The sequence below is a fragment of the Ochotona curzoniae genome, unplaced genomic scaffold (assembly GCF_017591425.1).
Source record: "Ochotona curzoniae isolate NIBS_2020 unplaced genomic scaffold, NIBS_Ocur_1.0 scaffold_1037, whole genome shotgun sequence".
Classification (NCBI taxonomy): Eukaryota; Metazoa; Chordata; class Mammalia; order Lagomorpha; family Ochotonidae; genus Ochotona; species Ochotona curzoniae.
Genome location: NW_024467083.1, coordinates 27,764,198 through 27,908,376, shown reverse-complemented (window position 1 = coordinate 27,908,376; position 144,179 = coordinate 27,764,198). Strand labels below are relative to the sequence as shown.

At 45.3% G+C, this 144,179-nt stretch overlaps 1 protein-coding gene across 1 annotated transcript; it reads right to left on the bottom strand.

The window, feature by feature from the left end:
- Window positions 1–28,090: 28,090 nt before the first annotated feature.
- Window positions 28,091–117,681, bottom strand: BCL9 (BCL9 transcription coactivator). Its single transcript, XM_040998546.1, has 10 exons — window positions 117,507–117,681; window positions 51,130–51,262; window positions 48,928–49,010; window positions 42,295–42,606; window positions 41,090–41,406; window positions 39,956–40,145; window positions 38,985–39,084; window positions 33,030–35,271; window positions 31,623–31,883; window positions 28,091–30,522 (listed from the first exon to the last, which is right to left on the bottom strand). Exons 4-10 carry the CDS (start codon window positions 42,345–42,347, stop codon window positions 29,405–29,407), a joined length of 4,281 nt encoding a protein of 1,426 aa, XP_040854480.1. The 5' UTR covers window positions 42,348–42,606; window positions 48,928–49,010; window positions 51,130–51,262; window positions 117,507–117,681; the 3' UTR covers window positions 28,091–29,404.
- Window positions 117,682–144,179: the final 26,498 nt, after the last annotated feature.

The following is a 144,179-nucleotide window of genomic DNA, read 5'->3' as shown; positions in this document are numbered from 1 at the left end:
TTTACTTCCCGTAGCAAATGCACATCTCTTGTTGAGAAGGAAGGTGTATTGTTGAGACCAGTGGGATTTTTCTCTATTTTGTGACTTTGTTTCTGAGGTCAGAAGCAATTTGCATGTGACACAGACTGGGGACACGATGTTTTCATAGAATATGCGGGTTTAGAACTTCAGTTCTTTTTTTCCTGTTTTAATTTCATAAGCATTTATTGAGCTTACCTACTTAGCAATTATAAAGGTGAAACTTCTACCTCAGATTGTTTGCATCTGCTGGAAGAGGCAGGAGGGTAAAGCAGTGATTACAATGCAGGATATTTTATGTTGTGATAAGCCATATGAGGAGTGATTGGCTAGAGAGAGGAAGCCTGTCGCTCCAGATGGCAGGGGCTGCAGGAAATAGCTGAGGAAGGCTTTGGAGAAGTTCTGTCCTGATCTGAGTAGGGAGAGGTAAGCAGCAGTAGCCAAATAAGCAAGGAGAAACAGGTTCATGTGTAGGTAAAAGACCCATCTCCAGGTGAGGGGCCTTTGCTGGTGAGAACCTGCTGGGCTGGCAGCAGAAGCAAGAAAGACATTGAGCCTTTGATGGCTGTAGTCCCCGGTGCAGATGAGGGCTCCAAGGCTGTGCAGAGGTGGAGGTGAGCTGCTCGACATGAGAGCTCTACCTTTCCCCAGATCCTCTGGGGTTCCTTGTTCCTCCCCAGCATCTATCTTCAAATCATTGATTTCAAATCATCAATCTCTGTACCTCTCAGAGAGGTTAGCGACCGTGAAAGCTTTCTCACTTCCTACCATCTTTATGTTGACAACTTCCAGGTCATGAAAAGCTCAGATTTCTCCAGCTCACACTTCTCTTCTGACCTTCACTCTTTCCCTTTTGGGAGACACAAAATTTTCCAAGTCAAAATCAAATCCTTCTTTCTTGGTAGACCTGTTTCTCCCACAGGCTTCCGCAAGTGAATGAAAGACACCTCCATTATCCATCTTTCCATCCATCCATCCTTTCATCCTTTTATCTATATATCCTTCCTTCCATTCATCCATGCCTCCATTCATTCACCTCTCCTTCCATCTATCCATCTTTCTATCCATCCACCCACCCACCCATCCTTCTTTCCATCCATCCAGTTGCTAAACCAGAAACCAGTTTATTTCTTAAATCTACCCATCGTCATTCGGCTAATTGTTGCATTTCTTATTTCACTAATTAAAAGCAATTAGAGGAAAACCCATATTGCACCATAACAGCCACTACAAAATCTCCTAACCCAGTTACGGGAATGCCGTGTAGCCTTCCTTTCCCTTTGTTAATAAGAATGAACCAGCGCTACTCTCATCCAAGGCCAAACCTCCAGCTTTGCATTGACTCCCACAGATTGCTTTTTTCTACATTGTCAATTTTCTCTTCTTACTAATTATTTCCGCTAGCATACAATTACACTGTAAAATATCCCATCTACATTTTTTCCCTCTACATCTTTTGAACAACTGCACCTTTTTTGTCTTCCTTTCACAGCAAAACCCAAATGTCCATTTCTGATTCTTCCTTTGCAGTTCTCTACTAAAGCAATGGATGAGATCTTTACCCAACCACCTCATGAAACTGCCACTTGCCACAACCATCAGTGATCTCTGTGGTAATCCCATGGCCAATTTTCAGTCTTCTTACCCCGTTTCTCATGAGATCCTTCTAATTTTTTTTTTCCATTTGTTTCTATGGCTGATACTCTCTTGGTTTCCCTCCCATCTCTCAACTTCACAGTTTTTGTTGAATTTGCTTTTTCCTAACCACCAAGTGTTGGATTGAATGGGCTGGGGCTTTGACTTTTTCTTCTGCACTCACCCCACATGATCTCCAGAAGCACCATGGCTTTAGTATTTCTTAGGCAGTGTGTTCTCAGTGTATACCTTCAGCTCAGGCCATGCCCCCCGCCCAGTCAAGTCTCATTTCCAACTGTGCTTAATGTCTGTATTTGAATCTTTAAACACTTAATATACACCAAACTTTTCACATTGTTCATAGCAAACACTCAATTTTTATGCCTTTTCAAACATACTCACTCCACCAGGTTTCCCATTTAGGTAAATGGCACCAACCAGTTGCTTGGGCCTTTGACTTTTTCCTTGTTCTCACATTCTGAGGTTGTATCTTTTATGTCCAGAATTAACCCTTTCTCAACACTTGACATTGCTGCTGTCAGTTCCATCTCTCTCACCTGGATCATTACAAAGTGTTCCAAGCCGGTCTCCCTGGTTTTCCCCTGGTTTTCCCTTTCTGTCCCAATCTATTCTCAACACAGGCATTGCTTGCTAAACAAACTCAGATGTGTCACTCTTCGCTCACCATTCTCCACTGGTTTCCCACCTCATCATCAAAATCCTAGGATATATTCTCACTGTTCTTCAGCCGGACTAGATTTTACACTATTTGTTTTGCTCTTAGAAATTTTTTTTAAAAAAAAATTTACAGTAACTATGTATTTATGAGGCATAATAAGATATCTTGACACACATATATCGTGGCATGATTAAGCTGGTCTAATTGTCCATCAGCCCACCACTGATGTTGTGTGTGTGCTGAGACATGTGCAGTCTCCTTGTGCACTTTTGAGGTATGCAGTTGCTCATGATTTGAATGTTTTTGTCTCTAAGTTTGCTGTTGAAATTTGCTTTCCTGTGTAATAGTATTGAGGAACAAGTGGGAGCTTGTGAGAGCCCTGCTCTTCAAGTTTGTGGGTTGAATTTCAGTCTCCCCATATTTCTATGTTGATGTCTTAATCTCCGGTACCTCAGATGTGACTCTTTTTGGAGATGGGGACCTTATAGGAGTGATTCAGGTAAGTGAGGCCGTATATGTAGGCCCTAAGCTAGTATCGCTGGTGTCTTTATACACGAAGCAGATTAGGACACTAAGCACAGAGCAAGACCCTGAAAAAAGACAACCTTCTGCAAGCCAAAGAGAGAAAACCCACCCTGCTGATGCCATGAACTTGGCCTTCTAGCCTCCAGCCCTGTGAGGAGATGAATTTCTCTTTGGATCAAGTTACTTAGTGTGCGGAGCTTGGTCATGGTAGCCATGGCATGCCGATACTGCTTATCCTGTGGTCATTTCCCCTGGTGCCTGATGTTGTGTCTCCGTGTCTTCATTTGGTCTTCTCCATGACTGGAATGGGCCTGCACGAAAATGAACTTCACCTTGCTTGCTGATGTGTCCCAGCACAAGAACAGTGCAAAGCACATGTGGGTGCTCAAGTGCTTGCTTCAGTGTTCCTCTGCCACCCCTAAGCTGGCCCATGATCCCCCTCCAGGTCATGCTCATGGCTTCCTAATGGCTCACATCTTTACTGCTTTCCCACACCCTTTAGACCTGGCCCCTGCTTACCTTTCCAGCCTCACCCACCCCGACCACCTCACTGCCTTCCCAGTCAATGCGACCACTCTGGATTGATAGGTACAAAGTGGACCTCAGCAAAGATTTACCAAATCAGTCAATGAACCCAGACTCAGCTTACTGGCACAGAGGTAGCTTCAGTGCACCCTTTCCCCCACTCACCACTAGGGGGTAGCACGGGGTAAAGGAAAACAAGGATGTCATTGGGTTCTCATTCTTTAAAAAAAAAAATTATTATTTGAGGAGTGCGGGTTGAGTTGAGAGGGACAGAGATCTGTCAGCTACTACTGATCCATTTTCCCAAATGATCACGGTGGCTGGGGCTGGGTCCGTGCCCGAGACAGGAGCTGAGATCACAATCCAGGTCTCCCACGTTAGTGGCAAGAACCCAGGTGCATGAATCATCACTGTTAGAAGTGGAAGCCAGAAGGGAAACCCAAGCACTCTGCCAGGAGGGGACTTGGGCATCTTCAGCTCCAGGCTGAACACTTACTGCCTGGGTTTGAATCCTGACTTTGGGTGTTTATTTCTTTGGGGCCCTTGGACAGGTGTTTCCAAGCCTGTTTTTCTCTCAGTAGGATGAGAATAATTATGCAAAATATAATTAGTTGTTGTGAGAATTGAGTCTTGTTTTTTTTTCTCTATATATATATATCCCTCTCAATTCCTGACCAAAAGTTTCCTCCACACCCAGGGAGCCTTTGGCAATATCCCTTGCTGCCCTCCCTGTATGGGCACTGCCCTCTCTTGGCCTACCCTTCAGAGGGCAGGTTGTCCATCAATGCTGGGGACTGGAGGCAGCCCAGTTATGTGGCTGTGGACAAGTCACTGAATTAATTTGAGCTTACATTTTTCCAACCATAAAACAAGGGATGATGGTGTTTTCCTACCTAGCCATTTGTCCTGGTGCTAGAAGGAAGTAAAAAGAAGTGGGGGGGGAAGCCCTTAATAAACTCTCAGCCTTTCCCTGGCCTTGTCTCCTTCCTCTGGGGAGTCTTTGCTGCTCAGGTTAAAAAAATTTTTTTCAAGTTAGTCTCCCCCTCAGATGGCAAAGTAAAGGGCCTCGGAGGAGAGAGATCATTCCCCTTTCTCCACACAACTGGGCTTGCCTGAGAAGACTGATCGTGTACAGGACTCATGTGACAAGGTCATCTCCAGGGACTCTTGGCCTCCAGGCTCTGGACTAAAATGACCCTCCTGAGACGAGACCTATCCCTGCTGTGAGCTGAGTCTCCTTTCATAGTTTCACATGGACGATTTCAAGGCACAGAGAGAGTCAGAAGGACCCGCCCCACCTCTGGTCCTCAGAGTGTTGGGACCTCGCCGGCCTGGCAGCTGGTATTCCTTGTAGGAAACACTTCTCTTCAAGTGGCCCTTGGAAGCCCTTCGGGGGGGGTGGGGGGAATCCTCTAGAGCAGTGGCCCCTCCCCACAGGGGAGGCCAGTAGGATTAAGAACAACTGCTCTGTTGACTCCAAGCTGGAAAGTTCATTCTGTGAGGCTTCAGGTGGATATCCTGGGCTGCTGGGGCAAGGTGTGAGGAGTTCCTGGGGTGAGAGGAACAGCTATGTACTCTGTTCAGGCTCTGCCCTCTAGTGGCCAAGGGGCCCCTGTGACCCAGCCTTCCCGGTCCGTCTTGCCCAGCCTCTGGCTAGAGAGAATTGGAAAAAACATAAGCCTGGATCTTGAAATGTACCCTTTGCTGTGAGCACATGTGTGCACACACACACACACACACACACACACACACACACACACCACCTCATCCCACTCCCATGGGCACAGGAGATGCTGGCTCATACTCACCATTTCTAAAGCAAAAGCCCAATCTGAGAGCTGAGAACCAGAGACAGCTGACCCAAGAGTCGTGTTTTCCAAGTTCAACCTCCTCCTCTGTGTGAGCTGTCTGATGACTTTGGAAAAGTCCACCAACTTCCTATTCATAAACTTGTACAGTATCTTCCTTTGTAAAGTGGGACTCTATTATCTCCTTCACAGACCTAGAGTTCACATAGAACTCTGGGTATGTCAAGTGTTTCACACGATGTCAGACATTGCTCATGCGGATGCCAGAGAAGCCTCTCCGTAGCCCTTCCCAGCGTCTGTCGCTCCGACAGCTGCGGGCAGTGGATAGTCCTTTGTGGCTTGGTGACTGAAGAGAGAGCTGCTTGGCAGGTGCTTCAGCCACTCGAAGGTGGTGAGAGAAGACCCTACTAGGGAGTAGAGAGCCAAGGGTTTGAATTCCAGCCTTGTCACCCTTGGGCCCTGTGACCGTAGATGATGCCTTAACACTGCACAATCTCTCCGTGTGCTGAGGACTGTATTCATCAGCTTCCAGTGGCTTCAACTAAAGTGCCCTAAAGGACCTTTTGGTCCTGCAGTTGAGAAGTTCATAGTCCAAAGTCGATGGTCCCATTGTTCTGGCAGCAGAGCCTGGCAACTGCAGAATAGGTGTGGAGAAGCAGGTAGTGAACCAGGAAGCAAAAGAAGCTGATCTCGGCTTGAGTAACCAGCCCCCTCCCGGAAACACCTGCTGAGGGCTCATGCCTAGAGATCCTGGAGATCTCCCGCTGGGCTCACCTTCCCACTGGCAAAATGGAGTCGCCACGCTAACATAGCAAGCTTTAGCATCACTGCATCAACATCAGGCTTTAGGGTTTAAACATACACATGAGTGTAAGGAGCCAAGTCCTGTCCAATCTACAGTGAGGATGATGTCATTATTAGTTTTTCATCACTTTGACGGAGTATCTGAGCAGGCTGCTTTGTAAAGAAAAGAAGTTTCTTTGGGTTTATAGTTCTGGAATTTCCAAGTCAAAACAGCTTGAAGATTCTAGCAACAGTTCCCTTAGTTGCACCACATCATGGTGGGAGTGTGTGTGTGTGTGTGTGGTTTTTCTCCTCCTTAGAAATCCCTCTGGATTCAACTATGGGGACCACATTTTAATGGCTTAATCTAATCCAATCACTTTTCAAAGGCCCCACCATTCAAACTACCATTACTTAAGGCTTTGAGGGATTTAAACTCTTGCATGATTTAGGGGGTGGGCAAATCATATGCAAACCACAGCACTGTCTTCTTGGGATTGGAGTAGGGTGGTGGGGGTAAGCTAAGTTACTATGAAAGGGTCTTGAACAAGTTAGTTCAAATACAAGCTTTGAATCTGTATCTCCTATGTTAGGGGCTTCAAGAAGCTGGCATTTGGCAGCTACATATGCCTAGAAGCTTGAACTGCTTCCTGTGGTGCAAAGATTTTTCTGAGAAAACAAGTACATGCTTTGAAATGAGCAGTACCACCCAGGTAACCCAGCATCAGCAGCATGCCATGAGGTCGCAGCCAGTGTTGGCAAAGCTGTTTGTATTGGTAGGAAAGCAGAGTGTTTTTCTCTGAGGCAGTCTTTGCATGGAGGAAAATCTGGATTTGAGAGAGATTAAAAGTCTCAAAGGTAAGGGAAAGATGTAAGGAAATAGCCTGCGTTGAATCACGGCAAAGGACAGTATTCATCAGAGAATTAATTTGGAAGGAAATAGAGTGTGAAATAGCAGCAAGGCTTTCAACTCTGGGCACAGCAGCCTTAGAAAGCCAGTCAGTACTTCAGAGGCTTGCCAAGGCCCAGCCAGAGAGCGGCCTCCAGAAAAGCAGTCGGGGATGCCCCGAGACCACAAATTGCTGAGCTCGGGAGGAACTGATTGAGTGTGTAATTAAGGGGAGGGTTGTATAACACTTGGGTAAGTAGAACTTGATGGGGTCAAACCAGGAGGGCTTCTGGGAGAAGAGAAAAGAGTCCCTGGAGGCTGTTAGTGAGGCCAGCAGCCTAAAGGTAGATGCAGCTCACCTGGACCTTGGGGAGAGCTGCAGGAAGAGGTCAAGGAGAAAGGCTGACGGAGTCCTTGCTTCCTGGGTCCAAGGGGCCCCAGTCGCTTAGCAGCTGGGCATTCAGTTTTTAGGCATAAGGTAGCATGGTTGAACAGTGGAAGAAGGTCCCCGGAGGCTCAAGAATCAGAGGAGGCTGTAACTTGTCCAAGATCACACAGAGGCTGAAGGCCCTCTGAATCACAAATGTGTGAGCCAGGTGTACCTTTCTGTACTACACTGCTGGCGAGGACAGGAAGGGAGCAACTTAGAGCGTAAAGGGGGCATCTTTGTCAGGGAAGGCAGTCTTTCACGGCGTGTGCGTGGCAAGATGGGTGGGTGGGCTGCAGACAGAAGTAGCTAGGCTTGCATGTGACCAGTTGCATTATTAAGGCACCAATTCCCAGGATAAAGGCCCCGTGTGATTGGCCCCCTGCCCAGTTCTCCAGCCTTACCCCCCGCCACACTCCGTCCTTCCTGTTCTCCCTGGACCTTGAGAAGGGGCACCTTCTGCTGATTCAGATTTTAGCTCAAGTTTACCGCTCCCTCCACCCAGCATCCTGCAACCCACACACAAGGGAATAGTTTTCATGTGTGTATATTAAATGTTATTTTCCCAGAGGCACAGCAGGAGCCCAGTGGATAAACATACTGGTTCGGGGACCAGTCTGCCTATGTCAGTGTTCCATGCTTTAGGATCTGTGTGAGCCTGAGCAAATAATTTGACTTCTCCATGCTTCCATGTGCTTAGTCTGCAAAAGGCACGCAGTAATAGTATTGGACTCCTACGGTTTTGTGAGGATTAAACACACAAAGCATTTAGAACAATGCTTGGCACATGGGAAAAGCTCAATAAATGTTAGCTACTGTTTATTAATTTTCCTCTGTCTCTCCCTGTATAACTAGCAAGAAGCTCCTCTACTTGATTAGCTCCTGTATGCTGTGAACACACTGTGTGCTTTAGGCGTATCATGACCTGGCACATAGTAAGGGTCCAAAATATATTTATTGAATGAAATTTTCAAATAACTCTGTGGTCAGCAGTGTTTCATGTGGGGCACCGGGCCTCTACCTCGTCAGACACATGTTTCCAGTGATTAGTATAAAAATATAACTGAGTAAAGCTATAGAGTACAGACACCCTATTTACTGAAGACTTACACTGGGAGGAATAGCTTATCAGATAATGGAATGAATGAGTGAATCAATGCTAGATCTGTTATATTTTGTGTGTGCTGACATAGTAATTTTTAGGCTTTAGGCCCAATATTATAAGATATACATTTTGTATTATATATAAAATATTATAATTTTATATATAATATAAATTTTATATTATATCTTTTATATTATATAATTTATGAAATTCTTAATATTATGAATGTTAATGTATGGTATTATAAAATATAATGTTTAACATATAAAATATTATAGATAATATATGGGATATTTAAAAATATAAAATTTATATAATCTTACATATTATATTAAATATATAATATTATAAAACTTACAGTTCTGCTCTGGGGCCTCCAAAATGCAATGCCCACAGTTGGATGGGGTTTCAATAAACAGTTTCTTCAGAGTGACTCAACAGTGTGATGTGTACTTCAAAATTCCAAGTGTGCAGCCAGCCATGCCTGGTACTGGAGCAAAATGATGGGCTTCTTCCACCCTGCCCAGCTCTTAGCATGCCCAGAGAACTGTGCTTGATGCTGAGAGCCACATTGGCTGGCAGACCTAAACAGACTTGTCAGCGGGAGAAGGGCCATCAAGAGGGAAGGATGAAAGACACTGAGGGCAGATCAAATACCTGACTCATGTGGACCCCTGGCACCGCACTCAGACCATTGCGCCTGAGCCATGGGGGGTATGTGGACTTGAGACCAATACAAGCAGAATCTTTGAAAAACCTCAGCCGACCATAGCTGAATCAGGCCAGCTCAGAGGACTCTTGTTCTGGGAGGATGGCGGGCTGGTATGAACATTTAGCTGGGGTGTGGTGGGGGTCACCCAGCGGCCAGTCTCTCTCCCTCCTGGGACTCAGTTGTGGTTCTGATCCCAGGGCACCCTTTGTTCCATGTGAACAGCCTGGATTAGAGGAGGCCCCACTGAGCTTTCTATGTGGGGAGGGGTGGGGTTTGGTCCTATAATTTGATGAATCTGAACTTAAAAGAGGAGGAGGGACATGCTTGAGAATCTGGTGACCCCAGTATAGCCCTCATAAAAGTGTGGCTGCTCGTCTCACCATGGGCTGCTTGGGCTCTGGTCTCCAGGGGGGATGGCAGCTCTGAAAACACCTTCCTGCCACCTGCCACCACCATCCTGTCTTGGAATTTCCACTGTGGTGGCTTATTTTGTGAGGCCTTTGCTAGGCTGTCCTGCAGTGCCCAGGAGAGCAGCAAGAAGGCTCCCTGGGTTTCCCCATTCTGGAGGAAAAAGCCCAATTTTCAGTAGGATCTTCTCACTGCTCAGTGTGTCTGGTGGGCTTTTGGATTTACTCACTAGAGCTACTGTTTCAGATCTTCCCTTGGCGTTGCAAGCTATGAGGTGACTCTCACACTGAGTGTACAGTTATATGGTGTCTGTTCTATTATTTATACACAGGCACTCGTTGACATGCACAAACAAAACTCTCCAATATGAAGCAGCTGGCTCTACAAAGTCAAACATCCAGTAAGGAGACAGAAGCAGGATTCTGAGGTTTTCTCCCCATTGCTCCATATCCATCCTCTGGGATGTGGCTTACCCTCAGCCTTATCTCCTTCACCACATGTGGTGGCCTCTTCCTTCACCTGTGGCCTTTTCTGTATTCGAGAAAAGAAGAATGAAGTGAAAGCAGGCCAGGTATCTAGAGGGTTTTAATAGTGAAGAGGGACAAAATGAAGCCAGTTAACTCCAAAATATTCTGTCCTAACGAATCTTTCCTAACAAGGGAATCTGTTTGGCAAGCTGCACCTGGTGGTGAGAGCAGGGGTTGGGGGTGGGCTGGGATGAACTAAACCTTAACATCTGCTGGCAAATGCTGAGACTTGGGGGTGGGTCATCTTAGATTGGACCACAGCACCTGCTGGCACATACAAGACCCAGGGCTGGGAACAAGACTGACAGGGGGATCTCAGGCACTCCCCTGATGGGCTGCCACTCCCACTGGGACTGGACAAGTCCAGGCAGGGCTGCAGCATCCATCAACCAGGGTGGGCCAGACTGGACAAGACTGTTGTACCCAACAGCGTGAAAGAGCCACAATGGTTGCAAGCTAACCTGACTATGCCACAGCACCAGCTGGCAAGTGCTGGCACTAGTTCCAAGTCATATCAAGCTGGACCACGGTACCCCCTGACAGGTGCAAGATCCAGGGCTGGGACCAGGCCTGGTAGGGTAAGTGTGGGCTGCAACTCTCACTGGTGAGCATGAACACCAGAGCTGGAGATGAACCAAGCTGGTCAATCCGCATACGGTACCCATTCGCATATGTATGGGCCAGATCTGGGAATGGGTCAGACTAAACTAAGCTGCAGCACCCATGGGTGCGTAAAAGAGCCAGATGGGTTGATTGAAGGACAACTGGGCTAAGCTGCAGCACATGCCAACATATACAAAAATAGGGGCTGTTTGTAATCCTGGTGGGGATTACTGTGGCTGTCCTGACTAGGCTGTGGCACCTGCTGGTGTAAATGAACACTAGGCCAATGGCAGGCTGGGCTGGGCTAAGCTGCAGCACCCATCAGATCACATGAAAGATGGGACTAGGGTCAGAACTGACCAGGCTGCTGCAGTATGTTTCTTTTCTGGTGCAGATAACAGACCAAACCTGACGGTGCACTAGCTGACACATTAAAGTCAAGTCTGAGGTCATCATAGGTGAGGGTCTTTGAGGGACTCCCCAGCTAGGTTCCTGGACTCAAATCCAAGCTACAGGGAAAAGAACAAGATCTGTGGTCTGACCTTGGAGTGCCTGTCAAAATTGGGCCTCTCAGTCACTGATACCCATACAGTAGACAGCATGCCCTGATGCACACGGGCCATGCAGAACATCCAGCTCATCTAGGCCAGCAGGGGACCTCAAACGCCTTCTCAGAAGATGGAAAGCGGAACAGATTGGACAACAATCCTGGCCGAACTTTGCAGTAAGTGTCCGGGTATGTGGATGTACTGAGGTGGATCTAGTCAGCCAGTAGACTTTGGAAAGATTTTCTGTACCCTGGTGCAATGAAGAAAACAATGTCTTAGAACTACCAAGACTACTTAGTAATGCCTTCAGAATATTCTTTCCCACATCAGGGTCTCTAAGGCTTCATTAAATGACTGTCACTCATACCCAAGTGCTGATGTAGTTTGATAGCAAGGAGCAGTCCCCGCAAGGAGCAGTCCCCCAAGGAGCAGTCCCCCAAGGAGCAGTCCCCCCAAGGAGCAGTCCCCCCAAGGAGCAGTCCGCCATTTCACACCCAACAGACCAGGGAAATAAAAAGAAATGTACTGAAACATACGTCCCACCCACCCTCCTCCACATCTCGAACTTCTCCCCAGTCAGAGGACCCATGAGTGTGCATCCTTCTCAACTATGTGAACACTATTATAAAGAAAATCAGCATTTTTTTTTAAAAAAAGAACCAATTATTTAATGGGTGGATGAAAATGTGAACTGGGATATAATAGACAGGCTTGTGATACCATGAATACATTTAAAATGTAACAAATTGTTGAATTGACTGTGCTTTTGGTGACTTTTCTAAAAAAATCTTTCCCATCCCAATATTTTGGAAAGTGCTTCCTATGTGTTCCTCTAATAGGATGGTTTCTGGGTGCAGATTCAGGTCCTTGGTCCATTTAGAATTGATTTTGTATAAGGTGACAGGTGGGGATCTTGCCTCTTACCTCTGCAGCTGCTGTTCAAGTGCCCCAATAGCATTTTTTGAAGAGATCAGGCTTTTTCCCTGGATTATTTTCAGTTTTCTTGTTGAAGATTAATTGGCTATACATGTGTGCGCTCCATTCTGGGGTTTCTATTGTGTTCCATTGTTTCTGTACCAGTACCAGACTGTTTTGATGACCACTGCCTTGTAGTATGCCTTCAAGTCTGGAGTTGTGATTCCTCCAGCTTGATTTTTATTCTTCAGGATAGCTTTTTGTATCCATGGTCCCTTGTGTTTCCAGGTGAACTTTTGTACCACCTTTTCTATTTCTGAGAAGAACATTGTTGGGATTTGATTGGGATCACATTATATCTGTGTATTTCCTTCAATAATATGGACATTTTGGTGATGTTTATCCTGGAACATGGTAGGCCTCTCCATGTTTTAATGTCTTCTTCTATTTATTTTTTTATGTTTTATAATTGTCACGATAGAGGTCTTCCACATCTTTGTTTAGGTTAATTCCAAGGTATTTATGATTCCTCCTGGCTATTTTTAAAAAGATTTATTTATTTTTATTGAAAAGTCAGATATACAGAGAGAGACGGAGAGGAAAATCTTCCATCCACTGGTTCACTCCCCAAGTGACCACAATGGCTGGAGCTGAGCCGATCCAAAGCTAGGAGCCAGGAGCTTCTTCTGGATCTTTCATGCGGGTACAGACTCCCAAGGTTTTGGGTCATTCTTGACTGCTTTCCTAACTCACAAGCAGGAAGCTGGAAGGGACGTGGAGCAGCCAGAATGGAACACCTATATGGGATTCCAGCACATGCAAGACGAGAACTTTAACCACTAGGCCATTGTGCAGCTCCTTCTCTTTGCTATTTTAAAGGAGACTGTACTTACAAGTTCTTTATCAACCATGGAGTTATTTGTGTATACTAGTGCCATTGATTTATGTTCATTGATTTTTGTATTCTGCTACCTTGCCAAATTCTCTTATGAGTTCCGAAATCTATTGATTGAGTATTTTGGTTCTCCTATGTAGAAAATTATGTCATCTGCAAACACAGATAATTTTAATACCTCATTTCTGATTTGAATTTCTTTTCCTTGCCTACCAGCTCTAGCAAGAACTTCCAATACTATATTGATCAACACTGGTGAAAGTGGACATCCTTGTCTAATTCCAGATCTTTGTGGAAAAGCATCCAGTCTTTCCTCATTTAGTATGATGCTGCCATTGGATTTTCTGTATATTGCTTTGATTGTGTTGTAGAATGTTCCTTCTACATCTATCTTGTTTAGGGTTTTTGGCATGAAGTGCTGTTGGATTTTATCAAATGCCTTCTCTGCATCTATTAATATGGTTGTGTGGTTTTTATTTTTCAATTTTTTTAGGATATCGCGTATATTGATTTACAAATGTTAAACCATCACTGCATGCCAGGGATAAACCCCACCTTGTCCAGATGAATGATCTGCCTGATGTACTGTTGGATCTTATTGACTAGTGTTTTGTTGAGGGTTTTTGCATCTATGTTCATCAGGGATATAGGTCTGTAGTTCTCCTTTTCTGTTTGGTATTAAAGTGATATTGGCTTCATAGAAAATTTGGAAGGAATGCCTCTCTTTCCATTGTTTGGAATAGCTTGTGAAGGATTGGTGTAAGTTTTTAAAACATTTGGTAGAATTCTGAAGTGAAGCCATTTGGTCCAATACTTTTCTTAGTTGGAAGGACTTTAATTCAATGCTAGTCCTTGTTATAGATCTATTTAGATTATGATTTGCCTCATTATTCAATTTTGGTAGATTGTATGTGTCCGAAGATCTATCCATTTCTTCTAGGTCTTCTGATTTGTTGGCAAATAGTTACTTGTAATAGTTCCTAATTATTCTATGTACGTCCAAGGTATATGTTGTTATATTTCCTTTTTTGTCTCTGATCCTATTGGTTCATATCTTCTCAATCCTCCCTTTCTTTTTCCTTTCTTTCTTTTTTTTTTTTTATTAATTGGGCTAGTGGGGAATCTATTTTATTGATTTTCTCAAAGAAACCGCTCTTTGAGTCATTGATCTCATGTGTTGTTCTTTTGGTCTTTATTTGGTTTCTTTTCTCTCTTATTTTGGTTATTTCTTTTTTTTCCCTTCATATCTTGGAATTGCTTTGCTGTTATTTTTTTAGCTCCTTCAAACATATGGTTAGTTCATTTATTTGGTGCTTTCTTTGACATGAGCATTGATTGAAATGAACACTACTTTGATTATGTCCCATAAGTTTTGATATGTTGTGTTGATATGTTTGATATGCCTTGATTTGTTGCAAGCAATTTTTTACAAATTTTCCTTTGGGGCCTGGCAGCGTGGCCTAGTGGCTGAAGTCCTCATCTTGAGCGTGCTGGGATCCCATGTGGGCACCGGTTCTAGTCCCAGCAGCTCTACTTCCTATCCAGCGCCCTGCCTTTGGCCTGGGAAAGCAGTTGAGGACGGCCCAAGGCTTTGGGATCCCGCACCTGTGTGGGAGACCCGGAAGAAGTTTCTGGTCCACGGCTTTGGATCAGCACAGTACTGGCTGTTGCGCTCACTTGGGGAGTGAATCATTGGACGGAAGATCTTCCTCTCTGTCTCTCCTCCTCTCTGTATATCTGACTTTGCAATAAAAAATTAAAATTTTTTTTCCTTTGATTTCTTCTATTACTGTTTGTTCATTTAGCAGCATATTATTCAGTCTCTAGGTATTTGCATGCCTTCGGGTTATTTTGACCTATTGGTCTCCACTTTCATTCCATGATGGACTGAAAATATGCATGGTATAATTTCAATTTTAAAAAAATGTTTGCTGAGGCTTGTTTTTTGGCCTGTACTATGATAAATCCTGGAGAAAGCTTCATGTACTTGTGAAAAAAAAGCGTGTTCTTCAGTAAGATGAAAGGTTCTGCATATATCAATTAAGTCCATTTGCTCTAGTGTCTGGGTGAGCTCTGTTGTTTTCTTGCTGAGTTCCTGTCCCATTGATCTGTCCATTGATGTTAATAGGGTGTTAAAGTCTCCCCATTATTAGTATATTGCAGTCTGTATCTCCCTTTAAATCCAAAGGCCCTGGTATTTGTTGCATATGCATTTATTATGGTGATCTCTTCTTGCTGAATGGATCCTTTGATCATTATGCAGTGCCCTTATTCATCTCTTTTAATGTTTTTCATGTTAAAGTCTGTATCTGATATAAGAATGGCTACACCAATTCATTTTTCCTTTGCATTATCCTGGAATATATTTTCCATCCTTTCACTTTGTTTTCTCAGATCTTTGTTGGTGAGATGTGTCTCCTGTAGATAACAGATGGCTTTTGTTTTTTGATCCTGTCCACTAATCCATGATATTTGATTTATGAGTTTAATCTATTTATAATCAGAGTTAATATTGATAGGTAGCTATTCGGTCCTGTATTTTAGCAATGGGTTGTTTATTATTTGGTTTAGTCTTCTGTCATTTTATTGGGATGTTGTCCATGTTTATCTTTGGCTTTGGTAGGTGTTATTCCTTTTCTCTGTCAATAGACCATCTTTAAATATTATTTGTAGGGCAGGTCTCGAAGATGCAGATTCTTTGAGCTTTTCTTTTCTGTGGAAGGATTTTATTTCATTTTTCAAGACAAAAAGTTTTGCTGAGTACGTTATCCTGGAGTAACAGTTTTCTTTTTAAAATCTGAAATATGTCATTCCATTCTCTTCTAGTCTGTACAGTTTCCTCTGAAAGGTTAGCTGGGAATCTGATTGGTGTTCCTCTATATGTTAATTGATTTTTTCACATGCATATTTAAGGATCTTTTCCTTATGTTTAACTGAGGAGAGCTTGATGATCAGGTGCTGTGGTGAGGATCATTTTGATCAGCCTTCTTGGGAGTTCTGTGTCCCTGCTATATTTTATTTCCCAATTCTTTCTCAAAATTAAGGACGTTTTTCTTTTATATCTTTGAACCAAGCTTTTCCTTCTGTACCTTGTAGAACTCCCACAGCTTTTTTTCATCTTTTAATAGTATCCTTTAATTCTTGCAGAATTTGATTGACTTTGCTCAGTTCCTCTTCCAGCTTTTTTATTGTTTCACCATTGTGGCAAGAAATGTCCCCCAATTCTGAGATATTTCCGCTGCCTCATTCATTCTATATTGAGGCTCTCTACAGAATTTTTGATTTGTCCCATTGTGTTCTTAATTTCTAATATATCAGCTTTCATTTTGTTCTTTGTTCCTATTTCCTGTGTATGCTTCTTGTTGTAAATAAATTTTATATTAACTTTTTAAACCTATTTACCCCCTACCTTCTTGATATCTTCCTCAGTTAACTCTGAGATTGAAAAAGGCTTTTGCTCCTTTGCGGGGAGGCATCAGTAATACTCACTATGCCTCTGTCTCTTCTTTTGCTCTTGGTCATTGCTATTCTGGTTAGCAGATTCTTCCCATTAGGGTCCATTTCTAGCTGTGTTGTCCACAGGCCTACAGGTCAGATTTACTGATTGCTTTTGGTACCTGGTTCTTTCTTTGCAGTCACTTATGTCACTCCCTCCAGCAAGTTTCAGTCTCAGACCCTTGAGCTAGGCTTCTACCATAATCTCCATAGCCCCAGCTCCTGACTCATCACTCTCCAACCCCTGTGATCCCATGCTTTGACCTCACAATTACCTGTATAGCCTTTCTCCCTCTACTGGTTTGAGTGGTGCCCAGGATTAGAGAGGCACCAGTTGTCTTCAATCACAGGGTTGTCAGTGGTGTTGGTCTTGCTGGAACCTGCTGACCATTAGGGCCATCTAGACCTATTTTAGGTGGAACCTGTAGGATACCGAGTCAGTACTGTTTTCCCTCTGGGACCAGTGCAATGCACTAAGCCAGACATGAGTTTGCTCCTAGCTTAATGCATGCACATCTTGCTGTTGCTCCTCCAGCCCCATAGCTTTTTCCTCAGTACAGAAAATGGCACCCGATGTGGTACTAGTCTGTTAAATCCACTCGATGAGGGTCTGGGCTGTGAAATCTACCCTGTTCCTGCATACACTTGCTTGAGATCTGCCACTTCTCTTCTACTTGTGGTCAGATTAATAACATCAGCGGGATGGATAGTTCTATGTCTGGATTCACCTCCTGAGTTCCTGATGAACTCTCCTTCCCCTTTAGCCATTGGTGAAGCTCCAGATGCTGATCACTGCTGTATTATCTTGTCACTGCAACACTGTTCCATTGTTGCAACATTGCTGCAACATTGTCTCTGCCACTTCCCCTTGCCCATGGGTGTTCGGGTGTCTCTCTGCCATTGGCCTGCCCTCTCCTATTTCTCAGGATTGTGTCCTTTCCACTTCGCCCTGGCTAATATTTCTCCATCTATTTAAATCTATTCTCACCCTATTCTGTCATCTTTGCCTCGTAGAATTGCACCAACTGCTAATCCTGTATTTACCCCTATTGGCAGAATTGGGACTGACAAAAATATAAAAGAAGCCCAATTTATTACATGGAAGAATTTTCTAAGTTAATGATATGAACTAGAATGGCCTCCCAGTACTGGACAGCTCAAGTAGAGGTGCTGCACTCTCATCAGGGCTACTGTAGAGCAGAAGTTTGGATCTTTCCATTACCATGATTCCATCTATAATTTTTTCAGTATCAAAATCATAGCAATGTGTTAGATTGCAGCCTCTTTCCCACAATGAAGTCCTGGGGTTCTTCTTTCACGGCTCTCTTGGCTTCCCCCTATTAATCACTAACCAGAGGTCCTGCCTCTCTACTCCTGCATACTGTGCATGCTATCAGTTGGTTCTTCCAGCCTTTGGATTATCCTTGCTTCAATTCATCCTGCATGTCACTGTGAGATGCATTGTTTAAAATGATTATCAATGGTCTACTGGCTGCTCAGAACCAGAAGGGGCCAACTAGCCCTGGCTCTGAGCTCTTAGGCAGCAGGGCTTGGACTGGGTAGCCCAGGTTCCTTGGCCAGCCATGGCCTTGGATCTGGGTGGGTCAGATTGTCCCTGAATGTGGCTTGGGTCTAGAGGGAGACCTGGACCCATTGGCCCACTGTGTGCTCAGAACCAAGATGTGAACTAAGTCAGCTCAGATCAAGAACCTACCAGTGTGTGTGAGATCTGCCACTGACAACAAACAAACAAACAATAGAGGAGCATGGGGAACTCCTTTGCTGGGATGCAGTCCCTGCAGGTAAGTGCTAGAACCAAAGCAAGAAGCATCCCAGAGCAGACCAGGTTATAGTACCTGCCTCCATATGTGTAGCTCAGGTATGGGAGAGGGCCAATTTATAACACCCACTGGCAGATCTGAGAACCAGGGTGGGGTGCAGGATAGGCTGGGTCTGGCTACATCACCAGCCAGTTTACATTAAAGTTCATATTAGGGCTGGGACTGAGGGCTGACTGCTCTGTGTTGGGTGGCAGCGCCAACCAGAACTAGCTGGCATGGAGGCAGACCAGGCCAGGCCAGGCTACAGCACCTGCTGGGAAATGCTGAGGGGAGATGGGTCATGACAGACTAGGCCACAGCACCCATCAGCACACATAAGACCAGGATAAGGGTTAGAACCTGGTAGAGGAGTAGTGGAGACTCCATTGCTACATCACCACTCACGCTGGTGAGCGTGAGAGGTAGAAACTGGGAGCAGGCCAGGTTGAGCAGGGCTACAATATCTGTTGGCCTACAAGTGAACTGGGTTAGGGGAGATCCAGGCTGGGGTAGCCAGTTGTATCCACTAGTACAGGCATGAGCCAAATAAGAGCAGGTGGTTTGGACTTTCACACAGCATCAGCTGGCAAGTGCTGGGGCCTAGGGCAAGTCCCGTCAAGCTAGATCACAAAGCCACCTGGACAATGTGAGATCTGGGGCAAGGAATGAGTCCAGTGGTGGGCTTCTCTCTTATGGGCTACAATTCCCACCGGTGAGCATGAGAACCAAGGCTGGGGATGAGCCTGGCTGGACAGGTAGTAGCACCTGCTGGCATGAGTGAGTGCTAGAGGGTGGAGTTGGTTGGGTTGGGTTGAGTTAGACTTCAGTGCCCAGTGATGTATATGAGAGCTGATTGGGATTTGGGGCAGTCCAGATCAGTCCACTGCACATGCTGTCAGGCACAGGAACCAGAGCTGGGGGCCAGTCCAATGGAGGTTATTGGGGGTCAGTCCAATGGAGGTTGTTGGGGGTCACTCTGACAGAGCTACAGCTTCCCCTGTGGTACATGAGGGCTGAGCATGTGTTAGGCAGGGCTGGACTAGACCACAGCACCAATGGGTTTGCTGAGAATGGAGGGCAGAACAAACTGATCAACTACCCAGTGAAGCTTGACAGCAAATATCTGGGCCAATAAAGACTATGGTGGACTATGAAGACTAAAATGGACTATGACAGCCAGTCGACCTTGGAAGAATTTCCTCATCCTTGGAGCAGCAATAGCAGCAGCATCTCATAACTATCAAAACCACATGAACAGGACCCCCAGAAAATGCTCCACAATGGGGACTTTGGGATGACGTCAGGTGGCAGTTTCCCAACCCCCAGGGTAATATGGTGGTGGGGAGGCTGGGTGTGGTTTTTCCTCTGTGTTCCCCACTCTCCCACATGCAGGAAAAAGAAAAATAAAATGTATAAACAAAGGTCTCACCCACCATTCCCTCGATCCTAAACCCTACCCGCCTTGATCAACTATGTAAACATCATCAATAATAAAGGTAAAAAAATAATAATAAAATAAAATGCTTATTATGTAAGTCTTCTGATTACAACTGAAAAGTGGGTGCAATTGCTTCTCATATTAATATGAAATTCCTTTTCTCAGCTTTTAGGATTGTTCTTTCCTCTCTTCCTTTACAGTTTCACGTTTCATTGCTCAAAGGGTTGGCTTTGGTTAAGTTCTTCTCTTCAGTGTCATCTGGCCTCCTCATCTTCACCTGTGGATTCCTATTTCTCTTTACTCATTGTTTGGTCCCTGTGGGGTCGCCATCCACAACTTTAATGTAGAGTCCCTAAAGTATATGCCATAATCTCTATGGACTTTTTGCTACCCAAGCTCACACTGGTCCTTCTTTGCTTACACTCATTTAACAAATACTTACTGATCGCTCACAGCACACAGGGTCTATGCTAGATGACGGTGAATAAAAGAGGAGCAAGAAAAATCTCATCCCCTGACTCACAGAGTAGGCAAGATGGAATAAATAATTGCTGTATGAAAGACACAACCAGGATGTCATGGTATAAAAGAATTGTGTGTGTGTGTGTGTGTGTGTGTGTGTGTTGGGGGTGAGTAGGCACCATGATAGGGTAATCAGAAAAGACTTCTTTGAGAAGGTTTCAAGTAAGTGGTTGGTCATCGGACACGACTGGAGTCAAGAATGCAAGGATCCAGTGGGTGTAAGGGTCCCAGGCAAGAACTTGGCACATGGGAGATACTGGATTTGAATGGACTAGCTAGAGCAGAGTGAGTGAGCAGGGAGCATCACAGAGAAGGACTGGTCTCTGGGTCAAAGAGGCCACATTGCAGCTCTGGGATTTCCTCATGACTCTATTGGGAAGCAGTTAAAGGGCTGAAGGGGAGAGAGTAATGGACATAATTTATACTTCTTTTGATTACTCTGCCTAGTAACATACATAATAGACTGCAGGGGAGTAAGAGTGGCAACAAAGCTTAAAAACTAATGAAATTGATCATGGGAGAGATGGTGACTTGAAGTAGTGATGGAGAAAATTGCATAGGTTTAACGTGTGTTTTTGAGGGGTTGACACGGTGGCCTAGTGGCTAAAGTCCTTGCCTTTCATGCACCAGCATCCCATATGGCTGCTGGTTCCTGTCTTGGCTGCTCCACTTCCCTTCCAACTCCCTGCTTGTGGTGTTGAAAAGCAGAAGAGGACAGCCCAAAGCCTAGTACTCTGTACCTGTGTGGGAGACCCAAAAGAAGCTCTTGGCTCCCTGCTTTGGACTGGCTTCGCTCCAGCCATTGTGGACACTTGGGGAGTGAACCAGCAGACATAAGATCTTTCTCTCTATATCTCCTTCCCTTTGTAAACCTGGGGTGTGTGTGTGTGTGTGTGTGTGTGTGTGTGTGTGTGTGTGTTTTAGACAAAATAATTTGCTGAGGACTTTACATGAATACCAAAGAATCAAGAATCAAGAATCAAGAATGACTACTAAGTGTCTGACATGAGAATTAGGTCAGTGAATACACATCATTTACTGTAATGGAGAAGATGTATATGGAGATTCGAGGGAAATTCAGAAGCTAAGTTTAACACATGTCAGTTTTCAGGTTCCTGGGGGCATGCATTTGGTGCTGCAGTTAAGCAAACATTTGGGACACCACCATCCCATTTCAGAATGCCTGAGTTTGAGGTCTGCCTATGTTTCCAATTTTAGCTTTCTGCTGAGGTTTATTCTGGAACGCAGCAGGTGATGGCTCAAGTAGCTGGGTCCCCGCTGTGTGAGAGCTAGATGAAGTTCTGGGCTCCCAGCTTTGGTCTGGCTTAGTCCTGGTTGTTGTGGACATTTGGGGAGTGCACCATCAGATGGGAGTTCTATTTTTTTTTTCAAATAAATAAGAAATAAACTTTTTCAATGTGTCTGAGGTGCCTGCAAGACATCCAAAAGGCAATGTCAAGGTGCCAGTTAAATATGTGAATCTGAAACTCACATGAGTAGGTTGAGAAGATAGAAATCCGACAGTTATTAGCACGCAGATGGTATTTAATGATTGCGATGAGATGAATTAGAAGACTTAGAAGAGGGCCTGGCACAATAGCATAGTTGTTCAGGTCTTCACCTTGAACATGCCGGGATCCCATATGGGTGCTGGTTTTAATCCCGGCGGCCATGTTTCCCATCCAGCTCCCTGCCTGTGGCCTGGGATTGCAGTCGAGGATGGCCCAAGACTTTGGGACCCTCCACCCACATGGGAGACCAGAAGGAGGCTCCTGGCTTCGGATTGGCTCAGCTCCAGCCGTTGCGGCCACTTGGGGAGTGAACCATCAGATGGAAGATCTTCCTCTCTCTCTCTCCTCTCTGTATATCTGCCTTTCCCATAAAAAAAAATCTTTAAAAATAAAAAAAGAAGACTTAGAAGAAAGCCTAGAACCAAGCTAGAGCATGTTTATGCTGGTGGGAAATGATTTAAGGAAGGAAGGAGATGAAGAATGCAGGAATGCAGCCAGAGGAATGACCACATGGTTGTTTTTTCTTTAGGTAGAACCTTAAAAGGCCTTTATTGTCCAGGTTAGTCATCATCTCAATAAGGAACATGAACACAGAATATGGTAATGCTGAGGAGAGAGACTGTTTTTGTCCTGCAGTCATTCCTAGTATGCATCCTTGTATCTGGATCAGGTTTCTTGTAAGCAGCTATTCCATTCCATCGTGCCCAAGGGAGGTATTCAGTGGTTTTGCTCAAGTGCTGGGAACAAGCTAGCAAGGTCCTTGCTCAAATCATGGATTCTGTTATGTAATGGTGAAGGGCACAGGCCTTCTCTCCTGGGCCAAGCAGCTCTTGGTCATCCTTCGTGTGAATGTGGTCCTTGCATGTCCTCAGTGGTGATAGGTTTTGAATAATGGTTGCATTCTGAAGGCTTTGCAGGTGCCAGGCGCGATGGGAATGAGAAGAATTCTAGGGAATCCCCAGCTTCGTTGACAAAGGAAAAACAAACTAATCTTTCTTGCTGTGTGTTGACATTTCGAAACTGGCATTTAATTATTTACATGCTTTAGTATATTAAAAGTGCATAACCACTTGGAGATACATATATATATATATAGACACAAACACATAATTGTTTAACAGCTCAGCTACTCACAGCTATTCTAGAGAACTTTCCCAAAATCTAGGTGCAATGTGGGACACAAAACGAATCACCCTAATCCACGGTCCCTAGCCGTACTCTAACTGGACACAGTGGTGTTGATTCGCAGTCTCCAGTGAGGTGCTGGACTCTGTCGCTGAGGGCTGAGTAGCCAGAAACCAGGACTCCGGAGTTCTTCACCAGCATCTGAAAGCATGTGCTGAGCTCACAGGTTATCTGTGGGAGAGGGGAAGATGCTTATGGGGTAAATGTGGAGTTTCCATATGGGAAACAAGGAAAATGAAATCCCCTAGCAACCTGGTAAAGATGAGAAATAAACCCAGGCTCCCAGAAGTTGTACCACAAGGGACTTTGGCTCTAGCAGAAAACAAAAATCTTAAAGCCTTAAAGCTACCCTCAACAGTAACTGGACGTGGGATGCTATTATGATGCGGGAGCTGTTTCCACACTCAGCCCGGCAGTGGACAGAGTGGCTATGCCAGGCTGGGGGCCGCTGTCCAAGTGCTTGTTTGCAGACGGAGGGGATGATCAGCCTTGCTGTAGGTTGCAAGGTAGGAGGACCCACAGGGAGCTAGTGAAGACACGTGCTGACCTAGGGCTGGGTTCTGGAATCCTCGTAGCTGCATGGGGTACTGAGGGAGAATTTGACAAGGGAAGCCGGAGTATTCCTGTGCTTGATAAAAACAACTGAAATGTTCTTTGCTTAATATTAGTCAGGAAATAATGTCTGAACCTTCTCTATGTTCTCCGTGGTTCACTTATACTCACCTTTTTTTTTTTTCAAGAAAGTGAGTCAGACTGGCATGAGCACCACTTATTGTTATTTTTTTTGTAAGATTTATTGGAAAGTCAGATATACAGAGTGAAGAAGAGAGGTCTTCCATCCGCTGGTTCACTAGCTGAACCAAAGCCAGGAGCCAGGAACTTCTTCCAGGTCTCCCACGCGGGTGCAGGGTCCCAAGGCTTTGGGCTGTCCTTGACTGCTTTCCCAGGCCACAAGCAAGGAGCTGGATGGGAAGTGACGCTGCCAGGACATGAACCAGTGCCCATGTGGGATCCCGGGGTGTGCAAGGTGAGGACTTAAGCCACTAGGCTACTTCATTGGACTCATACATTAACCTTCTAGCAGTGTTGGTTGCTACACACAATCAAGCGCTGAGCCAGATAGTTAACAGCTGACGCATGCTCACCTTTAAACAGAAATTGTACTGTGCTGCAGCCAGAAACAAAGTGTGGCTGGTTAAGCTGATGCTGAGCACCACGTATGGATGCCAGTTTGAGTCCCAGATGCTTCACTTCTGATCCAGTTCTTGGTTAATGATCTTGAGAAAGCAGCAGAAGATGGCTCATAGTGCTTGGGCCCCTCAACCTATGTGGGAGACCTGGAAGAAGTCCTTGGCCCCTGACACCAGCTGGGGATGCAAACATCTGGAGAGTAAACCAGCAGATGGAAGATCTCACTCTCCCTCTCTCTGTCACTCTTTCAAATAAATGTTTACAAGAAGAAGAAGAAGAAACTATGTTGTATCTGTTTAATGGTAACCTAAAATAAGAAGCCATGTTAAATGAGAAAATTTTAAATATTTTTAAAAGTTTGAGAGGGGCCAATGCAGTGGAGCAGTAGGCTAATTCTCCTCCCTGTGGCACCAGCATATTGGTGTCCGTTTGTGTCCCAGTAGCTCCACTCCTGATCTAGCTTCCTACTAACATGCCTGGAAAGCAGCCGAAGGTGGTCCCAGTGCTTCGACCCTGCACCCACACACGAGTTAGTGCGCCGCAGCAGGTTTTCCAGGGCAGACCAGTCTCTCTAGGCTCACTTGTTCCATCTGCCTCTTTGAGAGCCCATCCTCTTAGGGAGACCCTGGCAGTTCCCACTTCTCCTCGGGGCTGGGGCACATCCAGCCCGTGGGCCATAGAAGGCTTTCAGAATCATTTGGTCCAGCCCTGTCAAAGCAACTGGTTGTGGGAGTTGAAATTCAATAAACGTTCAAGAGGCTCATTTTTCTAGGCCGATAATTTTGCAAGGCCCCTGAGTGATGTTACAAATATCCAAAGGGCCCTTGGCAGAAAAAAGGATCCCCACCCTGGCTCAACAGCATCCTCAAAAAAGTCCCTGCTTTTCCCCGGAGGCATCCTTGTTCCTCTTTGGCCTATCATACCTTCATTGTAGCCATCCTCATATGGTCTCATGGTGTGCACTGACAAGGCTGGCAGGGTGCCATGCAGTGGGTCCTCTTTACTGAATAGATGAGTTGTCGGGGTACACCTATATTCCCTTTTGCCTTTCAGCACTTTGAAAACACTTGGAGGAGCTGACACAATGGCTCAAAGGCTGATTCTCTGTCTTGCAAGTCCTGGCATCCCATATAAGTGCTGGTTCATATCCTGGCTGCTCATTGTCCCATCCAGCTCCTTGCTTATGGTCTGGGAGAGCAGCGGAGGATGGCACAAGTCATTGGGTCCCTGGACCCATGTGGGAGAGTTGGAAGAAGCTCCTTGGCTCCTGGCTTCAGATCTGCTCAGCTCCAACTGGTATAACCATTTTAGGAGAGAACCAGCAGATGAAGATCGCTCTCTCTTCTTTGTAAATCTGCCTTCCAAATAAAGAAATTAATAAATCTTTTTTTAAAGCAAGCAAGCACTTGGAAAGGAAGTAGAAATTGCTCAAATGGAGGCAGTTTAAACAGAACACAGCAACCAACCTGCTGGCAGGCCCACAGCCTCTGGTTCAGGAAAAAGATCCAATTCAGAGACTGAGCCTCACCTCACTGCAGTGCTGCTGTGATATCTCTTGTTTTTGTTTTTGCTCAGATTTATTTTATTTTATTATTGGAAAGTGATATATAGAGAGAGGAGGAGGGAGGAAGATTTCTGTCCATTGATTCTCTTCCCCAAGTGGCCACAACAGCCAGAGAGTTGAGTCGATCCAAAGCCAGGACCTCTTCCAGGTTTCCCACACAGGTGCAGGGTTCCAAGGCCTTGGGCCGTCTTCGACTGCTTTCCCAGATGACAAGCAGGAAGCTGGATGGGACCTGGGGCTGCCAGGATTAGAATCAGTGCCCATATAGGATCCCAGTGCATTCAAGGCAAGGACTTTAGCTGGGCCCTGATAGTTCCTTTTTTAAAACATCTCACATTATTGGATCTGCATAGCATTGCATCCCCTCTCAAAATTGTGACTTGGTTTCATTAACAATCTAATAAATTATAAGATGGCCAAACCCCCAAGTAAACTTGGTGTATCAAAGGTTATCATGATGAAACGTTGGCATACACTGACAAAGTAAATGAATGAAGATTTATGATGGCAATCTTAACAAAAAATCAGTTTGACAAAGTTGTTTTGCACTGCTCCAAGATCTCCAGCAGGGGGCCGCGGGAGAGGCACGCTGCATCCCAGCCTTCCTCTGTGCTCAGGGATCCACCTGCCCTCCAGCCACCTGCTGTGAATCTCTTCATTGTCTTGAATACTTGCCTGGGAGAGTAGCCATACGGGAGCACAGTGGGTAGGTGCAGCAGTGAACATATGCCAGGCCCCTACCTTTTTTTAAGGCTCTGGTCTCATGCTCCCCAAAATTGGCGATCACTCTGTCCTCTTCTATGGAATCCAAACCCAGAAACAGGAATATGATTAAATCCTTGAAGCAAAATTTCATTTTACTATGCTAGCTGCTCCACAAGGTAACATTTTTACCTTCCAAATCTAGGGGGGAAAAGGGGAGCTGGGAATGGGAATAAAAGTTTTTTGGTGTAGGGTGCAAATGAATCCTTGTGAGTTTTTCATAGCACATGTTTTCCATGTATTATGAGCATTTTTGCATTACCATTTGGGTTGCACTGAAACAAACTCATAGCAGTTGCATTTCCTCTAAGAACTTTTTGAAGTCTTCTCATGGTTGCTGATTCAGAATCTGCAACTTGTGACTCAATTTTTTTTTCATTTGCAAATGAGATGCCCAACATCTCCAAAACCAACCACACACACAGACGTGAGGTGCTGCGGCGCTCGGCTCCGCCATTTGTTCTAGGCTCTTAGGGGACTGAGAAGACAGGTGCTAGCTAACAGCAGAGAACAACTCTCCAACACAGCCATCAGAGAGAGAGCAACTTTCACAGGTAAAAATCTGTGAAACACCAGCAGAGTCCAATTTGTCCAAGATTGTCTGCCAATGATTCCACACCTGCTGTTCCTCGCTTAGATTCTCTCACCTGAGGACAAACACACACACACACACACACACACACACACACACACACACACACACACACAGCTAAAAATGCCTCCAAATCAAACACACACACCCCTCTCCCCTAGAGGACAGAGTTAAACAACAGACACACAGCAGCCAGCCCCTTCCACCGCCCCCCAGGAGACACACATGACTGTGCTGAAGGCGAGTGGGTTGAGGAGCATTCTGTGTGCAGACGGAGCAGAGCTGAGAGGTGACAGGCGGCAGACCAGAGGACTTCAGGGACTCCTGACTTGCAGGTGCAGCAAGGCTATTTTACCTTTGGGAAACTAAGGCATCTCACAGCTGAGCAAAATGACTATGAAGCTCTCTGGCCACAATGGCTCTGACAAAAACCTTGCAAAAACCGTTAGTTACCCCCAGGTGCTGGGCCCAACACGGTAGCCTAGTGGCTAAAGTCCTCACCTTGCACATGCCAGATTCCCATATGGGCGCCGGTTCTAATCCTGGTGGCCCCGCTTCCCATCCAGCTCCCTGCTTGTGGCCTGGGAAAGCAGTTGAGGATGGCCCAGGGCCTTGGGAGCCTGCACCGACGCAGAGAAAGCTCATGGCTTCCAGGCTTCTGGATTCGGGTGGGGTCAGCACTGGCCGTTGAGGATACTTGGAAGATATTCCTCCATTGGTCCTCCTCTCTGTATATCTGACTTTTCATAAAATAAATATATAAATCTTAAAAAAAAAAAAAGACTATTAGTTACCCCAGTGGTCAAGTTCGGATCTGGAGACCGTGGTCGGAGCTGTGCTTGTGTTCCTAACTAGAATTCAGTAACAGAGTGAGGATCGGTCCATGAGGAAGGGACCTGCTTCATCTGAGAGGGCCCCCGTGCCACACCTCAGTGCTCCCAGGGACCCACTACACCCAGCATGCCCAAATCCAGAAGTAACAAGAAACGAAACGAACTGGGAAGGCAATTCAGTTTTGTAAGAAACAATATATTTTATTTTTCTGACACCACAGCTCTGGCGAGTGGTTTTGTACCAAATTTAATGGAGGTTACACAGAACGTTTTACGCATGGGAGGGAGAAGGGAGGGAAGGACCACAAAAATTGAGAACAGTAAAACAAAATCCTGGATAGCTTTGAGCATCTGTTCCACTCCCACACGGATAAAAATTCACTGGGGGCAATTCCTAATAAAAGGAGAACAGAAGACAAGGTGGGCAGGGTAGAGCATGTGGAGGGGAGAGAAGACTAAGGGGCAAGGAGGACCAGAGAGCATCCCAAGGACAGACCGTTCCCTGCGGGGGCTGGATATCGTTGGGCCGGGGAGGCGACGCTTCGCTAGTTCTTTCCCCGAAATTCACACCGTGTAGTGCAGCTGCCGAAGGGAAAAGGAGAAGCGGGAGTGGGGGTCACCCGTGGGGGCGCGGGGTGCCACACGGGAAGGAAACACACTTGAACAGGGACCTGGGTCAGGGTTTGAAAGGCGAATGTGAGAGAAATGTCACGGTGGGCTCGTCCACTGGGGGGAGACGGAAGTGCTGAAGAGCACTTGAACTGAGAAACCAATGTCCTAAATAAGCTTCATTATGTTTAAAAAGAAAACCTTCCCCCCTCCCCACCCTCCCCGCGCTGAACTTAGTTCCTTTTTTTGTGCTTTTCATTAATACTCTGCTCTGAGGTCGTAGTTTGGTTTTTGTTTTTTTGTTTTTTTTTTTTTTTTCTATACACTGGAGTTTGAAAGAAAATAGTCCAAAGGTCTGAAGATGGATTCTCCACCTCCAGTCAACAGCACGGCACTGCTGCTCCCCTCCTGCCCCACAGACTAAAGTCTCTGCTAAAATCCCTTTTACAATATAGTACAGTACACCAAAAACAAAAACAGAAACAAAAGCCCAAATCAAAAACACAAAAGAATCCTGGGAGAAGCCAGTCCAGAAGACGTAAACATACAGAGAACGGTGCAACACGTGACCGATGGCAATTCTCAGAGCACGGCTTACAGGTCCCCAAAAGGAGGTGCCATCATGGGATACCCAAGTCCACAAAAATAATTTCTTAAAAATAAATCTTAAAAAAAAACCACACCTGTTGATTAAATGAATCATTTTTTTTTTCAGGTAAATCCATACATTCTCGAGCGCCCCCCTCCCCCAAAGCAGCCCTCGGGTCTCTGTTCGCCTATTGCATGACCAATGGTGAGTCTTCCTGGAACTCCACACCACGCAGCTCTCAGGACCTGGAATCTCATTTTGACAAGGGTCGGCACATCCAATCTTAGCAGCTTAAAACATCATGTTTCCTGGGTTGCCAGGTCCTTGGCTGAACCCCCCCATGCCCACGTCAGCAGCCATGCCCCGGGGCCTCATCTGCGGGGGGATCATGATGTTCTGTTGGGGTCCCATCATACCCTGCATGGACATCATCATGCCTGGGGAGCCCACAGGCCCAGGATGGGTATAGAGCCCTGCAGGCCCCCGATCCTTGCCAGGAAGCATGCCCACAGCGGCAGCTGGATTGCTCATCAGGGTGGGCTGGCCAGGCATTGTCGATTGTGCTGGTGACATCATCCGATGGTGAGGTCCCATCATGCCTTGCTGAAGAAAGGCTGGTGGTCTCATTGGGCTGTGGCCTGGCATGGATGGCGCTGTACCAAGAGGGATGTCTGGAGTTCCCACTGGCCCTGGACCTCCCATACCAGGCAACGTGAGTCCCATCCTGGGGGCCTGTTCGCCCATCATCCCTTGCATGTGCGAAAACCCCGGTCCAGGCCCCTGTGGTTGTTTGCGGCCTGGAACTTCTCCTCGAGGGAAATATTGCAGTGTCTGGCTAGGCTTCTCAGATGGAATAATGCGAGACAAATCAAACTCGGGGATGCCGGTGGCTCCAGGGCGGATGACCTCCTGCAGATCGGGGTCTGTAAACACGGAAGGCATACTGTTCCCCAGGACAGTGAAGGAGTCAGGGCCGCCTGGGCCTCCAGGCTTGCAAAGTGCTGCATCTGCTGAACTTTGGGGCAGGTTGCCAGGACGGCCCAGGGGGCCTTCTCCTGGGAAACCCATCCCTCCAGGGAAGTTGCCCTGCCCTCCGCTGGGGCCATTGTGAGGAAATGGAACCTGCTGTGGAGGAGACTGCACTGGAGGGAAGCCCTGGGGAAAACCCATGCGTCCTTGAGGTACCATTGGAGGCTCCTGGGACCCATGCCCCATGATAGGATTGTGTGACATCAAGCCAGGCCCCATGGGGACCCCATGAGGAGGTATGTTAGGTCCCATGGCATTAGGAGAGGGCATCTGATTGGAGTGAGAAAGCGGCTGGGTCATTCCCATTGGGCTGAGAGTTGGCATCGGAACCACAGGGTTGGGACCTGAAATTCGAGGATTCTGTGTGTTAATGCCCATTCCTAGAAAAAACAAAGATACCAAAGGAAGCAACTTAACCAAAAAAGTAACTAACTCAGAAAAGTTATCTAATCATCAAATAAAATTAAAAAAAAAAAAATGGACTGTGTTTCTAACTTGCAAGTACCATGCTGGGAAGACACAGCATCCAAACCCGGCCATCGTGAGCCCAGGGCGTGTGTGGTGGCACATGACTGGCAGCTCCACCTGCCAGTGAATGCTCCAGTCTTAAACTGCAGACCCAGAAAGCAGCAGAAGGCAGCAAGAGGAATATTCTCCCATTTCAATGTTTCAAGTTAATATGCATGACTATAGTCCTTTTGTTGGATACATTTAATACAGAAGAAAGCAATTTGCCTGAATGACTTAGGTATGATCATTTTCACAGAAAGATGATTAACCAGTTTTATAGGTTCAGTTATTCAGAAAACAATAAAGAAAGAAAACCAAATAAATCTTTTCCAATTGGCAGTTTTTCGGGGTGGCCATGGTGGCACACCGGGTTAACTTGACAGCCAGCCTCCCCGAGCAAGAGCTCCAGATGGAGATGTGGGTGCCCTGCTCCTAACCCTGCTTCGTGCTTATGCTCCTGAGAACGCAGCACAGACAGCCTGATTCTCCGGGCCCATGCCACCCACGTGGGAGACCAGGATGGATGGTCTGGCTTGTCTGGTACACCCCCGTCTACTGTGGCCACCTGGGAGAGATCCACTGGATAGAAGATTCCTTCTCTGTAACTCTGCCTTCCAAACAAACATGTATTTATTACGTGTTTAAGACAAAACATAAAAACAAAAAACGAAGCAAAACATCTGCTTTCAGTACTGCTACAGGGGTTCCGAAAGAGAAACAAAACCCGCCCTTGTAGCCGTAAGCATCAGAACTAAAAGGAAACCTTTTTAAAACAAAACAAAACAAACAGAAAACCCAAATAGCTAATAAAACATTCTCCTGGTCAAGCACTTCAATTCTGAAACTTACAAGGTGCATTTTCAACTTGAACTTGCCACCTATTTAGGGCTGCAGCCACTGAGAAAACACTTGGAGCAAGTTCTTTTTCATCTGGCACTAGCTCTGTAGCTTATCTTCCTGCTTTCCTTACCTGGCATGTTATTCATTGATGGCAAGTTGGGAGAACGAGCTGGAGGGGAGTCGTCATCCGAGCTGGCCACGGTCTTGATGGCATCGTGGTACAATGGGGTGGAACTGGGCATTGCAAACTTGGACATTCGAGACATCATAATAGAGAGTGGGTTCTGGGAGAGGGTTGGCTCCGGAGGCATGGTGTATGGTGTGCTAGAGGGAAGACTCCCAGGGATAGTCACAGAGGCGGGCTGACTGGCTGTAGGAGGCGGGGGGCCACCTAAGGAAAGAAAGCAACAGGGAACAAAAAATGTACACGGAACTCAGATTCCTTTTGAAGGCTACTGAGCCCAACGGTTATGAGCCAGCAAGGCCAGGAACGAGACGAATAGGACAGTGATATTATACCCAGGACACAAGTCATCAATCTTGTAGTCAAGCTCTATATGTGTGCAGAGGGCGACTGTGGCGTGATGTGGAGGTGATGGCAAACACGCCAGGAATGCATTAGAAATATTGGTTCAAGCTTGAGGAGAAGGGGACATGGTTTATGGATAATCATTTCATGAAAAAGAATGTGAAATAAGCAGATCTCATTCCCCTGCCAACCACAATTTAGAATTCAACTCCCGTATTAGCATGCCTTGGAGTCAGTCTAGTGATCCAACCCCAGGTGCTCACTGCGTCACCCTACAGCATTCTTGATGAATTCCACAACTGTGTGAGTGAGCTGCTCCCCAAGAGGAAGCAGTATTTTAGCTTGGTAGGAGAATCTCCCATCTTACTCTGATTTGTCTTTCTCCAGCAGAGAGAGCACTAACCTGGTATTTACCGCTTAATGCTACCTCCATTGACCACCCCTGGGCCCATTCACAAAACCACCATCATCAGTGAGAGACTCTCCTACAACGAAAATGCCAACAGATTATAACTGCTCTGTGAGAACAGCAGTCTCCTGGGAAGGGCTGGTCTGTTTCTGTGGTCAGTGTGTGCATAGGTGAACCATGCAAATCACACCGCTGCCTCGATGCTCTTCGCTTAGGACTGCACCCAGGATCTCCTAACCCGAGGGTAGCCGTTGGCGCGGGTGGGTCAGGTATTTGAAGAGGCCATATTTACCCACTGCTGAGACATTTTATTTCCCCAGCATGGGTTCACTGCATGCATGCAAATTATTCTACAAGCTGACATCTATTTCCCACTTCCCTTCCTCCCTCAACAGTTTCATCTGACACAAATATTCCTTGCCAGGTATGGACACTTGTGCAAAACCCTGCAGAAGCGCCAACCATGCCCCTTTGCCACGGAGGTGTCTGTTACAGCAAAAGTCACCTCCTCAGGCTGCACTATCGAGACAAGACACCTGCAGTCTCAACTCGATCAGGCTTGAGCAATCTCCTGCTAAAAAGGATGCAGACATACTGACCTGACTCTACACTGCCCAGCATGGCTGGGGAGGCCATGGTGAGGGGAGCTTTGTGGTTTGGTGGGATCCCAGGACTCTGAAGGGGAGGTTTTGGAGAGGAAGTCCATCCAGGCGACGGGGCAGGAAGTGAGGGAGATTTGAGGTGAACGGGTGAAGCAGCAGCAGACCCCAAGACAGGGGGAGATTTAATGGAAGCAGCAGCAGCTGGGCCCGCCAGCATGCCTGCCAGCTGCGACGGTGTCTGGGGCGACTTGAGGTTCCCCGAGGGTGAGCCCAACATCGGTGACTGGACTTGATGCATGGTGGGAGATTTCAGGGGGTTCATGCCGGGAGAGTGCACCTGGCTGCCTGGCACAGAGATATCCAAGGGCTTCCGCCCCAGGCCGCGCTGGACTGGAGGAGCTGTGTTGAGGCTAGTGGGGTTACTGGAAGGGTTGAGAGGTAGTGGTGGCATATGACTGAGCCGGCTGTTAGTCCTTTGGTCGGGCCCAATTGGTTCTCTGAGATTCCGCAAGCCACTGTTGTTGCCTGGACCCTGAGACATGGGGAGGAAGGGCCTGGGGCCCATGCCATACTCCTGCTGAGGGTGCTCGCCAAATGGAAGAGGCACCATTTTCTGCTGAGCAGGCAGCACATCCGAACCCCCCGGACGCAGTTTCATCAGCTCCTCGGGGCCCGCCCCAGCCTCTCTCATCTTCTGAGGTATCATCTGAGAGTTGGAGCCCATGCTGACATTCAGGTTGACATCTCCCTTCATCCCTCCGGGAACCATGCCGAACTCAAGCTCCCGACCAGGGCCAATCTGCGGAGGTATGCCTTTTGCAAAGTCGCCCCTGGAAGGACTCAGGGGGCCCTCAACTGGTATCCGAGGAAAGATGGGATTGTTCCCTGGCTCCATGTGGCGCTGTGAACCAGGGATCATCCGGTTCATTTCCAGGCCAGGCCTGATCCCTTCCATGCTCATGCCTGGGGGCAGCCCCAGCTGCTTCTCTGCCAGCTGCTGCTGAAACATCTCTTCCGATAGTCCTTGGGGGTTTGGGAAGCGCTCTCCTCGGCCCGGCCCACTGAACACGCCCTGACCAGGAGGGAAGTTGCGACCATCTGGGATTTTTGGCACATCATCTGGCCAACTGACTCCAGAGAGACCTGGTCTCGAGGCTGGGTTGGGGACGTTTGGCCCCTCCATTTCAGAGTTGATCATCCCTGCGAATCCAGGGAGGCGCATCTGGCTTCCAGGCATGTTGGGGTGGGGAGTCATGCCCCTTGGGGGCAAAGAGTGTGAAATGTTGATGCCGTCAGGAAATGGCTCTGCACCTCCAGGAGCCCAGCCCTCCCCAGGGGTCATCTGGTATGGAGGGGGTGGCCCCCGAACCACACCCCGGGGCCCATGTTGATGCACCATCATGTCCTGCAGGGAGCACTGCTGGACCACCACTTGCTCCTGCTTCCTCCTCTTCTCTTCGTAAAACTCCTGTTGTAGCTTTAGCCACGCGATCTGCTCAGGAGTCATGTGATCCAGGTGGTCGGGTCCTATGGGCCCGGACTGGGAGTTCATAGAAGGTGGAACCATTTCATCTGGAGAGAACGGAACATCTCTGTGTCCTTGTGGGCCAAATGGGGCTCCCACGTCCGTCCGGGGCCCAGGCCCCTTCCCTAGGCTTTGGGATTGAGCCATCATGGCCTGTATTGGCCCTTCTGGTTTCTTCTGAGGTCCATCCAGTACCCCAGCACTCTGCTGGGGTCCCCCACTTTGTCCTCCTGCGAATTCTTTCTCATCGGGGAAGAGCATCCGCTGGATGTCTCTGAGAGTTTGTAAGGAGCGCTCTCGATGCTCCAGCTGCTCCTGAGATAGGCCGTCGGGGTTCTCTCCCAGTGTGGGGGGCTCACCGCTGGACACTGGTGGAGGTGGGGCGGCTTTGGGATCAGCTGCAGAGCTATTGCTCCCCTGGGAAACAGGGGTCACTGCTCGATTATTGGGCGTCGAGTCAGGCCCAGTACCATCTGGCGGCAGTGGAGTGGAGCTGGCAGGGCTGCCTACGGAAGGAATCAGCTTGTTTTCTACCCCAGGACTCTCCCGGTCCAGGGGACGAGGGGGTGCGGCAGGTTTTGGGGCTGGGACTGGAATGGGTGGGGTTGGCTGCAGTCTGGTGTTCTGGGAAGAATTCTGGTCCTGGGCAGCTGCAGCTGGGGGCTGCTGTGGCAGAGGCTTGGGATCATTCCGATGAGTAGAGATCTGTGTGTTCTGAAGAAAACAAGATTTTTTGAAAGCATTGGTAAATTGAGCAGACAGGCAATCAAAAGGGTAAGAAATGTTATAAAGGACTTAACCCCAGTCATATCCATCTAGACTGATACTTGCTGTAGAACTTTCTCATGTACACCCCATCATTCTGGATATGGGACATTTGATGTCTTGTCTTTTTTTTTTCCTAAACCTTACTGTCAAATGACATCCTCTTTCTCTTGCTGAGGATCAGGTTTCAGTAACTTTATGAGCATGCCAGGGAGAGTTACCCTGCCAAAGTGCATACATCTGATGATCTATTTCGAGGAACAGGTCTGATATCAAATGTCTGCAATGTGTTTCTGATTCAGGGAGAGATCAGCCCCTTGGTATGTGTGAGGCTGTGCCCAACACCTTTTCGTCTTCCCTGAAAGTACAACCCAGTTTAATGACTTCCCACTGTCAATTGTGAGGTCTGTTCCCAGCAGAAAGAGAAAAAGCATGAACTCATCTGCAGCTAGCTGTGTGCTCTACCAGCTGGAGGCAGTGCATAAGGCTGTTCCACTTCAGCAAATTCTCTGGCACAGGACCACTGAGGCACTACCTCCTTGAATGTCCAAGGACCCCAACTGCTCTGGTTTCTGTTTTCAGTTTGTGATCACTGATTCTAGATTTGATAAGAATTTGTCTTACCTGTAGTAAGACAATCTACGGGCAGGAAGCGTCTGTGAAGGAATCTGAGGCTATCTAGCTCATGGTGTCTCCTGATCTGTTCTTTCCAGTGAGGCAGCAGACCAACCTTTGGAACAGGCTGGATGATTGCCTGATTATTATTTATTAAGTGCCGCTGCTAGCCAAAGACCCGGGAGAAAGCACAGGTGATGCTGACACTGGGAGTGTCTGCAAGACGGGACGTGGGATGTTGTGGATCTGCTAATCCTTGAGAAGAAGGCACAGTCTATCAACTGTCTTGGAGCCTCCAGTGGACTCCGTAGGCCCCTTTTGGGGCTCATTTGCTCCTCGTTGGTCATTTAATCTGGTCTCCAAACCCCTGTGGTTATTGATTCCCTCCCCAACCTACTTTCTGCCGTGCTTATTTGTGTAAAAAGCTGCACACAAGTCACTATGTGCATTTGTGGGATTTGAATAGTAATATATACACAAAGACATCTCTTTGAGTGTCTTCCTTATATGTAAATGTATATAAATTCTTCAAGTTAGAGGCATCTATGTACACTTATCCGTGGATATGGATTTATGTGCCTAAGTCCTGACCGAACCCATGACTGTGGACAAGCAAGAGTATATCCCAGGGACCAGTACTCTGGCACAACAGATTGAACTGCCATTTATGAGGCCAGTACCGTATATACTGTAGCAAAAATTTTGAGTCCTGGCTGTTCCACTCCAATTTAGCTCCCTACTAATAGACCTAGGAAAGCAGAAGATGGGCAAGTGCTATATGACCCCTACCATCCACCTGGGAGACCTGGATGGAAGTCTAGGCTTCTGACTTTGGTCTGGCCCACCCCTGGCCACTGTGGTCATTTGAGGAGTGAATGGGCAAGTGGAAGACCTCTGTCTCTCCTTCTCTGTCACTGTTTCAAACACAAACCTAAATCCATCTTTTCCAAAAAGGTATATCCAAGTCTGCTTCTTAACTGTGGTGCAGGGGTCATCCTAATTTTCCTCCTAGTTCCATTTTATGTATGGTTTTGTTAGTCAGTTTTTATGGGTCTGGGATGCAGTAGGTATTGATTTCATTTAAGGTAACTATGACAGAAGAATCCATTTAGTGCCACCTTTTCCTTTTTAGCTGTAGCGCAATGGATTATTTTCAATTTCCTTCTTAATTCCTGATTTTGTTTTAGCACCAGAAAAAGACAGAGGTGACAACTCTGTTAAAACTGGTACTAAGTTGGGCCCGGCGCAGTGGCGCAAGTGGTTAAAGGTCCTCGCCTTGCATGCCCGGGATCCCATATGGGTGCCGGTTCTATCCCAGCAGCCCCGCTTCCCATCCAGCTCCCTGCCTGTGGCCCGGGAAAGCAGTCGAGGACGGCCCAAAGCTTTGGGACCCTGCACCCGTGTGGGAGACCCGGAACAGTCTCCTGGCTTCGGATCGGCATAGCATCAGCTGTTGCGCTCACTTGGGGAGTGAGTCATCGGACAGAAGACCTTCCTCTCTGTCTCTCCTCTTTGTATATCCGCCTTTCCAATAAAAAAATAATAAAAATAAATCTTTTTTAAAAAAAAAAACTGGTACTAAGTTGATGAAAAAGCTGCCCTGCAATGTAATGTGCCCTGTGTTCTAGGACAAACAGCACTTTAAATATAGTTATTTCCAATCTCTGTCCCTGAGTGATAGAGATGTGTAGGGAATGTACGACTCTTCCTCCAGGTCCAGCTAAGTCCATGCACAGTTACGGCCACTGAGATGGACACTTCGTGGATATACAAAATAGACACTATCTGTTTAATCTTGAATTGTCATCTCATTCATTCATTGTTACTTAACCTTTTCCATGTTTAAGATTCGTCCTAGTACTGGATTTTAAGCTCCCTAGAAAAAGGGAATGCGCCAGAGCAGTCTGTGTAGTAGACTGGCAGCACTCAGCACAGGAGTGGCTCAGTCTGTAAGCACACACGCTAAGCAGCCTCTGCATACTTTTCCAATGTAATATACAGCAGCTGCTTAAAATCCAGACAGGAAATAGAATAACATTTATAATAACTTTGAAATATGAAGCAATGAAAAGCATTCAATGGGCCCTCTCACTTTGGAAGAAGAATCATTCTGAAGGTCACTGAAACTCTAATTATGGTATTATCATGTATTCAAGGACAGTGGTTTTAATTAATGCTTTCTCTGTTTTTTTTTCTTTTTAAAATCATTTATTTATTTATTTGAAAGGAAGAGTTAAGAGAGAAGAGGGTCCAACATGATGGCTCAATGGCTAAATCCTCACCTTGCAAGTGCTGGGATCCCATTTGGATGCTGGTTTGTGTCCCAGCTGCTCCACTTCCTATCCAGCTCCCTGCCTGGGAAACACCAGTGAAGGATGACCTAGGTGTTTGGACTCCTGCACCTCACATGGGAACTCTTTCCTTCTCTCCATAAAATATGATTTGCCTCTCCAATAAAAATAAATCTTAGAAAGAGAGAGAGATTTTTCCATTTGCCAGTTCCCTTCTCTAATGGCTGCAATGACCAGGACAAAGCCAAGAGCCAGTAGCTTGATCTGCGTATCCATGTGGTTGACGGGACCCCAAAGCACTGGGCCATCTCCTGCTGCTCTCTCAGATGCATTAGCAGGGAGTTGAATTGGAAGGGGAGCAGCTGGGATTTGAACCAATATTCACATTAGATGCCAGCATTGAACGCATTTTCTGTTTAATTCAGGAGTGTTCATATTTTCTTTCAAACTGCACTGTGTGTAAGGTCTAAAATCACGTTCTCCCAGGGATGACTACATGGAGGAAATATGAAAACTCTTTACTTTCGATCTCCTTCTCCCTGGTAATTCATCAGTCTACCACCATTCTGGATGAAAAGGTGGGTCTGAATGAAAAGGCTGATCTTGGGTGATGGCCCAAAAACTACAAAGCCAGAAATTCAGTAAACTGCCCAGCATGTAGCGCAGACCACTAAGGCGCTGAGAAACGCCTCCCCTGCCAACCTCTGCAGTTGCTGCAGAACCCTCCCACCGTAACGCCTTCTCCAAAGGACATACCAAAGGGGCTGTGCTTCTTTCTGTCTTGCTGTTAGAAATGTTCTGGATGTGAAAAGAGACGATTGTTTCAACCTGGCCCTTCAGTACAGCTTCTGCAGCTCTGTAAGGCAAGGGAGAGAGCATACACTGAGGCTTCTAGTCTACCGACCACAATTCCCCACATGGGACTTGGGAGGGTGCGAGAAGTACAAAGAATCACCAGAAAGGTTGCAGTAGAATTTTGCAGAAACATATTAGTATTTATGTTTATCATTTACATCAGACTTCTGAAATCAAAAGACAACCATTAGTCAATCCCCAAAGAGGCACTGAGAGACAAAGAAGGAAAACCATTATCATCTTCTCACACCAATCCACTTCTGTGGTTGTTTTCCAGAGAATCCCAGAAAATGGTTCAAAACCCCAAGCTGACAAGGGTGGACATGAAATCTTACAACCCCCCAATGGCAGCCTCAGGATGTCAGGATGCACTTTTTAATCTTAAGTAAAAAAATCCGAAGTTAAAGAAAAAGTCAGAAATCCCAAATTACAATGCAATCCACTGATTCATCTACTTGTTGAAAATGCAATTCAAATGTTCACAGTAGCCCTCTCTGAGCTCTACAATTTTTTTTTCTTTTTGGTTATATCTCCTAATAAACCCAAAATGGACATTTATTACTTGTGCAATTGACAAAAGAACTGTAAGTAGATGGCAACATCAACCCTTCAGTGTTTGGAAAAGGCTTATGTGTGTGGCTTTATGTAAGCACAAAACAGTTCTGAAAGCAAAGGCGAGGAAGTCCTGTCAGGGCTGCCTCTGGGGAGCAGGGCTGGAAAAGGCTACGTTTCACTTTTCTCTTTCTGTGTGGTTTCATACTCACTGAAAATGACACACAGGTGTAAAGAAAAGATGAATCTGAGATGGGAATGAGAACTGAGGTGCCCCCCAAACGAGCCAGCCCCACAGCAAGACCAAGCTGTTGACTTACTTATTGGCCATCTCAGTAGAAAACACATAGACCACTTTGGCTGGAGTCTTCTGAGCAGGTGTAGGCTCTGGGGCAGTAGTTTGGCCATGGGAAGGGGTGGAAGACCTGGGGGCTGTAGCAGTCGATGGAGTCATCGAGTGGGGGGTGTGCTGGGGATCCTGGGGCTTTATGTGGTCAGCAGAATTACATTCTAAAACAATGAGAAGACTCATCATCACAGAAGCAAGGAAACTTAAGTCCGCCAGCATTTATTGCATCACAATACAGATCCACCTTGAGAATTTCAAGGAGAAAGTACCTTACTGAGAGGAAACCTCTTCTATTCAGAAAATTCCAAATACTAGTCTCCCTACATGACAAATTGCACAGCATTCTTCTCCCACCTCCTTCCTTCTCTTAACTCAGCCTTAAAACTGTTCAGTGTTCTTTCCTGGAAAACTTCGGAAGCCTCCTGGACCGAATGCCCCAGTGATTGAGCTCATTGCCCCCTAACTTCTCTTATTGCAGCAACTCTGTGACTTTACTGTAGTTGTTTAATGGTCACAGCTTTGTGGAGACTATCAGATCCTTGAGGAGAGCAACTGAACCTGTTTGGTTGACCATGGCATGCTCAACACCTAGCATAATGCTGGCACCCACAACAGGCTTCCTGAGCAAGAAGGGCAGAGGAGGGGAAGAGGCAGGTGCAGAGAAAGGGGGGAAATTTTCACTTCTAACTTGGGTTGAGGAATCCATACTAACTTCACGCTGTTAAGACTTTTGTCCGTATATGCGGAGGATAAAAAGCTGGAATCCACAGCCATTGGTCCCACATTCCACTGGGCTTACTCTCTACTGGTGCCTGTCACATCTCTACCAAGCCAATCAGCAGACAGTCGGGCATGTGAAACTGCTTCCTCAGCCCCTAAAGCACTTGTACCTCAAGTGTGAGAGCCCCTCTACCGGGGTTCCACACCACTGCTGAATTAGAAAACTGAAAAGAAAGAGTTCATCATCAACTGTGAGCCTCCCTCAACCTCATCCCTTGCTCTCCCCACCTGGCTGATACTAGCCCTCTGGCTTCCAGAAATGATCAGAGGCCTTCCCTCAGGAACACCTACTTCCCTCTGAGTCTCAAAGATCTTGTAGACATACCTTTAATGTCAGAGTCATCGTTTGGAGTCCCAGGATCTCTCTGATCAAAGGAGTCGGCGGAAATACTTCGCTCCCTTTTCCCCTTGCCCTTGGCACCATTTCCAGCCCCATTCTTCAGCCCCATGCTCCCACCTGGGCCAGGGAGTGCTTTAGGGGTATGGCCCCCACTCTTGGAGTCACAGGGGGATGGCTGGGATTGGCTGGCTGAGCCCCCCTGTTTACCCTGATTGGAGAATTTGGAATCCAGCTGGGGGTTTCCAGATGGGGACATCACTGTAGGGGGACGGACCATCACCTCCTGCTTTGACTTAGGGCTACTAAAAGAAACAAATAACAAAGGGAGATCAGACACCAGGCTCAAGTTGGTCAGCACACATCAGGGAGCAGCAGTTTCACTGCAGGTCAAGGAGGCCCTGAGTACTAAACCACCACTCTGTGTCACCTTGGCCAAGCCCGCCCCCTCCCATCTCAGAGCTATCCACAGAGGGAGGATCAGGCAGAGCAGCCTGCCAGGTCTCGGGAACCCTGGGTGTCACACGGGGACCCATCCCTAGGGCTTCTGTCAATAAGCACAACTGTTTCTATGTACTTAGAGAAGTGACTCTCACCCTGAGACTGGCTTAGAGTCAACAAACAGGCAGTGTGAAGATCAAAACACCACCCGCCCGCAGGCTGATGACGTGCAGCAGTAATGAGCACCTCGCTCGCCTGCTGCAAGATGTGAGTGGATCCAGGCGGGCAGGAGGAAAACTAGTCACTGTCAGGGTGGGCAAGTCTTCACAGATGCTGATCCCTCCCAGCAAGCAGAATGCGACCCAGCCACTGTCCCAGGGCCCAGGGGAGAATCCTCTGAAAATAACCATTTCAGCTTTCTGGCACCTTCACAGTGGAACCTGGGCATGCTGGTGTTTTATTCTAGATCCTTAAGCCTCCTTGCCCCAGGCCTCAGCTCCTCCAGACATTTAAGGTTCTTTTCCTTGTGTCTGGGCAAGGAGAGGACCAGATGGTGAGGTGTCTCGGGATGACAGACCAAAAGAAAAAAGAAAGAAAAAACCCTAACGTGAGCCTTGATTATCCTATGGCCTGGTTACTAACTCATTCCTGTTTACTAATCTAGGGTCTCATCTGCTTTTAATTCAACACCCAGTTCCTGCAGTGAGTAGCGGCACCCCTGAGGGGCAGCAGGTGGAAGCCCAGGACCTTACCTCTGCGTGTTTCCTGATGGAGAGTTCCTCACTTTAGGGTTACTGGAATGCATTGATTGAAATCCTGAGCTTGCAGTCACAGTCACAGATGGGCTCACCGAGTTCCTCTCGGGCTGCAGCAGAAACAGTGCCGGGGGCAGTGGCAGGCGCCCACTGCTGGCTGGCTGCGTCCTTCAGCGCTGGCAACCTATGTGCCTTTTTCCTCTTGGTTTTTCTTTGCTGTGGAAATAGGTCCTTTCCCCTTGCAGCTCCAGCATTCTCTGGGGGTGTGCCTCCTGCTGCCAAAGGAAAATCTCGCATCTCCAGGGCACACTGTAGGAAGAGGCCACCCAAAAAGCATAGGGAGCATAAACAGAGAGAAAAAGAAATACCCTTACACAGGATCGAGGTGACAGCCGCAGGCAAATCAATGAGGTATCATCTGGGTCACTCCTCAGCCTCCCGCAGGGCAGAGGGGAAGGCTGATGCTCAGGCTACAGGCTATGGGGCAATATCAGCTGAAGGGAGACCGAGACCTCCTGCCCAGAACACAGCCTCCCACCCACTCACACGCGCAGCAAGCAGCGACCGTCCACAGAGAACCAACACCCCCACACACACTTTTCTGCTTCTGAATGGAAAAAAAAAAAAGAAAAACTTCCAGAAGTGGTATTTTCTTTTTTTCAAGACAATGCTTTCAAACACTTGAGTACCGCACCTCCACGGTGACTATCTGACATTTGGGCTCTGATGCAAACAGCAGCATTGAAATATAACAAACCCACCCCGATGCATTGCTTTCTTACAACCACCACTGTTTTTCCATTTTCCACAAATTTCTCTAAGTACTCTAATATGTAAGCGAAACATCTGCACTATGTCTAACACTATTTGACTCCTTTGAATATTTGCTTATTTGAAAGGCAGTTAGAATGAGATCATCTACTGGTTTACTCCCCAAACAGCCAAAACAGTTGCAACTGTTTTCTTACAGCCACTTTTCCTTCTCTTTCACCTTGGAATGTCTTACTGACAGAATATAGAACTGAATAAGTAGGATATCAGGTGTAAGGTTAGTGGTTAAAGAACCAAAGGTGGGCTGGTGCTGTGGCATAGCAAGTAAAGCTGCTTCCAGAGATGCTGTTGTCTCATAAGGATGTTGGTTCAATTCCTGGATGCTGCACTTCCCATCCAGTTCCCCGCTTGTGACCTGGGAAAGCAGTAGAGCATGGCCCAAAGCCTTGGGACCTTGCACCCAAGTGGGAGTCCCAGAAGAAGCTCCTGGCTTCAGAATGGCTCAGCTCCAGCTACTGCGGTCATTTTGGGAGTGAATCAATGAAAGGAGGATCTTTCTTTCTGTCTCCTTCTGTTTGAAAGTGGGCATCTGACTTCCTAAGCCCACACACCATATCCAGTGATGTCTGACTCCCAGCTCATGCATACCCCAGGATACATGCTTCAAGGAACTGGGTTCCTGACATTCCTGTGAGGACCCAGCTTTGGGCCCCTAGCTGTTTTGGACAGCCGAGGAGGGAAGCAGCAGCCTGGAGAAATCTGTCTCTCTGCCTCTCCAATAGATTAGCTAATTAGCTAAGAAAAGCTACAGGCTTTTCTTATGTAGAAGGAGTCTCCTCAAAACACATAAGATAACAAAACTATGGCTGTCAACACCAAAATAAGCATATCCTTCAACCATGTTTTTTCTTTTTTTTTTTTTTAATTTATTTATTTTTATTGAAAAGTCAGGTATACAGAGTGGAATAGAGACAGAGAAGATTTTCTGTCCGCTGATTCACTCCCCAAGTGGCTGCAATGACCAAAACTGAGTTGATCCAAAGCCAGGAGCCCGGAGCCTCTTCTGAGTCTCCCACAAGGGTGCAGGATCCCAATGCTTTGGGCTGTCCTCAACTGCTTTTCCAGACCACAGGCAGGGAGCTGGATGGGAAGTGGGGCCGCTGGGATTAGAACTGGTGCCCATATAGGATCCCAGCAAGTTCAAGGCAAGGACTTTAGCTGCTTGGTTACCACGCTGGGCCCACAACTTGGTTTTTTCATGAACTATGTGAAGGACCCTCAAATACCTGAAGAGCCTCAATGACTGAACTAAAACTGGTAGAATCAGTGGTACGTTAAGTTTTGGCACTATGATCACTATCAAATATTAAATGTCTTTTCCCTACATAGGGATTTGCAAGAACCCCAGCTATTTTACCTGGGACACAGGAAGGACTTTATGGAAACTCTGAGTATACACAATTAAATTTTTTCTGCTGTAATAAAGAAGTCAGGGAAAATATCAAAACTAAAACACTATAGAATGTTCATATGCTGATCTCAGCAGAAAGCATCCTAAAAACAGTGTGGACTTGATTATATTTAAGGTTGCATTTTTACTCCCTGCCATCACTCAGCTTTTTCTCCCCTTCAGTTTAGACTATAAAACAGAATGTGGTTGTCAAGTTCGACACAGATGATCATAAACCATTCTGTAACTTCTCAACGAAATATCAGGATCGCTGGTAAACTTGAAGTATTAAAGGCATCTTGCAAGACAAAGCCGTCGGATCAGAAGAAGAAAAGCAGTTAGCACCTTTAGAGTCCTCCCTCTATAATTTCTGGCACTTTCTGTTAGCATCAGGCAGCCTGCATTCAATTCCATACCACACTGAACAGTCTTGCATGCACAGTGCATCTCCCTGTGAAGAAGATGTCCGTTGAAGACAAGAACCTGTCTGAAAGTTCCTTGGTTTCGCTACAATGCTGGGCATGATGTACTGAGAACAAGGTTGGCTCCTATGCGACTCAGTCGGCTGCTCGTGGAACAGAAGCACCTGGCATCTAGGCTGCACTTTTTGCCCAAAGAAACTCAAGACATATTACACAACTCAAATCACCTCATTAACCTGCCAGACATTTTTGATGAGGCTTAAAGCAAAGACAATTTCTAATACTAATGCTGTGAACATAAAGCACCTTTGTTTTCAAATACTTCCTGAGCAGCAGCATCTCACAGTCCACGTGACCTGGACTGACAGGTGTTTTACCGACCAAGGAATGAAGCCCGGGGACTACAAGTGGCTTCTCCAAGATTTTTCATCACTTGCTCTCTGAGCTAGCTCTTCATCCTATGTCATCTCCCTTGCCTGAACTTTTTGGATGGAGAGAGCATGGAGGCTCGCTCCTCTGGGGACTGAAAATAAACTCCAAGTTTATCGGCCCCTGCTGTAACAGAGTTCTTGAAGAAATCATCACCAGCTTTAGCCTTTTGACAGTAAAAGTAACTGAACAAATACCTACTAAGTTATCACACTGTTCCAAAACATAAAATTAGGCTCTTGAGAAAGTTCAAATGTTCAACTGCTTACCTTTAAGGACTGGGGGCAGGATAATCTGCCAAAGAACCATTTTGACCACAGAGAAGCTTTTTCCCCTCCTCCAATGTAACTTAATCTCTTAGGCCCTTAGCTCTACTCTCCTCTCTTCTTCCATAATGCTCCCAATTTTTACTATGGATTAGTAACTGTGCATACATGTTAGATCACTCACAATGACTCCACAAAGCAGGTACCCATCTTAGAGATGAGAAGACTGAGGCTCATGCCAAGGATGCCAGGCCCCAATCTTGGACTCGTCATCACTGCAGTGCCTCTGTAGGCACTTGAGTTCAGAGAAGTGCTGGTCAGGAAACAACGCACACTAGTGTGAGCCATCGCAGTGGCTGCTGCACTTGCCAGCAAGCTGGCTGGCTTTTTTCCTGGATGCGACCTCACAGCTTCCACACGTCCTGTCTGCCCTGCCCTCCTGTCCACTCCCCACACACAGCACTGTCCTGCCCAGTACTTACCAGGGAAAAAAATGTCCCCAGGTAGGGGGTCCCCACCACCAAACACACAATTCTGCACCTACCCTCTCTTTCTTCTCTTTCAGAAACTAGCAAATAATAGCCCACTTCTCCCCAAATGTCAGTTCTGCCCTGAGTGGCGCAGACCTATCCCCTCTAGTCTCCTGAGGGTTCCCACTCGGGTCCTGTGGTCATGTCCTCAACCTCCGACGCCCATCCTTCCGATCAGTAGCCAGGCACACTGTAGTTTCCTCCAGCGTAAAAAAATAGATAAATACAAACAAGACACAACCCATCTCTAGCATTCTATTCCCTGTCACAGCCAAGTTTCTCTACAAGACACACAGCCTGCACTTCCTCACCCACCATTTGCTCTTGAACCACCTTACACCAACTTGCACTACTTTACAGGAACCACAATTTGTATTTAAGGCCACTTTTCCAACTTCTTCCTCATTCCACCCCTTCAATTCTGCCAGCTGATCACTTCCTTCCGGAGAACTCTCCTTTCCAGCTTCCACAACACCAGTCTCCCGGTTTTCCTCCTTCCCCTCCGATCACTCTTTATCAGCTTCCCTTTTAGATCCCTCCTTTACACAGTCCCCTATCCACAGCCCTGCTAATGGCCTGGGAAAAGCAGCAGGAGATGGCTCACGTGCTTGTATCCCCGCATCCACGTGGGAGACACGGAGGAAGCTCCTTGCTCCTGCCTTCTGGCTTCAGCCTGGCCCACTGCTGGCCCTTACGGCCACCTGGGAAGTACACCAGTGAATAGAAGCTCTCTCTCTCTCTCTGTAACCTCAACTTTCAAATAAATATATCCCCCCAAAATAAAATTAAATAAAAAACTGGTCAGAGCCATGGTACAGGAGGTTAGGCCTCTGTGTGTGGTGCTGGCATCTCATATGGGTACCAGTTCGAGTCCTGGCTGCCCCATTTCTGATCCAGCTCCCTGCTAATGTGCCTAGGAAAGCAGTGGAGGGTGGCTTAAGTCCTTGAGCTTTTGTACCCACATGGGAGACCCAGATGAAGCTCCTGGCTCCAACTGGCCTACCTCAGGACACTGTAGCCATATGAGGAAGAATGGGTGGACCTCTGTATTTCCCTCTCTGTAAATCTGCCTTTCAATTAAAAGTAAATAAATCTGGGCCCGGCGCGGTGGCGCAAGTGGTTAAGTCCTCGCATTGCATGCCCAGGATCCCATATGGGCGCCGGTTCTATCCCGGCAGCCCCGCTTCCCTTCCAGCTCCCCGCCTGTGGCCCGGGAAAGCAGTCGAGGACGGCCCAAAGCTTTGGGACCTTGCACCTGCGTGGGAGGCCCGGAAGAGGCTCCTGGCTTCGGATCGGCATGGCATCAGCTGTTGCGCTCACTTAGGGAGTGAATCATCGGACGGAAGATCTTCCTCTCTGTCTCTCCTCTCTGTATATCTTCCTTTCCAATGAAAAAATAATAAAAATAAATCTTAAAAAAAAGTAAATAAATCTTTTCAAACAGATTAACTAATTAATTAACTAATGAAAAAGTACAAAAAGAGCTGCTCAGGACTCAGCTCTGGGTCCTCTTCTCATTCTACCTGCAGTTCTCCAGGGGGACCAAGGCACACTGTTCCGTGAGCTCAGCTTAGGAAGTACAGAGCCGCACTCGCACAGCCTTCTTGTCACCTCCCGAGAGCGTCCCACCAGCACAGCATCAGACAGCAGTTATTTCTGGACAACTTGCCTCCAAAAAGTATTCTCACTCTGCTTTTCAACGTACCCAACGACCCCTTAACTCAGATGCTCATGCCAGAAATTCAGGAGGCATTCCCAGTGCCATTCTCCCTCATTTCCTATCCTCTATCCGCTCGCAAGCTTCACTGTTTTTTGTCGAATGAATGAAGTCTCAGCTTAAGTGTTACTCTTTAGAGAGGAAGGATCTTTTAAAGCCACTGATCTACATGAAATTTTCAATGACTTCCTTGGTGTTTCCTTTGTCACGGGATGACTATGTGTCATGTGACACTCATCTCCTCCACCTGCCCCTAAGCTTGGCGAAGGCAGGGGTAGGTAAGAACCTCTGCCCACCGGTATTCCCAGCCCCAATTGTAACACCTGGCACATATTTGCTCAAAAAATGTTTGTCGTTATCCAGAGGAAATGGAACCAGCATGTTTACAAAACATTTGCACTGCTGTATTCATTATTTACAACAGCCAATGTATGGAATCAACTCAAGTGTCCACCAAAAAGCATGAGAGAACATGACACACACACATAACAACTACTGAGCCTTAAAGAGGAGACCGAGATTCTGTCATTTACAATGGTATGGAAGGGCCAGGAGAATATGATGTGTGTGTGCCAGTGCTGAGTGTCTATGTGTCAGTATTGGAGTGTGTGCGCTAGTGTTGTGTGTTCGTATACAGAAGTGTCCACAGTGGGTTCAGATACGCACAGGTAAGGCAAACTTGTGTCTATCTGTGTCAGCACCTTGCATGTGTACAAAGGGTTGTTCAAGTGTGCGTGCTGATGGTAAGGGTGTGTGCCAGTGTGTGTACAGACATCACTGCCTCCTGCCAACCCCTCAATGAAAAGAGCCACGCACAGAAAGACATTTGACTCATCAATTCATTGAGTCTAAAACAGTGGGTCTCACAGAAGCAGGGAGCAAAATGGTGGTTACCAGGAGCTGAGGGTGCTGGTTAGCAAAGAAGAGTTGGATGATGTCAAGGGAAAAAACAAAAACAAAAATACAGTGATTAAAGTTGCAGCTTTTTCTCCCAAGACTGTTTCTGCAAGCCAGACCTGTGGTCCACTGCTATCAGTCTACTTACCAAAACCCCAAGGGTCACGACACGGCAGTGCTCATTCTGGAGGGGAGGAGTCCAGGAACCCCCTTCTTAAAGGCGACCTTCACCTGGAAGAGCGCAAAGTGAGGAAATATTCCTGAGTGGACTAAGGAGACACTGCCCCCCAATGTGCTGTTGAGCATCTTAGAGAACAATGTTTCCTGACACAGACTGCAGCGGTAGTTTGGGAAGCTGCCGCTCTCCCTGTGATCAGAATCAACCCCTGGTGACTAAAGGGCAGGGACAGAATGTGCAGGCCCCTCGCTGCCCCTGGGCTTCCCTCCCACCCCCTCCCACCCCGTGGCACAGCTCATTCTCTGAGAATGAAACAGGCACATAGTTGCAAATAAAAACAACTTTTCTTCTTTTTTCAATCTCCGAGCATTTAGTTGGGGAATATTTGCCATTTTGTTTCTTCCTATTACTTGTTAGTATAATGAGGATTGAGAGGTACTGTAAAAATGGAAGAAACAAAACTACCCATCTTCTTTTGATGTCCACTCCTGGCTACTTCCTACTCAACTGAAACCAGAAAAGGCAAGAGTCCAGAAAATACATTTTCAAATACTCTGAGAAACTCAGGGTTGAACAATCTGGCTAGATGATTTCCTTATATTCAGTGCCCACTGTGTGCAAAGTACTGTTTGAACACAAATTAAGTCAATAAATTTACTTAGCTACTAATTAAGCACAAGAACTTCGAACATCAGTCCTGATAAACCAAAACCATGACACTGAGCCACCCGCTTTGTGCAGAATCCATAGTTTTGAAGTTGGCAAGAGAGAAGGCCCAAGCTATAGGCTGTTTGGGGGCCAAACCGGAGGGATCTTTAGAGACTCCCCACAATTACCACGATGCTGTAAATCCACCAACAAAATCTGAGCAAGTTCAGAACCACCTCTAGAGTTCCAATTTCAATTCTTCCAGCAATGCATTCCTACTTCCCTGCTCTAAGAAGTCAAGTTTGTTAGGACTACGTCATGTTTGGCAGATTCCATGTCTATGCTACGACCAGTACTCCATAAAAGGCATAGCATCAAACTCAGAATGTGGAACTAAGAGCCTTGGGATTCCACTCCCAGCTCATTCTTAACTTCTGACATGCCAACTACCAAAAGCTTCCCCTCGGATCAAGTACACGACAGGAAGAACCAACTTTCACCCAACACATGGAGAAAAGCAAACAATGCACACATCGAAAAAGCCTTGGTTCAAACAAAATATTAATGTGTGCTTTGGCACTCAGGAGGTAAAACCCATCCATCACCCATGGCGAACAAAGTTGAAGTAAGCAAGTAAAATTTATAATGAGCTAGAGAGAGTTTTGACAAAATTCAAGTGTTTGGAAACGAAGTTCAGCTATCGCCACTTAGAATAACAGTCACCCGCAGTGACGTTCTAGCCCTTCTCGGTGCAGTTCTTCTCCATCACCAACCATCCCCGCATACCCTCCCTGGCTCATCAGCCTTATATTCACGACACTCAGAAAACCGTCTCTCGGTTCCGGGTACATGGGGAGCTCACTGAGGGCAGTGTCACACTTCACTTCCATCCCTGGTAACTGGCAGAACTCAATGAATGCTGGCTGAACCACAGATTACAACGAGCTTCTGGCCTGCACACTGCTATCCTTTCCACACACTTAACACAAACCGATGATGACATGATAAATACCTGCTTCACTTTTCACCACCTGTCTTTCCCCTTGGCCCTACGCGTAAGAACCACATTCATAATTCTGACTTGCAGATAAGTGGATTGGATGACTTCTGCCTGGAGAACTGCTAGAACAGGGATGGGGAGCCTTTTGTGTGTCAAGCACCATTTGGATATTTATAGCATCATTCATAGGCCACACAAAATTACCAGCTCCTATCTTCTGAGAATTATATTTATGAAATACATGAAATCTGTTATCTTTATATTAATAACTTTTAAAATGATCAGCTTAAAAAATAGTGGTCTGCTCTAGAGTTACCAAATTTTGAGTCCTGTCTGCAGTTGCTTTGGCAGGGCCAGACCAAATGATTTCATGGACCCTATAAGATTAGCAGGCTGGACTTTCCCCACCCCCATAGAATAATGAAAGAATGTAATTTTAACTTTCAAGAGACCCTATAGAAACAAAAATCCAACATGCCGAGGTTGAATGACCAAGGTCATGGGCTTATCATCCTGCTCTTTACCTCTCCAGATGTCCAATTTGCTCTCTCCTCTACATCGAGACACAGAAGCACTTTCCAACACTGATCTTGGCCACCCAAACAGAAGGAAGCTTTTAGGTCAGAGTAGAGTGACCAGCTAGTCCCACATTCATTCCTACAGGGACAAGAAGAAAAAGTTCACACCAAAATTCAAAGGAAATCATCCAGTCCCTAATGCTCTGTAGCTAATGCAATATTTCAAAGAACTAGTAAGAAAATAACTAGGTCAAAAATGAGGAAGGAAGGCAACAAACCACTAAACCTCAAAATGTAAGAAGTCAGAGACAGGGACACTGCAGTCCAAATCCATCGGATGGGGATGACCCACATGGTTACGGGGGATAGGGAGGTTCAGGAAAACAAGATCCACCAGACACAGAAGCTTCATTTAATCACTGTTTTTAACCTTTTCCATCACAGAGAATAGCCACTATGATTGCAACATAGATTTTTTCGTTTCCTGTCTTCTCTATGTCCCTGTCACTAAGCATGGTAGAGATGCTGAAATGTACCACCATTGAGTCTATATGTACTGTTGAGGGTGGTGCTGTCTGTGAACTTGCTGAGAAAATAAATTTGTATCTTTATTTTGACTAACTTATCTAAGTTAACATGGCCTTCAATTGTGAATGAAGATAACAACCCATGAAAGTATTCCTGAGCCTGTGACTATGTTGCCAATAGAAACCACATCTTCACATTCATTTGCAGTTGTCACAGCTAACACTGTCAGCACACTCATCACTCCTAAATTACAGGATCATTATACCTGCACCTACAGTTTATTATTTAATGTGTTATAAAGAAGCACATATATTACTATCTCACAATTAGCATCTTGATAACTTTCCATTTCATTTGTAATCATACATACTTAATTTTATGGACTTAAAAAATATCTTCACAAGGAGTCTAAACTTTACTAGGCTGTTAGAGATATATGGGGACTATAAAAGGCTTAGAACCCCTGGTCAGCGGCGTCCCATATGAGCATCGGTTCAAGTCCTACCTGCTCCACTTTCAAACTCCCTTCTAATGCACCTGGGAAAGGAATGGCGGATGGCCCAAATACTTGCGACCCTGCAACCACGTGGGACACCTAGATGAAGCTCCTGGCTCCTTGCCCAGTCCTGGCTGCTGCAGCCCTTTAGGGAGTGAACCAACAGATGGATGATGTCTCTTTCTATCTGAAAATCCACCCTTCCAATAAATAAATCTTCAACAATTTTTTTAAAATCTTCTTACTCTTCCATGATGACCTTTGTATATATTTCTACAACTGTCTTTGCTACTAAATGCAAAGCGATAGTACCTTTTAAAACTAATGTAAAACCCAAGCCTAGACAAAAGAACAGATTGATACACAAAATACTTTTTATTCCTTCTTCACAAAGTTGCTATAATTGTTACACAAGTTGAATTTCATCTGCTGGGAAGAAAGGTTTTTAAAGGAAAAAGTTGGGCTACATAAGCTCCCAGTCTCAAAGGTGTTCAAAGCATGATGCGGACAGGCATTCACATGCTGGGCTGCAACGCAGTTGCAAGAGCTTACGGCAGGTGACACTGCCACTCAGTGGACCAGACACCTGGAGAATAATGACACATCTGTTCAAAGTCAGTGGCAGAGCTAACTTCCTGACTGCAGGTTCAAGGCTGTAACCACCGTACAAAAATCATCATGATCAACAATCATACTTGTGAAACCTGTTACCTACTTTTGTTTCTATAAGCCAGACAGCAGTCTCTCAATTCACAGAAGTAGGCATTTCTGAAGGCTATGGGGAAACTACATCATAGAATAAACTCATATGCATAATACAAACTTACATATGTAAGTATTTTTACTTATAGTAATCTCAGAATCCAGGTCAGGAATGCTCTCAAGAGCTGGGACACATACCACTTGTCTTACAAAAAGAGAACTACATGGAACTGCTCTTTCATCTTTTGGCCAATGACTCCCACGTCTACCTACTTACCCTCTGATGCCACTGTCATCTTACATTCAATACAAACAAAATGGCATTCTGATGGTGCAGTACCAAAACACTACCTCAAAAAACTACACTGTTACACTCCCCACCTTTCTCAAGTTTTGTCAATTTTAAATGTCCCCTTCTTATCAAACCATCCAACAACCCTCATTCCTCAAAGCATCCCGCACATTTAACAAGAGCCGCTCTCAGGAACACATCTCTGTGGTAATGGTTTTTGAGTCTTTTTCAGTTGAAGACTATGCTACTCACACAAACATTTCCCTCTTACTAAAACTTCTCAATCACTAGCATCCAGTCAAAAAAAAAAAAAAAACCAGAAGCAACAGGATGATCATGTTGCACAATGTCTCAGTCACAGGTTCTTAGCTCACACCAGGGAGTCTCGCCTTCAATATCCTCCTGCCTCCCTCCTCCCCGCTCTCAACTATGTCATCAGGCACACAGAAGCCCAAATCTCTGTCCCAAGAACCCCTGATGTCTGAATATATCGAGCGCTATCCCCCAGCACACACCATTGACCAACCTGTCACTCTTTCCAAAGCTACCAGCTCTCCTGTGAAATCACTGCCAGAGACTTACCTACCTTTTTGCGTTAACCACAGGCCAACTTTGCTGTCAATTCCATCCCACCCTAGAAATTCTCTCCCCTCCCAGTTGGGTCCATTTCTGCACCTTATCTACTAACCTGATGAGCCACCCCTCCAAAGAGAATTCCAATGGAGGTCTAAGTCTCAGGAATCTCTGGAAGCCTGTTCTTCCCTGTTCTTCCCTCCTGCAGGCCAGGGTGCCGAGAGCAGCCTCCAGGCCTCCTCCTCGTCCATGCCCGGCAGCCTTCACCATCAGGTCCCCAGTCTAGAGGCCTGTGGTCTTTCCCTGGCTTTTCTCTGGACCCGATAACGAAGCCTGCTGCTGCTTCTCCACAAGACATCTCCATTTCACGGGGCACTCACCAGTGACATCTTAATAGTCTTTCCCAACTTTCAAAGGCCCCACTTTGAAAACCACTGGCGTGTCCCACGACCCCCACAATGGCTCAATGACCTACACTCCACCACCACTCACCTGCTGGAGCCCTGTACTACCCGCACATTCTTAGCCTTCACCTCCCCCCACCCTTCAACAAGTCACTGGCCTGCAAAGTCCCCTCCACCTCTCTTGGCGATCGCCGTCTGGGGTCTCACAGCTCCCACCAAACTCAATCCGAATTCCCCGATGGAGCGCTCCATTTCGCCTCTGCAACGCCCCTGCCACCCCAGGACCCGGACTTGTCCCCTCTCCTCATTTAACCTCTCCAGGCTCTGCTTGGGACACAACCTCCCAAATCTCGAGAGATGCCACCATCTCTCCCCACCGCTCGCCAGGGACCCCACCTCCCCCCTCACACACATACACACCCCGGATCCCTCCAGACTCAACTCCCGAAATCCGCAACCGCGACCCCCGCCCCTACCCTCCCCCACGGCCCTCGGCGGCTGTGGCTGCCCCTGCCCCCAAACCAGCTCAAAACACGCGGACGCCGACCCGGCCCCCCCCATCCACTAACCCCCACCTCCGCTCCTTCCCCTCCCCCTCCCCCAGGTGCCACTTACCTCCAAGGCACGAGTGGGGGAGGGGCGAGGAGCGGAGTTAGGGAAGGGGGGCCTCGGTGCAGGGCGGCTCTCAGCCCCGGGGGGCCGGGGCCGGGGCCAGCGGCAGCGGCGGCGCAGCGTCTCCCCCCGGCGGCGGCGGCGGCGGCGGCGGCGCCGTCCCACTCCCGCAGGCACACATAGGCTCCATTGTCCGCCGGCGCCTCCCCCTTTCCGGCTCCCCCCACTCCCGGGCCCGCCCCTTCTCCCTCCCCTCGGCCCTCCCCCAGCCGCACCGCGCCACCAAAGGTACAGCGGCCCCGCCTCGAACGCGAGCGGAGCGGCGCCCCCTCCTCTCCCCCCCACCCACCCCGGCCCCGACGGCCCGCCCGGCGGCGAAATGGGGCCCGCCCTCCCCGCCTCAGCGCCCGGCCCCGCCGCCGGGAAGGGCCCGCTCCCCTCCCGGAACGCGCGCGATGGTACCAACCCGGCCGCTTCCTCCTCCCCTTCCCTCCCCCGCCTTCCCGGAGAGGCCCCGCCCCCAGGAGCCTCGCCTCTTCGGCCCCGCCCCTCACTCCGACAGTTACCGCGGCGCGGCCCCACCCCCCGGCTCGCGTGGGCACGCCCACCGGGTCCCCTCCCGGTTCGTCACCGGGCCAGAGGTGACGCCCACATGCTCACCTTAAAGCGGCAGAGCCTTCGCCCGCCGCTGAAAGAACCTCCCGGAGGAGGGCGGGCCCTGCGTTCCCGCACCTCCTCCCCGCGCTCACTCACCCGGACCTCCCCGGCGCCGCCCGCCGCCCCGGAGCAGCCGAGGGGTTGGAGGAGGCGCCGAGGGGGAGGGCGGCGTGGGATTTGGCCATCTTTGACGGAAACAAGCTGGGAGCTGCAGAAGGAACCTTTCTTGCCTCGCGCACTCCCCTGCCTCCCAGGTCCCGGCCTGGTCCTCCGTCTTCAAGGCCACCCCAGGGTGCTTTTGCACCCGCGCCCCTCGTCATCTCCCTCCGTCCCCTATCCCCCCGCCCCCGTGGCGCTCTCCCACCACCCTCGGCCGAGCAGGTTGTCGCCGAGGCCCCTGGGCACGCGGTGGCCCGGACAGCTGGCTGCGTCCCTCTGGCGTCACTCCCGCGTACCCTGTGGGGACCTTCCCAGCTCCTCCACCTCGGGATCGCTCTCCACCCCTCAGTTTGCTCCAGAAGCCGTGCACTCCTGACAATTCCACGCCCGGGGAGCCGGCGCCGTGTCCGGGCGAGGGAGAAGGGAGCCCCCACGAGCCTGCACTTTTTCCTCGGCAGGGAAAGTGGCGGCTTCGTGGCTAGCGCTGGGTGGCTGCGGTTTTACCTGTGTGCCCTTGTGAGGCCGTGACCAGCCACGACCACAGACCGGCCTGCTCTTGGCCCTGCCCCCCAAACACTGCCGTTACCTGTCAGCGTCGATGCCTTGTGGAGGCTTGAATGAAACCGCCTTGCAACTTAGTGCACCGCCTCACAGCTCTGTCAGGAGGTGCTGCGAAGGGCCCCCCAAGGCCGTGAGGCCGCACAGCGAGACACATCTTCTTGCCTCTTGCTTGTCACCCATGGCTTTGGCCGAGACACTTCACTCCTGTGTCAGTTTCCCAGTCTGTGAATCAGGGCACCTTCCGTGGGCCAACCCTTTGAGGGAATGGTGCCGAGTGTGACAGTCCTAAGTGGTGAAGCGGGTTGACAGCTTCCCAAACCGTTCAAAACTCAAATGATCACAGAAGTTTTTGAGCCGTATCTTTCTCACTTAGATCCTCCGAAAAACTATCAAGTTTTCTCTATACCCCTCCCCACCCCCACCCCCGGTTTTTAAACAACGGAGGGTATAAATTAGGAGGGAAAAGGCCACGGTGGGATGGTTAGTGTAAACAAGGTGAAATCTAAGAACAGTAGAATTCTTAGCAAGAACTCATTAAAAGAGCCAATGCTTTTGGTCAGATTTCGGCCACAGACTGTGTGATGAAGCATAGCTTCGAACCTCCCAGAAAGAAGGCAGGAGGAAGTCAGATAACGGACATGCAGTCAGACACTGGGACTGCTGCTGCCCGTGGGAGAAAGAGGGGCCAGATCAGGTGGCAGGGAAAGTGCCTGCGAGAGAAAACTCTGTCAGAGCAAGCTGAGCTCTGGGCTCGAGGTGTTTCAGACCCGCTCAGCAGCTCAGCCAGCTTACATGCAAGCTGACTGTAACAATAACACGTGTGACAAATCTTAGCCAGGGTCCCGGGTAGTAAGCCCTCACACCACCTTATGCGACGGAATCAGAGGAAAAGCCCAATTGAATATTAAATGTGCAGCACGGGGGAGGAGGGGAGGCGCGGCAAAAGAGAAATAATACTGAGAATCTAAGCATGCTAAAAGTCGTGAGTTGTAAAGGTTAGGGTCTCCATAGTAACCCTAATTTAGCTACAGTGCATATGGGATAGAAATGTGTTTTAAAATACTATTTATTACGTTAGACGGTTTAACCTGAATTTTTCACCTGCCAATTCTCTAACTTCTAGACATTTCCATCCCATGTGAGGAACAATTCTACTTTGGCATATGAGGATCTAATACTGTTATACACAGGTAATGATGCAATCATTTTAAAAGCATCCTGTAAATAAAAGTCTTTAACTGTCTCTGTTACCCTTGAGAATCTAAGGTAAGAAACCATTGTTGCTTCCCCCCCCCCCGCCCCTAAGTGGCAAATGTGTTTTAAAAAATAAAGACTTTGACAGTAAAGAGACTTGGTTTTGACTTTCTTAGTTGCTGAAATTTGCTTCTCCTAAAGCTGATAAGCACCCTTTGCATTGTAAAAAAGGGTGAACTCGGTTTGGCTTTTTAGTTCTTCAACTGAGCATAGTGTTTGTGCTATTTCGGCTTGTCTACCATCTTTTCTACCTGTAAACTCCACTTTCAGGTTGAGGCAACACGTGATTTTGTCTCCTTAGCTCTTGATAAGCTAACCTCCCTTCCCCCCACCCCTATGTCGGAGTTGGAAGGAACCTGGTCCTGTTTCAAAGAAGAGAATTCTAGGGTGGAAGCTTGATGGTTTGCCAAGGTTCTGCTGCTTTGGGGGCTGGGCTATGTGTCCTGCATTTCCGGCTGTGTCCTGCACCTTCCCAGCAGTGCTTATTCCCAGTGATGCGTCCTACCGTAGAAGAGGACAGGAAGTTTTCCCTTAGGAAGGATGAAATGGAGAAAGGCTGGACCAACTCATCCGGTGGGTACTGGAGTTCTAAGAGGACCTAGAAACTCACTCTAGCCAAAGCCTTCCAGATTGTCCATAGGCTCCTGTTCTTCGTACTGTTTATCACCAATTCATCCAGCTCATCATCCAAACCCACACTGGTGAATTCCAACTCCAAAGGAATATTACTACAAAAGGCATTAACGCATGAAGGATTAAATGGAATGGTTTCTCTGGATTTTCATGGTGCTTCTACTGCAAAACTATAATAACACAGCGAATTGTTTTTTCTTCAGCTTGCCCATGAAGGAAAAGCAAATCTTTCTAATCTAGCCTTCCAAAGTCTATTGAGGTCAATGGCAGAGTCCCAGAGCTTAAGCCCCACCTGAAAATGTAGGGGTTCATTGTCTCTTCTATAGAATGGAAATTAGTCCTTCCTCCTTTCCTTCTGCACTTTTACCTGGGGCCACCTGGACCCTGTTTCATTCAGTCTGAGAATCAGGGGCACCCTGTTTGTGAAGCTCTGATGGAGCTTATAATTCGGTTCTCCCTAGAAGGCACTACCAATGCTTTCCCTTTATTTTCACACTGAGACCTGTATGTGCCTCCCACCCTCATTCTGCCTTTTAAAATCCAGGGATTTGACATTCAGCCTGCCCTTTCCTGAGCCCCAAGTAACTGACATATCAATGCTGATCCCTTTCCCCACTTTTCTAACTGAACCATAGTCCACTCAGATGGCTTACCAAGAGACACATGTCCTTCATGTTTGGGTCCTCACACCAGTTCTTCACATTCCATCCTTACAGTTCCGCGCCTCCTTTCCTCTTAAGTGTCCGCTGACTTATGAGTTCATTTCTTATTCTTAACAACTTTCCCAGCAATAATTGTGGCTAAGTGTTTTGACTGTTTCATTTCACTTCATTCCCTCCTTGAAACTTTGCCCAAAGAATTTTTACCCCTCTGATACACCTATTGTATTTTTCCAAGTTCTCCGTTTGCTCCGGACCCTTCTCATTTCACACAATGAGATCTTTTCCCAAGGTCTCTGGAATTTCTACCCAGCCATTGCAGCTCTAACTTGGAATACTTGAGCACCTGCCATTGCAGCAACAGAAATCCCTAACTCTCAGAGGTACACACACTTTGTTTTCATGCTTCAGCTGCTGATAGTACTAGAAAAAAGAAAAAAGAAACCAAGAAAATGGATCTCAACCAGAACTCCAGTGGTGAAAAGTAATATAAATATTATTATTTGTTAATTTCCAATCCTTTATGTATTTCCACTGTGGCCTGTATCATTTCCCACAACATGTTTCCAGATTGGATCATTACACTCATACAACCCTGGTAGCTCATCCTACTTCCAGAAAACCTTTATCACTGTTTCCCCTACCTTGCTGCCTACTCTTGGATATCGTCACTAAATCTTTCTTATCCTAATATTGCTTCCCTTTTCTTACTTTAAGATTTATTTATTTATATATTGAAAAGATACCACGACAGTAAAAAAAAAGAGAGAAAGAGAAATCTTCCATCTGCTGTTGCACCCTACAAACGCCCACAACAACCAGAATGGGGAAGGAGTGAAGCCAGGAGCCAGGAACTCCATGTGTATCTCCCATGTGGGTGGCAGGAAGCCAACTACTAAGACCATTCTCCACTGCCTCCCTGGCACATTAGCAGGAAGCTAAATTGGAAGCAGAGGAGCCAGAACTCGAATTGGAACTCTGATTTGGAAGGTGGGTGTCCCAAATTGTAGCTCATCAAATACCTGCAACTTTTCCCTTTCTCTTAATTTTCGGTATATCCCAAAGGTAGCCTACATTCTCTGCTGCCACAATTCCTTTTCCTCCTTTGTGAATAACCCAGCCATTCTACCAGAATCATCTTTCTTATATAGCCAAACCTAATTGCCAAGTCCATATCATGATTTTCCATTCCTCCCTGAATCTCTAGTTTTGAATTCCAAGATGTGATAATATTTTCTGGTTTTGCCTTCTTGATCAATTTAAACTTATCATTTTGTCTTAAGACCTTGGTTCTTTGATCTTCCTTCCCTCCAGTTCTCCCTAGGGTGTCTCTGGAGAACTCCTGACTTTAGCCTCACCTCTTCATAGGTGACCAGCACATCTGCAGACCTTGCTCAGGCTTGTCTCTCTCTTTTTTAAAGATTCATTTTACTTTTATTGGAAAGTCAGATTTACAGAGTGAAGAAGAAACAGAAAGATCTCCCATCTGCTGGTTCACTCCCCAAGTAGCGTCAATGGTCAAAGCTAAGCTGATCCAAAGCCAGGAGCCAGAAACTTCTTCCAGGTCTTCCTCACAGGTGAAAGGCTTTGGGATGTCCTCTAATGCTTTCCCAGACCACAAGCATAGAGCTAGATGGGAAATGGAGCATCCAGGATACAAACCAGTACTCATATGAGATCCTAGTGCATGCAAGGTGAAGAATTTAGCCACTAGGCTACCATGCTGGGTTCACAGGTTTCTCTTATACTTTATCCTGTGTTTCGGTTTACTAGATAGCTTGCCCACTGGAGGGATTTCAATGCATCCAAAAAAAAATAGCTTACCAGCACCCCATTACCATGTGCCAGCATCCAATATGGACAGCAGTTTGAGTCCCATACTGTCCCACTTCTGATCCAGCTCCTTGCTAATGTACCTGAGAAATCAGGAAGGATGGTCCAAATTCTTGGGCCCCTATACCTATGTGCAAGACCTGGAAGAAGCTCCTGGGTCCTGGCTTAAGACTGGCTCAGCTCCTGCCACTGCAGCTATTTAGGGAATGAACCAGTAGATGGAAGATTTCTCTCTCTCTCCCTCTCTCTGTAACTCTACCTTTCAAACTGGCTAAAAATTTCATGTATTAAAAATAAGTTTGCCATCTTTACAGATTAAGTCTTACCTGTGAATTCCCTATCTTCCGTTTAGAATCAAAACTTTGGAATACAGCTCTTCTTGGTCACCAGGGTCCATAATTTCTTCTTACATGATGTTCTTGCTTTCTGTTTCCAAGCTTTGAGTGTTGCCAGACATTCCTGCCTCTAGCCATCCCTTTTGTCAGCCAGTTCTATGTGTTTTCTACACATACATCCTCCCCACACACCAAAAAACAAACAAATCAAAAAAAAAGTTTATATCTACTTGTGTACTTGTGCCATAGATCACGCAGAGCCTATTGCTCTTGAATTATTTAGGGCTACTAGTTCTTCTGGCCCTATCTGGGTCCACTCCCAATACAGTCACCTGCTTGTGTGCTTGGGAAAAGAGTGGAGAATGCCTTAAGTGTGTGGGCCCCTGCACTCATATGGGAGTCCTGGATAAAACTCCCAGCTCCTGGCTTGAGCCTGGCCCGGTCCTGGCCATTGCAACCTCTGATAGTGTGAAACAGCAGATGGAAGATCTTTCTGTCTCTCTGCCTCTTTTCCAACCCTCTCTTTGTAACCCTACTTTTCAAATAAATAAATATTTATTTTATAAAAATGTATCTTTCTCATCTATTTCAGTAGTAGATGTTTGCATAATCAATTTAAAACCTAGCCTAGCTATGAAAACTTTTAGTATCATCTTTCTATAAATTATAGATCTCACTTTTCTCCTTATTCTCAAAAACAGAATCATATACTACTTTTGTTGCCCAATTTCAATAGTTCATCTACTGCTATATTCATTTATTGAGATTCTACTCAGTATAGGGCATCTTGGGACATACAAAAAATGAAATCAGACATCTAGTTTCACGTTCAAGATGTAATCAGGCTTATATGGAAGATTTGCTAATTAAACACAATCTAGTGGGCATATACTATGTGACAAATACTGTACAAAATAATTGATGATTCAAGTACATAAGAAATGTTCCCTGGGGCCAGCACAGTGGCTCAACAGGCTAATCTTCCATCTGCCAGCAATAACATCCCATATAAGTGCTAGTTCATGTCCCTGCTGTTCCACTTCCAATCCAGGCTCTGCTCATGGCCTGTGACATCAATGGAAGGTGGCTCAAGTCCTTGGGCTCCTGCACCCACATGGAAGACCTAAAATAAATCTCTGGCTCCTGGCTTCAGATAGGCTTAGCTCTGGTCATTGTGGCCGTTTAGGGAGTGAACCAGCAGATGGAAGATCTCTCTCCCTCTGTCTCTTCTTTTCTCTGTAAACCTGCCTTTCAAATAAAAATAATTAAATCTTTTTTTTACATCCTTAACAACACTTTTTAATATATAAGAACCAAAAGTAGAGCAATTTTACAATGTAGGAAAATTTAATACATACTATATAAACAACATTATTTATATCAGAAATCACCAGGACAGTGGCATTTTTCACAAATATAAATTACTGTTTAGTCAACAGATTTAAAAGTCCACAATTTTATTATAAAGAAAACCACCCACACCCACACAGGTGGGCACAGGTGAACTAAAGCATCCTGGACTGTTGGCACAGCTCTTGCCCAGCTCAGCCACCCTGGATGGGCCCACTCCAGCCCACAGTGGGTTTTGGTCTGCAGGGCTGCAGTATCATCATGAGGCTTGCATTCGCACCGCCAAACCTGTCGCCACTCACAGACCTGGGGCCTGCGGTGTACGGAGAAGTGCTAGGGTCTCCGCTGGAGAGGGCTGAAGGAATGAGCTTGGGAGAGCATACCTTTAAAAAAAGACATGTTCCATGATATCGGGATCTATCTAGTTAAGAATACTAATGGTAAGCATTTATAACCAATTAATAAGGACAATGCCATGGATAAACACCAGGTGTTGGGGACATGCAGAAGAGAGGTTTCTAACCTACATGGGGATGCATGTTCTCACAGGTCTCTAACCGACCTAGAGAATGCAATGAGCTATGAGCAGAATCTGTAAGAATGCATGGGAGTCAGCCGGGCAAAGGGTTCAGGAATGCGCAAAAGCTCAGTTGTGTGACAATGTGTATAAATAACCACAACGCAAGACAGAAGGTAGTAAATAAATGGCAGAGCAGAGGCAAAAAGCAACGTGGCCGCCAGAAGAGATACACGGAGTTGAGGGGAGGTGGGCATGCGAAGAATCAGGAATATTTGGGTCAACCTGAAAGTCAGCTTTCCAGGGGAGGGATGCCTCAGGCTGCTCAACATTCCAGGCAGTGCCGAGGGGACAGTGCCTTGTCTGCTGTGGTGATAAAGGCGATGATGGCAATGATAATACAGTCTTTTCTCGTGAAGAGAAAAAACTCCTTCATGTTTACATGGCGGTATTGGTGAGTCATAGCAGGCAAAATCAGTTACATTCTGTAGATTTCAGTTTTCTCCTCCACAAAGTGGAGTGATAGCAACGTTTTCAACCTAGGGTGATGTGGGAATAGATACGTGATGGTAGATGGATTCCCAGCAATCATACTGCTTCCTAGACTGCATATAGTAAGCACTCAATGAAGGTTGGTTATGATTATGGCATTTAGCCACATCTGGAATGTCCTGAGTAGAATTAGCCCTCGGGGAGACTTGTGGGGAGGGACACTGGAAAGGCCATCTCCTCAGTACTTCACTTATTCTCACATGCCAGCGGCTCAGTAACTCTCCTGACACTCCTTTGACTTTTGCCACCTGGAAATTCATACCTTTCGATTTAAGGTGTTACTGCCACAAGCCCTTGGAAGGGTAACATAAGAGTTAGCCCAGTTCTATTTTACTGAGTTATTTTCCCATACCTCTATCCTCCCTGCTAACTGCATTGAAGAAATATGGTAGAAAAGAAAGACAAGACTGAAAGGTTTCTGGAGAACCTTTCCCAGAAATTCAAGCTACGAGGAGGGCCAATCAGAGAGCTTCCTGAGAGTACTAAGTCCTCTGGGATTGGAGAAGGCTGTTAATAAGGGATGAGGAAAACAAAGCCAAGGTCATTTGTGCCAGTAAAGACAGGCTTTGTGAACTTGTATGGAGCTGACCTTGGTAAGGAGATCCTTCATCAAGTACCCCTTTCCCTGCTCTGGGCTGTGTTTTAAGGATAACATACAGAGGCTCAAAGAGCCTCTGGCTGCAAAGTTTCATAATGACTTGTGATATCTGCAACAGTTAATAAGCTGGTACAGTCTCTGTAGCCTATTGGGTAATGCTAGCATCCCATATGGATGCTGGTACCAATCTCAGCTGCTCCACTTCTAATACAGTGGAGCAATAATCCCTGCTTATGTAGCTGGGAAAGCAGCAGTAGATATTCCAGGATCTTGGGCCCCTGCCACTTACATGGGAGGCCTGGAAGAAGCTCCTGGCTTTGGATTGGCCCACTGGGCCATCTGGAGAGTGAACTAGCACTAGCATCTGGAAGATCTCTCTTTCCGTCTTCCTCTCCTCCGCTAGAGTTATAAGCTGGAGCATGTGTTGTGGCATAGCCTGCAAAGCTACTACCTGTGATACCAGCATCCCATGTGGATGCCTGTTCATTCCCAGCTGTTCCATTTTTAATCCAGTTCCCTGCTAATGGCCTGGGAAAGCAGAGGAAGATGGTTGAAGTCCCTGGGGCCCTGCAACCATGTAGGAAATGTGGAAGACACTTCTTATTGCTAGCTTTGACCTTTGCCTGCCCTACCTGTTACAGGCATCTGGGGAATGAACTAGTGGATGGAAGATCTTTATCTTTCTCTTTATCTCTCTCTTTCTTTCCTTCTCTCTCTAGCTATCTCTCATTCTGTCTCTGTAACTCTTTCAAATAAATAAATCTTAAAAAAAAATTCTACATGTTTTCAGTGTCAAAATTAAGTAGAGTTTTCATTAGAGTCTGAAGGAATAGTCCTTTTGAGAAACCTTGCATCGAATTGAGGAGGCAGTAACAATAAATGTCCAGTCCAATCCCTACACTGTATTATAGTTGTCACATACAACAGACTTCCAGTCGAGTTTGGAGGGCAGGAGGGGGATATGCCATGAATAAAGCTGAAGTAGTGGGTGATATTTCATGACGGAGTTCAAGACACACTGGCCTGGAAGAATATGGTTTGTGCATTTCCAGAAGCTACATGACCCAGGAAGGAGAGACAAGGAGTGGAGCCAGAGACTGCAAAGAACATAGCATAAATGTGAATAGAGCACTAGATAATTATTATGGCAATGCTAATTAGAAATTACCAGAATGACAGCTGCCACTTATGTAGTATTTAGGATATGTATATGCCTAGCACTTCGTATTATCCTACTCAATTATCTTACTTCATCCATGAAGTATAAACTGTTATTCCCATTTCACAGTTGGGAGCCTGATGCTTAAAAATGTAAGTAACTGGGCCCGGCAGCGTGGCCTAGCAGCTGAAGTCCTCGCCTTGAACATGCCGGGATCCCATATGTGCCGCTGGCTCTAATCCTGGCAGCTCCACTTCCCATCCAGCTCCCCGCTTGTGGCCTGGGAAAGCAGTTGAGGATGGCCCAAAGCTTTGGGACCCTGCACCCTCATGGGAGACCTGGAAGAGGTTCCTGGTTCCCGGCTTCGGATCGGCGCAGCACCAGCCCTTGCAGTCACTTGGGGGGTGAGTCATGGGACAGAAGATCTTCCTCTCTGTCTCTCCTCTCTGTATATCTGCCTTTCCAATAAAAATAAATAAATCTTTTTTAAAAATGTAAGTAACTGTCTCAAGACATGCAGCTAGTGAGGTTGAACTTAAATTAAAACCCCAGTCTGGGGCTGGTATTGCAGAGCAGTAGATTAAGTGTTGGCTACTCCACTTATAATCCAGCTTCCGGCTACTGTGCATCCTGGGAAGCAACAGGTGATGTTCAAGTACTTGAATCCCTTCCACTCATGTGAGAGATCAGGAAGGAGTTCCTGGCTCCTGGCTTGGATCAGCCCCAGCTGTTGTTATCATTTGAAGAGTCAACAGATGGAAAATTTTGCATTGTCTTCCTTTCTCTCTGTGATTCCACCTTTCAAATAAATCAATATATGTATTTTTAAACCAATTATATAGTTTTAGGTGGAAGTCCACAATTCTTTCCACAGTATAGACCCTCTTCAATGTACACATTGGAGCAGGGTGGAATACACTTGGATAAATAAGAAAGCATACAGGAAGCACTTTCCCTACTGCAGTTTCCTGAATGTGATTTATAATCACACCCATTTTACAGATGAGAAAACCAAAATGGAGAGGATAAATGACTTGGCCAAGCCTCACAACTGTAGGATAGCACACGCCAGATCTGAAAGCATTTTTCAAAATGCACAGTCACATTATCTTTATGATAACCACAGGGAAAGGCTTGTGGCTAGCTCCATCATATAAATAACAGTAGACCAGTCCTAATCGTTGTTAAATAACAATACCAGCTAGCACTGATTGACACTCTCCCACACGTCAGGCACAGGATAAGGGCTATCCAGGCACTGTAGCATGGACTCACCACAAGTCTATGAAACAGGCTCTATTAGTACATCTTACTTTGTAGAAGTGGACAGAGGAAGTAACATAATGAAGGAGCTGGGCTCAGATTGACTCCAGGACAAGTTTAGGAGCACAGGACAATGGAACCCAAACCGTGGATCCTCTGGGCTCACGTATGCATACACTTTTCCATGTTTTATTTCAGTTATCAATGAGCGGCCACAGGGAGGAAGATTTGAAGGATGAACTAACTACAAGAGGCATGGAGAGCAGCTAGGAGACAGCAGACACTTAGGTGTGAAATGACAGGGGCCCTGATAGAGCAAGGGAATGGAGGAATAATGGGTCCAAGACCAGTTGTGGAAGGCCAGAGCAGCATACAAACATGGGGGTCTTCACACAACTCGGGCATATTACGAAAAAAAAAAAAATTCTGCATGGATTTCAAACATTTTTTGCACCAAAATAAATATATCCTTTAATTCTGTCTTCCATGAACTTTCTGAGGCCCCCTCATAGAAGAGAAAGTAAAGTAGTTGAAGTTTGGTTTCTATACATGAAACCATTGGAAAGAAAAGCACTGTGGTCAGAGGAGGTTCAGAAGTCACACAGGGCCATGCAGAGACAACACTCAGGGATGGCTACAAGAAAACAGACAGCCTCAAGTGTTGGCTAGAATGGAGAGGAACCATAGTTTTTAAAACTTGCTGGTGGGAATGTCAAACAGGGCAGCCACCCTCAACACAGTTCAGTCATTTCTTCAGACCAACCTTAGTTCAGCGTGTGATCTAACAATCCCACTACCAGGTACCTTCTTAAGAAAACTGAAAATGTGCTTCTACAGCATGACTTGGATGTGAATGGTCACAGCAGAAACCCCAAAGTGGGAACCATCCAGATGCTTATCAATCAATCAGTGGACAAATAAAATATGCTTTATTGATACAATGGACTATCTCTCAGCCCTAAGGAATAAACCACTGATAAATACGACAACATGACTGCACTTCAGTATCACTATTGCTAAGTGAAAGAAACCAGATACAAAAGGCTACATGTTGTATGACTTCATTAACATGAAGTGTCCAGTAAGCTTCAATGATGGAGACAGAATGCAGATTAGTGCAGTGGGAACAGGGGCTGATACCAGTGGATTTAGAGATCTTCTGGGGTGAAGCAAATATTTCCAAACTGGATTTTGGTGATGATTATACAAGATGGTAAATATATATAAAAAAAAAAAAAAAGGAAGGAAGGGAGGAAGGAAGAAAAACATTAAGTCATATGCTTAAAATAGGTAAATTTATGGTATAGAAAATCTACCACTATTGATATTCGGAGGAAGCTCCTGGATCCTGGCTTTGGATCAGTGCAGCACCAGCCATTGCACTCACTTGGGGAGTGAATCATCAGATGGAAGATCTTTCTCTCTGCTCTCTCCTCCTCCCTGTATATCCATCTGACTTTCCAATAAAAATAAATAAATCTTAAAAAAAAAAAGAGAGAAAATCTACCACCATCAAGCTACTTTTCAGAAATGTGAAGCCAGGATAGAAGTGAGCCCCGTTTTACCACTGTGAGTGACCACTGCTCACCTAAGTGGACAGTCAGGTAAGAGAATGAGCTGGAGGTGCAGAGGAAAATGCTAATACCTTAAAAATGAATGGATTCCCCAAATAAAAAGCATGCAGGGGAGGGGAGAGAGGGAAGGAAGATATCAAGGCCAAACCATTGGAGCAGGATGAAGGTTTGCCTGGATTAATTCAGTGCTCGCCCTGCCTGGTAGCAACATATCTAGGTAATATTAAAATCTGCTTGAGTGCTCTAAACTTACATACACCCACTGAGAGAGAGGGATGTACCCCCCCAAATAGTCAAATAAATCTGCCTGGCAGAAAATTTTCTTTAAGTGACTAAAATATACAAGGATAGCTGGGAACGAACTGAATACGTTCTCTGTATTTTGATGCTAAAAAGAGAATTATGCAAACCCTTCTACCCAGATTAGAAATAACATCAGCATTAGGCAGTGCAATGTTCAAAAGCAATGATGTCTTATTTGGTCCTTAACCATCAAGATGAATACTAAGCTCGAGCACCCTGAAATCAGGCTCTCCTGGTCCCCGTGCGGACTTGTGAATTCAGCAGGAGCCAGCAGAGCCCCTCAGGGACGCTTGCAGCTGCTTGCTAACCCCTGAATTTGGGGGGAAAATCTTGCTCCTTCTGGTCCCAGGAGGTCCCATGTTTTGAGCTTCCTCAGGAAAGGCCCCTCCCAGGTTAGGAAACTAGAGGCCATCTCTTTCCCCAGGGCCTGATCTCCTGGTGTCTGGTTTAAACTACTGCTGTGAAATTAAGGGTAAAAAATAAGACTCTGCAGCAGCACTAGCTTCAGGAACATCCTTACCCTATCGGGGGACGCAGCTAAGCTAGTCCCTCTTAGCCCCGGGGGACTGTGAGAGAGACTAAGGTTAGAACTTGGGAAGATGGGGGAAAAAAAAAAACCTTTATTCTCACTGACTTCTAACTGAAAATTATCATTTCCTTCAATCCCAAATAGAGACACTAGATCAGGTGGTATGAGCCATCCAGGACTTTTTTCACCAACAGAATCACAAATATTCCAAGTATCCTTTTCAGCCATCACTACAACAAAATTAATAGCTCCTAGACTTCCCAGTGGACTTATTACAATTAATGCTCTAATAAAGCGTGTATATTAGCAAATCACAACTTTGATGTTTTTAATATTACCATCCTTGTTTTTCAACATAACTATCCTTTCTATTACTGTCCTATAGTATCCTACTTAATAAAGTCTTACGTATTTTATTTATCTGTTTAAAGCCATTATGCTGTCCACAGCTTTCCCAGACTGCCCAAAGGGGGCCATAGCACAGGATGGTAGAAGGACTCTTGGGATGAGGCCTATTTCCCAGTTACCACCCACCTAGTGCAGCCCACCCCCCAAAAAATCAACAAAACCAGAGCCTTCTCAAAAGACCCCAAATCCCACCGACAGACAACATTTCCTTTGGGTTTTTAACATTCTCATTAAAATGCAAATATCCCCAAAGGAAAAGAACTTCTCCGAGTGTTATTAGTTAACCCCTTAAGTGGGGTTATTCAGCAACTACTGAACACTAACTACCATCGCACAACACAATTAAACGAAGGTTTATGACCTCCTCCTATGGGGTAAAGGACCCGGCTCCAGGATCGAGCAAAATCCTCCAAGATCTGTCCCCTCAAGTGCGCTTGCAATCGAGCTAGGGGCATAAAGTAAGTGCAGAAAAGAGCCAGAAGGAGAAAGGCATTGGGCGGAAGAGCAAGAGGCCAAGGTCGTCCAGGAGGGGCGGGTTGGAGAAAAGAGATTCAGTGATGCTCTCGGTCTAAGAAGGATTGGACTCGGTGCCAGGTTCGGGCGAGGTCTTCGGTAGGCAAGTTCAGCCCAGAAGAGGCTATACAGGTAATCCTCAGGTAAGACCCTGCTCTGGCCTTTTCTAGCAGGCCTGTGGAGTTCTGCCGCGGGGACGGAGTGACATAGTGCCTGTGGGGGCGGGGCAGAGCCTAGAAAACCTTGGTAGGGACGGACGTGGCGGGAGGGAGTGACATATGAGCTGAGTCTAATAGGCTAAGTTCAGGGGAAGCGGGAGAGAAAGAGCGAGGAGAAGGGGGGAGGGGCCCTGCATTCCTGGCCGAGGTATGCGTAGAAGGCCTGCCCTGGGACTGCTTTTCAGTCCGGTGGGGGCTTGGGCAGAGCGGAGGAGGGGTGGGAGAGACGGCCCTGGAACTGTAAAATGGAGCTGTGTTGTGCAGGAACCTAAACTTTAAAGCAAACGAGTTTGCAACCTGTCCCTTTGGAACCATCAGAAAAAGAAAAAAAATAAAGGGGGGGGGTGTTGGGACTCATGAAGGGGATATTTGAGAAGGGTCTTTTAAGGCATGAGAAAAATTTCAACAGGTGGAGAGGGGGCCCCCGGAGCGCGTTTCAGGCTAAAAGAACAGCACAGCCAGGCAGGGGCCAGCTGGGACCGTGTGTGGTCCAGAGAGCACCCAGCACTGGGATCAAGTTGGGGCGTATTAACGCAGGTTCCCCTCCTCCTAGCCCGGGGCAGACCTGCAGGATCAGAACCTCTCTGCGCTGGTAACCCGGAGGCAGTCAAAAAAGAATGTGTAGGGTAAGAATTGGTCCTGAGTGGGAGATGCCTTTATTAGAGTTTAAAGCAGAACGTGTGAGGGGCCAGTTAAGGGCGATTCCGGAAGTCCAGCTAGGGGATCGGGAACATTGAAGCTTGATAGTGGCAGGAGGAACAAGAGGGAGGAGACAGATGCAAGACATTTGGGTGGCAGAATCTACAAGGCCTCTTGGGCAACTGAAGGGTCCACCCCAACCCCCAACCCAGTCACCCCTGCTCTGCTCCCACCCAAAAGACTTGCATCCCAGATGGCTGCAGCAATTAGTGCTGGGCAAGGAGAGAAGTGGCAGGGCTTGTAATAGAAAAGATGGGAGAGATGGGTAACTTGGCAACATGGCTAATGACAACACTTGGGGCCCCAGCATCCCAATGCAGAGTGCTTGGGGCCCCAGCATCCCATTGTAGAGTGCTTGGGTCTGAGTGCTTGTTTTGCTCATCCCGAGGTGTTGCTCTATGCCCACTTTGGGAGGCAGCAGATGAGGTTCACCACGTACTTAAGTGCCTGCCTCTCACCCTGCATGGCTTAGACTGAGTTTGGGGTTTCTGGTTTTGGTCTAGTCCAGCCCTGACTAATGCATCTATGGAGTGAACTAGCTGATAGAAGCTCTGTCTCTTTCAAGCAGAAAGAACGAAAACTTGGGCAGGAAGGGGACCCTGAGCATCCTAGCCAGGCTGGTGGGACACAGGAGGGCTGCTGCTGGCACACTGGTGCAAGGGCAGGGCAGAAGGCTGACATCATCACTGTTTGGTTGAGGATTCCCTTACAAGACAGTGGTGACTGAGCTTCATTATAAAGCCAAGCAAGTGCCTTCTCTTCTCAGTTTTCTGTTTTCTCCTCAGAAAAGCAGGTGACACTAAAACTTATCACCTACTCATCTCTTGGGAGTGTGGCAAGGAGCAATCAATATACATAAATAAATAAGCTTAAGGCACCAGTAAGAACCAAGTGCGCTAGAGATGCTAAACAATAATAAATTTAGCCACCTGCTTTATCAGGATAATAAACAAGGTGTCCTTTTTTCTGTCTTTTTTCCTTCCTTCCTTCCTTTTTTTAAGCAGAGGTAGTTAACCAGGTACTAACTTTGAGGTACTAACTTTGTCAGCCTCTAACAACAGGTAATTAAATCTTAACTTGATCTTTCAAGTTACTTGGACTGTATGGCAATGATCAATTAACTTGATTATCCTTCCCTATTCTTAATATCACACTCATGTGTGATTAATATCAGCATCCAAACAGCAGGCAGTCCCCACCCCACCCCGCAAGCAGTACGCTTTGTCACACCCCTGAGGTCCATCTCTTGGCAGAATGGTGCCATATAAAATATTAAGATCCTAGGTGGGATGTGCGCAACCTACATGGGAAAGAAGGCTGTCAGAGAGACAACCCAAAGGAGAAAAACAGCTCTCCAAAAATGACAAAGATTGCAAATCCAGTTTTAAAGGAACACATCTCTAATTACACGTTTCACACATTAACAAAAAAAATCTCTTTTAATAAATCCCACCACAATCTCTGCTCCCCTAAAGAGTGGGTCTGATAGGTAATAACTCCCCTCCTCTGTGGTCAAATCCAATTTTCACACCTGGTAAATGAAATAACTCCACTGTGAACGAAGGTCAGGCTGGGGTGAGCCGTTAACAGAAGGTTAGGGGCTGTGCATCATGTAACAGCTCTTCTGGGAACTCCTTCCAGAGATTTGCTCTTTTTACGCCAGTTGATACTAGTTGGCCAGAAAACCCCCAGCCTCCTAGGTTACAAAGCTAAAGCCTTTGTCACTGGAGTGGTTATGAGGGAGCGCCTGGGTTCATGGTTCATATGTGTGCCTTCCTCTCTTCTTTGGTAGAAAGCCTCCTTGCCATTTATGTACTTTCTCCTTGTAAGAGCTCAGCTTACTCTGCATTCCTGACAAACCAACCAAAAGAAGGGACAAAACTGTAGAGATTTACAATCATGAAAAAAATCACACATAAAAAAATTACCGAGCCCAAATCCAGCGAGAGTTGGCATCCTGTGTAGGCCTAATCAGAAAGCACCAGTAGCTATCATAAGAATCAGCAATGAAAATACACACACATCCCACTGAAGACAGCTGGCGGTGGGCCAGGAACACACCAAAGGATACAGGGAGCTTCTCACAGACAAGTGGAGAGCGCAAGTTATGCTCATCAAATAGTGTTGGAGGAAGTCCTCTGTTAAGAAGAAAATTTAAGATCCTCATCGCACACCATACAATGAGAACATTCCAGAGGGTTGAAGAAATAAATATAGAAATGAATCCACTACAAACAAATAGAGAGGAGTGGGTGCCGTGATGGTTGAGTACCGCTGGGCTAGCCAGATGAGAGATGTGGACAAGGTCCAGGTTCCTGGCTCCAGTTTGGCTCAGCCCTGGATGGGTGGGTATTTGGGGAGTGAACCCGGAGATGGACTATCCCTCTCTTTCTCACACTCTCTCTCTTTCTTCCCCCTCTGTCACTCTGCCTTTAAAATAAACCGAAAAAAAATATGCAGATAATATGGGTGAATATAACCTGAACTTGAAAATAGGGAAAAATACTCTTAGAACACAAAGGAAAAAAATAAATCATTGACTAGATCTAATTACATGAAAATGTAAAATTATGTATATAAAAAAACTATGTTAAAAGACCTTTGGAAACAAAGTATTTTCAACATATGTGACTTTAACAAATATGACTGACAAGAATGGAATATTGTAAATAAAGAACTCAAAGTCATATGAAAAATGTAAATATCTGAGATGAAATGCAGCATTTCCCATTCACTTGAACTTAAAAAATGAATTCATCCTAACTAGTAGTCACAGAAATATTAAGTGAATTATATTTTCCATTAGAGCTTGGCACATGGATAAATTAACACAAAATAAGAAAATTGCAGTGTTCAGTGTTAATGTGTGTGGCCATCTGCAGCTTGCAGTATTAGACCCTGTAGCAGGGGTCAGAAAGCTCTTTCTAGAAAGGACAGATAGGAAGCATTTTGAAGTTTGTGGCCCATCCGGTCTGAGTCAGAACTACTCATCTCGACTGCTGTAGAAAGAAGAGCAGCAGCACACACCACAGCAATGAATGAACCTGGCTGAGTGCTGTACTCACTGACATGTGACTTGTCATATAATTGTCATGCAAGTATTTTTCATAGAATAGTCTTTAAATTTTTCCGGTAAGGAAAAGCAATTCTGTTGATCATAGGCAATACAAGATACGCCATTGGATAGATATGGTCTTTATCTTAGTTTGCCAACCCATGTAATAGAGCAACATTTCTGGAAGTCACTTTGGCACGCTGTGTGGGATCTTTAGAAATGGGGTAGGAATGTGGTACAGGGTTAAGTTGCTGCCTTGAAAAGCCTGCATCCTATATTGGAGGGCCTGGTTGGACTCCAATCCAGCCTTCTGCTAATGTGCAACCTGGTAGGCAGCAGATGAGGGTTAAGTGCTGGGGACCCTACTGCACACATGAGGGACCTTGATGCAGAGCCTGGGTCCTGGCCTCAGCTTGGCCTGGCCCTGAATGATGTAGGCATTTAGAGAGTAAATCAGCAAGCAAAAGATCTTTGTCTCTTTTGTTTGTATTTCAGATAGAATAAGTAATAAATAAATAAAGTTATTCAAAAGTGCCTATTAAGAAGACCATATATGGATTCCCATTTTTTGGTACCAAGATAAACTTATCTTTAAATTCAATTCCCATTAATTTTTAAAATTTCCCCCATAGAGCAAGAAGATTTAAAAAGACCATACACATACTTGTCACTGTTGAAATAATCAAGCACAAATGTTTTTACTACATAAAATAGAAGTTCAGACTATTAGTCCTAATTGCTCCAATAATTCCTTCTTTAGGAATAGTTTATAAGGCAAAAAGACACGAGGAAACTAAGAAACATGTACAAAGAAAATTTAGACATCTGGTAGAAAGGGAATAGTTAGATGAACTTGAGTACACGGATATGATGAACATGCACAAATCTTCAGCAACAACATTTTTGTGACTTACAAAAGTTCTCAGAACATGAAGTTACAGGAAAAACGCAGAATATAGGCATTTATCTTGTCCTACCCCAATGTTTTGAAACCAACAGGTACATACAATTGATGCAGACAGAAACATATGCACAGAGAAAAGAGGAAGAAAATGCAGTAAAATATGACTAACATTCTGGACATTAGGTTTATGAGCGATAAACATCTCTTCACCATCCTATTGTTCTCATTTTCTACAAAGAACAGCTACTACTCTTGTCATCAGGAAAACACACAAAAATAATGTTTAAAATAAACCTGAAAAAAAAAATCCAGAATCAGAATTGTTCACGGGACAGCCAGAGAAGAAAAATAAGAAAAGGTTTGCAATTGCAGCCTAGATGGTAAGTCCTGACAAAACTGCAATGAAAACCAGATCCAGGCAACTGAGAATCGCTAGAGTCTAAAACTCATGCAAAATTACCACAGGAGCAAAAAAAGACTTCTGATCAAAAGCAGCTGAAACCTGGAGTCTACAACTGGCCCTACACAAATAGATTCGGAGACATAAGAACTATGCAAGCTCCTTGGGCACAGCGTGGCTGGGGGACCCTGAAGTCTCCCTCCTCCCAGTCTCCCCAAACCACCAACCAAAAGGCAGCCTTCCTAGCAAGCTTCCCAAGAGTGGACTGCTGCAAGGAATCCCGGCTGCTTTTGTTGCTGAAGAGTGGGGGTGGGAGGGTGCAGGAGCTGTCTCTCTTCCCAGTGGTAGCAACGTTATAGAATAGAATAGAATAGAATTCTGGCATTGAATTAGGAGGGCAGTTAAAAGGAAATGGAAGGTTCCCTTAAGCAAAGCTCAAAAGTTTCTGTTTGGTCTAGAACTTAACCTGTTTAGAGGCTGTGTGTGACTATTGTTTGAGGGAGTTTGTGTACCAGGCAAGGTGCCCTGCTTTCTTACCTGCTGCCTCACTGAACTCTAACAGAGGCCAATAAAGAGGCCTCTTCCTAGTAATATCTAAGCTATTAGCATTCTAAAAAAGACATTCAGGGGCCCAGTGGCTGAATCCTTGCCTTGCATGCGCCAGGATCCCATATGGACACTGGTTCATATCCCGACTGCTCCACTTCCTTTGGAAGGTCCAAACCTTGGAACCCTACACTGGCTTGGGAGACCCTGAAGAGGTTCCTGGCTTTGGATTGGTTAAGCTCCAGCCATTGCGACTACTTGGGAAGTGAACCAAAGGATGGAAGTTCTTTCTCTCTGTCTCCCCTTCTCACTAACTCTGTCTTTCCAATTAAAAAAAAACAAAACTTAAAACACACACACACATACAGACATTCAGATAGCATTTAGTGAAATCAAATAATTTGCTCAGAGTCATTTTCTTCCCCTGCTTTTTAGGATTAATTTTATTATTTGGTTGAAAGCCATACAGAAAGAGAGAGCTCTTTTACCTACTGGTTCATTCTGCAATGGCCACGATATGCAGGGCTGGGCCAGGCTGAAGCCAGGCACATGTAACTCCACCTTTTCTCCCAGGAGGGTAATCAGTGCCCAGTCTCCCACTGCTTTCCCAGGTACATTAGTAGGAAGCTGGATTGAAGCAGAGTAGCCAGGACAGAAGCCAAAGTTCATAAGGGATGCTACTATTGCAGGCAGCAGCTTAACCTGCGTTACCATCACTCTGTCCCCTGCCCAGGGCCATGTGGATATTAAGGCCCAGAGTCAGATTTGAAACTTGCCTCTACATTTGAGCCAGTAAAGATCACAATATTTCTAAAACTAGATTTTAAGGAGAGGCAGAGTAGGATGTTACTAGTGTTGCCATCAAATAAACCTCAGTGCAAGAATCAAGGCTGTAAGGTGACTTTAGGCAACAGATTTTCCATAGCTTCAGTTTTCTCACCTATGAAAGTAGAATAGTCATCATATCTCTGTCTCAATAAAATATTCTAAGCTAGAGACAATAAAGGAAAATTCCATGAGCCCTCAACAAATGGTGGCTATTCGAGGAGTAGAATTACTAATAATTTCCTTTGCTAAGTCACAGCAGTCATAAAGAACAGACCTTGTGTCACAGCAGGTCAAGCTGCTGCTTGGAGGGGCTGTTCCCATGCAGGACTGCTACTTCTGCTCCAATCCAGAAGACAGAAGATGATGGCTCAAGTGTTTGGGTCCCTGAACCAATGTGGAAAACCTAGATGGAGCTCTAGGCTCCTGGCTTCAGCCTGACCCTACCCGGCTATGATGGCCATTCAGGGAGTAGCCAGAGATCTCTCTCTCCCAATCTCACTCTGTGTTACTCTGCCCTTTTACATAGACTTTAACACATCAATAAATAAACATTAATGTGTTTTAAAAAGTCACAAGACCCCTACCAGGAAAACAAAAGAAAATTAGGTGAATCAGGAAATTGTTCAGGTCACTTAGGAAAAGGTGTTTCCTTCTCTTTGTCTTCCAGAAGACATCTCTTCTTTGCTTTTCTATTTAAAATAAGAGAAGCATGTCTAGGGCAACAGGTTTGAAAATGGAGATGCTTTACGACATGTTTGTGTTTTAAAAATCAAGTCCGAACTTCGTGACCACAAGCCACTGTGCAGGGTGCTTTTCTCGAAGAGTGATATAAGTGCTATATGGGAAGAGCCCATCTCCCAGAGCCCCAGAGATGAGCCAAAGGAGAATCTTCTACCCACAAAGAAGAGAGTGGCAACATCGTTCACTTCCTCTGTGGCTTTCAACAAAACCACAACCCCTCCCTTGCAGTTTGAAGTGTTCTCCTTCCATCCATTCAGATGTGTGTGCACTGTCTTCTGTAGACATAGTAGAACACGCCACTCCTTTCCCTGCCCCAGGGAAAATAGCCTATGCTTCTCCTCCTCCAAGGAGAGCGAGCAGGAATGGCTAGGGCTGTTCTCACCGCCCATCCATTCCCTGCATAGCTGCCTAGGGCAGGGGTGTGTTCCAAAGACCTTTGGAAGACCCAGAGTTCTTGAGCACCCGGGGCTGTGGCAGGGAGGTGGGGAGCATGAATCAACATCCTTGTGTCACTGACACTGGAGAGAAGCTTTCTGCTCTGAAATGAATGAGTTAGGGGTGAACGGAGGACACAGGGTGTCTTCTTTTTGCCTTTTTAAGAGAAGAAAGAAGAATGAATGAAAGAGCAAACAAACACAAGGCTCAAGCCAAGGAAAGGAAAGGAAAATCAAAACTCCACCCCCGCCCCAGAAGTAGTAGGTTCAGGAAGGTGGGCAGCCTGCTGTCTTCTAGCTGCTGCTGCTGCTGCTGTGGTTCCCGAGTTAATATTTGCCAGACTTAGCATTCCTGGGAGTGCCGTTGGGATAATGGGCCCCACTCAGCATCACGTGAACGCTCCATCCCAGCCGGGGGACAGGATTTCAACCATATCACACACAGCTCTCATTACTGGCAAAGAAATGATCTTACTGAGCAAAGCAGCACAAACCATAAACACGTTTACGTCAAAAGGCAGAGCTGTTAGGTGTCCCCAGTTCATGACTAATTCCCTGGTCTGGTCTCAGGTGCTGATGTCTGAGTCCAGCACTTCTCAGAGGGGGATCTGGAGGCCGTTCAGGGGTATGGCTGTGGGAGGGGGCACTCCCGGGCTTAACTGTCCTGCAAGAAGGAGAAGGTGGCTGAGCACCACTGATGTCAAGCAGTGTTTCTGGTGCCTTTCGGGAGTTTATGATCTTGTTATGGAAAACAATACACCTAAAATAGAATGCTAAGGTTACAAAGGACTCTGGGAAGTATTTGATCCATCCTAACCTAACTCTTTCTTCAATTAAGGAAAATTGGAATCTTGGGAGGTGTTTGTCTGCCCATGGTCAATCAACTAGTAAATTAACAGAGACGGAATCCGAGTTCCCCAACTCTGTTCCCTTGTCCCTCGGTTAGGCTTCAAAGGGAATAACCAGAACATCCAGCTACACAGGTTAGTATGATGGAAACCATGTGCACACAAGTATTACAGAATGCAAATGAAGGGACTACAAAGTCTGATTTATTCCAGAAAGATTTCTTTGGCGGAAGGTCTGAAGAATGTGATTTGGAGGAATTGTCAGAAATTCAGTTCAAGGACACGTGTTTGGTCTAACAGTTAAAATGCTAATCAGGACATTCACACTTCACAATGGAGTGTCTGGGTTCCATACCCAGCTCTGCTGCTGACCCTAGATTCCTTCTAAAGCAAAATCTGGGAGGCAATGGTGATGGCGCCAGTGACTGAGTTCTTATCCACCAGCACTATTATGTGGATTATCCCCAGTATGAGAATCCAAAATTCAAAATACTTCAAATTTGAAACTTCCTAGGCAGCGACATGAGACCACAAGTGAAAAAATTCGACACCTGACCTTCTGGGACAGGTCACAGTCAAAATGCAGGTGCAGGGGGTAGTCATGTAGCACAGTGGAGTAAGCCAATGCCTCTGATGCTGACATTCCATCTGAACACTGGCTGTTCCACTTACAGTGCCTGGAAAAGCAGTGGAAGCTGACCCAAGTGCTTACACCCCTGTAAATGCAGCCCAAATGGGTCCATGTGAAAGATAAAGAAAGAAAAATGGCAAGGTTACTAAGGTCATAGTCTCTAAGCACTGAACCATTGGCTTGCTGTAACCCTTTGGGCAAGTTATCTACCTGTAATTGCCTCAGTCTTCTTTCTGCTAAAATGGGTATATTAGGGCCTAGTGCGGTGGCCTAGCGGCTGAAGTCCTTGCCTTGCATGTGCCAGGATCCTATATGGGTGTCAGTTCATGTCCCAGCTGCCCTGCTTCCCATCCAGCTCCCTGCTTGTAACCTGGGAAAGCAGTTGAGGACAGCCCAAAGCCTTGGGACCCTGCACCCGCTTGGGAGACCTAGAAGAAGTTCCTGGCCCCTGGCTTCGGATCAGCGCAGCTCTAGCCATTGCAGTCACTTGGGGAGTGCATCATTGGATGAAAGATCTTCCTCTCTGTCTCTCCTCTTTCCTGTATATTCTCCTTTCCAATAAAAATAAATAAACCTTTTTTAAAAAATGGGTATACTAGTGCCAACCCACTTCAACAGGCAGTTTTGAAGCATGACTCATGGTTTGTATAAAGCTTTTGGGATCCATCAGCAAATGATCCAATCCTGCGTATCTTTATAGGGGCAATGTTCCACAAGAACTGGATATGTCCTGGGTGGTATCATTAGTGTACGTGGTTATCATAAGAGCCATGATGGGTCCATTAAATAACTGGTGGATGACTAGTCGTACAAACCGTGGGAATGCGCAGGCACTGCCTGACAATACATACAGGACATATTTTCCTGGCTTGGGTAGAATTTCTCCCCTTTTATAAGTGGTAGAATAACTGCTTGTGACCTAAAAATCATTTTTGAAATAATTCTTATTAATATCAACTCTGAAGCTGGTTGTAGTGATCTAATATTATATTTGCTCATAATGAAAATGAAACAAACCTGGGAAAATGGCATATAGAAAGGAAATGAAATGAAAAAAGTGGCATATAGAACTACCTTCAGGCTATGTGAAAAGGCGTACATGAAAGAAATGAATTTTGTCTTTTGGCTTTGGTCTTATCCCTAAGATATTTCATTATGTATATGCAAATATTCCAACACCTGACAAAAGAAAAATCCAAAATCGGAACTACTTCTGGTCTAAAGCAATTTGGATAGAGGATATACAGTCTATTACAGTGAAAGACATATAAAAGTGGGTCACACAGACAGTCATTAGTCAGAAGGCAGGCAAAGGCAGACTTCTAGAAGTACTGGGATGTCAAAGGAAAGTGGCCAGGAACCATGAGAAAATACACTTTGTAAGACGTGACTTAAACTGTATTAAAGTTTCAGAGGGGGAGAGCTACCTGCATTTTAGCGGGACAAAGGGGAAAGTAATTTATATTTTAAAAATCCTTGGAGTGTGGGTTAGTGTAGTAGCGTATCAGGCTAATTCTCTCTCTGCAGTGCTAGGATCCCATATGGGCGCTGGTTCATGTTCCAGCTGTTCCACTTCCCATCCAGCTCCCTGTTTGTAGCCTGGGAAAGCAGTGGAGGATGGCTCAAGTCCTTGGTCTCCTGCACTCATGTAGGAGATACAAAGAGGGCTCTGGCCTTCAGATTGGCCATTATGGCCATTTGAGGAGTTAATCAATAAATGGAAAATTCTCTCTCAGCTTGCTGTAAATCTACCTTTCAAATGAAATAAATGACTCTTTAAAAAATACTTGGAGTTGCCCTGGCAGACCCAATATCTTGTATCACATTATTCAGAGCTTGATACCAGGAAGACATGTAAACACACACACACACACACACACACACACACGGCAATTGGTAGAAACATATTGGAGTCATGGCTTGAAAGTTCATGCAGTAGACCCAGAGAGTGCCCAAAACAAAGGAAGACTTGGAGATCAACTGATCCATTTTATCATCACAAATGGGAAGATCAAAGTCTGGAAAAATAGAGCAAAAACTGATCTTTCTACCAGGGAAAGCAAAAAGGTGTGGGCCCCAAACTGCAGCCACTTTGTTCCAGACTAGTGATTATATTTTCTGAGCCAAAAATTGGGACACAAAATCTAGATGCGCTGATGGGGAGAATGGAATGAAATATTTAAAACAAGAACAAACAGTGACTGTAGTTATAAGTGATGCTTCCAGAACATTTCCCTGCTTTGTCCTCTTGTTTGCCAAAGACACGACCCAAAAGACAATTATATTTTACTCAAAATCATGTAAACCTTCCATAGTCATAAAAGAAGTATTAGGGACAGGTGTTTGGCATAGCAGTTAAGACACAGCTTAGGATGCCAGCATCTCATATCTAATTCTCTGGGTCCAAGTCCTGGGACTGCCCCGAATGCTGTCTTCCTGCTAACACGTATCCTGGGAGCAGCTGGTAATGACACAAGTAGTTGGGTCCCTGTTGTCCATGTGGGGGACTTGTGGACTGAAGTAGCATGTGGGTCGATGTGGGTCTTTCTTTTTGTCTCTGCACATTTCAAATAAATAAAAAATAAATGCATGATTTTTTTTTTCCCAAAGACACAAGCATCATAGGATTTTTTTCTCCATTCAAGCCCCGTGGCAGAAACTAAGAATAAAACAAAACAGAAACTATAGGCAAGTATTTTATAAAGAAAACGAGGTGATAAATAAATTAAGACTGTCAGTTCACAAGCCACCGCATTTTCTACAGAGCCTAGTATGTACAGGGCCAAATAAAATCGACATATAAACTAGCTGATGGCTACCTTGGTTAGTGCTCCCTACACATTGTAAGGTAGTCATACTGCAACAGATTTAACATAGTTAACTGTTCCAAATGCAAAGCCAGTTACTTTAATATCACGTTGAGCTTATTTCTGATTAACCAAAAGCCAAAAACATTTCTACATTTTGGTGTGATAACTTCAAAAAACTTCTTTAATTTTCTTGCACGAAAGTAGTCCTCCAAAAGATTCATCAAGTCCCATGCACACAAAATGCTGTAACGCCTGTGTCTTTTCTATACATGAAGCATTTCTCTTCTGGGGGTAACAGGCTTGCCTGACTTCATCTGCGCTTTTTCACCTAGTGTCTTTAGTAATAACAGAGCAGCAGTGAGCTAAATCGCTAACAGTGACAAGAATCTCACTTCAGCCACCTTACTGCTGGTGCTGAGATAAGTGGCAATACAGAAACCGAATTTTAAGAGTTAGGCAAAACACTTGGAAGGCAGATGGTGACTCAAGTGCCTGGGCCCCTGCCACCCATCTTGGGAGACCCAGATGGAGTTCCAGATGCTAGGTTTCAATGTGGCTTCAACCTGCTTTCAAAGTCCTCGCTGTTGCAGGACTCATGGGAGCTCAACTTGACCATGAAAGTTCTCTGTCCCTGTTCCTGGCTCCATGCCTTCTAAAAAAATGAAAAGATCAACAAGCTCAAGAGAAATCAAGACTCCTAGTTGATGTTGTTATTGTCAAAAGTACCATTTCTCATTCATTAGTGCCATATTTCACAGTTTAATATATCACTACAACGTTTAGTAATGTTTTCAGAAAATTAACAGAACTTTGTGCTTGAGTTTGTGAGTAGGGACTTTCTCATTCTTACTTTCTTTGCTAAAACTGGACAATGCATTCATTTATCTTTATGACTCCGTGTATGTTATAGTGTTGACCAAGAAAAAATATCATTAAAATGCACATATTTGTGTATATAGAGAATATTCCAAAAAGTTATATGTGAAACTGATCTTTTCTGGAGTGACCAAGAGAAGGAGGAAAAGGGAGAGTTTTCACAGATACCTTTGGCGAATTTTATATTTTGTGAAATATTTACTCATTTCTAAAAACTAATTTTGGAACTGGTGCTGTTGCGCAATGACTTCAGCTGTTGGCATCACATATGAGCAAGATTTGAGTCCTGGTTGTTCTAATCCCTGCCTAACTGCCTCCTAATACATCTGGAAAAGCAGTGGAAAATGGGCCTTCCCACCCACATGGGAGACCTGGTTGGAGATCCTGGTCTCTGGCTTTATTGTGATCCAGCTCTGGCCATTGCAACCATCTGGGGACTGAACCAACTGATGGAAAGTCTCTCTCTGTCTCTGTAACTTTTTCAAATAAAGAAACAAATATTTAAAAATGAAGACAAGTCAAACAAATAAAGATGCCAATTTTCTTTTTAATTGGAAAGTCAGATATACAGAGAGGAAGTTCTTCCGTCCAATAATGCACTCCCCAAGTGACTGCAATGCTAGAGCTGTGCTGATCCGAAGCCAGGGGCCAGGAACTTCTTCTAGGTCTCCCACGCGGGTGCAGGATCCCAAGGCTTTGGGTTGTCCTCAACTGCTTTCCCAGGCTACAAGCAGGGAGCTGGATGGGAAGCAGGGCAGCTGGGACATGAACCGGCGCCCATATAGGATCCTGGCACATGCAAGGCAAGGACTTTAGCCACTAGGCTACTGCGCCTGGACCAAGAAGTCAATTTTGTTAACATTTTTTCAAATGAGTCAACAAAATTTCTTGTTAAGTTTCCTGAGCCCCATGTATGCCTCAGTGGTGACCACGATGAGAAGGCAGTGACTCCCAAAGTTGTGTGGGCTTTGGGTCCATTTTGATTCAGCTTGCTTCTAAATCCCCTATAATGCATCAGAGGGCACATTTTACTTTGAACTTCAAGCAGAGTTAATTATAAAGAAAAAAAAAAGATTTTTGACAATTTCATGTCATTATTTAAAATAACTAGACATTCTTGAGGTATGCCAAGAGCTTTAGTGGGAGTCAGTGAAATATAGATCCTGAGACTGCCGACTATACCTCCTATGGATCAGCACAATCCAGTGATGTCGAAATGGTCGCAAATTTGATCCAGTTTATTGCCTTTGGTTTGTCAAATTGAGTTAAGCACTGTTTGATTCTGGGCAAAAGTCTTTAAACTGTAACACAAGGTTGAAGTATTAAGCAGAGAAATATGGTCAGTGGTTAAGAGGTCTACTGCAAAATTATTAAAGTGGGAGAAAAGAAAATCTCCATCTGTCCCACCCTCACTCCAAAACAAGGATTCTTCAGCAAGGTCGGAGAAATGGGATCAAAAGCCATTTTTTTTTTGTTTGGAGGAAACATTTTTGAAATCTATGCACAGCTTTTTAGTCACATACATTTTCCATGAATTTTTGGAAGTCCCCTCATATCCAGATATTTCAAAACATTTTGGTTTCAAAACAAAGTTAGCTTTTTAATTCTACTTTCTATGAATATTTGGAAGCACCCTCACACATCTTTATTATACTTGTACTACCTAGAAACTTTCTCGGGACTTTTAGCATTCAAAAGTGGAAGCATGATATGAATAGAAAACCCAGAGTACAGAACTACATGGAATTTGCCTGGACAATTCCTTTGGCTGTGATTTAGTAACACCTGCTACACTGCAGGCACTGTGCTAGGGATTTGGTGTTGCACAAGGACCCACGAACAAGGCATAAATAAGCTGGTGGTTTGCTGGGAAAATTAAATCATAATAAAGCATGAGAGGCAAAGTTACAAGAAGCCAGGGGCGAAGGGGAGGGTGGGGGGCGGGGGGTGGAGAGAGGGGACAGAATGGTAGCCTGCAAGGCTTAAGTCCTCACCTTGCATGAGCCCGGGATCCCACAGGGGTGCCAGTTCGTGTCTTGTCTGCTCCACTTCCCTTCCAGCTTCCTGTTTATGGCTTGGGCAAGCAGTGGAGGATGACCCTAAAGCTTGGGAACTTGCACCTATGTGGGAGACCCATTAGAAGCTCCTGGCTCTTCGGTTTGGATTGCAGAAGGAAAATCTTTCTCTCTGTGTCTCCTTCTCTCTGTAAATCTGACTTTCCAAGAAAAAAAAAATAAATCTTTAAATAATAATAATAATAAAAGACAAGTCATGGTGGGGGAAACCAGTCTGATCCAGGGGTCAAGGATGGCCTCCTGGAGCAGCGCTGTTCAATGTTAGACCTGAAGGATAACATAGAGGGCTAATATAGTTTTTTTCATCTTCAGGTCCTCATGTATGAAATGAGATAATACTGGCTATGTCAGAGGGCATCTCTGAAGTTTTAATGAGTTCTAACATTTAAAGCCTTTAATTGGCACATAGTAAATGCTCAACAAACGCTAGCTATTGTTACTCTTTTTTTACAGACATCTCTGAATTTTATAGGAACCTACCACCCTCAAAAAATATAAAACTTACAAAGTGACCCTTCCACCAAATCCTTCTGTTTTCCTGCACATGCTCCAAGGAGTGGGAGGGCAAACAGACCAAGTGTGGCACAAACCTCTGTGCAGAATCGCCCTTGGCTCAGGGCTGCACATTGACCTTGACCATGGAAGGTCACAGGGTTAACATGTTACATGAGTCAGATCGGAAATCTGGCCCCTCAAAGGCTGCTGGGTCTCCCTGTTTAATCAGACATGAAACAAATCGCGTGCTGCGGCAGAGGCGTACAAACACGCTTTAATTACAATATTGTAACACCAATTAGAGATCTATCTAATCGAGGACTCGGCACTTCCTGCTCGGATATTACTCCCATGTTGGGATAATTACTGCTAATTAAGCTTGGAACTAATTAGGCTAAATGATCTCATTTATACCAACAAAGATGACTTCTAGGAGTTCATAAGAAAAACTAGGGTGATTTTATCAATCCTGGACTATCTGGCATTTCACACTGGAAATAAAACACCTTCCTCTCATCAAGGTGCAGACAGCTTGTACTTCTGGAATTCTGTTCTAAATGGGAGTAGAGTCTTCCTTTTCTACATAGATTCTTCTCTACGGTGAAGCAAATACTGCAAAAAAACACTGCCCGCCTAAGTCATGCTACGCTCTTCCACAGGTGACAATCCCAGTCTCAGGACGTGGCAGCCACTGAGCAGTGTCAGTGACAGAGTGTCCCCATGCCTTGTGCTGCGTCCTTTGCTTGAAGCGACGTTTGCCATACACACCCCATGTCCTTGCCACAGTTAGCACATGGGGTCTGCATGTCAGGCAGACACACCCAAGTTTGCATAGATCACGTATTCTCCCTAAGCCTTACTTTTTCTATCTCCAAAGTAGAGATAATAATAATGCCATGTAGTGTTGTGAGGATTCATGAGTTCCCGCGTACAAAATGCAGGCTGGAACCTTGCAATCCTTAGTGAAATAAAGTTTTGTTTTTCCTCCAAGACCTAATAAAATCTACTGCTGAATGACCGTTTCCACACTGGACCTGTCCTGCTCCCTTTTGCTGGCCGGCACAGTGGGTGTGGACAGAGCACATCACAGGGAGTCAAGAGACCCATGACTTTTGGCTTTGCCTCCAGTGGTGTGACTTGAGAAAGTCACTTCCCCTTGGAAAATAATGACACTGCAATGTCACTAAGCCGAGGGTTTTACATGAATTCTCTGGCTTAACCCTTACAGCAATACTTGCCATTTCAGCAATGCAAGATTTAACTACATTAGTAATTTAAAAACCAAACAATGTCTACCGCCATTAAGTATCAAGGTTGGAAATCAAACCTTGTCTCTCTCCAGGACCTATACTCTTAGTCATGGTCATCCTCCCCCACCCCTTCCCCCTCTGGAGCTGATGGGATTAGGGAAAACCTCTGCAGAGTCCGTCCTGGCTCTGAGATCCTTCTCTGTCCTAGACAGTGAGCCTTGGTTTTCATCAGTGATCTTCATCAATTCTGAAGTCTTTAGTGCACGTCTAACACATGCACCATTCCATGAAGAAAAATATGCTCTCCCTCCAACACACAGACTGCCACATAAGTCTAGTAAGACATTCCACAAATACGTGGGCACACAAACATGCACATATATGCACTTCTATCCGGAGAAAGCCAAAACCAATAAAGCCACAGCTTCTACTCTTCAATACATGTATTATAGAGAATTGAAACCTGTTAGCGTTTCCTTCTGGAGAAGCATTAAGGGACTCCCAGCACAGCACTGGCTGTCACCTATGTTTGGCTCAGTGTTTCCTCAGCCACCAGAGCTGCAGCCTGTGGCAGAAGGGTTTTCCATCAACGTTGTAAGAGGCTCGGAAGGAAACACATTGGTTACCTGGCTCTTAGGAGCCTTTGCAGAGAAATACTCGCTCTTAGCCTTGCCTCTAGTCTGTATGCCACTACTCTAAGAGCTTAGAATTATTTAATACAGTAGGAGACATTTGCCTCCCATATCCGAATGCCATTTTGAGTCCTGTGTCCTCTGCTTCCAATCCAGCGTCTTGACAAGGTGCCTGGAAAGGCAGCAGATGATGGCCCAACCACCTTGATCTCTAGCATTCACATGGGAAATCCAAATGGAGCTCCTGCCCTAATCCTGCCCATTGTGGCCATTTGGGGAGTGACCCAGCAGATGTAAGATTTTTTTTCTTTCTCTCTCTCTGTCTCTCTTGCTCTCTCTGTCATCCTGTATTTCAAATAAATATGTACATCTTTTTAGGAGAGAGAGAGACTGAATAAAGTATTCGGTTCCTGTGCAGGAGTTTGGGGCAAAACCAAGAAAGCTGTACACTTCTTGACAGGCGGAGCATCAGGAAGGTGCAGCTTCCGTGGTGCCCACAGCCACACCTGGTGGTGAAGCCACTTCCTGCCTTTGAACCCCAACACCCTGGGTCCTCTCTGTGGAGGAAGACAGGAGGAGAGCACAGGGAACAAGATGCTTGTTTATCTTATTGAGGTCTCGGGGGCCTCAATCTAAGCTGCAGAGGGGCTGGCTGGTGGCAAGCTCTGCCTCCTGATACTCATGTCGCTGAGATTTTCTTAACCCCGGGAGCCTGCTTTGATTGGACTGAGAGTCTTGAGTCTATAGCCAACTCAGGAGATTCAGAGACATGGAGCCACCCTCATCTCTCTCTGAAATATTCCACCCAGGGCAGAGTCAGATTGGTTGCACACTAGTGATGTTTAACCAGAAAGTTCCAGGGAAAGAGAGGAAGTGTTTGGAATCAGGAGGCTGAGGTCTCAGATTAGGCAACCTGTCTGTGTGAAATGAGGATAATAGGAGCATCTCAGATGTGTGGGAACCCAAAGATATAATAATACCACATGTGTGCTCGGGGGCACCCAGTGGGCCCCAATAGGTTCAGCCTGTTGGATGAGAGGCACATGGACAAGTTCATGTCCTGGCTGTTCCACTTATGACCTAGCTTCCTGCTAATGGCCTGGAAAATCAGCGAAAGATGGCTTAAGTCCTTGGGGTCCCTGCACCCATGTGGGAGACCAGAGGAAACCCCTGGCTACTGACTTTGGCACAGCCTAACTTTGGCCATGGCAGCAATTTGAGAAGTGAACAAGCGGATGGATGGATGATCTCTATTGCACTCTCTCTCTCTCTTTGTGATTCTGACTCCCAAGTAAAATAAATAAATCTTTCAAAAATTTTTGCTTACCCCAATACAACTTTATCTTTTAATTCACATTCCATGAGTTTAAAAAAGTATTTTTGCGGTGTGAGTGAAAGTACTCCTTCCTTGTTCACTACCATCTTCAGAATCAATGAGCAGATGGGCAAGCTCTTTCTCTCCCTTTTTCTCTATAATTCTACCTTTCAACTAAATAAATAAAACTTTAAGGAAAAAAAAAAAGAAATTTGTCTGCTCCTGAAAATATTATCCAATCTTCAATAGTCATGGATAAAAATCAGATATAGATATAGATATAGATATATAAACATATACATGTAAACATGAAAAACTTGGTTGGCAGGGAGATTACAGGACAGAAAGAGCAGAACTGCAGGCAAAAAATGATTGCTTAACTTCTAGATGATATCATTAATGTTAAATATGGTGTAATTCATTCAACAAGTTTATGTTGAGTATCTACCAGGTGCAAGGCACAGTACCAAGTCAAGGTCACAAATACAAGTAAACAACAATTATATTCTCAAGGAAATCAGGATTTAGAAGGGTAGGACATGTACAGACAGAAATTACAGTGAAAGACAGGTGGTCCCAGAAGAGGTGTATACAGTGTCAAGTGCAGAGAGAGAGAGACCTGCATTTGAAGACATTTGAAGTTAGTCAACAAATCCTCATGGACAATTAGATGTAGAAATTAAGGGAGTAGGGAAGAAATTTGTCAAATTCAAGTGATATCCTATATAACTAGAAAGGGACTATCAGAAAAGATTGTTTGTTTAGTGTTTTTTCAGTTTGTTTTTGGTATGAAAGTGAAGGTGATTTTGTTCGGAGTCCAGCGAAGTTCAAGGTTGAAGTATCCATGAGTAATAGGAAATGCATCTGGAACTCAGAAGAGAAGTTTAAAAAAAAAATAGGGAAAATACACACACAGATGAAGCGGAAGACATGGAAAATTTCAGGGAAAGTAAATCAAGCATTGACTAGAAGTTCAGTCACTAATGTGTTAGGGAGAATAGGAGTGGGAAAAAAGGGATAGGATGAGCAGCACCCGCCGAAGAAACAGTGCAAACATAGAAGAACTTGGAGAGAATTCCTACGCCTCAGAAGATGATTATACGGAATTTCCACCCACCCCATTTCACAGAAACTGCTGTCACCAAGGTCACACATGGCTTCAAACTGTCAAGCCCAGAAGGCACTTTCATCTCACCTCACCTCTTCATGGAATTTCTACTACTAATTCCTTAGTGCCTTGTAAAATTACCATTTCTAGTTGAGGCATCCTGTGGAACACAGGCTGTGATACATAAGAAGAAAGCAGGAATTACTGACATGGAGTTCCAGCTGAATTTTCAAATCACATGCTCCATTAAACATCACCATCGGGATGTCCAATAGATCTTCAGATTCCACATAAACAGATCTTTTTTGCACCTGACCTTTTTTTTTTTTTAACTTCAATTATTCTGGATCCTTCAGAAAATGACATTTGTGAAAAACAATGTGGACTGTTATGTTTTAAAGTCTCCAAAATGCTGAAAAACTATGCCTCTTAGGTGATGCTATTAAACACAGTCCTTTGGCCTGAGACATTTCAATTCTGTGACAGGGATGCCTGGGAGATGTAAGGCGAGGACTTTCTTGATAAGAGAGTAACGTGGCTATTTCTATAAAGACAAGGCACTGACCCAGAGGTCAGTGTTGAATTATTAGCATATCTAAAGCTTGATGCACCTGTGAGCTTCATCACAGAATGAGAGCAGTCTCCTGATGAAGTTTCCCAATGGTGGTGTGAGCACATGAGGTACAGAGTAACAGAGCATGCAGTCTGAACATGTGACTATGAGAGCTGCAATAGAACGTAAAATTTCAAATAGGTAGTTGGCAGCAGAGGAGCAAGGCAGTCAGACCTGCTGGGTCACTAGTAATCAATGCTGCCCTGGAAGTAAATAAGGGGGTTCCCCACAGCAGGAGCAAGGAGAGATTGGCTCCTGAGACTTGGGCAGGGAAGCCTGGGACAAGAACAGATGTAGACTGCATTGTGGGGAAACATCAAGTGCTTTCATCCCCCGGTTCGCGGTATTTCTTTACATTTTTCCTTCTATATAAATAGATGGTATTCTCACTAAGGGTGAGTTACTTGCCACCTTGGATGCTTTATAAAAGCACTGATTTCTGTATCATTAATTTTTGAGTGTTTCTTCTTTCTATGTCTCTTTGCCCTCACTTGACTCAGACACAAGTGAATGTGTCCCTTTTTGTCTTCCCCTCCTAAATTTGCCTGATGCACATATCAAGGATGTGTGAAATGTCAACTCAATTGGAATATTCTGCAGGTAAATTATCTATGATTGTGAAAAGCAGGACAGAGTAGAATTTCCTTCCGAAGCTTAATGATGAGACTACTGTTGCAATAGTAACCATAATTACTCACTAAAGAATTTTTTTTTAAAAAAGCATAAATTATTTTCCAAAAACTTGATTTCCCAAATTCTGCATAGCCCATGAGTTTACCCTTACAAATAATGGTTACCTAAAACAGGTCTGTAAAATCCACTTGATGAAAATGTAGGTGTGTGTTGTGTGCATTAGGAGAAAGCGCGCTGGGAAAGCCAAGAAAGCCTTGTTTTCAGAAAACAAGACAGCAAATAACATATCATCCTTTCATTAAGTAAAATAAAACTGTGAACTGATAAAAAAAAAAGTTAGTACACTGGTGGAGTCCCTTACACTGGAAGATGGACTTGTCCTGTTTCCCAACCATGCAGAGTCTTCCCCACCGGGTTCAGTTTTCCTTTTTTAATCTAGCTTTCATACAAGATCAGGTAATAAGAAGTGCCTGAAACAATCACCTCATCACCCAGGAGCTTCCTATGATTAGCTTGCTCCTGGCATCTTTTTTTCAATCCTCCAGTGACACACAAGACAAAAGACAACATTTCAGCTCCAAGGCCCACCACTTGCACAGGCTCCTTCTCAGGCCCTACACCTAAATAATGTTGAACCATCTTTTCTTCAGGCGGTCTGGGAGATTCAAGCTCCACACAAACGGGATCCACCATTGCCTCAAGCACCCAGCCAACCCCTTTCCCAGCAAGGCCCCAATATCCATCTTGCTTGAGAGACTTATCCCACAGTTGCTCAATCCAGACACATGGAAGCAACAGAGCAACCACACAATGAAGTTGCACTTGAAACGTACCCTGTTATCCCCAAAAATGTTTTTGTAACAGTAAGGTCCTTTGACTTATTGCTAAATTTTTCAAATAAGTTCCTCTATTCCAGTACTCAGGGTACTTGTATGCTCATGATGAGGATTAATCAGAGATATGCATTTTAGGAAACAGTACTTTGTGGGTGCAGCTATTCAAAGATGGGAATTGCACATATTCTGCTCACTGTCCAGGAAAGGCTGGCAGATGGTGAAAGGATGGGAGTGGAAGCGTGTGATCTGGAAGAAAGGGAATTAAACATCTACCAGGCACCTACTGTGTACAAGAGCATTTCACATCCATATTGCATGTAATCCTGAGGGACAACAATCCCCATCCCAAATTCCCTAGCAGTTTGTTCAAAGATTTAAATCAATGTGTAAAGAGGTAGTAAGGTCTGTCCTAGGGGACCTGGAAATTTATTCAAATTCTGAATTCTGGAATACTTAGGTTCCCAAGGCAGCCAGCCTTCTAGGGGCACGGCTAATTTAGAAGCAGTAGCAGTGAAAGGATGTATACTCCAACTTTCAGCAGCTTACCAGCAGCACTGTACCGGGCAGGAGGAAGAATGCCCGCTGACAATAGCAGGCAACTTGTAAATTCCATCCCAGGCATATTTTCTTCTGAGATGGATGGCATTAGCAAGCCTACCTACTATATTACTCATGCATTTCTAGTCACATTGTGAAAACAGCAGTGGATATCCATTTGAAGAGTTGTGGGTTTGAGAAAGCGATTTCACCTCTTTGGGCTTAAATTTTCATGTATAAAATTCAGATGTTAGGATACACAATAGGTAGCATCTTTTCAACTCTTAATATTGTATGATTTAGTCATTGCAAGTGCATTGGGTACTGAAGAAAAGCTTGCTCGATTTTGTTGTAGTTGTAGGGTTGTAGAAAAGCATGGTAGAATAGAATTCGCGAAATTAAACATTAGCACTGTCCAACAGAACTTACTGCCAATGTGGAAACATTCTTTCTATATATGTTCCAATATGATGGCTCCTACCAACATGTGGCTATTGAGTACCTGTTGAGTAAAGTGAAGCTAGTGTAACTGAACAGAATTATTAATTTCATTTCATTCTTTTCATTTAGATGGTTTAATGTGCATAGTGGCTACCATATTAGACATAGCAGATATTATCTTTATTTAAGCCAGACAATTGGTATAAAGGTAAAAGAAAAGAGAAGTAGTTTGAGCACTATTCCAATTGAAAAATAAAGAAATGCTTGGGTTTAATTTGGGCAATTTTTTAAATTTTATACAGAGATTTATTTATTTTTTAATTAGAAAGTCAGATATACAGAGAGAAGAAGAGACAGAGAGGAAGATCTCCTTCCACTGATTCACTCCCCAAGCGGCTGCAACAGCTGGAGCTGAGCCAATCCAAATCCAGGAGCCAGGAGCTCCTCCAGGTCTCGCATGTGGGTACAGAGTCGCAATGCTTTGGGCCATCTTCAACTGCTTTCCCAGACAACAAGCAGGGAGCTGGATGGGAAGCAAGGCCACCGGGACACGAAACTGGCACCCATGGGATTCCAGCACATGTAAGGCAAGGACCTTAGCCACTAGGTTACTCCTCCAGGCCCTAATTTGGGCAATTTACAAACAAAGCACAAATATTATTTTAGACTTTCTAAAAACAAGGATGACCTCTTCTTTTTGGAATGAAGGCAATAATAACAATAGTACCTTACAGGTAGAGATACTTTATCCTTTCCAAAGATGTTTCATGCCTATAGTCTGATTCTTGAAACAATTCTGATGAAGAATACAAGTAATATTTTCTCAGTTTCCAGATAAGGAGATTGAGATCTGTTTGCCCATACTTCTAACAGCTACTGAGCAGCACTTAGAACCAGTCACTTAGACTTCATTTTTCCATCACAGCCTCCAACCATTCCGTAGTTTCACCATGGCAATTGTCACAAATTAGACAGTACTCTTAAATATGGTAACAATAGAAATGACAGGGAAAAGCCAGGAAGTCTCCAACCCACCAACTAGATAACCAGGCCTAGACAATATCAAGACTTAGTTGTGTCTCTCATGAGAAAAGCAAAAAATGAAAAATTAAGTTCCCACTGTGCTCCAGATGTGCCACAGATTGTACCTGATGGGACAGTTCTGTGAGCCAGCATTCCCTGGACTCTTTATTCTTGAGCAAATGACTAGTTTGAAGTCACACACAAATGAGCGTCACAATGTGCTATAACTGTGATTTTATTCTATAGCGTCTATTTCCAAAAGTCACACTCAAGGGAAGCAAAAGGTTTTCCCCTTCTTGGCTCTCCAACTGAGAATGCTGCAAAGTGGTTAAGCAAGCAGGCCCTCAGAGTCATTCCAACTGAGCTGGAACCTCGGATCTGACACTGTCCAAAAGATCTAACATCTCTGAGACTCCATTTCCTCTGCTGCAAAACTAAGGGATCATCTCACCAGCTTTACAGGGTTATGGGGCAATTTAAACGCAGAAACTTTCAAGAACGCTCAGTAGAGTGCTTGGCACAAGTACATGGTGAATGGTAGCTCAGAATATTTTACATTGTTAAGGCATTGCAGACTCAGTAGACAATTCTAAAATAGGAACTCCAAAACTATTTCGAACAAGTCTAGCATTCTTGCTAAAGTCTATGTAGTAGACAGTCTCTGGAGGACAAGGACACTCACTTGGAAACCTGCAGGTTAAGGTAGTTGGATGCCACATGTTTTAAAACAGCCATTGATGGGGCCAGACACTAGGGTAAAAGCAGCGAAATGATGCCTTTGTTCAGAAAGGCCCAGGAAGCATCAAACTTTCCCTCACTTCATCTCCTGTAAGACAGATGCCAAACCCAGCACTCACTTGATTTTCACTTGACATTCCCTTGAATCCCATAGAGCCAAGTCCTTGTTGGCCATGTCTACCTGAATGTCATCCCTATAAGATCAACCAACATTCCCTAAAGAGAACACACTCAGCCACTCATTCAATGTATACTTATTAAATACCTGGTTTGCACTAGGTATATTTTTAATATTCAAGGAACAGCAGTGAATTAGACACACTCAGAGCATAGTTTTGGTGGAAAGTAATAGACACAAATCAAATAAATAAATTAGATCATCATTTCTAGTTCCAAGAAGTGTTGTGAAGAATACAGATCAGGGTAATGTGGCAAAGAACAGCTGTGGGCAACAGAACCATTAGCAAAGGACTCTCAGAAGAGGTGACATTAAAAAAAGAAGATATATTTGTTTTACTGGAAAGAGTTACAGAGGGGCGGGCGAAGGCAGAGAGAGAGAGAGAGAGAGAGAGAGAGATCTTTCATGCTCTGGTCAACTCCCCAAATGGTCATAATGGCCAGAGCTAGACTGGCTTGAAGCTGCCAGGTCTCCCTCATGGGGGAGGTCCATGACCTTAGGCCATCTTCCACTGCTCTCCACAGGTCACAAGCAAGGAGCTGGGTCAGAAGTAGAGCATCCAGGACTAGAACCAGCACCCGTATGAGATGCTGGTGCAGTAAGTAGAGGATTAGCTTGATACACTGTTGCACCAGTCTTCTGAAAAAGTTGTTACTTTAGGTTTAAGCAAACCTAACTAGGAAGAATGGTCCAGCAAATGAAGATAGAAGGACAGGGTGTTCTGTTTAGAGAATACAGCCAATGCAAAGGTTCTGAGGCCTTCATTTTAGAGAAAATGAAAAGACAAAGGTGGCTGCGGGTGAAAGAGAGGACAGGATTAAGAGATGGAGGTCAGAGAATCACAGAGGCCGGGTCACGTAGGGCTTATGTTAATTTACAATAAGAAGTTTGGGTTTTATTCTAAATACAGTAGATAGCCATTTGGATCGTAGTAAGCAGGGGAGAAAGGAGATCTGCTTTGTTTTTTAAAAGATTATTCTTAATCCTGCCAAACCCTGTTCAAATTCATTAAGTGTAAGTATCCCACTTCCTCTTGAAAGCATCACCACTTTGCCTATTACCTAGTTCTGTGTAACCTCTCCCTGCCCACGTTCAAGCTGTTGCCACATTCCATCAAGTCAGCCTCAACAATGTGAACTTGAACCTTTTCCTTGTACTTCCATTGCTATCATCTCCATTCAAGTCCTCCTCACTTCTTTCCAGAATTACTTCCTGAGCTCTCCGGCTGGTCTTCCCTTCTCTTATCTCGCTTTTCTGCCATCCACCCAACATCTCCAAGGCCCAAAGTGACACGCTGCTTTTTCTTCTTTACTGCTCAAGCACGTTTCAGTTGGTACCCAAGGCCCTAACATGTTACTCTCTCATGCAGGATTTCTTTCTCCCTCCCTCCCTTCCTTCCATCCCTTCCTCCCCGCTCTTTCTTTCTCTCTCTCTCTTTCTTCTTTCCCTTCCCTTCCTCCTTTCCTTCCCTTCCCTTTCCTTTCCTTCCCTTCCCTTCCCTTCCCTTTCCTTTCCTTTCCTTTCCTTTCCTTTCCTTTCCTTTCCTTTCCTTTCCTTTCCTTTCCTTTCCTTTCCTTTCCTTTCCTTTCCTTTCCTTTCCTTTCCTTTCCTTTCCTTTCCTTTCCTTTCCTTTCCTTTCCTTTCCTTTCCTTTCCTTTCCTTCTCTCTTTCCTTCCTTCCTTCATTCCTTCTTTCCTTCTTCCTTCTTTTCTTTTAAAGATTGATTTATTTTCATGAACAATCAGATTTACAAACAGGAGAGACAAAAAGAAAGAGCTTCGTTCTGCTGGTTCACTCCCCAAGTGGCCACAACAACTAGAACTGAGCTCATCTGAGGCCAGGAGCAAGGAGCTTCTTCTAGTCTCCAACATGGGTGAAGGGTGCCATCCTCTATGGCTTTCCCAGGCCGTAAGCAGGGAGCTGTATGGGAAGTGCAGCAGCCAGGACACACACGGCATTCATATAAACTCCTGGAGCAGGAAGATGAGGACTTTAGCCACTAGGCTACTGTGTTGGGCCCCTGACCCGGGATTTCTAATCCTCCACCATATATTCCTAGCTGGTCTTCCCTCTGTGCTTGCCTATGTTCTGGCCAAACACAGTTTGCCTTTTTTGCAACTTGTTAGGCCTGGGTTGATTCTTCCCCCAATTATGTTTGTTGAGATTGTACACTACTCAAGAGCTGAAGTCAAATGATATCATCTCCATGCCACTTTCTCTGCTTCTTGTGACAAGATGGAAGCCTCCCACATCTAGTCTGAACTTTCTTAAAACATTTATGACATTTTTCTTTGATTTATTGTTATCTGTATACCTATTTTTACTACCCTTCTAAAGTTTTAACTCCTTAAGAACAGAAATCTTAATCATTTTTATGTCTTAGTACCTAATAGAGACCATGACATGCAAAAGGTGCTTTCCCAGGCCACAAGCAGGGAGCTGGATGAATGAATGAATGAGTGGATAGATGAATGAATGGAAAAAATGGATAAAGAAACAGATCTGCAAATTCAACTTTGGGTTGCATCATTTAATGAAATAATTTTTAGAAAATTATGAGTAATCAGAGGAGGAAATAAGAAAGGTCTAGCCTTTTAATCTTGACAATGGCATTTAAGAGCTCCAGGGAAACACAAATAAGCATGGAAATAGGTTTCTATTGTTTTACATGGAATGGATGGCAGGAACAGCCTCTTGGGAGTTGCTGAAAATTATGCACTGTATTAGCAGTGCCCTAGGACATAGATTCCGCGTCTGTGGCTCCCCACCAGCCACGGTCCCTCAATCCCCATGGTAGCTTTATGGGAAATAATGTAAAATCATTTCCCTTAGCAATTAATTTTGAGTTGAGCGAGGAACAAAGATAAAAGTTTCAGCTAATTCCCCAATTCTTCACTGTACTATATTAGCATTCCAGAAAGACTAAATTAGTGTGTTGGGGTTTACCTCAATCAATTGCACTGGTGAGTTCATTTATCTTAAGCGACTTAGCTTTGGAAGAAAAGTGTTGAATGAATGTCCTCGTGGAACAGAGACTTCTATTTAGGTAGAAGAGGCGTAGAACATTCACCTAGAATGCCACGGGGTAATCTTCCCTCACTATCTTGGGTATCACGCACTGATCTGGCCTCTTACATTTATGGTTAGCACACTTGTTTCATTGCAAGCCACTTGTTAAGTGTCCTGTCTGAGGATTCAGGAAGTAAGGGTGCCTGGCTTTTATTTCTTTCACATAATTAAGAAGGCTCCTCTTGGGCAATTTAAGCATCTACTGAAATTTACTCCCTTGGTACAAAGAAGACCCAGCAGGAAGGATGCTGCTCTTTCCTGAGGGTGCTCCTCTCACCTTGGGCTGCTCCTTACGAAGCTTGTCCAATCAGCGCACCTTCTGGCCTACCAGTCAGCTGCACTCCAATGCAGGTTTCCACAGTGACTGAAGCACCTGCACTGTTTATGTGTTTCCTGTCCCCACTAGCTTTACAATATTCATTTAGTCTGAAACGTGACGTTCTCCTAGTAGGAGAGAAAGAAAGTGGAAACAAGGCTTCTAAATGTGTTAGCTTGTGTGTATGACTTTGCTATCAAGAGTTCAGGCAACCAGCTTTCTGCTGGTCCTGTTTTCTCTGGCTCTAGTTCCTGCGCCCTTAGGAACCATGACTGTTCAGAAAGTCTTTTTCAAGCATTACTGCCTTATCTGTTTCTAAAGGACATGGGTGGGAAGACAGGGGTGAGCGTCTGGCCTTCAAGGGGGATGAAGTACCCACTTGCTGGGCTGTGATTGTCTCAGGGAAGTAGGAGGAAAGTGCAGTTTCTACTATGATATCTGCCTTTTAGGGATTAGAAGTATTCTTTGGTAGATCAGGAATTTCAGCAAGGCATTTCCCTGCAGGTAAAGAGCCACGGTGTTAGAGAAGGGACGGGAAACTAAGGGCGCATATTTCAATTTTTGCTTTTAACAAATGACCCTGGGCAAGGCACATCCTAGGGTTCATTTGCTGAACAGTAAAACACAAACAAAAACATGTAGCAGACACTACTTGACACACCCACATCCATACACCAGAGTACAATCTTGAAAGTTATGAAAAGCAGGCACAAATCCAGATATAAATTATAAAAGTCCAGGTTGCCTACACAGCAGCATGAATTTAAGACAAAGAAGAAAATGAGACAGCAAAGAAAAAAGAATGGGAGAGGAGGAGTTTAAACTTTGGGATGAAGTACTGGAAAAATCAGGTTGTGCTGAGAAATGTGGTACCTAGAGCAAGGAGAGTGACCATAATCTACTCCGTGAAGCCCAGGGACCAAGAAGGGCCAGATCCTGTTAAGGCCTGATAGCAACCCGCAGTCAGCAGATCCAGTGAACAGAGGAAAGCCAAGCTCCTGAAAGATGCGACAAGCTTCTGCAGGGGCCTTGTCCTCACCAGTTTCTCCACAGAAGGCATGTGGCTCCTCTGGGGAGTGTCATCAGGGAGAGTTCACACACCATGTGGCGGCTAAGACAGGAAGCATTCAGAGTTTGCTTCTACCTGTAGGAATCCATGGCTGTTATTGACCTAATGACACTCACACTTTTCCTTTGAGGAAAGGTCTTTGGGAGATCATCCCCAAGCAAACACTTTTCTGTGAAATGCAAGATTTTTGTTTTACAGGCTATCTGAGCTCTAGGAAAATGCTGTTTTCAATTCACAGTGTGGCTGCATGGAAAAGCACGGGCTCTGCCATTCACCTGGCACTAGGAATTCGGCAAATCACTTGACTCCACTGAGCCTCGCTGTCTTCATCTAACTCGGCCCCTGCTGGTGACAAGGGCATCCTCTATGGACTGCTCTGCTTTTAAGTCACTTCCCTGCTAATGAACGTGGGAAAGCAGCAGAGGATGGCCCTGGTATCTGGGCCTCTACCAACATGTGTGTGCCCTGGATGGGAGTTCTGGACTACTGACTTTGGCCTGGCCCAGTCTGTGCTATTGCAGACGTATGGGAAGTGAATCAGCAGATGGAAGATCTTCTGTGTTTCAAAAAAAATTTAGTTCAAGTATTGTTGAAGACACCACATGAGCTGTCATATGTTCTTGATGTTAGGATGCATATTTTCCACATTTAAATAGCTGTGAAATTGACATAGACTTTAACATTGATGATGCGTATACCATACACACAACTTGCTTTGGGACATTTCTTTCCTAGTGGCACATAAGTGAAATTCAACAAAAAGCAATGGCAATTGGGGCCAACGATGTTGTGGGTTAAACTACTGTCTGCAGTGCTGGCATCCACTATGGGTGCCCATTCAAGTCCCTGATGTTCCAGCTTCCATGCAGTTTCCTGCAAATGCACCTAGGAAAGCAGTGAAGGATAGCCCAAGTATTTGAGCTCCTGAACCCATGTGGGAGACACAGATGAAGCTCCTTGCTCCTGGCTTTCGCCTGGCCCAGCTCTGGCCAATGCAACCATTTCAGGAGAGTGAACCAGAGAATGGAAGACATCTCTCACTTCCTCTCTCTGTGTAACTTTGACTCTAAGATAAATAAACTGATGTGCAAAGGAATAGTCTAGCATATGTGACTTAGCACGGTGACTGGCATGCACGTGTGTCCAACACGATGTGAATTCCTGTGCTACAGAACTGCTTCGTGCTGTTGAGGAACAGAGACGTCCTCGAGAACTAACAACTGGAACTAACCCACAGATTCCCAAGACGGAAAAGCAATGAGAACGTTCACACTCACTAGGCCCCAAGAAACGTCATTACACACCTACACATAAACACACACCTACACACACCATGAATATATATTCTTTTCCAATCCAATTTTCTGCAGTCACATAAACATTTTGTACATTTGCACCTCTGTTGCTCAGCATGTTGTAGTTCAAACCAAGTTTCACTTATTGAGCATGGGCTGAATGTGTTAGCAAAGAGGGCATTCTTGGCAATAGCTAGCCCTCTCCTCCAATCTCCTGAAGCAGTCACCTACCACAAGTGGTGTCTTTGTCAAGTGTTAATACCCTTCAGATCTGACTTCCTTCCTCTACTGGTGCTCAAGTCAAGAGGCTTTACTTTGTCACAAGCAGCAGATAATAGACTCAATGCTACAAGGATGTATCAGTGAGGAATTTTTTTTCTTGACCTGGATAGCCACGGACATCATCACCAGGTAGGTTTCACTATAGTTAGATAGCATGGCTTTGCTTACAGATGTTTCCTCATGTAAGAACAAATCTAATCCTTTATAAAATGTTAGTAAGCATGTTGTCTCACTGTTATTTTGTGTTACTGAGTTACCTGGGTTAATTACACATTACAAAAAAAAATCTACTTCTTTATAGCTGTCTTGCATTTTTTTTTTAGCTGTTTAATGGTTTATATCATCTTCTCCTACAATGTTATTAGAAAATCATTTGCTGGACCTGTGCGATAGCCTAATGGCTAAATTCTCGCCTTACATTTGCCAAGATCCCATATGGGCATCAGTTCATATTCTTTCTGCTCCACTTCCCATCCAACTCCCTGCCTGTGGTCTGGAAAAACAGTAAAGGACAGCCCAAAGCCTTATGACCCTGCACCTGCATGGGAGACCTGGAAGATGCTCCTGGCTCCCCACTTTGGATCGGCTCAGTTCGGGCCATTGTGGCTTCTTGGGGAATAAACCAGTGGAAGGGAGATCTTTCTTTCTGTATCTCCTTCTCTCTGTAAGTAAATCTGACTTTCCAATAAAAAAATTAATAAATACTAAAAATAATAATAACAATAATAAAAGAAAGTCATTTGCTAGCTATGTCCCTTTTCCTTTAGTCCAACTTCCAGCACCTTATGGTTGGTATCCCACCAGACGGTGGGCTTTGTCTGTTGGTGTGGTCAGTTAACCAGGAAGCAACGGTCCTTCTGAGCCTACTGTCTGCCCATAACAGTGCTAAATAATGGTGTCAACTAGGAAGACAAAAGCTAGACCTCCCAAACATTCTTTCAGGCCAAAAACATGGAACAGAAGCCCTCCTTGACAGGGGCTCTCATCAGTGATAATACTACAACTGGTCATCCGTGGTCTTCATTTTCTCTTTAAATGAAAGGATGTTAGGCTCACGACAGGCTGAGCGATCGCTGCTGGTGGTAAGGCTAACCTAGGATCCCTGCCCAGCACGGTAGTTTCCTGTTCACCAAGTGTCCGTGTGTTTGTTCCCAAAACTAAGTAAGCTCATTTGTCTTACTGTAATGACATGTGACTTCACTAAACTTACTTAAAGTAATGAAGTTTAAGTGCAAATGAGGTAAGTTTAATGTTGGGGGATCTAAATCAAATGTTGGGGAAAAGTCTTAAAACTAAGTTACTAACAACAGGCTGTCAACTTAGGCATGGCGGGGCCAAGTATAAAACCTCATTACTTTGAAAAACATTGGATTGCTTCACAAATGTCTATAAGCTCGTACCCCACTTTAAAAAAAACCAAAATTTAAAATTTTTAAATTAAAAAAAAAGAAAAAGAAGAACAAAAGATAAAGCCTCTGAAGTGTGGCCTGTGTCAGAAAGAGGTTGCAGAGTTCTAATAAGAGGTCCTCAAGTCCAATGATGGGACCTGGGCCCAACACAAAAAACCTGAGAGATGTTTTAAGTTAAAATAAAGACTCATCATGCTATGTGATTGCTGCTTTAATTCACTAGTTCAATTAAATTCCTAACTTAATCAACTAGGGCATAAGGGTTTCTATCGTTGTTAGCACGCAAGGTGCTAAGGCAGACAAAGATAAGCAGGCAAGAGGGCTTAGGACACCCTCATGGGAGAGTACTTAGTGGGTGCTAGGGCAGAGAGAGCAAGAGTTCCTGGAGTAACAGGGAAAGGCTGATCATCTTCCCAGAGAAGGCAACAGTGTAGAGTCACAACACAACTTCTGGACTGCCAGTCAATTCACCTGGAAGTTGAAGACAACAGTATCCACCTCAATGGACTACTATGAAGTTGACAAGAGATGATCCTAATGCATTAACTAAAATGTATGAAAAATTACTCTAAGGGTTTCCGGGAGCCAGGGAGTCAGAATGTCACAAATTATTTTGGACATACGACAGAAACGCTTCTTACCCTTTTTAGATTATCTGCAAAGGACATAAGAACTAGGAAATTCAAAAGGACCAAAAATGGAGTGTAAACCCCTGAACTCTGGGAGCTATATTAGCTCCCCAGGCTAGCATGCTGAGTGGGAAAGCAGGCACTCCTACCAGCCAGCACTCAAAATCTCACATCACAGACATTAAACTTCCCATTAGCTCAACCCACACACCATCGTGTCCATTGAGCTGACATGGGAGCTGGGTGGCACAGATGTTAAGCACATCGCTTAAGGTTGTACAGATGATAAACAGGGCCGAAGAACTATAATTCAAGTCATCTGCTTTCAAAATGCTGTGTGCTTCTTCCTGTTCTTTTGATTGTCTTTCCCATAGGCTGTTCAGTTCACAAGTCCCTGACTGCTATGCTTTAGATTTATTCATTTGTTAAAAAAAAAAAAAAAAACTTTTGGTAGGACAGGATGCTGCAACTAATAACTACAATGAGGGTTAGGGATTATCAGGGATTTCAATTATCCTGCCTATCTCTGACCTCCATTACCAAGGATAATCAGGAGGCAGCTCTAGCAATTTTCTGAAACTTTCATTAATTTTAAATAAATTTATACAATGTCATTTTTTCCCTTTACCCAAATTAAAATGTCCTTGTCTTTTCAGTGTCTCATTGCAGGCAAGTCCCTTGTATCTCTTTGAGACTCTGTTGTTTTTCTCCGGATCCTTTGAATTTCTGCTTTGTTTTCTTTGAAACGAAAGGATCCAATGCCGAATTCCAAATGTAAGGTGAAGTCATAACATCAGTGTATATCATTACAATGTTTTATTGTCATTACGCAAATAATCAATGCCAAATTATGCACACTATATTATTTTCTGCATTATTCTTTATCCCATTCTGGAAGTTAATACAGCCCATTACATCTCATTCATTCTTCTGACTGCTGCTGCACAGTGAGCAGATGTCTTCATTGAACAATCCACAATGAATCCTGGATCTTTTTCCTGAGCACTTACAAGTAGAGTCATTCAGAGCCCATCAGTGAGTATGAGCTGTTTCGATTGTTCCTTCCAGTGTACATTAGCTTGCACTTGTCTACATAACATATCAAAGAATCACAGATATTAAAGATGGAAAAGACCAGTTCGTTTATCAGGCCTGCCACTCTGCCACCAAAAGCAAGCAAATGAAATAACCCCAAAGCTCCAGACTGTTTTAATGATGCTTATTCATAATAATTGCAATCACTGTTTATAGTACATGGTCTCTTTCATTGTAAAATTAGCTAAGATTTTTTTTTTCTAAAGCACTGTTTCTTTTCCAATAGGGAAATGAGGCAGACATTAAAGCTATCATACCGTAAGCCAATGTAATGATGTCAAGAATTCAGATGAGCTCAACAAATATCTGGGAGCACCAATCCCTTGGAAGACAGGGGCCCAGATGGGTGCTTTGGTAAATGTGTAAGTTAATAGAGCCTAAAGTCCTTCCCTTGTGCTTCTTGCCCAGTAAGGGATGTGGGACAATGAATGCATGTCTCTTATAGCGAGGATGACCAGACTAAGCAGAGGATAGCAAGGACATGGTAAGACATGAGAGGGTGCTCCCTGCTCGAGAAATTAATAAAGACTTTGTAAGGAAAGCAACAGTTGAGCCAGGTCTTGAACGATGGATGACCATAGCACCTACTGACAAGAGTTTAGGCAAAGGGAACTTGAATAAAGAAGCAAACCAAACCAAAACATGAGATTTGGCTGTTTCTACCACACAGCAGACTTGTATACACTTTCTTACTCCAAGTAATTGAGGCCCATATGCAGAAGATGTCCAGTTAACCTCTTTAGCAGGCTTAGGGTGCAGAAACTCAGCTTAATTAACACCCTGAAACTGCAATTAGAACTCACAGACTACCAGTCATGAAAATACTCCTGGAGACAAAACAGAGTATTTAAAATCAGGATTCTACCAACCCTGCAAAAAAAAAAAAAAAACTTTTTTTGAAAACCTGAAAGCCTGGGATTGTACCCAAGAATTGCCAGATTACAGCCTAAAATCTGTAATAAATGAATAGATAGAAAAATGACCCACCTGCCAGCACCTTAGTATTACTTAATGCCACCAAAGACCAATATTAGCATACTGATTTGTAGACTCTTGTTGGAAGGCTACACATCTCTAGATTCCCACCCTAGGAAGCATTGCTCAATTTCCTGACTCCTTCAAAATAGCAATCCCTATAACTGTGGATTAGGAAAAACACCAGCACTGAGCTATGATTAGTGAGGGGAGATACTGCTTCACTTTCACATGAAGAACTTCATCTTTGGAGCTGACACCCACCTTCAAGCGCTGGTATCCTATATGGGCCTCAGTTTGTGTCCTGGCTGCTCTGCTTCCCATTTAGCTCCCTGTTTATGGCCTAGGAAAGCAGCAGAGGATGGCTTACATCCTTGGACCCCTGTACCCAGCTGGAAGACACAGAAAAAGGCATTCATTCCTGGCTTTGGATCAGTTCAGCTGTGGTTATTACAGCCACTTGGGGAGTGAATCAGTGGAGGGACGGTCTCTCTGTCTTTCCTTCTCTGTAAATCTGTCTTTCAAATAAAAACACATCTTTTGAAAAAGGCAATTATACTTAGAAAGAATCTAATCTCTAAATACATTATTACCTGTCAACATGTTTCCTCGCTAGGTAGCTACTTCATACTGTCCTTTACAAAACCACCGGTGTGAAGATATAAACACACATGGTTTCTAGAACTTGTCCATTTGTCCCTCAAGAACGATTGTGGATATCATCTCCTACAGGAAACCTTCTCCAGTGCCTCAACCAGCACTCTCTCCACTGCTGAATTAATTCTTCTCTCTCTTGACTATAGCAGTTCTTACCCATGGCTGTAGGCTTTATAATTAGTTGTGTAAGCACCTGTCACCCTCCAGCAGGACGAAAGCACCTTAAAGGGAGGGACTCCTGTCTCAATCATCTTACATTCCCCACAAAGCTAAACTCAGTTTTCAGACACACAACAGATCTTTATCACACAGTTGTTCAACCGTTTCTTCGGGACTCTAAAACCTTATTTTCACATATTGCAGTTATCTTGTTTATGATGAAGATTTACTTATTTTTATTGGAAAGGCAGATTAGATTTACAGAGAGAAGATGAGATAGAGGGAAAGATCTTCCATCTGCTGATTCACTCCCCAAATGGTCCCTATATGGCCAGAGCTGAGCTGATTTGAACCCAGAAGCCAGGAGCTTCCTCCAGGTCTCCCACATGGGTTCAGTCTCAAAGCTTTGGGCCATCCTCTACTGCCTTCTGAGGCCACAAGCAGGATGGGTAGTGAAGCAGCCGAAACATGAACCAGCACCTATAGGGGACCCTTGTGCTTACAATGGATCCCATATGATAACCATTGAGACATTGTGCCAGGTTCTCATACATTGCGGTTATTAAGAAAAGTTTTGTCAGGATCCTTTCCAAAATTTGCCATTTGATCATGGTGCTAAGAGTCAGAATCAAGATCCTTACTGGTATGTCTCTGCTTTTTTATTCAATCAGCAGATACCGCTGGCAGCGGACTGAGGAAGTACTGCACTCTGTAAGGCCTGAATCTGGACCTAGTCACTTTGCAGCTATGTGACTCTGGATAACTTTGGGCTGCCCTAGATTTAGCAAAACCATCAAGCTGTGATTGTCACTACCAGTTTTATGACTGTGAGCAAGTTACACTGTAGGTATCCCATGGTGTCAACTGTAGGATGAAGATATCAACAACACCTATCTCAGGTTACATAAGAAAAGGCACAAAAGAGTTTCACTAGGTCCCCGTCACACAGCTAATATCCATTACTGGTTTTGTACTCTCATTCATAAAACAGAAATAATACAAGTACCTCAGGGTTGTGAGCAAGAATAAAGTGGAATTTTAGGCAGAGCATCATTTCAGTCAATATTTCCTTCCCTCCTTTGTGTTGGAAGAGTTGAAACAATCAAATGATCAAACCCCCATCAAGTATTAAGTGAGGTGAGTATATATTTGTTTCTCTTTGGTCTCGGGTTCCAGAATCGCTTGCTTTCTAAACTGTCCTTTGGAGCTAGGGTAGGGGTTAGGGCCGTCAACCCTCAGTGCCCTAAGCCGTGATGCCAAGACAGAGTCCCAGTTCCCCGCATCCTTCCTGCCCTGGACATCACGCACCCTCATCCCACCTCGCCTCACTCCCACACCTGCATTCCTTCTCTCCCAGGCTCTGCTCCTTCTCATAGCATCGTTCATTTCCTAGCCTAGAAAACCAGAGATTAGAGCACTAAGATTATTGTTTTTGTCTGAATCTTTTTGTAAGAAAAAGCTGACATAATGGGAACCTTTCTTTTTTATGCACTGGTTGTTTACCTTTTCAGAAGGTTTTTAGTCTTGGAGTCTCCTGGGAAATTTGGAAAAGCAGTGGTCAGGGTACCACGCCCTTAGGAGGGATCCTGACTTTGCTGTGCCCTGGCCTCAGCACTGCCTGCCACAGGCACCTCTGCCACTTCCCACCTTGCTCATGTCCTGCCTTCTTCCTACTTCCGGGAGACACCATCAACCCTCAATCATTTGATTGGTGGACCCCAGAAAAACATAGCCAATGCCACGAGTCCCGCTGGGCTACAGCCTCAGACTGACCATGGCTAAGTTTTCTCTGTTTTGGAGACTGAAGTCCGAAGATGCTGTCTCGTGCCTCCAGATGTACAGAGGTCCCCCTTGTCCCTGCCCTGCTTGGCCACCAGAGGCATGGTCCTGTCAGATGCGCTCTAAGGCGGACCTATAGGCCAGGCACAGGACTGGCTAGCAATAGGACCCTGGGATTGTAGGGGTTGTCAGAAGGGTTTCTTCCCTTGTTTGCTCCCACAAGAAGCCACAGGAGGAAGTGAGGGTAATTAAGGGCATATTCAAGAAGACTGTTGTGCCCCAGAGGTGCTTGCATCTGAGCAGGGAGTGTAGTTCATGGCTTCTAACTTTTGGAGTGGGCCAACAGGACAGGAAGGAGGTTTGAAGCTAGATACAAACACTAGCTAACTAACCTATGTTTCTGTTTTTATGATTGTTGCTTCTGCACAGAAGTTGGTAACCTAGGGCCTATCTATGAACAACTTTCTATGACTTTCTACTTACTTTACATGGGTTGGTATGAAAGTTCTATTTAAGTTCCTCAAACACTGTGCATTCCCAATGTGTGCGCGCGACTGAAGCATCATCAATTAGGGACGTTTGCATAAATAAAGTTGTTCGATGAGGAAAAAAGTAGCTTCTGGCATCCACGTCAATGCCATTTTTAAAAATATTTATTTATTTTTATTTGAAATGCAATTGCAGAGAGAAGGAAAGGTATAGAGAGAGGCCTTCCATCTGCAGATTTACTTCCTAAACAGCCACAATAACATGAGCTAATCTATCTGAAGCCAGGAGTCAGAAGCGTCCTCTGAGTCTCCCAAATGAGTGTGGGCACCCAAGCACTTGTGCCATCCTCTGCTGCTTTCCCAGGACATAAGCAAAGCAGGGAACTGGATCACAAGTGGAGCACCTGGGACATGAATCAGTGTCCCTATGGGATCCTGGTGCTTGTAGGTGGAGGATCAGTCTGATACATCACCACTCGGCCCCACCCCATGTCAATATAATTTAACTCTTACTATTCACCTACTATTGCTTTTTTAAATTAATGAAATGATTAAAAAATCTAATCTAAGAGCTAACTCTAATATATTTAGTTTCTCATTTTCTTTTTTAATTATAAAGTTGTTATTTCTTCCCCTGGCCTGCTTATCTCTGTTTTACTAATTATCACCCAAGAAATATTTAAATATTTAATAATCTGGACAGCCTTACTTTTGTAGACTTTCATGTTAAACTTAGATATATCCATTGCACTTGTTTTCAGCTTCCATAGTTCCTACTAAAAGCCAGTTTTGTTTTATAGCAAGCAAGAGCCCCATGGCCCTACCGACTTCCCGTTGCTACAGCATCATGAAGGAGGACTGAGCTTACAACTCTTGTACTACTCCAGCCAGCAACTAAGGATCTACAAAGCATAGCAACGGACAAATGAGTTGGGTGAGGTAGATCCTTTCGTTTGGATCTCAGGTAGGCAGTTCTGAGAGTGAAGCATTGATCAGAGACAACCACATAAAATCTAAGGAGAAAGACCACGAAGTGAAGAGGATCAAGAGGTTGGAGCTTCAAACAGGAGGGCTTGGCAAGTCAAAGAAACAACAATCTGGTATCAGCCTAAAGCTATGGGATTGAGGGAGGTTACTCAGAATCAAGCTGCAAGACAAAGGCTGCATGTAGCCACAGGAGCCTATCTGACTTTGCAATAAAAAAAAAGCAAACAGAGTTAGGAAAGCGATGTAAGACAGATTGTCCCTAGAACTGCTGCATTCCCCGAGTGCTGCCCTGTTCTGCCTTCAGGTACCACCGGTAAGCATCCTTATGACCAATGCCCTTAAAGAAGCTTGAATGAGTCAGTTCTTTGCAATCAGATGCTATTCTTCTAGAATCTTCATCCTTAAAACCTTTTTTTTTTTTTAATGCAGGCTAAAAAGTTCCTGTCTCCTAGCTTTGGATCGACTCAGCTCATGCCACTGTGGCCATTTGGCAAGTGAACTAGCGGATGGAAGATCTTTCTGTTTCCCCTCCTCTCCATAAATCTATCTTTCAAATTAGAAAAAAAAAAAGGGGGGGGGCCCAGCGCTTTAGCCTAGCAACTAAAGTCCTCACCTTGAATGCACCAGAATCCCATATGGGCACCGGTTCTAATCCCGGAGGCCCCACTTCCCATCCAACTCCCTGCTTGTGGCCTGGGAAAGCAGTCGAGGATGGCCCAAATCCTTGGGAATCTGCTCCCGCATGGGAGACCAGGAAGAGGATCTGGGCTCCTGGCTTTGGATTGGCGCAGCACCTGCCATTGCATTCACTTGGGAAGTGAATCATTGGCTGGAGGATATTTTTCTCTGTCTCTCCTCCTCTCTGTATATCTGACTTTGCAATAAAAATAAATAAATCCTTTAAAAAATAAATATTTTTTTAAAATGAAAGTTACGTTGTATTGCCTTCTTCTTTATTTCAGGTGGTCACAACCGCAGATCCCTGGAAACCAGGCACTTCCTTATCACCCTTTGACTGCGCAGACTGCCCCGCAAAGTGTCTGATGTTTTTTGTTTGTTTGTTTTGCTTCTGAGACAGTAAAAACTTTCTCTACCTACTACCTAAATATCAATAAATGCTTCTGCTAGGGCGTAAGTTAGACAAACCTAATCAATTTAGAGCTGGCTTTGTTGCACAGTAAGTTAAACCGCTGCTTGGGATGCCAATTTCTTATATCAAGTGCCTGGAATTCATTTTTGCCTCCACTTCCTCTGCTCCTGATCCAGAAGATAGCGGCCCAACTACCTGGATCTGTGCCATTCATATAGGAGACCTGGATGGAGTTCCTGGCTCCTGGCTTTGGTTTAGCTCAACTCTGACTGGTATGGGGGTTTGGGAAATGAACCAACGGATGGGGGATCTCTCTCATTCAAATAAAATGAACCTTTGACATAAAAAATAAACTCTTGATATGGGAGTCACAAGGCCCAAGAATGAGAAACATAAAAACAGAACTATTAGGAGAGAAAAATTTAGACTTAAGAAAGAACCTAGGGATACACAAAAATAACTTGTGAGTATACGATTTATTCTTTGCCACAAGGGAGAAGAATGAATACCCTACGAGAACCTTCCCTTTCAAAATCTAGGCTGTAACGTATCAGGCTTACAGATTTCTCCTGTCATTCCTTTTGTATTTAGTTACACTTATCAATACATTATATTCCAATGCGTACTATTTATTCATGCCATGGCACTTACTCAGTTTCAGCCTGCTCTAGGCATGAAGGGTATATGGAAACTAAAGCCAGACCCAATCTCTGAGGATGCTTAACCCTTAGAAGGCCCTGAAAGGAAGACAGCAGATTCCAATAATGTGTTGACGTGAGAGGGACCACAGAAGGGTATGCTAGCAAACGAGGTGGTGGAGTGGGGACAGGGTGGTGTGCGTCCAGAGACTTGCAGAGGAATGTCCAGGGAGCGTCTTGAAGGAGCAGCATCACCTTGGGGGAGGTGAGGCAGATAGACATTCTGGGGAAATTGGCAACCTGGATGTGGACACAGAAATTGGAAAGCAGTGCCTTCCTTGGACCACAGTTGTCTTAAACACACCAGCATGCCAGGGACTTCTCTACAGTAAACCACCCAGGCAGTCTTTCTCAGAGCCAATGTGTCCTTGGGTTGCGTTCAAAATGTCCTTTGTCCATAGACCCTTAGCTAAAGTTGTCTACTCAAACACATGCTAACTGCATAAGCCATGTGGATAATAGTCCAAGTTTAGACAGACAAGATAAAGCTACTTCAAGGTCCACCAGTTTTCCTTCTGCCTAGATGATGCCCTGACCTCTTTCAAAAGCCAGTAACAATAGTTTTGAATATGTATATTTATTTCTTAGGAAAAGAGGTGATTGTGTTTTTGTGCAATTACTAAAGCTCTCCCAAGCTTTAGACTAAGCACATTTTAAATCTTTAACTGAAGAACAGATAAAAAATTTTGATAACTATTTCAGTCATTAAAAATTAGATTGGTAACAATAATATTTGGAATATGCTTTTTTGTTTCCATGACTGGTTTAGCATTCATCAGTAAGCATTTTACACATTTCTATAATCTTACGTCCTAAAATGCTTGCTGGTATTACCATGCTGTTTTCTCATCTTTAAAGCCAATAATCTATTTCTTCCATATATCTACTATTGAAGTATTATAAAAGTAAGCAAATAGTCAAGGGTAGGAATTTTAAACAACCCAGAATAAAGGAATATTATCATTAAATATAAATTAGTATGTCTTCTTAAAAATTGCCTTTCTCAATTAGAAGATAATTATATCTTACATCCATTTTTTTTTAGATGGAAAAAATTTAAGACCAATGAAAAGAGAGGCGTTGGCTCACTATCAACTGGAGACTTAAACTGGTCTCCCTTGTTCTAACACAGGGCAGAACAACTGATTCCAGCCTTCTAAAAATTGCATTAAAAGATACAATACAATATTTAGAAATTACATTTTCCAGAGGTTTAATGAATTTCAAGCGAACGGTGCTCAGAATTACTCATAGAAATAACTCAATTAAGGGAAAAAAAAATCACTCATTCCCTGCCTGTCTCACTCAGTCACATTTCAGAAGCAGTTTACTAATCACATCCTAAAGACATATGTAATATATCCGCACACATAATGTATGTATATATGGAACACACCGGCAGATCTTCAGTGATATCCTTTAGGAGTGATATGTCATACCAACTGTCAAAGACGCTGTCATCCCCCAAAGCACAGTGTTAAACACATAACATGTATCATCAGCACTACTGTGGCTTAAACTGGTCTTTTGCATCCTCAAAACAACGTGTGAGCAGGGTACAAAAGGAAACAGCACGGTCTCCGTGAGAAAGCGAGAACAGTGAAGCTAAGAGATGTGCCCAGTGCCCATCCATTTTAAATTCATACTTATTATACAGGAAGGCATGCATTCCAAACAGCCTATTCTTTTGAAAATGGTTCTTTAGTCTCTTGCACATGTGCCTGCATGCTGACTGGTAAATTTTCTTAAAATCCAAAAATTAAAATCCCACATTTTCCTATTGTGCTTTTCAGTTCAATGTGTTCACACAGTTTGCATGCAGGATGTATAGAAATGATTCTGATACATCCACAAAACCCACAGTATTTCTCCTTGGGCAAGCATGGTTCTTGAACTGGGCTGAAGATGAGGTTCGTGGAATATCCGGTTGTCAGGATTAATGACACTCTGAAGAGCAGAACTGGAAGGAACCTCCAAAATGACTTACTTCAGTTCCCTCGTTCTCCAAGAAGACGAGTCTTATGCAGCAGTTCCTACAGAGCATAGGAAGCCCACACCCCACATCAGAGTACCCGGGTTTGAGTTCCAACTGTTGCTGATAATATCTTTCTGCTAATGTGCACACTGGGAGGCAGCCGTGATGGCTCAGGAACTTGGGTCCCTGCCACCCATGTAGCAACCTGGATTAAGTTATGGGATCCTGGGTTTGGTCTGACCCAGTCCTATTTGTTACAGGCATTTGAGAAGTAAACCACCAGATGGAAGATCATACTTTGTCTCTTTCTCTTTCACATAAAATTTAAAAAATTAAGAGACCAAATGAAACCAGTAAAATCAAAGCAAGAACCTAGTCCAATGTACTTTGTAGAAAACATGTCTTTACTAAATTACAATTGGAAGTCTCTTTTTGGTCAACACTCTAAATCTTAGTCTTAAACAAAAGGGGTCACAGTGCCAGCCTATGAGTGGCACAAGTTCAAATCCTGGCTGTTCTGCTTCTGATCAAGCTCCCTGTTAATGCTCCTTAGAAAAGCAGTGGAGAATGACTCAAGTGCTTGCTCTCCCATCAGCAATGTGGGAGGCCTGATGTAGTTCCAGGCTTCTGGCATCAGCCAGGCCTAGTTCTGGCTGTTGTGGCCATTTTGGGGAGCAAATCAGTGGATGTGATAATCTCCCCTAACACTCTGTGCCCACTACCTCTGTGTGTGTGTGTGTGTGTGTGTGTGTGTGTGTGTCCATCTTTCTATAACTCTGCCATTCAAGCAAACAAATAAACCTTCAAAAAATGAGTGTGGGGAGCAAAATTTGAGAAATGTATTTTAACTTTGCATCAATACAATACCTTTGATCTGAATGGCATGCTAACCATCTCAGTTCTCTGCTTCTAATCTCTGGAAGAGATAACCAGCAGGCTGTACTGCTGAGCCTCCCAACCCCTTGTTTTCTTGTGAGCCTCTAGGTGAGTCACATAACCTTATTCAGATACAACAGGAATGTAACAGTAATACTTAATTCGCAGGACTGTTACAAGAGAGGACTAAGCAGATAAGTTAGAGTGCATTAAAATGTCAAGACATAAAAAGAACGGAGAAAATTTCCATTTTACATCTTATATTTATGTCTCTGGTGGGGCAGAAACCCCACAAAATCTCCTACAATGAAGCTACAAGTGAATGCAGTGTTTGTAGCTCACCCGTTTGGGGGACCTTCCTGTGTGTCGCATTGGTTTTCCTTTCAGCTGGGACATGAGGTTCCAGCATCTTTACTCACACACAGCACCCACATTCTGTGCCTTCTAAAATGTCATCACAGTCTTCATTCCCATTCTCCCAAAGTTAAGGATGACCTGGTATAGTGCTGCTGTGGGTAAGTCTGGATCTTTCCCATAACTACACCCTGTTCTTTCTCTGCTCGGGCTCCCCCACTCGGATTACTCCTTACTTTGAATTCCTCTCCCACAATCAACAGAGACTGCCACCCCCAGAGGCAGCTTCCAGTAACACGTTTTGGGGGTGGAAGGGATCAAAGACTTGCAAATGAAGTGCATCCAGCTCTGGGAGAAGGCCTTGGCCACAGGCACTAAATACAGACCGTGCCAAGTTCCAGAGTAGGTGGTTGCCACCACGTGGGCCAGGTACATCACTGCATAGTGGGGCTAAGTACACAGAAATGACTCTGAGTGTGCTCATCACAGGACTTAACCACACAACGTGTGTGGGTTCCCAAAGCACAGGCACCAAACCTATGATTTATGTGTGGGCGGGCATGTCTGTCTCCTCTTTAAATTATTAAATTAATCTTTTGAAAAAGATGGATTGACAACACCAAAGACATCACTCCTCTCAGTACTAAGGAAAGGTGCCACATAGGCAAGGACGGCAAAAGTATGAACACAGATGTGCCTCTAGGGAAATGACTGGCATGTCTACAATGAAGACTAGACCCAAGACAGGGAGGTGCAGGGTGGGAGAGCTGAGCCTGCCTTTGCCATCACCAAATTGGTAAAAAGCCGTTAAGAACACGACCAAAATGGGAGCTGCTGGAGAGGTTTTTCAAAAACCTTCCCCTATGTAATAAACAGATATGTGCCCTTGCTCTTTCATTGCTGTAGTTAGAACCTGGAAGATGACAGTGATAACGGTGGTGTTTCCAGAAGCTAAGCATTTAGTATTAGCCAGACAAACTTTGTAATAAGTAAAGTGAGATGAGAGCTTCAGTAAGCACAGTCTTTCCTCTGCTTATTAGAGTTTAACAGTGCGCAGAGGCTACAGCTAGCGTGAATTACCCAGATAATGACTGTTACATAGGCCGGCTCACAACAAGTGTGAAGTTATTTAATAATACCAACGTAAAGGGTTAATAGATGTTATCTGTGTCTCTGCTCTGCTGTGTGCCTAGTGAGAGGGAGAGAGAGAATTTCTTACTGTCTTGAATCACTGAGCTGTGTGTAAGCGGGGACACCACCAGGGCCATGGGGCTTGGCAGGGGAAGCAGGCCAGAAGAGTAAAGGAGAGTGACCTCCTGTCTGGTTCCCAAGGTTAGGTCAATAGTTTGTGCAACTTTATGCCCAGTACCGTGATTGATATCATCAATATAGCAATGACTGATTTGTGGAACTCTGTGGCTAATGTTGTTTTTACCCTGAAAACTGGGTTCCTTGCAAATACAGGCACCCACACACCTACACACATGTACACACATACCCACTTTGCTTTTTCCTGTCCTCTCAATGGCCAGCCAGGCTCCGCATGTCTCGGAAACACACACACATGAACAAATGGGTGAATTCAAGTTGTGACGCATGTTTGTACCACCATATTATGACATAAGCAAGAGGCAAAGTGTGCTACTAGAATCCAGCACAGTGAGCAGAATGGCCAAAGGGAGCTGTCTCTACAGGCCAACACCTCAAGACACTCTGAACCCCAGGGTGTGAGCTGGATGCCACCACGGCTTCCTTGAACCCTCCTCCGTTCATTCCTTATCTGTCTTGGGCCTGAATGTTGTTGTTTAAAGCAAGATGGATAACTCTTCTTTTTCCCTTGGCAGTTCTGAAACCCAACATTTTAGGAAGATTATCTGGACCCTGACATCTTACCAGACAGATCATGGTTAAGATCTGCTGCCTACAAAGGAGAAAACAATTAAGTGTTAAAATAAAAAGTCTAGCTCTGGCCCAAGTGAAGCATGAAACGTTGGGGAGGGTTGGGGAGGGCCTTCTTGCCAGAGTCAGGCCAATGAATTTCTTCCCTTGATCCTTTCCCACACCCAAAGTCACGTTGGCAGGCCTCTGTGAAGAGCACAGTGCTCACCCAGGGCCGGCCTTTCACTTCCACCTCTGCTGTCACAGGCGTCTGTCAACATAAACACTTGCACTTAGAATGAAAAGAGGCTTAGCCTCCCAGACTTTCACAGATTTTTTGGGGGGTGACAAGCAGCAGAGTCACAGAAAACCTAAAATCAGGTAAGAAAGCAAAATTTTCCCCCAGAGAATTCAGACAGAGAGCTGCCACTGAGTCTTGAAACAATTTCTGTCGTAAGAACAGAAGAAAGGAAATCTACCATTCAAGAGAATAAGCAGACATTTCTTGCTTGGGAACAATTATTGTTGGAGATGAATATTAAGTACCAATCTTCGCCTTCTATGCCCATCTCTCAAGATGTCACTTTAAAAAACAGGAAGGTTTTCTTCACAAAACCACCAGCGAGTAAACAGCCTGCAGATTCTTCCCCTAACACACACACACACACACACACACACACACACACACACACACACCATAAGATCTTTACTCTCTGATAAACAGCAATTGTAAATAAGTCTCATTTAATCTCTAAAAGCCACAATGAAAATCTTTAGCCTCCAAGGTAGAGTTTACAGCTGGGGCTGGCTTGCTCCGGCAGCCCCGGAAAACACACACGGGCTGGGATAAACTGCTCTAACTGAAGCCACATTTTCTTTCTCAAGCATCTTACACTGACCTCCTTTTTACAAAAATATGTACTAGGGAGGAGGGGAGGGGCACACCCGACCCCTCCCACCCCATTCTCTGTACAAATCAGGCAATAAATCTAAGGAAAAGATACAGGGGGGAAGGACAGAAGCCAACAGGTGGAAAAAGGCTTTTTGTTTCCTCAGAAATGCTGAGATCTGTGTGCCCCGTGTGATTCGTCTCACGGTGTCTTTAATGACGGTTTATTATCACGATGATGATGATGATGGAGAATAATGATAACACCTCTACTTGGTGATTCCACAGCATTGCTAGCGTGGAGGTTTCTTCACGCGGGTCAGGCACAGCCTCTGTACCAGTGGCTAAATCCCAGGGAGACGGCGCAGCATCCCCAGGCAGCTTCTCTGGCCTTTACCAAGGGGGCAGACCGAGGCAGGAGCACCCCACAACTCCGTGACAGCCACTGCCCACGCCCGCAGGAATCCCCGAGACTGGGAAAGTTTCTGGAGACAAGAGTTCTCCGGCTCTCCCTGCTCGGCTGCCTCGCCGCTGCGTCCTCGCAGCAGAGTCTGCCAGGGCTCGGGGCAGACTGCCCGCGGCGGGTGGCAAGTCCACGCGCCCACAGACCCACGGGCACCCTCGCACACACAAAGCTAGGCGCGGCGTCTGCAGTCGCTCGCTCCGCACAGCCCCAGGCAGCCCCGGCTCCGTGCCAGGCCTGCCCGGGGCTCCAGCTGGGGCTTCTGAGAACCAGGCTCTGCCCTTCTCTCCCTCTCTTTCACGCTTCTGTCTCTCTCCGTCTCTCTCTCTCTGTGTCTCTCTCTTCTTTTCCCTCCCACCCTCTACTTCCACACCCTCCTCCCTCCCCTCGCCAGCCACCCCTTCTCCCCCACCAACCCAGAGGCACAGAGATTGTGTTCTGGGGTTCCCTCGAAAGAGGGGCCACCCCCAGCCCCGAGCGCCTGGAAAGACTTCCAGCGCCAGCGCAGGAGCTCCAATCGCAGGACCCCAGCGTGCCTCCTGAGCAGCGCAGGAATGAGACCCCCACTTCCAGGCACCCGCCAGCAAGCCTGCCACCGAAGGAGGAATTGTTAGGGCGCTTACCTTTTTTATGAGGAGAAATTCTGGAGAATCATTTCAGAAACTGAGGGGGGGGAGTGAATGAAGACAAAAAAAGACCCTTTTCCTGCAATCCCTGGCCTCTTGGTATCAAGACACCAGGACAACATCAAAGCAACTTAGGGGGAACACTTTAGGGGCCTATTGTCTGCTCTGGTCTGATCTGTTTTTCTTCTGACTCCCCCTCTCGCTGTGGTGACACTTGGTACGGCCCAGGCATTCATGCCAAGTAGCTTTCACACATGGAAGCTTGTCTCAAGCAATTGCTGACAAGCCACAAACAAGACATTCTCCCTCCCTTCTCTAAGCAGCCCCCCCCCCACTCCTCCCCCCACCACCTTTTCCTCCTCCCCTCTTGTCTGCCCTCCTCCCTCCTTCTGAATGCAAACTCAAACTCTCCAGTGACAGGCAGGCTCACAGGCTTGGCCTAGCTGCACAGGCAGACACACACCCACACACACTCACACACACACACACTCCCTCACTCACAAGCCAGCAGCTCAGCTAGTTGCTGCTGCACTGGTGGAGTTAAGAGACAGGAAAAGCCCAGGCTGAGTTGGGGGCAGGGAGAGAAAGGGAGAGAGGGAGAGTGGGTGCGGATAGCTGCCTCCTGTGTCCTGGTAAAATGGCAGAAGAGAGGTGTGAGCCCTTTGGAAAGCAGCAGTGGCCACGCACGTGCACACACAGACACACAGACAGAGGCCATAGGAGCTCCAGAAGATTCCAATGGAAGACCCGACAAAGGGAAAAGCAAAGTCCCCTTAGTCTGAGATTGGCGATAAGAGGGTGGGTGGACCCAGCACTGAGCTGGCGGTTGAATGTTTAGCTGGATTTTCATCTCTTTGCTTGTTCCCTGAGGGGCTGGTCTTTTCTTTTCTGGATAATTAAGCGTAGACCAGAGCTACTAGTTAAAATAAAATCATGAAATGTGTAAATGTGCGAGTAAACTTAACTGCAGAGTCAACTTGTACCCAGGATATTTTTAAGTACAGCATTTTTTTTTTTAAAAAAAAGCAGAAAACCCTAGAGAGCAGTAGCAAGGAGAATAGTAACAAGCAGAGTAAACTAGAGAGCTGTGAAGTGTGATGCTGAAGTTACTGATTGCCAGGCTGCAGGAATTTATGGAGGGGTGGGCATGGGAGTTGGAGGGGGGAAGGGTGAGTCTGTGAGCTGTTCTCCAGGAATGGGGGGAGTGGTGAGGTAGGACAATGAATATGGCAAGGAGCAAGCAGGAATTTGATTGGTGTGGAGGGAGGAGGTGGGGATTGAAGGGGAGGAAGAGAGCGAGAGAAAGGGGGAGAGAAGCAACACCACACTAAAAAAAAAAGAAGAAGAAGAAGGGAAAATGTGGGAGGCCAGGGATGGAAGCATGTGGAGTAACTGGGATGGCAGAAGAAGGCATCGAATCTGAGCACCGAAAGCACAAAGGGTGAGCAGCTCTGCAGATGGCACGGGATGAGGAGGCCACTGGTGAGCAGGAGGAGGAACGACAGGTCGATTGCACGACATTCCTATTTTTAACATGTGTGTTGTCAGAGCGAGCCAGGTTTCTTCTGCCTGGGCCGGGAAAAGTACCCTGGAGCTCCAGGACCTGAACGGAAACCCAGCTTTTGATTGGTGCTAACACAGATGTGGCTTTCCACGTGAAGCTTGCCCCTACCTCATTTCTCAGAATCTTCCTCTGCTAAACAGAAACTGGGTGGACACTCTCACGCCTTCATAGGCAGGCAGTAAGGAAATATCTGCTGATTCTTCTTACACTTAATAATAGCTAACTGACCTGCTGTTCCTGAAAACTCATCACATGCTTATTCCTGCTACTTCCTCCTGGTTTGCTTCTCCATGGCCACTGTTCTCTTAAATCAGCCTGTGTGCCATTGCCATGAACCAAGGGGATGAGCATGGTGGACACCTTCACTCTGTCCTGAATATTTATGTGATTCTCAGAATAATTTCCATTAAGAACACTTTCATTAGCAGATGATAAAATATGATAAGGTACAGAGAGGAAAAATAGCCTGTCTGGGATTATCCAGCAAAGCAGTGTGAAGCAGAAAGCAAGCTGAGCTTGGTATGAGCTCAAAGCCCCAGCATTTGCCTCCCCTGTAAGCCCCATCCCTGGAGCAGGCCTGCTTCTCTCCATGGCTCTCCAGGTCCAGCTAACCACACCAGAGCTGTTTCTGCACCCCAGGACCAGTTTGGATCTTGTCCCTCAGGGCCAGGGGAACTTCTGACCTCGCTGTTAACAGACTCCTGACTCACTGGTGCACTTCTAAGTGGTGGTGACTCACTACATGCACAGAGGCCTCCTGGGCATGAATTGCAAAAAGGGTCACCTTAACCTTTCAGGACCATTTACACATTGCCAGGCAATGGAGAAAGGCAACTAAGACTGGGGAAGCTTCCCTTCTTTACATATAAACAACATCAACAGAAAAAAGCAATTGAAATACATGCAACTAACGGTGGCAGCTAACATTCAGTAAGCACCTCTGTCTATAAAACAACCATATAAACTATCATTGCTTCTGTTAGGAAAAGTTAAGGCACAGAACTTGGGGAATCCACCTGGAAGTGGTGGCTGAGATACGGCCTTTGGCAGTCTGCCTTTTCAGAGGCCATCATCTCTGCCCATAGGCCATACTGCTAAGAAGCAGGAAGAGTGGTTACTGCTCAGCGAAAGAATGCTGAAGGAAGCCATGGTGATCCTGTGTTTTACATGCATCTTTTTAAAAAATTTCATGGCATCTTCCAAGAGTAGCTGATGATGAAGATAGCTTGTGTTAGGGTTTGCAGCCCCACTACCTCAATTCTTCCCTGGTTTCATCTGGCAGCTAGACAATTCCAGGCCTCCAGGACAGAGTATGGTGGGAACCCCAGGATGGATTGTCAGTGCTTCCTGCACTGGTAACTTCCACCTGTTGACTCCAAGGAGGAAAAAGAGAACCCAAATGGGTAGGTAATCAAGACCTTTGTATGAGTGTTTCCAAGTTTATAAGACTTCTGAATACTAATTATGGAGGTATAGACAAAGTCCTAGGTTCTTGAGCAGAAGCCTAGGATTCTTGGGCTGGTTCCTTCCCTCACCAGTGTGTGAACCCAGGCCTTGCTCTCTGGGCCCTGTTTCCTCAGCTGCAAGATGAGCATTAATGAACTTTACTGCTCTAAGACCTAGATCCCCCATCTGCAATGCGATCATTCTAAAAGTTGTTCCTTGATGATGGAAAGATGGATATGAGGTCATAGGAGGTGAGATGTGTGTTTGGGCACATGTGTGCTGGAGAGGATGGGGTCCTAAAAGATGAGAAATACCTTCGTTGGACCACTATATCCATAGGACAGCATATCCCGTTTAAAATGCCTCCTCCATTAGCGGCATTTCCCACTTCGTTTTGTTTCACTGTGAGAGTTTCTGCCAATTACAAATGCTCTTATGCTCTTGACCTTTTCAACATGCAAACACCTCTAGAGGGGGTAAGGAAAACCAACCTTTCATACTATAGCGTGAATTACTTCATTGGCCTATTTTCCTGTCAACATATAGTTGATATTAAATGGCCATTTAGACTAGAGGGTTATGAAGGGAAAAATGAGGGGAAGCCAGTCAGTTGATTATTAGAGCTTAGAAGACTCTGGTAGAAGACAGGCCAAGTTTGGGGATTGCTCAGATAGGTAGAAAGATGAAGAACATCAGGAGATGAGACAAACTGTAAGGAGATGGGCAGAGTCAAAAGGCACAAGTGCTCATCCTTTATCTTGGAGAAGCCTAGAGTGAAAGAAGGACAGAGAGCCTTGCTTCATGCTCCATGGTCCCTTCCTCCCATCCCTGCATCTCCTACAGGCCTAGGACAGGTTCTGGTGGGATTTATTATGGGACTTCAAGCTCCCTTCAACCTGGGAAAAATGCTTCATTCCCAAACATCCAACTTACAAATTAACCCTAGAAAGACACTACGCACTCATAATTTACCTACCTAGTTGCATATATTTAACCATGGAAAAGAATGTGGGAGTCAAAATGAGGCTTCTCTTTTTCTCCACGTTTCTAAAGGGTGAATTATCTGACATAAAGGAGAGAATCAAGCAGAAAATCAAGAAACAGATTTTAAGTTTAGCAAGAGAAAGCAGCAATTTAGAGGCAAATACGAATAGAACTCCCCCAACCTTAAAATAGCTACTTCTGCTAATAATAAATGAAATGAATTACAGAAAAATGTACCCTCCAATGACCAACAGGGTTCAGTTGTCGGGCTCTGGAACAAACAGATCTGGATCCTACCTTTCATGTAGAATACTAATAAACTCAGCCCAGTCTTCTAACCTTTCTTCTGTGGTCTTCTATAGTTTCCAATGAATTACTATGGAAATGAGTCCCTTAAGCAGTCAAATGCCATGCAAATTTGAGCTGGCAATAGATAATAACAGCCCTATCCATGTGCCAGACATGCTCTGTACATTCATGATCTCATGTAATCTTCACAACTTATTGTGTCAGGGACACACATGTTGTGTGTAGGCTCTCAGGTCTCTTGAGCCAGACGTGGCATTCAGTTACAGCTCTGTGCTTTTGGACTAGTAACTCAATCTTTCTGAGTTTCAGTTCCTTCACTTACAAAGTGAATATGAACAGTAACCTTCCTTGTGGATTAGTTTAAGATCGAAATGAGACAATGAATGCATGCAGAAGAACTAGCACAGTGCCCTGCACGTGAAACGGCATCAACAAATGGGATATGTTATGTTTCTACTCATTTAACGGATAACTTAAGTGGCTTTGCCCAAGACCATCACACGGTTCATAAATATAAAAGGTTCAGATTTGCTCCCATTTGAGCCAAAACACTTGCTTTTTGCTGCAGTTTAATAGCGTCCATTTTTGCTGTGAATTTTTCCAATCCACAGATAATTGAAGGGACATACTAATTGCATCAGCATTTGTTTTGCTTTTATTAGTTTCCCACTTGAACTGGTAGTCTATAAACAGGAACACTCAAGGAAAAGATTTTCCATACAGGGCATATTTGAGAAATGATGGTATTCATTTAAAGCACTATTTGAAAAGACCTCTCAAAGTAATCCACAATTGAGCTCAAGCATCTCAGAAAAGCACAGTGACCAATGGATGTTTCAGGACTTGGAAATTTTTAGCTGAAATGTGCTTGTCTTCTCCTGCTAGTTAAGCTTCAGGTTAACAGAGAACATCAGAGTGGAACATGTAACTGTAGCATGCTTCCCTCAAACCCTGAGATGAGCATAAAATTGAGCACCAAAATTTTTGCAGACCTAGAGTGTCCAAGAGAACAGAATTAACTTAAACAGTTATGTATACAGGAGAGGCATGGGACTGAACTCCAAAGGGAGATGGCAGGTAAAAATAGACCATCCCTGTAACCAGGAGAGAAATTGCCATCTCCTTCTGAATAAGTGAACTTGGTCTGCTTATTTTTTCCAAACAATGCTGAATAAGAAGAAAAGATTCACACGGGGTGGGCCTAGAGGACAACCATTGGAACTGGCCAAAATATTAAGGTGCCACATTTTAAAAACACAGTTATACTTACTTTTCTTTATCTGGTCAACTTTTTGAAAACATTGCAATTGTTGCAAAGGTCCCTCACATGCTTTTGAAGGAACAAAGTATACGTATAACAGTATAATTGACACTTCAGAGGAACGGAAGTGCCACTGTTTCCTATTCCCCCTCCTATGGAATCAGGACATGGAAAGGAGCTTTAAAAAATGCAAAAGCCCTTAGGAACTGATGTCAGACCAGGCCGATGAAGCACAAGCTGGAACACGGTGCCTCTGCTGCAGGCCGTGTTCCTGTGTTCGTAACTCCTCTACCTTGAGTTTTGTCTCTATGTGAAGCCTGCAGTGCATCAGAGCAGAAAGAGGCTGCCAAGCTACCAGTGGGAGCAACTGGTTTCGGTAAACAAAGAGCCACTTCTTCCCCAGGGAGTAGAACAGAGCAGATGTAATCTGCTCTGGAGAGAAACTATCCAGCAGTTCACAGAGACAGCCAGGAGACACTGCCTCTCCCTGACTGACCTTGACGCCTCAATGGTGTTGAACTTCTGTTGGTCTTGGTTCATGGGTAGAGGGACTTCGGGTATAATCTGGGGCACTCAGCTGATCTCAGGGCTGCTTAGAGCCAGTGGAAGCAGCAGCTCCCCAGGCCTAGCCACAACTAAGTAATTATCTGCTCAAACTAGTCTTGAGCCAGTGTGGACTGATTCTGAGAAGGCTACACAGGAAATTTCTTACCAGGCGGGAATCGGAGTTGTTCCACCCCACAGAGCTGGAAGGAGATAATTGCTCTGAAGCAATTACAGTTGCATTCATAGTACATCTGGACCTGAGGTTGTTTGACCTCAGAAAACCCAAAATGGAAATAATGCAATTATCTGAGTTAAAGACAATTTAATATATAAAAAAGTACTGGAGCCAAGAAAAGGAAATTTATCTTTCGTGCCATGTCTTTTGGCTAGCAGTGGAATGTGTGCCTTTCATAAAGATGAAAGATGCATTAAAGGCCAAGAAGATGGTGTTTTTAATTCAATTCTGTGTGTTTGCTGTTACCCATTGTGTGGAAAAAACTGAGCTAGCTCTGAGGACACCAAAATGGTCAGTTAGAGAAAGAGAGAAAGAGAAAGAGAGAGAGAGAAAACTAACCACAACAAAAACATTTTGGAAATAAATTAGACCAGCGCAAAGTATAGGCATGGTGAACTGTCTGCCCATCCCACTCTCTCCATTTTTGGAAAATAACCCAGAGCTGTCCTCTCAGACAAGCACCTGCCCTTATAGTGTGCAACCCATCCCCGGGTCAGATTCTCTCTCCCAGACATTAAAAATTGGAAGCTAGGTGCTTTGTATTTGCTGTTGAACCAAGAAGAAAGCAAAGATCAAAAAGAAAAGATAATGAAACAAGGAGGTAGAGATGAGCACCCTGTGGTCTGAGGGGGGTGTCTTAACATTCCTGATTCTCCCCATCTGTTAGACTGGTCTTCAGAGAGCTGTTTCTGGCACATGATGGAGTTCAACCCCATGCTGCTTCTGAATGCATTCACAACAGGTTGAATGCAGGAGGAGTTTGGGGCCTCCTAGGAACTGGTAAGGAAAAGAACAATACCTAGTACTAAAAAGGAAGTGCTAAGAGGGGTCCAAGGAGGAGTCAGTTTCCACTTTCTAGGGAAACTGGGGAAAGACTTCATGGAGGATGTGGCACTTGAACTAAACCTTGCCAAGATTTAACAGATTTGGTGGGATCATGAATCTCAAAGAGAAAAGAAGACAGCAAAGCTATATTAAGATGTTACTTCCATACTTCATTGCCCCTCTAATTTTCAACCAGACTCTGAAACGGCCAGTTGGTTTGTGCCTGTGACCCACAGGCCAGATCGAGCCTGCAGCTCGTTTTTGAACAGTCCAGCTTGCAAGTTGAAAACGGTTTCTACATTTTTAAATGGTGGTTGGAAAAAAATTAAAGGAAGAATGATACTTTGTGATATCTGTAAACAATATGAAGTTGAAATGAAATGTTGTCAGAGCACAGACACTCTCATTCCTGTGTTGTTGACAATTACTTTTGCATTGCAAGCACAGGGTTAGGTAGTTGTAACAGAGACCATGGGGGACAGCAAAGCTTAAAGGACTTGGGTCATCCTTTACTGCTTTCCCAAGCTATTAGCAAGGAGCTGGATCTGAAGTGGAGCACTTGGAACTACAACCAGAGCCCATATGGGATGCCGGCATCGCAGGCAGATTAGCTTGCTGTGTCACTGTGCCAGCGCCTGTTGCTATTACTGTTCCTATCACCATCGGGTCTTTCTTACAGCCCCAGTGACAGGCAGTGGCTATGTGGGTGGGGGATGGGGCTTGACATCCCAGGTCTGTATTCTGAATAGTTCTGAATATGTCCGCCCCTTTGTGGTCATTTCAGGTAATTCGGAAATGAACGAAAGTAAAGGGGTGGAATACATAACTGGAGGGGCCGAGTGAAGCAGGGATCTCAAGCTGACTCCAACAATACTTGCGTCTTCTCTGGGTCCTGCTCTAGCCCTCACATTGCCACAGCTGGATGTTATTTATCCCCTTTCCTCAATCCCACGTGTGCAGCAAGCATTTGGAGCCACTGGGAAAGGCCCTGCTTGCCCCCTGGCAGGTCTTCTACAGCCTGAGAGTCTCTCATGAAAGATTCATTTCTTTGGGGTAAGGCACTGCCAGGGAGAGGTGACATATTAAGCCACTGATACCATGGCAATTTAATTTCATAGAATCACAGGATGTTAGAGCTAGGAGTCACCTCAAGTCTAAAGCTTCATTATTCCTGCATCGAAACCCATTCTTTCCTTTTTCCATCTGCAATGGAAGATGTGTGCCTTCTCCTAGCCAAGCTAATCTTTCTCCCTATACTCTGGCTGCCCACCCCCACCTGCTTCTCTATTTCATTCCTCTCTTCCCTACACCATCACTTCCTCCTTCACTGAATTATCTCCACCAGTTTTTAGATAAGCTCAAGTCTCTCTCTTCTTAACAAGATAAAATGAAAGACCCTTTGGAAACTCACACTCCTTTGCAACTACCATCTTTCCTCACTTCTCTTCTTCTCAACCAAACCTCAAACAAGCATTTCCTATCGACTTGGAAGACCAGACAGGAAGGCTCTGGGCAGAAATAGCCTTTTGGGGCAGTTTTGATCAGTCTAGAGAAGAAAGAATAAATGGCATAGAAAGTGGTTGAGGCATAGAATGGAGGAAAGTAGATTGCTATAGGCAAACTGCCTGTTCCATACTAATCAATACTAACTAGATCAACGCTAATTCTTCATAGCAATCAATCAACTGAGTTGAGGTGGGGGCTGTGTTTTGCATGTTTTGGCTAGGTACTGTGGAGGATACAGTCCAGTTCCTACCAGTCACTGCCTCTGAACTGTTAACAGTTTCAGTAGATACTCAGGCGATCAACACTGGGCAAGGCATGAAGAAAGCCAAATGATGGTGTAGGTTAGCAGTGCCCAGATCATAAGCATCCAGATCCTTAGGGAACTTACTCACAATGTAAATTCCCAGGCATGACCTGAAACACACTGAGTCAGAAACTCCAGGAGGCTCAGCCATCTGTGTTCTCCAATCCCCTCCAGATGATTCTGATAAAGCCTAGAGTTTGAGAACCAATGACAAAAGCACCAGGGAGCACTGTGGGCTGAAACACAGGGTATTTGGCATGGAAATCTTGTTCTGACCAAGGAGGTAGAGAAAAAGGTACAGGTGATTCAGTAAGAATATACAGAATGGCAGGGAGGAAGAGGAAGTCTGGGGAACCAGGCACAATAGCCTGAGTGGCATGGAGGTCCCAGCAGAGGTGGGTTGGAGCACAGGAAGCACCAGCTGGCAAAACAGAGCTTCCTCCTGGTTCTGGCTATGGTGGGGCTCCACTGCCCCATCTGTAATTTCTTTTTCTTCCTTGCCTTCCCAAGTGTTCTCTCTCATCTCCAAGGGTGGGGATCCCCCGTCCTTTGATCTCTGCAGTTCTGATCCAGGATAGTTTCTATTTCCCTGCCTTCCCCATCAGCACGCCCTCTTCCCACCCCCTCGCTACTGCTGCCGACAGGGAAATTAGAAACTACTCCTTTTGAAAAACTATTCCTAGAGAGGCGACATGAATTGAATAGGTTCCTATTCAGAGTGTCAGAGGAGCCCCACCTGCCTCTCAGTTCTGACAGCATATGTCAGGGATTCATTCCGCATGAATCAAAGAACGTGTTCTGGAACGGGCGTTCCACTGCGCCTCTGCCGTGACGTTACACCGGGATCCCGCCGAAAGCTCAGCATGGTGTGTTTGGCAGCAGCTCTGCAGGAAGTCCCTTCCAAAAGTGGGAGAGAGCCGGCGAGGCACAAGGAGGTATAGCCTTGCTTCCCAGTAGGGTCCCCTCCGAAGACAAGAACCTCTCAGTGCACCTCCAGGCTCTAATATTCCGCAGCACCTGTTTTCCAGAGAGGCAGCTGGTGGTGCAGCGTGTGCAGAGGGTGAAGAATACTCTGGAAAACCGATTCCTCCTCTCTCAGAGGTTTTCATCAGAAGACCAAGATTTTCACCCTGCACGCTTCTATTCACTACTCAAATAATTTTGCCTAATTGGTTCAACTCCTGTTGGCTGCCCTATCTGTAAAATGAAGATAATAAGACCAATTCAGAGTCACTGAGAGGAAAAAAAGAAGAGGTACAGTACATGAGGATGGCGTCGGTCTTCATTGCCATTGCCATTACCGTGCTGTTCTCCAGGTGGGTCTCTTACTCCTCCCCACACTCCCTCCAACCTGGTCCAACGTGTCAACTGCTTCTTCCAAAACACGATTTGCAATAGATGGCAGGAGAGCATTTCAAGCTATCAATTAACATTTCCCATGTCTACTGACCACCCAATATTTCTTCTCATCCTCTTCGCTTCAATCACTAGGTGATATGAGGACAATAAAATGAGACAAGTGCTTGTGAATATTGGGCCTTTGGTCATTCTCTCCAAACAGGAGGGGCCTCAAAGTTTTCATGAGCACCCCCAGTTGAGACCATGGTGCAACAGTCCTGCAGACCTCACATGACTGCAGATGTCCCAAAGGTACCTGCACGGAGAGTGACAACAGCCAAAGACCAGCTTCCTTCCCTGGCTCAGCCTGCACAACTTGTCACTACCCTGAAGATGGGGTTCTGGCTAATTATTACTGCAGGGTTCTTTTCTTCTGGTAGCATTTTATTTGTCTACTTTTATTTAAAAGGCAGACACACTCATGCACACTCACAGAGGGAGAGAGAATGAGAGACAGAGAGAAAAATCTTCAATTCACTTTCTAAATGTTCACAAACAGCCGCAATGGGCCAGGCTGAAATCAGTGGCTAGGAAACTCAATCTGGGTGTCCACTGTGGGTGGCCAAGGACTTCAGCCATCATCTGTTGCCTTCCCTGGGGTGTGCATTCCCAGGAAGCTGGAACTCGATTTCAGGGATTCTGATCATGGGATGGGCACATCGCAAGTGACACTGTGTTCACTACTGCATCAGATGATCCACGGAGTAGAATAGGTGTTCAAAATAACATTTGATTTTGGTTCTGGAGATTTCAGCTTGAGCCATGACGTTTCAAGAGCTGTCCCTGACCATGTTGCTTCCCTAATCAAAGGGCCCTGGTGACCCCACAGACTTCAAACCAGCGTGTTCTCCTGTCAGCCTGGCTGCCAATCGTTAACCACTCCCTTCTTGCCTAGCTCAGTCTCTTCCTCCAGTCCAGACCCTAGCTCCCAAGCCCCAGCAGGGCCCACCCCAGCAACAAGTCCCACTGCTATCTCAACTCATCACCACCTCATCTCTTCACTTCTCCATTCTCACTGTCAGCAACCCCACAGGAAGCACAGTCAAGCAGCAGAAACCCACACATCACTCCGGTGCCCCTCTCTCCCAGCTGCCTCCTGCCTCTCCTTGTCTAATCAATCACAAATCTGGTAGTGCCTATTACCAAATAGTTTCAGATTTTCTCTTTCTCTTGATTATCACCATTCCCATTCCCACTGCTTTGGTTATGGTCTCTTGATTTTTCCCTCTGGCTTTGGCTTTGACCTCTTCCCTGCCTATGCTCTCCCTGTTTGTCCTCCACATTGCACAGGTAGCTCAGAATGAGGTTAAAGAGTTTGGCCCTTAAGCCACAAACGTCTTCTTTCTGTTCCATACTAGTTTATGCATCTCTGCAGAGATAATGAAGATTCTCATGAGGTTAAATGTTATTAAACCACAAATCGTGTGAGGGGAAGGCAAGTGTTTAGCTCAGCAATTAAGACCCCATTTCTGGGATCGACACTATGACATAATAAGTCAAGCTGTGCTTGTAGCATAGGCTTCCCGTCCCATATGGGCACCTGTTTATGTACAAGTTGCTCCACTTCCCATCCAGCTCCCTGCTGGTACAGCTGGAAAAGCAGTGGAAGATGGCCCTTGGACTCCTACATGCATGTGGGAGATCCAGAGGAGGCTCCTGGTTCTTTGCTTCAACCTGGCTCCGCTCTGGTCATGGCTACCTTTTGAGCCGTGAACAAATAATTGGAAAATTCTGTTTCTCTGTCTCTTCTCTCCTGTAGTTCTGCCTTTCAAATAAATAAAAAAAAATAATCTTTAAAAAAGAGAAAAGATCTCACTTAGAATGCCAACATCCCACAACAGAGTCCTTGGGTTCAAGTCTTGACTATTCTTGATTGCAGCTTCTCACTAATGCTCATCCTTGTAGACTGTGGAGATGGTTGAGTATTTGGGTCCCTGCCGACCGCTTGAGAGACCCATTTTGAATCCTTCAGCTTCCCATGTTAGCCTGGCCCAGCTCTTGCTTGTTGCCAGCATTTGGGACGTGAACCAGCAAAAGGAAGATCTCTATCTCTGTCCCTATGCTTTTCAAATAAGATAAATGCATTTTTAAAATAAAGCACATTGTGCCTTAATAGTGTAAATAATATATTACAATTGTCATCTTTCCAAAATGCAGATCTGCTCTCACCGATCACCCAGTTCTCTGGACAAAGCTCAAATTCCATAGGATGTCCTCTACGTGAGAGCTGATCATCTACTGCTTAACAACCTCCTTGTCCATTACTCTTCGTCTGCCCCCACGCCCTGCACCACCATGTGCTTCCCAAAGAGCCTTTGTTCTCGCTGCCCCGTGCTCTTGCCGCACCGTGGGCTCCCTCATCATCCACCACGCCTCCAGCTCCTTACAAGGAGAATGAGACCCTCACCCAAGCTGCTGCCTTACATTTTGATTAAGTATCACGTGGGACAAGACCGTTTTCTTTTTGTGTCTTCTTCTCCTGTTAGACTACATATTGTGTGGAGGAAGGCTTGATGTCTTAGTCATCTTTCAGGCACATACAGATACTTCAAAAACAAAAAACAGTGCTTGTTCCAGAGGTTGATGAGTCAATAAACCAAAAGACATGTTGATCCCTGCTTCTGTGAGTTTTCTTCTGGTGTCTTCCTGCTTGGGACACCATGCTCCAGCTCTATCTGTCAAGATGCGAGTCCGCCTCCTAGTTCAGGTGTCCTCAGAAAGACACAGGACTGCTCAGCTCCCTGGCTTCTTCTTCTTCTTTTTCTTCTTTTTTTTTTTTTTAAAAAATTAATTGTATTGCATTATGTGACACAGTGTTATGGGCACTGGGATTCCCCCCACCCCTCCCCGAACCCTCTCCCCATGGTGGATTTCTCCACCTTGCTGTGTTACCACAGTTCAAATTCAGTTGAGGTTCTTTCATTGGAAGTATTTACCCTGGCTTCTTAAAGAGCCATCATCTGTGTGAGCACAGAAGAACAGCAGCTTCTTACTAGAGTGTGGATGCCTTGAGCACAGGGAAACAGCCCCTGCACTCCCTGTCCCTTACAGCTTTAGTGCAGTGAGTACTCAGTGTCCAAATGACAAATCAGAAAGTCAACTTAGAAAGACTGAACAAATGAATTGATCTCTCTTTGGTCTTGACTTACTGCTGCAGTTTCCTGTTCCTTTTTTTTTTTTTAAAGAGATTTATTTATTTTTATTTCAAAGTCAGATATACAGAGAGGAGGAAAGACAGAGAGGAAGAGCTTCTGTCCGTTGATTCACTCCCCAGGTGGCCACAATGGCCAGAATTGAGCTGATCTGAAGCCAGGAGCCAGGAACCTCTTCTGGGTCTCTCACGTGGGTGCAAGTCCCAAGGCTTTGGGCTGTCCTCGACTGCTTTCCCAGGCCACAAGCTGGGGAGCTGGATGGATGGGAAACAGGGCTGCCGGGATAAGAACCGGCACCCATAAGGGATCCCAGAGTGTTCAAGGTAAGAACTTTAGCCGCTAGGCCACATGCCGGGCCCTCCTGTTCCTTGAACTTTGGGATTTAACCACCTATGACCTTGATTGTTTGCCTAACGTATTCTCTCTGCAAGGGATCATTAGTCTGAAAGCAACGGCTGACTTTTCTTTTTCCCATAACCCTGATGACAGTGCTGTTAAAAAAAAAGTTGAAATTTTATAAATAATTTTTTGGAGGAATTGAACTAGCGCCTGATTAGAAATGAAGTAACACACTGTGCTAAAGGGGAAATTGGCCCAGTGCATTACTGCCAGTGCCTCTCAGGGTATGTGTGTTTTCATGTCACTGTTCTGCTCTGCTCCTGTTCAAGTCTGTTTCTCTAGCCTGCGGCGAAACATCACAAGCAGCTCAGTTCCCACCACTCTCGTTCTAGTCAATGCCAATAGCATTTGTCCTGGGGATCGGTCCTTGCTAATGCCTGCCTTGCCTGCTCCTGGTGCAGCTGGACCATGTGGAGGCAGCCTGGACTCTACTAGCAGCCTGCAGACCCTGTGAGAGCAGAGTAGCATTTTACAACAGCCACCACACCAGCTAGCATTCGGTGAGAGTTTGTGACGTGGCAGCTGATGAGCGAACTGCCTCAGAAGATTCTTTCACTTAAAAAATACTTGACAATGCCTGACTGCATTTGGTCATGACACAGTTGAATAGGTCAGGAGCTTATAGACTAAGACATGGAATATTGAGCATTTTGCTGAATGTCATCAACTAATCCTTACATGATAACTGACAAATTTACTGCTAGCCCAGTTTTATACATTTTATACTCATGAACTTGTTTCAAGACTCATCACAATTTTTTTCTTAAAAAAGAAACTTGTTTGCTACTTATTTTCATTTTATTTGAAAGGCAGAGACACAGAGAGATCTTCCATCTGCTGGCTCATTCAGTAAATACCCACAACAGACAGGGTTTGGCCAAGCTGAAGCCTGGAATTTAACTCAGGTCTCCTCTGTGAGTGGCAGAGGCCCAAATACTTGACTCAGCACCTGCTGCCTCCCAGGGTGCACATCAGTAGAAATCCAGAATGGAAAGCAGCACCAGGACTTGAAGCCAGACACTCTCATAGTGGTTTAACCGCTATGCCAAATGCCTGCCCCTCACCACAATGTTTTTGAGGTAGAGGTGATGTTACTATCCCATCTTACAGGCTAGGAAACTGGAGCCCAGGAAGGCATATAGAAAGATGCCCCAGTGATGCCTACAACACTGACAATGATGGAAGTAGCCGAGACTAGAAGGAAGTCCAGTTCTCCAGCATCCATGTTCTTCTTAGTTTATTGCCTTTGGATTAATGATGATGTCATTCTTGTTTTTAAATTTATTTATTCTTTCAGCAAATAGGTATGATCAGCTGCTTCGCCCTAGTGATATGACAGTGAGTAAGGCAGAGGAAATCCTTGTTCTTCTGTTGTTTCCATTCTAGATGATGACACCGAGCAAGGGCTGTTCACTTGTGTAAGCAGTGGCTGTGGGACCCTAGGGTCTACTTCAAGGCTCTGGGCTGCATGCTGCTTCCTTGGGAGGGTCCCACAGGCCAACCTGGGGAGACCCTGCGAGGACAGTGCTGGCTCTAAGGCCCTCTTGTTCCTTCTCACTGTCCTCTGCTCTCCCTCCTTCCTCATCACTTGCCTGTGCCCTCTGGGGCACAGCGGTGGAACTGAGTCTTACTGAAGATGCTTAGGACCTGGCACATCACAGAAGAGAACAAGTCCATCACCACACAGACTCTGGGTACAGTTTCATTCCTCCCTCGATGGTCCAAACTCTTTTGACCATCACCAGAAAAAACATAAAGTAATCCTCTTGTCTTCACTTCCCCAGCAGTTCTCCCATCCCTGTCCCAACAAACAAGGCCTTTGCAGTCTTGGACACCAGGAGTTCTGTGTTCCTCAGCCTCTCAGGCCACGGTCCCTCCTCGGGCTGAGTGAAAAAACCTCCCCACCCCAACTCCTAAGTGTGCGCGCACACACACACACACACACACACACACACACACACACACAGTCACTTGGCTTTCATTCCTCTGGGCTGGCAGCCTGGAGTTGCTGCACAAACTCTTATCTGCTTGGCTGCCTGCAATCCCTCCAAGCTCCTCCTATCATTCCTTGCTTGGGAGGCACGAAATTCAGTCTAGGTTCAGCAAGGGCCGGCCTCTTGGTCAAGATCCGGCCAAGAGGCTAGTTGCACTCCTGAGGATCCCTGTGGAGGATGGTGAGACCCAGTGGTCTGGCAGTCAGGCAGTGTGAGGCCAGACCAGGAGCTGGCCTGGGCAGACCCCTGCTGGGTGCTGAGCCTGGGGACTCCACGAGGAGCTGTGGACAGGAATTCCACCAAAGGTGTTGCAAGCAGGCCCAGGGTCAGGTTTCAACCTCCCTACAATCCTGGACTTGGAGAAGTGGGGGCAGCAAGAGGGCTGGGCTGCTCTGTGAAGTGTCCCCTACCACACAGGTGTGAATTTGCACATCACTCAGGCAGCTCTCTGAAGAACCCCTCTTCTCTGCAGGAGTGAACACAATGAGGGTGCCCATCACAAGGACGTGTTGGTAAAAGCTGTACGGTCCTCCTGGGTTGAGTGCTGCCTTTTTCCTCTCTGCAACGACGGTCCTTGGCTGTAAGGAAAAGCAACCAGCTCCTTCCCAACCTCAGTCCAGGTTGCCTCTGAAAGCAAGGCTTGTATACAGGTGCTTGACTTTGGGGAGAGGTGCTAAGGAGTAGCACTGGAGGGGCTGATGTCTGACAACCAACGTCAGGATGAGGAAGAAGTCAAACCACAGTAACCCCATTCATCTGATCACTCCTGTGGCGTGTGGAGTGGAGCCCCACTGGGGAGGCTCTGAGGGATTCTGTGGAATGTGGCCCTGGTTTGGAAGCCCGCGAGGTGCTCCCTGTCATCAGCAGTGTGCTGCCCCTTGGGTGTTGACTCATGTGCGTGCAAACACTTCCATGTCTGTGTGTGTAATGAAGTGGCTCAGCAGCTGCTCCCAGGCCACAGTGGCTAAGAAGCTAGGAGCAGAAAGTGATTGAGGTCTGGAGCATACAGGCCAAGACACAGGCTGTTAGCCCACCTTTGCTCCCAGCTGAGCATGAGGGTGTGGGTGGCACGCTGACTCCCCACTGCCTTCTTATTCACAGCCCACCTGTCCTTCAACAGCCAATTCAGGCCTCTTCTATGAGGCTTTTCCAAGAAGATGGACCATCGCCAGCCTTCCTGTTAGTCTGCTGGAGCATGCTCACTGAGGAGCACGCATGAACAGTGTGGTTTGATGTGTGCAATGCCCCACGACCGGTTCGCCCCCTGTGTGATAGCTGAAGGGCAGGGACTTCATGAACTTCACCCCCGGGACCTTGTGGAGCAGCAGATGCACAGCAAGTCTGTCAGTCATCATTTATGAATTAAATGGTAGGAGAGTGATAAGTAGTCACTGTTGTGCAGTTTTCCAGGCTTCAGTGCAGGTATCATAGCTGTGAGAGTGAAAGAAGAGAATTGCAGTGAAGGCTTTCTGCAGTGTTCTGGACTTGAGAGTTAGCTTCTAGAATCATGATGTGCTGGACTGTTCTCTGCTGCCGTGTCTTCCATGGCCCACTCTCACTCCTGCCTGTCACACTCCCCTCCATGAAGCCTCTCTGGGCCAGATCCACTGAAATTAACTTCACAAATATCATCCCATAACTGTTCACAGTTAACTCTAGTGGTTCTCTGTTCTTTCTCCTGAGTAAATACAGAAGTAATAAGATTCTCTTCCCCAGGCCTCCTAGAATTAGAGATGGTTTTGACATGCTCCATCCAAATTCTTTTGCCCATTCCTTGAGATGGACCATGGAACTCATAAGTGAAGAGGCTGATTGGAGAGGTACCCTATGTCACTTGGACTGAGCCTGTTGCCATACAGACACAAAGGCATATGGTCTTTGGAGAACTGAACCCATGACCTTGACCCCAGTGTACAGTGCTTTAACTAGCCAGATCTGCCCAGCATCCTTTCCTAGTCTCTACCACAGAAAGGAAGCACTAGACATGAATAATAGAAGCCAGGAGCAATTCAACTCACCTAAAACAAGAGCACACAGCATGCCAGAATCAGTAGCACAAACAGGGTGCTGGGAAAACCTTTGGATGTGGTGCTAGAAATCCTGGGATGGAATCCTGGCTCTGCCCTCCATAGCTAAGTGATCTTAGGTAACTCAGTTGACTTTATTTAACTGTGATTTTTTTTTTAAGGCTCAAATGAGATAGTATAAATGAAAGTTCTTTTAAAGAATTGAATGTGGGGCCCGGCGCGGTGGCGCAAGTGGTTAAAGGTCCTCGCCTTGCACGCCCGGGATCCCATATGGGCGCCGGTTCTAATCCCGGCAGCCCCGCTTCCCTTCCAGCTCCCTGCCTGTGGCCTGGGAAAGCAGTCGAGGACGGCCCAACGCTTTGGGAACCTGCACCCGTGTGGGAGACCCGGAAGAGGCTCCTGGCTTCGGATCGGCATAGTATCGGCCCGTTGCGCTCACTTGGGGAGTGAATCATCGGACGGAAGATCTTCCTCTCTGTCTCTCCTCTTTGTATATCTGCCTTTCCAATGAAAAAATAATAAAAATAAATCTTTAAAAAAAAAAAAAAAAAGAATTGAATGTGAGGGCCTGGTGCAATAGTGTAATGGTTTAAGTCCTCGCCTTGAAAGCACCCCTGGGATCCCATAGGGGCGCTGGTTCTAATCCTGGCAGCCCTGCTTCCCATCCAGCTCCCTGCTTGTGGTCTGAGAAAGCAGTTGAGGATGGCCCAAATCCCAAAGCTTTGGGATCCTGCACCTGCATGGGAGACCCAGAAGAAGCTGTGGGCTCCTGGCTTCATATCGGCTCAGTTCTGGCCGTTGCAGTCAGTTGGGGAGTGAATCATCGGATGAAATATCTTCCTCTCTGTATATCTCCCTTTCCAATAAAGATAAATAAATCTTTAAATGCTCTGTAAAGCTTCTCAGTAACTTCAGTGATGTTCACCCATGTGAATGGGTGGCAGCTAATTGCCACAAAGTAACCCGAGCCTGAGAAATGCAGATACACATCAGGAGAGCTGACAACTACAAATTGGGTAGATCCACAAATAAGATGTATGCAAATATACTGCAACAAATTGTTCTAGAAAATTTGTTTAAATATCAAATTTGCTACAGCTGATCTTATGGGACAGTGGATTAAACTTTTGAAAATAGTATCCCCATGAAGGAAACAATCAATATGGAAATAATAGTCTTACCCACTTTCCTAGGCCCTTGAACGTTTTTACCCTAATTAACTATGTAAAGATTGTCAAAAATACAATTTTAAAAAAAGGAAAAAAAAGAAAATAGTATCCCATTATTAGAGGGTCTGGCTGTGCTATTTCCAACCTATCTCCCTGCAAATGCACCTGGCAAAGCAGAGGTGATGGCCCAAGCACTGGGCTCCTGCCATCCGTGTGGGAGACCTGGATGCACTTCTGGCTTCTGATTGTGTCCTGCCAGCTGTCGCAGGCATTTGGGGAATGAACTACTGGATAGAAGATCTTATCATTTCTCTCCTTCTCTCCATGCCTCCCCTCTCCCTTTCTGTATTCTGTCATTCAAATAAATGAATTAATATCTTTTTTAAAAAAAAAAGCAAATTTGTCCATATTGACAGAAACCATCTTCCTGTAAATCCCACTTGATTTGAGAAAATGTGTACAGTCTGATTGGGGGTCACTCAGACCATACACAACTAATTAATTTTAATTCTCACATTTGTCTAACACTTAGCAAAACAGAGAAGCTAGAATCAGTCAAGTTTGTAAACCTTTAAAACGTTTGGAGTTCAGGGGAGGCTGAAAAAAAAAAACCAAACAGGCAATCTTAAACAAATCAAGGTTGAGAAGATTAGATCTAATCCACTAGAAAAATCATTAAGGTGGGATAGATGAGACATAGAGAATAAAAGAGAAGGTTCTGTCACTTGTCCCTTTGACATTTGTTTAGATGTGGTAGGGTGTATCCTAGCTACTGAGATATGGAGTGGATTCCTGGTACCTGTTGGTCTACTCGCTCCCTGGCTGTTCAGGACTCAGTCACATCCTTCTGTGAGGCCTGCAGTGATCCCCCCGCCCCCACACACAGAGTCTGGGAGCAGCCCACAGCTAGTGACTTTTTGGAGATAAGCCTAAGAAACTAAGTTCTCTTATCTCTAGAAGGAAATGCTGGAGTCATGCAGGCTCCAGAGCGTCCCCTGGGATCAGTTTGAGGCTGTATCCCTGCCCCATTCTCTTCCCCTGCTTGCCAGAAGCTGTTTCTGGTGATCCTCTCTGGAAGTCCGCTGAGTGAAATTCTCCCTCCAGAGTCTGCTTCTAAGGAAGGCAACACCAAGCACATCGGAAGCAGCCCGTGCCCTCTGAGAGCTTGTCCTTGGGAATGGGGGTGGGGAGTGGCATCGGACACACGGGCAGGTACAGTGAGAGTAACAGAGACAGCCCGCAAAACGCCAAGTGCTCTGGGAGCAGCCATGTCACGGACTGCTTCTCACAGTGGAGACTTTCTGAGCTGAGGGCTGAAGTATGACCAGCAGCTGGCTGGGTAAAGGGAAGGGGGAAAGGATGTTCTAGGCAAAGGAAAAAAGAAGGTGCTGAGGTGTGAAGTGGCGGTGGTGGGGGTGGTGGGCGTCTGTAAGCTACACCCTCCGCCTTGCAAAGGGTTCGCCATGACTCAAGCCAAGCAGGGACAGTGGCAAGACAAGAGATGAAAGAGGCTACTCTGGGCCCAGATTATGAAGGGACTAGAGAGATATTATTATACTCTATTCCCGAAGGGACAATACAGGGATTTAATGTTCAAAGCGACAACAAACCCGTGGGCTGTGGCATGGAGAAAGGACTAAACAAGAGCAAGGAACGCAGCACTGGTTAATATCTCAGTCACAACGTAATAGCTGAAGGCTAGCATGTTGATATTAGGGGCATATAGTTTTAAGTCACGGCTCCAATGTACACCAGTTTGGACAAATTATTCTCTCTGAAACTTAGTTTCCTTAACTGTAAAATGGGGCTACTCACAGTACTCCCACTGCACAATCGGAACAGGTATGCACACTGAAGTCTGTGGTGTTTAAACAAGGTTTTGTTATTGATTGTTTGGTAACACTGGACACCTGGAAGCATCATCAAAATTATGTCATTTTCCATGTGATCTGAGCTTGGGCAACAACAGTAGAAATGGAACGACGTAGATGGCTCCAAGAATTGCAGGAAGTAGAGTGAAAGAGACATGAAAATTGATTGGATAGGAAAGCGAAAGAGAGGAGTCAAGAATTTCTGAGAACAGGTGAATTGTAGCATCTTTCACTGAGAGAAGACTTCAAGAGGAAGAGAGTCTAACTAGAAGCTAGTTTGGGGCTTATTTTTTTGGAAAAGCCCATGGTCTACTCCAAGTGAATCAATCTTTCTTTCTTTCTTTCTTCCTTTCTTTCTTTCTTTCTTTCTTTCTTTCTTTCTTTCTTTCTTTCTTTCTTTCTTTCTTTCTTTCTTTCTTTCTTTCTTAATATTTATTTATTTTGATTGGAAAGGCAGATATACAGAGAGGAGACGAGACAGAGAGGAAGAGCATCTGTCCATTGATTCACTCCTCAAGCGGCTGCAAAGGCTGGAGCTGAGCCAATCCAAAGCCAGGAGCTTCCTCCAGTTCTCCCACATGGGTGTAGGGTCCCAAGGCTTTGGGCCATCCTCAACTGCTTTTCCAGGCCACAAGCGGGAAGCTGGATGGGAAGCAGAGCCGCTGCAATTAGAACTGGTGCCATATGGGTTTCTGGCTCACTCAAGGTGAGAACTTTAGTCAGTAGGCTGTCGTGCTAGGCCCCCAAGTGGAATTTTCTGACAAGCAGTTGCAAGTGTGGGCCTGAAAATCAGGCGAGAGAGCTGAAGAAGATATAATGAAGCAGGGTGGAGAGGACAGCCCAGTCCATCACTGCTGAGGATGGAGTGCTAGGCACTGTGTGGGGACTCAGGACTCAAGGATGGGAAGAGATGGCTCCGTTCCTTGTCTGCTGAGGGAAGAGAGTTATTAAAATACAATGGGTGTATTTTTAACTGAAGCTATTGGGTGTGTTCTGGAAGCAGAAGGAACTGAGGATGGGACAAGTACTCTAAAGACACAGTAAAAATTGGGGAGCTAGGCAACAGGGTGGGGACGGGGTAAGGCAGGAAAGGGTGGGTCTCTGGAATAGCCTTGGCAGAGATAAAAGCAGAGCCCTTGGCGGAATTCTGCTGTGCTTGGTGCTGGCACAGAATCTTCAGCGTGCTGAGGGGCTCTCTGGAATTCAGTGTTGCCATACAGGGGGCAGTTGAAATCAAGCAGATCCTCTACTAGACCAGACCGCCTGTCTCAGTTTGTAAATTGGGACTGTGTGCAAGCTTTATTTCAGTGGGGAGTGAGTTTGAGTGTGGAGGTGAAAATCTGATTAAGTATGGTCTAAGTACAAAGAACCTAGAGTTCAGGGAGGTTAAGTGACTTGCTTAAGCTCACACACCTGTTGAAGGATCAAGCTGTCCCCAGGACCTAGATTTTTGATTCTCGGGTCTTTTTACCCCCATGACTGTGTGTGAGACTTTGTACTTCTAATTTGCCGAGTTCATATTCATTTGTATCTTCAGAGTTTTCTCAACTACAGTCAAAGAGATGCGTACTCCCAAATAACACGGGAACAAGGCAGGGATGCCTCTTACAGAGCAGCAATTCACCTCATTGACTACACCTGGGGCTTTCACAAAGCCACTCTCCTCTCTCTTTGGACTCTGCTGGTGGCGACAGCAGAGCCTTAACCCAGGAAGAACCCTCTCAGCCTTGCTGGGGACGCCAGCTTGGCCCTGCAGAGGAGTGCCCCCTTTCACTGCGCTTGAATTTCAACAAACACTGCAGCCTAGCGCTTGAAAGCCCTGCCTTGACCTATGCTGAAAGATAATTTTCAAAAAGGTGGACTCATGATTTTCAAACAGATTTGCAATGAGCACCAGCGAGAGATTTTGACTCGGTCAGTGAGGGAATGAGGCAGCTGGTTCAAAAGAGAGTCCAAAGGAGCAGTCCTGTTTATAGATGAGGATTATTGAAATGAATGTACCAAAAAAAAAAAAAAGACAAAACAAAAGGCAAACTGGCTACTTCCAGAGGGTGTGGGAGTCAACTGAGCCTCTACCAGAAAGGATCGAATTTGCATATCTACACATGAGAATTATTTTGCAATACTGTCAGTAATCTGTAATCGACAGAGTTGTAAAACAGCTCCCACAGAATCCAAATCAGCTATTGTTGAAACATGTGCAATGGGCGATACCTAGTCTTCCGAAGATTTAAAAGCTGAGGTATCTTTTACAAACAAACTTTGGCATCTTTGTTGTCCCCACACAGAAAAACACACAAGTGTGGATGTGTGTTTGCATACAATTAAACAAAAAAGTGTCACAGAACAGTTCCTAGCTTTACTACATGCAGTGTGCCCTGATACTTCAAATTCCATTCTTTTGTTAATGCTGGAACTGATACAAATGAAAGACTATTAATGTATTGCTGCCTACTAATGCATTAAAGATTCGAGTCTGACAACCAGGAGGACTAGACCAATGCTCCTCAAACTACTTGTTGAAAAGAACTGATTTTTAAAATATTTAAGTATTTTACAATTTGTACTTCTTTATATATCGGCCAGCATAAAACACAATCAAAACAAATTGTCAGAAGAATGAAGATTATAAACATTCCCACAGACTTACATTTTAAAGCCTGATTTTTATTATTAAATTCAGTGGACATAAACTGTACATTGGGGCCCAGCGTGGTGGCCTAGCAGCTAAAGTCCTTGCCTTGAACGTGCTAGGATCCCATATGGGCACCGGTTCTAATCCTGGTGGCCCTGCTTCCCATCCAGCTCCCTGCTTGTGGCCTGGGAAAGTGGTCAAGTATGGCCCGAGCTTTGGGACCCTGCACCCATGTGGAGAACTGGAGGAGGTTCCTGGATCCTGGCTTTGGATCAGCACAGCACTGGCCATTGTGGTCACTTGGGGAGTGAATCATCGGATGGAAGATCTTCCTCTCTTTCTCTCCTCCTCTCTGTATATCTGCCTTTCCAATAAAAATAAATAAAATAAATATAAAATATTTTATATAAATATAAAATATGTTAAAATATATAAAATTAAAATAAATAAAATGTACGTTGAGAGGCTGGCATAATAGTTCAATTGGCTGATCCTCAGCCTGCAAGCATCAATATTCCATATGAATACCAGTTCATGTCCCAGCTGCTCTACTTCAGATCCAACTCCCTGCTTATGGCCTGGGAAAGTAGTAGAGGATGGCCCAAGTCTCTGGGACCTTCTGCCCACTTGTGAGACCTGGAGCTCCTGACTTCAGATTGATTCAACTCCAGCCATTGCAGCCATTTGGGGAGTGAATCAACAGACGGAAGATGCTTCTGTCTCTCCTCCTCTCTGTAAATCTGCCTTTGCAATAAAAACAAAAACAAACAAATAACACTTGATGTTGAAAAAGGCCAAATTTCTACTTGAAAGGCTTGCAAATACTTGGTCCAGTCTCCATCCACTGGAGAACAGTGGTGGATTCCGTTGATTCTTGGACCCCACTTTGGGTAACACTGATGAGTTGACTCCTAATGGCCTGTTAGTGCAGCAGCACAGGGAGTTACTGTGCTTGAGGACTTGACCTTGCTTCAAGCTACCTCAGTCAATGGTGGCTTATCCATTAGGTGGAAGCACTGGAGCTGCCTGTGGTAGTATCTCCCAGGGAATGAAATGATGCCTGGGCCCTGGAAAGATCTGAGTCGGAGCTGCTCCCTAATGTCTGTACTCAGATTCACAAGCACCGCTGGCCTGTTCTCTCAGGCGGCTCTGCTGTGTTCATCTTCCTGAACACAGGTTTCTTGTGATTCTGATTGATTTTTTTAAATGGAGTCTGGTAGTTCAAATTCCTGAGAGAACCATACTGGCCTATTCATTCATTCATTTGAGAGTATATCCACTGGTTCCTTCCCCAGATGCCTACAGTGTTCAGGACCGGCTGGGGCTAAAGCTGGGAGCCAGGAACTCAATCCAGGTGTCCCATGTGAGCAGCGGTGATCTGATCCATCACTGGTACCTCCCAGGATCTATGTTAGCTAGAAGCTGGAATCAGCAACCAGGAGCCTGAGTTGGCTATTCGATCTAGATGGGGGCGTCTTCAATGAGAGTTATTGCTAGATTGTATGCCCACCCTGTATTACCATTTTTAATCACTTCTGATGGGATTACTTGCCAAAATTCAGATTGGCTGTCTTTCTATCAGGAGTTGACTATGCCTCAATCATGGCACAGAAAGAAAACACACTAGAGGTATAGAAATGGCCACTGTCTTTGAAGGAACAGCCCAAAGTCTCTTTCTGCAACACAGCATGCAAAGGAAAAGAGGAAGCCAGGAAACCAGTGATCTTCTCAAAAAGACTTGGAGGAAAAAACTAGTCCATTCACCAAGCATTTTTTAAAGTCGTGTTTTGTTCTTGAAAGGCAAAGTGGCAGAAAGAGGGAAAATGAGAGAAAGTGAGAGAGAGAGAAATCCTCTGTTTCCTAGTTCACTCACCAAATGGCCGCACCAGCCAGGATTGGCCCAGGAGCCAGATACTCCACCATGGGTGGCAGGGACCATCCTCTCCTGCTTTCTGAGGCACATTAGCAGGGAAGCAGAATTGGAAGCAGAGCAAATGGGACTCAAACCAGCTCTCTGAAGGGGGATACTGGCTCTGTACACCATGACGTAACCCACTGTGTCACAATGCCTGCCCCATCTAACATACATTTTGCTCTTCATTCCCAAACCCTGAATAACCTAGGGATTACTCCAGAGGAGTTGGAGGATCGGTCACAGTGTCACTGTCACGGGAGCCACTCTAACAGACCCTTCCAACATCACCACTATCTTACCCTAGAGCCAGGTTAGAGAGAAACAGGGGACAATTAACCATACTCCGTGGGCTGCTTCTTCATTTCTCTGAAATCCAAAGACCTTTTGCTTTTATGAATTATGGTTCTGGAGATGTTTGCGAGTCTCCACACTTTTGGTTAGACAGGTTTATTCTATCCCCCTTATAATGCAGGTCTAATTCCAAAAGGATGCAGATAAACTCAATGAATGGAACATACAGTAACAAAAGTGTATTGAGAAGGAGATAGTGGGCAGTGGGCAATTTTCTCCTTTAAAGCTAAGGGAGAAAGAATCATTGCCAGCCACAAGTGAAACTCAAATCTGAGAAAATTACAGCATAATGCATGTCATATACTTCCAGGGTTGCCCATGCATAGTCACAGCCAGTTACATCAAATCCTTGAATGCTAGAATCTGTTCTTACATCTCTATCCCATATTCTTTCATTTATTTCATTTCATACCAAAATGAACAGGCACGTTACTTGATGTGCAGATTTCTTAAGCTTGTCCCCATCTTTCATATATAAGATGTGCTATGTATAAAGTGCTTAATACAATGTCTGCCACATAGTAATCGCTCAATAAATGTTAACTCTGACATGCATACATATTAGGCTTACACTATTGAGATTGCTTGAGTTATTTTTTGGGTATGTGGCTGTATTGATGCCCGCCTGGGTTATAGCTTTCTTTCTCATCCAATATAACTCTGCCTTCCTGTTAGGTTTCAAGAAGTGATGTTTTCTGTGGTGGTTTCTTCCACTAGTTCTCAAGCTAGAGGATGTCTTTTTACAGTCTAACTAACTGCTTGCTGTTACTAGTAACAGA

What these genes read in the sequence shown, in the direction of transcription:
- BCL9 (XM_040998546.1), bottom strand. Translation starts at nt 42,347, where the DNA reads ATGCATTCCAGTAACCCTAAAGTGAGGAACTCTCCATCAGGAAACACG. An exon ending in CCATCAGGAAACACGCAGAG is followed by an intron (nt 41,407 to 42,294) that starts GTAAGGTCCTGG and finishes TGTTTCTTTTAG; the next exon opens with TAGCCCTAAGTCAAAGCAGG. An exon ending in AAAGAAGCACAGCCCCTTTG is followed by an intron (nt 35,272 to 38,984) that starts GTATGTCCTTTG and finishes TGTTTTCTTCAG; the next exon opens with AACACACAGATCTCTACTCA.